Here is a 144,179-nt window from a genome sequence, read left to right as displayed (position 1 = left end):
CATGAACACAAGCTTCTAGCCCATTTACTAGCAAGCTAATGCAATCAATACTACATGTAAATAAATGGCAACTAAATAGATTCATAATAAAGTTGCTAAGAGGCATTAGATCACAAAGACTTGCAAATAGACTGACGTATCTCTGTGCTTGTCTTGCTCTTTGTCTCTTTTTTTTTTTCAGTAATCTTCATGTGAGCTGTGTCAAATGCAGAACCGTATAAACACTAAATTCGCACTCGCTCGTGTTGGTTATGTCAACAGTGATGCAATGAGGCTGATGGATGGCAGCACAGCGAGACAAAATGGACAGATGAATTTGATTTATCTTAATGCGGCCGAGTTGGGTGGGACCCTGCATGACTACTTGAGCTGTGAATGTATCAAAGTAAATCAATTACCAATGTAGGATTCTTTAATTTGCATAAATCAGACCGTTTTGAGCAGCGAGGCTCTCTTCCTCTGTCTTGTTTCTTCTGTTTCACACAGTGACAGTGTTCCTCATCTTCACTTTTTCTCCCCATCGCCACTCCAAATCTACATACAAACTCTCAGTTTTGATGTAACATTGCTTACAAAAGAGTGCAACATGCTTTGGGGTCAGAGATCGTTGGACTGTCATGTCATTCTACATTTAAATCAGATAGACGTGCCTCTACTGGCCTTTAGCTCTTCACCTCTTTTTCAGGCTGATTTATAGTGGGAGCAAAAGTTGAATTACTGAATTATTGAAATTACAATTAAGAGCTGGCCATTGATTTCAATAAGTATGTCCACTTGTCCTGAGGTGTCATGAGTGGGCTGTGGATCTGACCCCAGCTGAGATCAGAAAAGTAGCATTGCATGGTTTATGAAACAGTCACAGGACTACACATACATACAACCAGACATGCATTTTAGAATTAAGTAATCTAACTGATATGGTAATGCAGCTCACAGTAAACATATATTTCCTTTGCAACATTCTCGTGGAAATCTGGGGCTTCTCAAGGATGATGCATCTGAGGAGGGAAGTGATCTTCAGTAAGATATGAAATCTCCTAAAAATGATATTTATTTCATTTTTCCATTTTTTCCTCAAATCTGTGCTTTACTATGCCACTGCAGCAAAGTAGTGTAGAATAAAATTTAAAAAAAAAACGGAAAGATGAAATACCACCAAATATACGTGGAAAACTGTAGTGAGAGGTGAAACAAGAGCTTTGAGTAACATGTCCCTGTATGGTTTCAAAACAAAAATGGTACTCTTTGTCTGCTATCGCTCAAAATTTCAGAGATTAATAATCCCTTCCTGTCTCACATTTCTACGCAAACTAAAAATTTAGGGACATCCCTAAAGGCAAAGAGGCGATGCTCTTTTTCCTTCTGTGGCTCAGTGGCATCATGAGCTGAAATTCATGTTCAGACATTTGCCATTTAAGTCAAGATGCATGAGCATGAAAACATGAGCAGGCGAAAGTAGCTGCCTGTTGACATCAATTCACAGAATTAATGTGACCCAACAAATCTTGTTGTTTTATTTCCGCCAGGGCCTCCATTATGTGCTTTTAGTCATTACGGTTGATACTTAATGATGGACACCGAGTTAAAGTGCACCTTCAGTGCATTGCTGATTGTGACCTGCTCTCATGTATGACACACACATGCATGCATGCTCGTATGTGCGCACACATATTAATATTTACTCTCTTAAACACACAAACACACAGCCAGGCACCCACTCTCCTTAAACCCCAATGTGGGCATAAATTTCTCCTGCTGTGACTTAAAAGACAAATAGCCAATAAAAGTGCCAGGGGTGTTCACACATGCGTTTCTGGCACAATCAAATCAATTTCCTCTAAGTAGCCATAAACATGTTCTCTTTTAAAAGGTGAGTGAGGGTCCCATTATCCTCAGCCCTCCTGGCCTGCTCCTCCACCCCAGAGGTCTCTCCATAGGGGTCAGCATCAAGGCCTAATCTGTCTCAGTCCGCTAGATCTATCTGTGGCTCCAGACACTGGGAGATCAGGACCTCAGCCACGTCCGAGTCTTCTGATCACAAGACTGCGTCCATTAATCAGTAGCAGGCAGCACGGTGACAAAGAGATTGCCTGGCAGGGGGTGAGGGTTCGGAGGCTTTCCCTGGTCCTGCTGTAGGATCCAGGCTGTGCTTGAGGCCTCTGGAGTCGTCCATGAGCGACCAGACAAGGAGCTCTGTTGTAGTTGATGCTATTAATCAGCAAACTGTTGTGACAGAGCTGTGATTTTACAGATCTGTCAGAATTCTACGATCTCTAAGATCTGTGGTCCCATTACATTTGTCCTCAGTGTTTGTCCCATTGTAATGCAGTTACTGCAGTGTCTTCCAGGGGGGCATGAAGACCACAATTACCCCAGTTGTCCTTCCCTTGGTGAATGATTGTAATTGACTATATCCACTTTTTGCATATAAACCCCATGTAAAACATTCCACCCCCACCTTGCAAACACTCTCTGATCCCCCTTTCCTCCATCTTCACTGTCTGCTAAACCTTGGGCCTTCAGCTTACACTCATGGGAGTTGACACTCGGCTCCTGCAAATCCAGTTAATATTCAATGGCTCATTAAAGATTGATTGCGAGCTGTAAAGGGGAAATTCACACACATAACAGCACAAAATCCTGCCCTTAGCTTGTAATTGTGCTTTATGGAAGAACTTTGGTCCTGCTGCTCCCCTGGTCCTTGTTAGTGAATGTGAAGGATGCATAGGCCTTCATTGCGTGGCAGAGACCCCAGCCCAGCCTGGGTCGACCTGGACCCACCCAGGCTATAAACAGCAGGCCAGGGCAATCAGGTGCAGGATTGCCCCCCTGAGAGAGAGCAGTTCATTTCTACTGCTGAAATATTTAAGGGTCTGAGCATGCCCTAAGAGACTAGAAGTAGCAAATCTTAGACACAACACTGTATATATGGTGGAAGGAGTAATCCCTGCACATCCCAGTTCAGTTGATGCTTGATAAAGTAAATAAAATGGAGTCTACACTGTGGACACGTGATCTTGAAATAACTTAAATATTGTCACATATTGTTTATGTTTAAATAATTTTTAACCGCTTTATCATTTTTTAGGTTCCCTGAGTGTCCATGTATTATTCTAATAATTTTTGTCTGCCTCTTGTTTATTCTGTCTTGCTTTCTCCTTCTCGCTCTTTCCCCTGTTCTCTTCCACTCTGTCGCTCCATCTACCCAGACCTCTGCGACCCCACCACTTTCCCAGGAGTCCCTGGCCTAGGCAGCGCCACAAACACAATTTCCGTAATGTCATTTACAGCATGGATGAAGGAGAGAAAGTCCTGGCTGTCAAAAGCACCTCAACGCTGCCGTGAAGAAAACACAAACCGACACATGACAGATTCTTAGGTTTGTACAAATGGACAGCTCCCCTCCTTCTTGCTTCAAACCTCTCACCTCCCCTCTCCTCCACCCAGCGGCACCTTATTCCTGTCTTGCCCCTGATGTTTTTCCTGAAACCATCTACTCCCCCCTCTCACTCAGCCGCTTCCCAAATGTTATGCCCTCACCCTTTCCCCCTAAGAGTGTCACTCCTTCACTTTCCTCTTGCCAAATGGGCAGAAATTACTGCATTATTAAGTGTGTGTGGAGGGCAGAGTCTCCTCATCAGACATAATTAAATCAGGCTGTCACATGACTCCAGCTCTCACGGACATTATGCACTTAAATGAATGAGAATAAGACTCGTCTACTTGTTTTATATATTTTATAACTTAAAAAAAATCAACTGACCACAATGTTAACGCACATCGTGATAAGTTACATGTGTCAAAACCGCACAGGGCACATTATGGCCCAGTACTTTTTATGTATTTGCCATTTTCCTTCATGGTTTATCCACTTCAACCTTCAGCTCCTCTTGTTGGCATCATAAAGAAAGGTAGGACCCTCTCAATCATTGGCTCAATCAATGAAGATGATTGGACCAGTGAACAGGAACACATTGGGTTATAACACCTCCAACCTGCTCTGCACCTGATGTGACCTGCAGTCGCCCAGAGTGAGCTCACATCCCATTTGTCACTGCAATTTTTCCCGGAACGGGGGGATAAGATTGAATGGGCCGCCATGGAAATATGATTTTCAGTACGCATTGTTAACTCACTGGGGAGAGGCTTTTGCCAAATTCTATCAAAGGGTGCAACTGTGTATTAAATGACTATCAAAAGGCCAGCCATCATTTTTCATAGCGTAACCACGGTGTCGTCAGGACTAACCCCTGACTACCGCTATTGATCCACTGTGAAAATGTGTCGACGCTGGATGTGACAGAGCAACAGAAAAAAGAGGCTGTTTTGAATATGAACTTGTGGTTAGTATATCAGAGGGCTGCATGGCGCGTGCAGAGGGCTGGGTTAATACAGCCACTTGCTCCACGTACAGATGGAGTGGAGACCTTGGAGTCACTTTTCTTCCCACGCTACGGCCACAAGTTTGGCGGTTAGCTGTGGTGATCCATATGGAAGCAGGTGGGCGCGGGGCCATGAGTGGGCGAGAGGGGGTCCCAGTGGGCGGCGGGTCATAGATCTTAGATTGACGAAACATCAGAATCTCCCACAGCAGAGAATGGTGTCTGAATGTGGTCTTCAGTGTGTAGGAAGGGAGCTGGTTAAAGTTTAACCAGCCCCATCCTGTTCTCCGCAACCCTCTATCAGGCAGCCAGAGCCGGACCCAGCCCCACGGCCTCCACCCCCACTGACCCCCACTCTGTTAGGGACAGAAGTGATGGATCGCCCCTGTCATTGTGCCCTATGAGGGAACCTCTGCAAAGAGGGACTTCTGGTTAATCTGACCCTCTGAGCCAAAGTGGACAACGCAACACATTATGACAACCCTGAATCCCCCACCCCTCCTCCTCCAAAAAACAAAAAAGAGAACACATGGCATGTAACTAAACTCACCCGCCTACATATGAGCCGCAGCACTCTCCTCTTTTCCTTTTTATTTAGCCTATTTTCACCCCCACACCCCCATAAACCGAGACAGGAATGCCTTAGAAGCTGGGCGCATTTGGCGAGGAGTATAAAAAGAACAGAGAAAGTTGGGCAGAAAGAGAAAAATGAGAGGTGGAGGAGAGAGACGGCAAGCAGCTGTGTGGAGTGACAGGACGCAGTGCAGATGACTAATGGTGCTGGATGAACCCGAGATATTGACGAGTGATCAGTCATGTACTGATGCCATCTCTGCTCCAAACCATGTGTTCAGTTGCACAGGATGCTGTAATGTTGCAGCTGGGTTTTTTTGTTTTTGTTTTTTTTTGCTGTTTTGTTTGCAACAAAAAGATACTTCAACTTGATAGTACACTCACAAAAGTTTTATGTAAAATTAAGTGGCTTCTAGAGCCAATAACTTAAGATGGCAACATATTGTCATTTATGTATAATCTACTTCTACAACACTGTATATATAATCAGTCATACAAGTGTTTCTCTAAGTTTGTTTCATGCATATTTTTGTACTAAATCTTATTTACTTCATTTCTTGACATCAATCACAAATAGTTAAAACAAACAAAAAAAGAATAAGTAGAAGATCTTCATACTTCAGGGAAAAAAATCACAACAAATACATCGCAACAGATAATGGCTTTAACATCTTAGGAGTGATTTAAAAACTGGCATGATGATGACAAAAGAAAAAAAAATCATGCTAATTTGTAATGGTCCTCCCCTTGATTATTACATGTTTCCCTGGGGGTGAGCTGGCAAAGTTAATTTTCCTGGTTTGTTAAGAGAACAGGGTGTCAAGGCCTCACAAAGAAAATGTAATGATGCAAAGGACATGGGTCAAGTTTAGCATTTGCAGGGGGAAAAGAAAAATCTTCTTCCTTATTTGTGACAGTGGGGTCAGCGCTCCACCCATCTGGGTCTAAACTGGAGACTCTGGGTGTCAGTAGGTGACGGAGAGGGGCTCCGTGCTGCCTGAGTCCAGGGACTTGATCATAGATGGACATGTGTGTGTGGGTGGAGGTTTTGACACACACGCGCTGCACCTCTCTCAGCTGACTCTGAGAATATGTTTGCGTGGGACAAGTCCACCAAGACCCATCCATCAACCGGGCCCAAATACGCCCTGCGCCACTGTTGACATGGGGTTAACAACTTGACACTGACAGAGGTGGGTGAGGCCTGTGGCAGAATGGAGACCGAGACGGAAAGAGAGATGGATTGGACTGTGATCGACATTCAATTTGAATTATTGCAAATATTTCCATTTAGCAGAAAAATGAGTGCATTATCAAGTTTACACGCTGCCGGACAAGTGAGAGTGATTTTCCAGAGTGCACGGGAACAGTTTGATCAAAATACACAAACTGAATCCATTTCCAGTGACTGCTCAGTGCGGTGGAAAGCGAAAACAAGCAGTGATGTATCTTCTCGTGACCTTGTCCTTAGTTCAGAGCTTTGCTTTAGGACTAAATAGACAAGCTTGTCAGCGTGGCTGCCACAGATGAGTTATGTTAGAATTGTTCATGAAGACATTAAAGTTCCTTCCTCTCAGTAATCACTGTGCATTATTACACATTAAACATGCACTAATGTAGGAGTGATCAATTCTGTGGTAAAACAACAACCAGAAAGTGATTAAAAACTTTTAGGGAGCATTGATTTAAAAACTACTTTGCGGGCTGTGTGGAAAAAAACACAAGCTGCACCTACAGTTGTAAATCAGGGCTGATGAACAGGTCAGGATGTTCCCCGATGAAAGTTTCTGTCCAACGGAGGCCGAGAATGTAAAGTAAATCTCTGAGTGGCTGTGGCAGGGATGCAGGTGGAGGAAAGCGCAAGGGAAATGTAGCGTAATCTCAGCCTCAGCCGCGTTATCGGCTGGGCTTTTTAACACAGGGGCCAATTTAATTGCACTTAAAGCAGAATGGCAGAACATCAATCTTGATGAGTGGATCTGCATCACAGTTCTCCCAGGCCAATCTATCACTATCTATCCCTCTGGGTAGCCTCCCCCCAACACTAACACACTCATACATACCCACACTCCCTTGCCGTCCCATCTGCACGTTCCCGTCATTGGTCCTTTTTTTTATTTCCAAACAAAACCACATCTATTGTTTGGATGCTATCTTGTAAAAGCAATCTCTAATAATCTCAAACAGTATCTCAACATCAGAGCAAGTTTATTTGTCTTGATGATATCTATCCAATATGTCATTTGGTGTGTCAAAAAAATCTCATAAAATATGTTGATCTGTCTGTCACCAGCTTGTCTGTGGAAGTCAGCCACAAGCCAGTTTGGTCATGATCAAGACGTAACATGATTATTAAAAAAAAAAAAAAAAAAGCAACAAATGTTTAGTTGTCAAAAGAATTTCCTTCAAAAACAGACACTGTAGATTTCTGCAAACAAGAAAAAATGTGCAATTGTTGTGGAAAGACTTCAGCAACTGTGCACTTGTGAGTTTTTACATCATCAAGACTGTAATTTGGAAAAATCTGAGTAAACTGCAGTGTGCATTTTTGTTTATTTTCGTATAAAGCAGCTGCCATCCAGTGCAATGTGGGTGACGTGCTGATTCTGCAATAAGAACAAACTAGAATATCACCTCACATACACCAATCAGCCACAGCATTATGACCACTGCCAGGTGACTTGAATAACACTGATCATGTTGGTACTATGTGGTGTTCTGCTGGAAAGCCTTGGATTTAGGCATCCGTGCTGATGAGACTTGGACACCAAAATAAACACAGTCCCAGAACAAGAACACTCCCTCATGCTAATGGAAATTCTAAATGTCACTGGCTTACCCTTGCAGGAAAATATACCTCACCACATCTCAAAACATCAAAAAATCAGGAACATCTTGAGAGACATTACAATCACCCAAGATGTTGATTTGACCTCCAACCTTCCTAGACTCCATTCTGATCAAGCATCAACAGGATGCAATGGAGCAAGGATCTACTGCCAACGTCCCAGTGCCAGACCCCATAGGACACCCTCATAGGTCCTCTGGTCCATGCCCAATGGTTCAGAGCATTTGTGACGACATAAGGGGGACCAACACGATATTAGGCAGGTGGTCATAATGTTATGCCTTATCTATGTTTCATTTAATGCTGGAAATACAGCTCCTTTCACACGCAGCCTTTGGGCATTCCAGTATCACGCCAAAACCAGCCTAGAAACACAAACATTTAATTTTATTTCCATCGGTTTTCAAAAGCCATCAGTGGGAATCACTGATGAGCAAAGAGAACTAAAGAATTACAATTACAAGCCGGCACATTTTCGCATTTACTGTTGAAGTAAATGTAGCGGGTATGGATCCGAGCATTAGGGCTTAAGCCAATAGTTCTGTGGTTAGAGAATGGTAACTACCTCCTGTGCCATAAGCGTCTTGAACTCTTAGTGGCTATGGAACACTTAAATACAGAAAGCACTGGCTTCATCAAGGCCATAAAGCATAAAGAGGACTTATCTAGCTTTGGAAGTGAGGGACAGAGCCTACAGAGAAGTAATGATCCCTTAATGTGGTGGCTCTCTCGACCACTTGCACTCTTTTTATCTTCCCTCTCCTCCCACTCCCAACTGCTACATTAGCAGGGATAATAAATGAGACTCCGGCATCACAAGCATAAACTTTTTATGACCCACCTAACCAGCCTTATCAAATGTGGATGTGATCACTCCACCAGGTGACAGATGGCGAGATGGATGGACAGTGGTGAAGGAACGGTGAGAGTGCAAAGGGTTGAGGGGAGGGAAATGTGGATGCTTGTTTGTTTTTTTCTCGTGGAAATAAATAATTATTTCATAATATGCTCATGAAGGAGTGATGAATGTGGAAAAGTAGGAAGAAGGAGTGTGAAAATAAAGGAAGACGAATAAAAAAATTAGAGTAGAATGAGGGAGGTGAGGAGTGGGAGGATGGGAGTGTCTCCAGCACTGCTCTGAATGGGCTGGCAAGATGGAGTGGACAGGCTGTATGGGCTCGCTGAAAGGCGCCTTTCTCTTCTACATGATAACTTTGATCCCTCCTGTTTCCACACACCAGTCAGCAATATTGTTAAGCAGCAGTTGGTTAATACTTTAACTGAGTCCTGGTTGGGAGACGAAGGCTGGAGGCTCCCCCAGCCTCCCTCTCTCTCCTCCTCTCTACTCTGACAGTTTGTCCTGATATTTCTTGATATTACGCTCTCCGTTCACTGCACATAAGAATCTTTCATTTGAGAAGTCCAATCAGGTGCAGACGAGTAAATAAATCAAATATAAAGGGAGCAAATTGTAAAACTTAACAAGAAAGGCAGTGAATCAGACAATTGTGAGATACAATTTATGAAAACATAAAAACATCTGTAAATTTAGGTAGTGCTGAGTTACAAAACGGTAATATTACCTTAGATCACATGCATTCTTGTGCAGCATCATAAGGAATTAGAGATAAACACCACCTAAACACCTTATGTTTTTATATATCAGCGAGGGTTTTTTTTATATCAAAAACCCTCACATGGCTGTGCTTTTTTCCTCCTGTGCAAAACTGTAGAACAATCCAATTAAAGTTTCTGTTTTGTTTGGAAAAGTACATCATTTTGTAACTAAACTGACCTGTACTTGTGTCGAGAAGTTTTAACCCCTTGACGCCTATTGTCACGAATTTGCAACAAACCACTTTCATTCAGACTGCAGTTGAAATAGCGTATCCATTCCCCCAATGCTGGTTTGTGCATATTCAATACGTACCTTGGAACCTTTCACAAGCACTGGTTTCTCGTAGGACCAGTAAGAGTGGGACCTAATTATTATATATCTGTTATTATAATTATTACATATATCTTCTATGTGTGATAGATAAATATAAATCTCCACTTATTTTAGCGTCAGCTGTAAAGCAAAAACACCCCCATTTTTTTATTTAATTGTAAATCAGGTATCGAGGAGTTAATTAAAGCTTAGAAAGTTTTTATTTTTGCAATGTTTTTAAACTAATATTTTAGAGGGAAGAGTAGCGTTGCAAGTCTGTCAAAGGAAGAAATCCCAATCAGAGTTTTGGATACGAGTACCTGATGAAGTGAGCACTTGACACACTGATGAATTGATGCAAATTTAATCATTGCTGTTCGTGTTCTTCACCAGGTTATTTCCCCTTCTGCTCAGATGCAAACTCCAATTGAAATCAGTAAACACACTGCCATGTTAGCTGTATGAATAATAGCATGGATGCACGCTAAACACGTGTGACATGTAAGTTTTTTTCTGCATCATTAACAAATGGCCCACGTATGAAGAGATCAGATTAAAGGTAATTAAAATGACAAAAACACCCCATCATTCCTAATGCAGCTGTAATGATGGCCTAAGTGTAGCTGAATGCCAGTTCCCTCCACCTCTTTTTTTCCTCCCCGTTCCTCCCTCCGCTCATCCCTCTCATCCCTCTCCTCCAGCTCAGTTGTGGATGCAGAATCATTAACCTGGCTCTGTGAGTAGGATGTGCTGACAGAACACTCTGCCATTGTGCTTCCTGTCATCTTCAGGAAATCGGGGCTTCCCCCTGCTGTCGAGGTAAAGGACCACTAGGTGATGAGCGACAATCCCTCTCTTCATTGCTCCTTTTACTTGTTTCTATGTTTATCTCCTTCTTTTTAGCCGTCTTTATGTCCCTCCTCGTGAACTGCTTACACACACAAAAAATATCTAAAATCACACTCATGTACAGCAAGAGTCTCATTTACAGAAAAGCAATTCATTTACATTTAAACACCTAAAATAAATAAAATTAGATTTTTTTTTTAGTTTAAATTAGATTTTCTTTTGATACTAAATACTGAAGAAAATTCAACTGTTTTTAAAAAGTTATTTTCCTTGAAAAACAGACCACTTGGATAAGATATTGTGCATCCATACATGATAACAGAAACACCTGAATATACAGTATGGTGCGATTCAGTACACTTACACATGATGTACAAATAAAAAACTGTCCACAAAAAAAACGCCCCATGAAAGCTTTGCAGCAGTAGGATTAAAAGCATAACTGTTATTCTGGAATATCCCTCTATTGTATAGCATTTTCAGGTGTCCTTGTTATTTTGACCACCCCCGTGCGTGCGTGCGTGCGTGCGTGCGTGCGTGCGTGCGTGCGTGCGTGCGTGCGTGCGTGCGTGCGTGCGTGCGTGCGTGCGTGCGTGTGTGTGTGTGCGTGTGTGTGATGTAAGTGATGGAGTGGATATACTCTGTCACGAGTAGCGCAGAGTTGACGCTTCCTTTACATGGCAGCTGCAAGGCTCCAGTGATGTATCAGAGTCAGCAGAAGCATTGATCAGAACCGGGGTTAATCATTGCTCCGGGAACCCAGAAGAGATAGAGGCCGCCCGGGGAGAAGTAAGCAGGGCGAGTGGGCGGCTGCACCACAGGAGGCCTGCAGCTCTACAGTAAAAGAATGCTTGAAGGAAAGACATAAGCACTTGTCTGTTTATCTCCCTGTTCAACTATCAGCTGCTCATAATAATAGAAGGCCGTGCATAGGGCCATATGTGTGCCTTTGGATGTGTGAGGCAGAGAGAGGGAGAGCGTGCAGAGGGTGGGGGCTGATGGCACCAGCAATGTAATCCCCTCAACATCCGAAATGTGGGCAATGAGAAGCCGGATCTGTGCTGTGTCTACTCAGCAATACCCATTCACTCCACTGAGCTAGGGAGTTAATAATTCAAAAGAAAGCAGGGAAAAGAGGCTATAGGCCTGAGTGACATTGAGAGCAAAAGAGAGAGAGACCGGTGAAAGTATAGAAAGAGTGACCACAGTAGGAAGGAAGAGCAGAGGAGAACCAGGGAAGCATCCTAAAAGTAATACATATTCTGGAGGTTGGAGAAAGCATGCCATGGCCTGAAGTTGTGTATTATTTCTGACTAAACACAAACTGTACCAGCAGAGATCCTTCAGTCCCTCTTCTGCTCTCGCCATCCTTTCGTCCTCTCTCCACCCGTCCCTCTGGGATGATTCTTCACTGTGACCCGCCTCACGGTTGCCAACATCAAAGTCCTGGATGCTCTCTTCAACAAAGCACGGGAGGATGTAAAGGAAGCATAGACAATTTCCGGGTTTCCATAAAAAATCACACTTTTATTCATGTGCTAAGATAATTGCACAAGGATTTTCTAATCACCAATAAGCTTTTTAACACAATATAGCATTAGAGCACAGGAGTGTTGGTTGCTGGAAATGTTCCTCTGTACCCCATGTAAATATTCCATTAAAAATCAGCTGTTTCCAGCTAGAATGGTCATTTACCACATTAATATTGTCTAGACTATATTTGTGATTCATTTAATGTTATCTTCACTGAAAGAAAAAGATTTTCTTTCAAAAATAAGGACATTTCAAACTTATCTCTCTCTATATATATGTGTGTGCGTGCGTTTGTGTGTGTTTGTGTGTAAATACGCTCGCACAGATATTTGAAGGAATGTCAGCAATGCCAGTAGGAAGGATGCGGGGCAATGGGAATACAAAGAGGTTCATCTCCTCAGAGGGGAAGAAAAACAGGGCAATAAAACCGTCACGTCAAGCCAAGAATCTGCTGATGGCACACATACATATACGCAAGTTCAGAGAGACAAAAGAGAATCTGTCAAGCAGATAAAGCCATCACTTCTCCTTTTCATCCCTGGTTTTGTCCAGAGGCGTCCCCCTTTCACCTCTCCTCTGCCCCGCCAACACTTGTCAGGCAAGAGAGTCATTAATGTTTAGCTGGGCAGTGATGACAGCGCTGACAGCACTCATCTGTCTAAGAAGACAAGATGAGAGAGAGGGACAGCCCATCAAAGGATACCACTTAGAGAGAGAGATGGGGGAGAAAGGGGGGGAAAAAGTGAGGCTGGACAAGCAGGGAAGGAACCCATGCTTCTTTGGAAAGTTAAAGGTTACGTCACCAAGGTGGGCTATAAAATGACACCATTGTCATCTCTGTCCTCCCCTCCTTTTCCATATTTCTATCCGTCCACCTACGCAGCCCCTGTCTCCCCCTCCCCTCCACTCCCCCTCCATGTGCTTGTCAGCAGTTTGATTCAGTACCTGCAGCTTAGTTACTCATTGAGCCGAGGAGGGACCGGAGCCAGTGGAGGTATATGGACGGCCACCGGTGGTTTGGGGGGCTGCCGTTTGACTGACAGATCTGCCTCCATCGTCCATTCCCTCCTGTAAAGACACGAGATACAAAGCACAGGAAGTGGAGGGAGGTAAAAAGCTTTGAATGTGAATGCTACACTACAGGGGCGGTTAATAATTGGGAAGTGTTGGACTTTATATCCGAGAGACAAGGCGATGTTGGGGCTTGTTTTATGTGCTGCTGTGGCTCTGAGATCTAACTGTATCGCCTTCGCTTCTAAAGATACACCTAAAACCCCTCATATTTCCCATATGCAGCTCATAGTGATATCCTGACCACATCACATTCAGCAGTACTGAATCCTCCTGTTGTCTTCATTTACAGGCACCGAAAAATATTGTTTCCTTGTCTGAAAAAAGTACAAAAATTAAGCAAAAATAATCCCCAAATTTCTGAAAATTTGCAAAAACTTCCGGAAGAAAATTCCAAGAATACCTTCAAAATTTCCCTTAAAAGTTTTATGTTAAAAAAATCCCCCAAATGTGGCAAGAAAATTCTTGTAAATGTTTTCAAAAAATGAGTCAAATTTTTCCTAAAAAATCCTAAAAGTATCTAAAATGATTACATGTATATTAGTAAAACTTCTAATATTTTCTTTAAGAACATTCACACAAAAAATCAACCAAAATCCAGCTAATTTCACTGTGTTTTGGTTTATTTTTTGTGGGAATGTTCTAAAGAAACATTTTTAATATTTCTTTTTTTCCACCAAAAAGATGTTCAAAGTTTTCCCAAAAATGTTGAAAATGTGGACATCACAACTTTCACTGTCAAAATATATATTTTTTCCACATTTTCAAACTTTAAAGTGGGTCAGTTTTGACCTGCAGGACAACGTGAGGGTAAATATAATAATAAAATGGCAAATATAGAAGAAATATCAATGCAATTATGTTGTTTTTGACTTTCAAAAAGCCCACATGGACCACTAACGAAACATGAAGGCCACAGATCAGACAAAGCTTTCTCTAACCAGTTCCATTTTTATATTTTGAGCTGCATTTTTCACATTAAGGAACAATTCATCAGGTTGTTTTTTCGCTTATCATTTTGACCTTTAGAAGACAAAAAAATTGATCATATTTTCTGCCTATGTGACCATGTCCAGTACAATGCTGCTCCCCAATTTTTTCCCTCCATCTTTCCAATTACGTCACAAGTTAATTGAGAAGGTGCTTTGATTGCCGTGACAAGTTAAGTAGAGGGAGTGGGACCATTGTCTTTCAAATCAGCTGTCAGTGTGTTTCTGCTGTCAGCAGTTTGAGTCACTACCTGCCTGGTTAATCATCGAGCCGCTCCGAGCTGCGAGCTGCTGGAGGTGTATGGCTCACCGTCACGGACCCACATCATCGCCACAACAGGACAACATCTGATTGACAGATTAGCAAGCACTGGCGCTTTTTTAAAGAAAGACGTGGGGGAAATAGGGTGGAGAGTAGTGATTGGAATTGAAGGAGCCTCGAAGAGGAAGTGTGAGGTCCTGGAGGGGGGTGTGTTTGTGTGGGATGGATGGAGGTATGAAGGTTAGCAGGTCTTCCCTATTGTATGTGTGCTGAGGAACAGAAAGATGCAAGATGTGAGAGATTTGCATGTTTCTTCAAGGAAAAGTGGAATAGACAGGTGGACATAATGTATCTTTGTTTCAGTGAGAGCTAGATGGGCAGATAAAAACATCAGATGACATCTTTGATAGTAACATTTTTATTCCAGCCAATCAAAGCAGAAAATGTACGACTGTGTCTTTATCTGTTCGGAACAAAATCAAACCATGTCTTAACCCTCGTGTCATCCTGCGGGTTAAAAATTGACCCGTTTTAAAGTTTGAAAATGTGGAAAAATAATATTTTCACAGTGAAACTTCTGATGTCCACATTTTCAAATTTTTTAGGAAATCTTTTTTTAAAAAAATGTTTCTTAAGAACATTCACAAAAAATCAACCAAAATCCAGCAAATTTCACTGGATTTTGATTGATTTTTTTGTGAAAGTTCTTAAAGAAAATATTAAAAGTTTTACTGATGTATATGTAATCACGTTAGATTTTTTTTTGGAAGATTTTTACTAATTTTTTTAGAAATATTTACAAGAATTTTCTTGCCAAATTTGGGGGATTTTTATTTTTTAAATAAAAACTTTTAAGGGGAACTTTTAAGGAATTCTTGGAATTTTCTTCCTGAAGATTTTGCAAATTTTCAGAAATTTGGGGATTTTTTTTCTGAATTTTTGGATTTTTTTCAGACAAGGAAACAATATTTTTCGGTGCCTGTAAATGAAGACAACAGGAGGGTTAATGCCAGGCAGTTTCCCCCTGTGGGATATCCAGGACCGAGAAGGAGAAAGTCAGAAGACAGTCTGGAAAATACCTATCGGGTTCCTTTGAAAGTGAAATTGCCTCCCCTATTGGACATTAATGCTGCTACAACCAACATTTGCCACCCCCATCCTATGAGGTTATCCCCACTCTCGTCCTCTCCCCCTCCTCTGATTCCCTCATGCACGCCCGCTGAGGTTTGATTTCAAATGGAAAAATTAATGGGAGAATAATAGCCCTGGGCCTCGCTCTCTTCCACACACATCTTAGTTGGTCTACAGGGGTACGGAGAGGGGTAGCGAGATTTAGATCAATTCGCCTCACTTGGCCTGATATTCCATTGTGACACGCGTTCACCAGGGATTTCGCCCACCCCGCCTTCTCTTGCACCTTAGAGGGCTTAACTTTCAAATATTAGTACAGTGGCTGCACGGATTTCAAATAAATAAATAAATAAATGAGGAAGCAATGATTAGCAATTCTCCAGACAGTTAAATGGACGCATTTCATATTCATTTTCACTTCCAGGAGAATATTTCTGCAGAAACAGTGATTTTGAGAACTTTCCAAGCTTTAAGAGGGGCTACTAAAACCAGCAGTGAGGAGTTTCTTCCACGGCGGCCACATACAGCGAGGCACATAGAGCAGCTTCAAGGAGAATTCAAAGCGCCTTACTTGGATTTAAAAAATACAGACCAAATAATTGTTCTTTCCTTCCTGTATATTCAATTTGATTTTCAGCAAGGAAAGTACACAGGGTGCTTTTAAAGACAAGAGTAAAGACAAACTGTTTGTCCTTATAGTTCTGAGTACCTCTGGCATAATATTGGCAGGAGTCAGGCTTTAAAGGGCACAGAAGTAGATACACACACATACACACACATACAAGAAGTGCAAGTTTCACTTCAGCTGATGCAGGGCCAAGTTGGTTGTAGGCGTTATTAAATCAAAGTTAAGACTCGATGCTCTTAGGCTAAGCAACACAAGAACTGTGTGCGTCTGGCTGGGGTAGGGGGTCGGTTATTAGGAGTTTAAAAGCGGAAGACGAGTTGGTGTAGAACCAGTATTGATGTCGGGGAAGCCCACTGGCGCTTTCTGTTCAAACATTTGAGAGGGCCGACCTGCCGAGCTGCAGCACCCGGGTGGCAGGATTCCCGCTCTTCCTGTTTCTCCTGACTTTGAGGAATTTTTCGGTGAACAAACTCCCAGTGCTCTCCCCACACCTCATCACAGATACCTGCCTCAGCAAAACTAGAGAGAAATAGACTGAGAAAGAGAACTTTCCAGGCATTTCAGGAGTTCCTGTCTCTTGTCACCCGGAAATGTATTGCACATAATGTTACACAGCTATTTTTAAGATAGTGCAGACACACAGTTCTTGTGTTAGATCTTTCCGCTGAAAGCACTGGGTGATGGATGTGAGTCAGTCTTCTTGAATTCTCCCTGACTAACTCGCCAGTTTTTTTCTGTCTGAGCAAACAGTTGGGCAAAATGGAGAGTTGGATGAGCATGAAACAGCCTAAATCGGAAAAACGGTTTCAGATTGGGAGTAGTCTTCCCTTTTTTATACAGGTGTGGATTCTGCTCTGCTTTACCTGATATCAACAATATGAGAATAAATGTTGACTGAACAAATGCATTGCTCACTTGTGGCTGTTCAAACATACTGGGAACAATGAGTTCAAGCATCCATCAGAGGGCATGAACCCGCAAATTTGGGGATGCTGAATTTCAACCCCAGCGTCTTCTTCACAGGAGACTTATATAAGGTGGAGGAGGAGGTTTACAATGCGTTGAAGGAAAACAAAAGGCTGGTGGAGAGGTGTCTAGGGTACGGTGATGGTACGACACACTTCTAAAACGAGCCACCGTCCCCACACCTCTCGCAGTGCGCCTTTGGGCACATGTAGCATTAATTGCTGCCTCTACAGAGCCTGCAGACTGCACATACCATCCACCGCTCGCATCAAAGCAACCACACGCTGAACTTTATGAAATTTTTATTCAATGTGTTCACTTCTCTTCCTTTTTTCCCCTCTCTTTCTTCCTATTCCTATTCCCCACCTTGGCCCCCCTCTCGCTTTTAAGCCGCGCCACCAAACAGACAAGAAAGACTTCTCTCTGCCATGTTTTTCGGCTCGACTTCCTTCCTGCCCAGAAGCACTCGAGTATCTCGTTAGTTCTCTCACAGCTAACATCACTCCTCTATCTGCCAGGAGCAAAAAAAAAAAAAAAATGATTTGGGGGGAAGAAGTAAGGAGAAGAAAAGATAAGGAACGGGGGGGGACGACATCAAGAAGTTTGGTGGGCGAGATTCTCTGCAGAGCTAAGGTGTTAAACCGTGATACCATTTAGCTGCAGTAATTACAGATACAAAAAGCAGGAGAGAGATGAGAGGGTTTTCTCTCCCTGTGGACAATGTACACCAAAGGGCCTAAGTTTCATCATCACCTTAGCACAGATGCATGAAAAAAACACATTGCAAGATCATTGCTGGTATGACACGACAATGCCCTGATTTCTACAACATGAACAAAGGTTTGCAGAAAGCTTGCTTTATTTAACAGATTTCATGTCACTATTCCATGTTCTTATCACTATTGCACACCTTTTCGACTGATTATGACAACTGAATAAATCCAGTTTTCGATGCCCACATTGGGTTTCCTTTAACCGCTGCCTCTCACACTCACAAACGCACACTGTGTGGTCATCCATCAGCAGCCAGTGTTGTTGCTTCCCCCACACGTCTCATGCACACAGGTATAAATCACTGCGCCTGATTTCTGGGGCCAGGGTTTAAATAATTAAAGAGCTTTAATTTATCAGGATTTAGCACCCCCTGACAGTAGGGCTGACAAAAGAGAATGAGAGATATATTGAGGAGAAAAAAAATCATTATACATTAGAAACACATGTAAAAGTATTACACATTTTACTGGAGAGGAAGAAAAAGAACATCCTAAGTGGAACCAAAGACTAGGTGAAAAGGCATTAAGGTTCTGCTCTAGAGCTACTTAATCTGCATGTAAGAAGTTTTATTCACCGGTTTGGAGAAGACAAATGCAATGCAACTGTGTGAATATTCGTACTACTGTATGTGATTGATCTGAGACACTTACAAGCCATTGAGAAACAACATTGATGTAAAATAAAATAAGACACAGTTCACATTTAAAAAAATAAAACAAAAAACACCCAGTCAAAATTAAGCAAAATCAAACTGAATCTTCTTTTAACTTCACATGCTGTCAGGTTTGGAGGCATACAAATAAAGAGACTTTTTTTCCCCGGAACTTTTGAGGAGAGAAAATATGAAAGCCACAACAAACTGGAGTGTTTTTTTTTTTTTTTGCAGACCATCCAAGACACTGGGCATGAGAAACACACTACAGTACGTTACATTTAATGTCTTAACTCATGTCACTTCAACTGCCCAAAAGTAAAGTTGTGGTGATTATGTTTGCAATGTGGCAAAGAACCGAAAAACCTCAGTTTATAAACATCAGTGACAATTTTGTATGTTGCATTTGAGCTAAAGTAAGCCAGACAACAACACACTAAAACAAATTTAGTGATTTAGTGCTGAATTATGTCCTGCAAGAACCAGGAGGCTGGTGAGGGCCAGGAGATGGTGTGGACGGTCAGAAGAAGGTAGAACTCTACTGCCCTCATGTGGCGTTAAACATGCAAATAAACTGTCACCAAACTAAAAAAATAAATACATCACCAAACTGATGACCACGCTGATGTTGTCCGACTTGCATCTTACGATTTACTGGATGTACTATTAGCCCTATGAGTTTTGGAAGTCAGAAACAAGATCTACCAGCAGGCACAAAGACATAAGGGAGAAACATTACAATACAGCAAACTGCCATCTCTGGCTTTGTTTGACCCTCATATTATTTATTCTTTCCAGTAGATCTCTGAAAACAGAATAAACACACACTCTCTCTCTCTCACACACACACACACACACTTTACCCAGAAACAGCATAAAAAAAGACAGATCTGCCGAAACACCATACTCGGAAATGAACAAAAAAACTAAATCTCAATTCCTCTCTTGAGAGTAAACATGCAAATTCACTCAAGTTGAATTTTATATATTATTAACATTACTCAACGACTTCACTGAGTGAAGTTTGTCATTTTGTTGGCAATAGTTAGCCACCTAGTGGTCAAACCCTCTTATTACATCAAGTGTTGACAATGTGGGAATTTCAATCACGACTTTGGAAGTGTTTGGCTATATGACACCATGTCATTAATGAACAAACAACTTAACAAACATAGTTTAGTAGATACTCAACAAACTATCAAGTCTACAGACTCAGCCGGGGGGAAGATTATCACACCAGAAACACAGTATTACTCCTAAATCAAACGGTACAATATGTTTTTGAGCCATATTGCATTTATTTTTTGAATAATAAACCTATAGATCCATAGATACAATACCAGTTCCCTATGAAAATAATTAGCCTTAGTAAGTCAGTACCACCATCCTCATGCTAGATGAATGATGATACAGTGTGGTGTTCTGTCTTTTCAAGACCATCTCCCCTTTACTTCACTGGATTCATCCTCCTGGTGAATTGTTCTTCACACTTCAGTTGTCCAAAAGGGAGCGCTGTAAAGCCTCCTGAATCATTGTGTGCTCGTCTGTGGAGTAATCCTGCAAAGTCATCAGCGTGAGGAGACCCAAAAAAAAAGAGACTAAATTAGTTCTTTCATCATTTATTAACACAGAATATAAACAACAAAACTGCTTTTATTTACTTACAACAAATGTATCATAGGAGAAAGTGTGTCTGATCTTCAGGTGCTGGAAAAAGTCTGCACTCCTGTAGTTAGGGTCCCCCCAAGGCATTGAGGCACAGATAGGGCACACCTAAACAAAGAGATGAGAGTGATGAAACATCTATTAACATATTGTTAACCATGGCTGAATCCAGAAAATGTGTGGAACCTAAGAGCAGCTGGTGAGATCACAATGATTCCTCGAGTTATTCGAATAATTCAATGACTAAAATTCATAATAGACCCGAGGTCACTAACTGGTGGATCGCGATCCGAGTTGCAGCTTTTCAGCACTTTGTGGCATTTAACAAATCAGAGGCTGAACTAAGAAGGCAGTTCAATATAGTCAGAATTTCTTTATGCAAGTCGGCTCAACAAAAACTAAAACCTCAGTCAGAAATAACAGGTATGAAGGTGGCTATCAACTTTCTTCATTAAAGGGGAACTTCGGTTTTTTTCAACCTGGGGTCTGTTTTCATATGTCATTTCATACATGTGAGTGATGGAGAAATGAATTTTCAACATAGCTCCAGTATTTAGCCAGGCAGGCAGCTTAGCAGCGATTTCGCGAGCTATCGCACGATTTCGGAACGAGATTTGCTTTCTAGCGTCCTGAGCTTTGGATACAGACCACAACAAAGAGCGATCGCCAGGTAATGTGGAGGTTTTCGTTCACTTCTCATCTCTAGTATGTTGTGGGACACTCGTTGAGACTATCCGAGCCGGTCAGTGTGGGGGAAAAAAAGCACGTTAGGGTGGACTTTGAGGCGGGGGCGCCACTTGCCCCATACTTTTCGCTAGCTGAGCTGCTAGCTGAACTGCTAAGCTGACTGCCTGGCTAAATACTGGAGCTATGTTGAAAATTCATTTCTCCATCACTCACATGTATGAAATGACATATGAAAACAGACCCCAGGTTGAAAAAAACCGAAGTTCCCCTTTAACTCAGACTCTCTGCTTCAAACTCGTCCACACAAACAGGAGCGTTTAATGGATCATTTCACTCGTTTATGAAGCGATCGCAATCAAGTTGTTTTTGATCATGTGCAGCTGCTTCAGTCAGGTTGTTTTAATGAAGAACAATGAGGAACATAAAAATTTATGACGTCAAAAAGCGCCAGGACTGGAAACTATGCAAGACAGTAATGCTGGTAGAAAACTGTTAAACAAGCGTTAATGTATTTATCTTACCGATCAATGCAGGTGCACAAGAACACTGTTAAGATTTATGTTGAAACATGATATTGTATTAAGTGCCTGTAGGTCTGATGCTGTCTCATAATGAAGGAAATTAATGTTACTGATTTAATCTTTTTTGTAATAAACTAATCAGCCTTCTATTCTGTGTTCCATCAGCTACAGTAATAGCAGTTTAAACGAATCAAACATCAAGACATATTTATGTGATTTCTGCATCACCAGCTAAATACATGTCAGGCTCCTTTGAGTTTTAGGTGAATACCCCTGTACTATGCTACACTATACCATATATGAACAATACCCCACAGATGGCCACCTGTGTTCCGCCAGGACATTTATTTCTGTTGCACAGCGTACTCACTTCTGCTTTTGATGCTGTAATGCACATGTCAAGCGATGCCAATCCGATTACTCGATTAATCGCCAGAATAATCAGTTGAAAACTCCATTACTAAACTGAACGATTGCTGCAGCCCTGGATCACATCACAGAGTAGATTTTTTTTACCACTTGGCGTGCATCTCGAGCATGTTGGGAAGTGCAGTGTTCAACCAGGCCGTCCTGATCGAGGTTCTGGCAGTTGCAGTAGGGGCAGGTGAAGGTGTAACGATTTGGCACTGGACTGTGGAAAGAAACAGAAATAATAAAATATGTTACACTAATGATAATATATGTAAATGCTTTTACAAAGAGGTCTGTTTCTCTGCTATAGGAATATTGTACTATGGATGCAACAGAAACTAAACTGTTTTTTTAAATAGTTTTTTAACCCTTTAAGCTTCAGTCAATTCCAGTCGTTTTCAGTACAAAAAAATCGCTAATATTCTATTTTTAAATAAAAAAAATTACGAAAAATACGGGGAATATTGGACGGGCATCGCGAGGTGCATTTCCTTGAAAAGGACCGATTCGGGGATTTTATACCGACTTCAGGACATGTTTTGGACAAAATAGTTTCCTGGCTTGTGTCATCTGGATGTAAAAGGTTGGATTATGACCGTTTTTTGTGGAATCTTTTTTTTTGTGTGTAATAATAAACCCGGAAATGTGAGTCGCGCTGTGTGCTTTGAAGCCGTGTATAGAGAACGGATGGATGAATATTTGTTTTTGTCGGACAAATGTGTTTTTCTCACCCGCTGTGGTAATCGCATCTGAAAGTGGTTTATACCGGCAGATTCATGAGAATCTAAGCTTTCCATCGGTGTATAGTGTTTGTATAAGCGCGTTTGCGGCCGTCGGACATTCTTGAAATTCCTATGCAAATTAGTAGGTGTACCGCCGGCGGTACACTGAAACTTGGATATAAGAGCAGTTATCATCTGAGATTGAAGCTAAAATAATGGATGTCTTTATATGGTTTTAAAAGCTGCTTTTACAGCAAAGCAATACCATTTTTGTGAATTAATCCAACTGGCTGAAAATCAACTATAGAGGCCACCTTCTGATTAGTCATCATGTACTTGCTACAGCTGACTGTTTTTTCAAACTATTCCATTTGTAATTGTCTCTGCTTATCAGGCTCAGGAAATACGAGCATTGTACAGAACACACACCAATTTTCCACAACTCCAAAAGCTTATTTTGGGGTCTAAATGAAGAAAAGTCCTATACTGCTATGTACATATGAGTCTACCCTGCATAGTAATTGATTTGTGGAATGTACTAGATGGTCAGACAATCAAGAAGTCATGCAGACAGTCTAGCCTGAGTACATCAAGATCTTTTAGATGGAAGAAACAGTTTAAAATTTGCATTTTTTCTGGGCCACATCAGACTAAAAACATTGTCTCAACAGAGCAACAAAATACCGACACATATTCTACATGAAACAGAGGCAGGAACATCTGAGCTCTAAACTATCTGAAGCTATCTTGAGGTTGCTTATAGTAAATAAAATATTGTTTCCTCATTTGGCCTGTTGTTCTGTTATGCTAACCCGGGAAAACTGTGTAAACTAGTGGTGAACTCACCCCTATATGCTCCAAACTGCACTACACAATACGGAAAAAGACACAAACTAGCAACAGCACACAATATATATAGCACCCTCAAAATGTCACTTCTACTTTTGTTAAAAGAACAATCCCACAATGCAGGGGTACATTTCAGAAGGATGTGTTGGTCAGCATCCAACAGACAACAGCCTTGGGTAACAAAGGTGCAGTGGGGTGTGTCGGTGGATGCGTGTTAATTCAGGCACCAGTGAAACATGGGCCAGGAATTTGTAATACTAGAACACCACATGTTTTCATTGTGGAACATGGAACTTTTAATGACGAGCTTCTACACTAGCGCTTTAGGGATTCCTAAAATGGAAACTTTCAGAGACCTCCAGGATTCATTTTAGTCATCAATGAGCAAAAACTGCAACTCCTATTGAAACCACGACACAAACACCCACATTTGTTTCCTGATTGCGTCTTTTCAGTCACTGTGTCCTTCCCAGATTAATAACGTCTCAAGAAAGTGCTCCAGTTCTGCTTTAATGTGTCGCCATAACTGTTTAACAACAACTCCTGATCTGTTTCCTGCTGCAATAACTGCCTCATACTTCTGTGGTACTTTCAGTGACAGTTCCACTTCATTGCTGGTTCAAGAAAATAAATCTCTGGTCTTACTTTCTCCCCTTGCTCCACAGTATCTGGTACATTAAGCAACCAATCCTCTGCTTACTGTTTGCACTGATGTACTCATGCTTAGAGTACATGAAGAGTCTTATGTTTTTAAGATGTGCTTGCAGGGATGAACATTATTTCTGAAATGGTGGCAAAACTCTCATTTGGATAGAGATAATCTTTCTTTTAATGTGCAGGTTCAAAATAGGAATGTGCTAAAGCTAATGTAGCCTAAGAAAGGATTTATCAAATTCTTTGACGCAATGATTGTGAGGTGAACCGTTGAAATCTGATATTTATGTTACAAGGAAATCTAACAAAAACGTGAGTTTGTATCAGTTTGAGTGACCACAAGACTGTGTCTGTCTTTGTACTTTTTTTAAACCAAAGTTTGATCTGAAAAAAATCTCATTTCACTGTTGCACTACAATGTAATCCAAAAACAACAACAACAACAACAAGCATTTATTAGGTAGGGGATAGCGAAAGAGTTGTTCCTCACCTGATGATGGCAGGCTGGCTCTGGGCAGTGGTCCTCACTCCCTCCTCAATGTACTCCTGGTATTTTGAACAGGCAGCAGTGTGGCTTCTCATCTGAGAAAGGCCAACCTTAGGAAAAAACACATAACGGTAAGTACCACTGCTTAACCAGTATCACGTAATTGCTGTCTTGTGTTTGCAACCTGAAGTCTGCTATGTGTGAATATAAAGATCAACGTTACGACTGACTAAAGATTAAGTTTGTGCATGCGTTGTTGTAGTTGCATCTTCAGCCTCCTGCATGGGAGTGATCTGGTTAAACTCTTGCATGTTTCCAAAACCCAGTTCGGATGCTTTGTCGTGTTGTAGCTTTTGCGCTTTAATAAAAACATACCTGAACTCCGCATCCCTTGCAAGCAGCCACAGATGATTGGATGACTGCCTCTAGATCAGCAGCTTTAGTCCAGTGGCCCAGAGTGGCCCGACAAACTGCACACACAGGCTTTTGTGGACGCAAACATTCCTGCAAACAACTCTGGCAGAACCTGAAATGAGACGTGCCAAGGAGAGATAATTATGATCAAGATGAGGAAGGAGACAAGACACTGTCAGTTTTAATTCAGTTCCTGGTTACCGGAAGGCAAAACAATGGTACAACACTTCACACTATTTATAGACTGACATTAAAAACACCGTCTGACACCAAAGAACAGACGCTGTCATTCGCTGAAAGATTCCTCTTATGTTTCTCACTTGAGCTTCCTGTAAATCCGATGGAAAGTCCCCACCTGAAGACGACGCAGGGACTTGTAGTCCGTTAAGGCGGTTTCATGTGTTGACGCAATACAGATACAAACTACAACTCCCAAGTGAGGCCTCCTCTTTGATGTAAACAAAACTGAAACTGATTTAGCAAGCTGCAATTGATTTTGCCAGATATTTATGCGAATAAAACAAAAATACAGGGTCACAACACAAGCAGACGCACACACGTTCGGGGTTTGGCGACTGTGGTGCAGGGGCACGTTTCAACTCGAGCCTTTTCCTCCATTGTTTTTACCTCGTATCAGTGCATCGCTGGTGGCAGACGTGGGTTAGGGGGGAGGACGAGCGAAAATAAGACAAAAATACTCACGTATGGCCGCATTGTGTGGTTACGGGACTCTCGAAGATCTCCAGACAAACCGGACAGACGAATTCTGACACATCGCCGCTCCCGTCAGAGACGTTTTTCTTGTGCTGTGCTGCGCTAAACCCGAGCATCGCCATTTCTTTTCTTCACTGAGTCAGTCCCCCACCAGCACCAACCGTTCCCGTGACGACGTCACCGGGTTCTGGTTCTTTTTTAAGCAAGAGGGCGGAGTCACCTCAGAAAGTAAAACAGTATGGATATTGTTTGTGCAAAGTATTGAAAGTTACAAGTAGTTACTTTTTTTTACACAGATGTATCTCCTTATTTTCTCGTTTAAATAAAATACATAAATGATTGTGCATTAAAATTTGTCAAAAATGAATTCCCAGAATACTTTAAGAATGCTGTTCTCTCTGGGAGTCATTCTTATCCACAACAGTTTACATGAGAGAAAGGTGTCACAATAACTAATATTTCCTGTGATAAACTGCACATATTTGTGATTTCCGAAAAAAATGCAACAAAGAAAACATACTGTAAGTGTCACACTAACAACAGTGGTGATGTTCAGTTGGGGTCTCTGCATCATCGCATTCCCTCTTCCTGAGCACGTGGGCCCTGATGCTGATGAACTGTCAGGACTGAGCGCATGCGTGTTGCGATGATGGGAATTTCCAACAGCTGAGGAGGCGTAGCTAGCCGTGGCTAGCACTTGTTAAAGGTAAGATGTGCGGGTGGTGGTGTTTTTGGTTAGAAAACGTCGCGATCTGTTAGCGGAAGCACTGTAGCACTTGGTCGTACAAGAGGCACGGCGTTTATGTACAGATAACTGACTCTAAACCAGCGAGAGATCTGTATGTAGCGATGGAACGCCCTGCTAGCTAACAGCATTTGTTAGCTAGCCAGCTGCGCTGAAATGGGCGTTCACTGCTTAGCTTATACTCAGTTGGGGGCCCATGCCAGTGACAGCATCGGGGTTTTCAGGTTTTAGAGTAATGTAAAATCAATATACAAGCTGGCTGAGTGTTTATCTTTGCCGCCACTGGTCGCGGCGAACTGATTCTGTTTTAGTTGATGCGCAATAGTAAGGCATGGGGATGTTGATGGCTGTTGCTTGCTAGCTCGCTTAACGGATGTTCGCTAAGGTTGTAAAGGATCTGTGAGAGCCAGCCAGCTTGCTAGAAACGTGGACGAACGTCCTTTCTATGCCGTGGTTTCAGCCTCATAGCAGATTTTAGTTTTACTAGTTCACATATGCCTATTTGTGCGTTTTGAGTTATAGCTAACTGAAGCTAGATACATGCTACTATGGTTTACAGGCATGTAGTCACGATAGCTCACGTATTCTTTGGCGCAAAACACAAACGCAAGACAAAAGGGATGTTTCTGTCACCAGTAAGTCTCAGTCATGTTTTATCTACACACAAATGTCCCCAGGCGATTGTTGGTTGCATGCTTAATAGTAATAATCAACCATCCCAGCCTTTCAGCTGTGACTGACACAAAATAACCCACACGATGCATCTTCTTATCATCCCACTCACTACACACATACTGTCTCAGAATAGTCATGCCTGTACACCACCTCTCTTATCTGACCTATCAGATTTTGAAACAACTCTCAATGATAGGCACAAATGCATTGTATTTTGGCCATGTAATCACAGAGTTAATAGAAATAAATTTATCTCTTTTCACGATGACAGATTCCTGTTTTAGTAATGCTCTCCTGTGTCATTACAGCTTGGAGATGGCTAAGAAGAATCGCATGATCATGAATGTGTCTTCTACATGAGTGACCTTGAACTCTACGCATGCTGAAACCAAGGGATGGAATAGATACAACTCTGCATTAACAGAGCGTGAAGCAAAAGCTCCTCCTGACTTCATCTTGTATGACATAGGCCTGTTTGTCTGGAAACAAGTTAGGCTTTGAGCCAATACCAGAGATGCCCGTGCAAAGGCATCCCTCCAGGCTTCAGCCTAGCTACGCCAACTGAAAGCGCCAGACAACTGCATCTCTTGTTTGAAGGATGTGCTGCTGAGTGGATGCAAAGTCTCGCTGCTCTTCCACCTCTCCAAAACATTAACATTGAGTGTGTGCCAGTGTATGCAGTGAATTATGGTGACCAAAAATGGTGCTTGAATGTGGCATCCTGGTGCAAGGTATGCTAAAAGGGGCGAGGCTCTTTCAGAAAAGTATAACAGCTGACTAATAGTCTGCTGCCGATAATGGATGCCAAGTTAAAAGAGGACCTGTTTCGGAGATATGTGACAGCACTGGAGAGGCGTCTGGAGGACGGAGGGGAATACACAGGGACTGGAACTACACCAGAGGTGGATAGAAGCAGACACAAGGACAGTGAGGCCCTCCTCTCCACAGCCACAGCCCTGCTAGGAGCCTACCAGCCAGATCCGGGACAGCGATTCCGTATGGTGCGTTTCTATGAGGTGGTGGAGAACTCGCTCCGCTGCCAGAGAGGGTGCAGCCTCAGGAGCCTGGAGAGAGCGTTCCACACCCTGGAAACCATCTGCACCAACCTCTTGCTGTTCCCCTGGAAGAAGGAGTTCAGATGTATTAAGGTGAGTTTGGTTACTCACAGGTTTGTAATAATATTTCCGCTTACAGAAGAGTTTAAAGCTGAAGACAAGCAATGTTTGGTTATTGCTATACTGGTTATAACAGAATTAGTCATCAGCTATCAGTATGCTTTTCTCAGGGAGTTTTGATATCTGCCCAGTGGACCAACCAGAGAGACACAGGGGTTATACTTCTGTGAATTCTCACTCCAAAAGTTCGCCACTGAATTTTTACATGTTCGGCACATGTAATTAACACGTTTTTCTAGCTAACTGTTAAAGACTGTATACATTAAATGTGAGTTATCAAGCCTTTCATCACCTTTCACAAGAAAAAAAGATGTGTTGTTCACATCTTCACTGAGTTCACATCCTCTATTGTCGTAGCTCTGCCACTGGTCACAAAACCGTGCTGACCTTTAAACATTGATGAATGTAAAGGCAGATTTTGTAGAACTTCAGAGGTTCATAGTGATTGTTTGTGCAACGAATGACCATTTCTTTGAAATATAATACCAGCTCTTTGTCTCCGTAGTTGATTAGATGTCTAACTTCTACTATAACAAAAACAGCGACATGACTAACCAAGACAATAGACTGACTGATTAATAACAATGTATTCATTTTACAGTGTAGTCATACATACAAATATGCCTCTTGTTTTTTCCTAATATTGTGTGTGTAACAATTATATGAATATTTTTTGTCTAATTAAAACACTATACATTGTGTATGTAAACTAAAGGACGGCCTCACTACCAACATTTGAAACACAAAACTGGAACTCGCTGTCTGTCTGCTTTTTAATATTTCATTCTTCAAATAACTGAAAGTGAGTTAATATATTTCTAATCCTGTTGAAAGTTTGTTTACATCTGTAATTTTAGTTAACACAGGGGCAAAGAAGGGAGATGTTACAAATTATGTCTGGTGATTAAACAAAACATGTATATTTCAATTGTCAAACCAGTTACCATATTTAGTTATTATATATTTTATTTAAATGCTTCAAATGATTACATGATATACTTCAAAGAGATGGTCTTTCAAGTTTTAAAGTTGATTTGGAGTTTGTACTTTAGTACAGGCATTGACCTGTATTTTGTCAAAGTGATTGATCTAATGTGTTGTCAGATGTTTCTAGTAATATTCAACCAAATATCAATGTGATATCACAGGAGTAACATGAGGTCGTTTTTATTTTAGATTTCAGCTTTGTCATGTCAACCAGTTTGAAATGACAGACACTCATGCTGATTAACCCAATTCTCTTTTAGACCTTCACTGGCCCATATGTGTACCATCTGCAGTCTGCCATTTCTGATGCTGAACTCCGGTCTCTAATGCGCACCATTGGCTACGCCTGTGACCATGATTCGCAGTTCCATTTGCAGGATCACCCAGGAGGCGTAAATCATCTCCGCCAGTTGGCATTCGAGCTCTTCCTGGCCCAGGCAGAGTGTCGTCTTCTGGGAGAGGTAGTGGCTCTGGCCCGTGGTTCAGCCTCAGAGCTGGAGGCCCTGGAACTCCGCAGAGGTTGTAGAGATGATGCAGCCGGCTGTGCCGAGGCACTGCGCAGACGCGACAGCCTCGGGGCAGATATGGCTCGGCTGTCTGTGCGGCCGCTGGATATCGAGAGGCCTCATGCCCACCACCTGAGGCGAGGTAGCCGACCGTCTAAGTCTGTGGATGTTACAGATGGGGCTGGTCACTGGCACGCAGCAGTTAGCAAGCCCGTCTTGAAGGCCTCATTGAGTCTAAGGAAGGAGCCTCTGTTTGTGGATACAGAGGAGGATATGAAGGATGAGATTATCAGGCCCAGCACTTCAGCATCTCTTTTCTCTGTGGCAGCTCCACCTTCCTATAGCCCTGTTGCTGATTTCTTCCCAATTCAGTCACCTCCCCCGGCTGATCCCTACACATCCTACCATCTGTCTTCTTTGGATGAGATTGACTTGTACACAGAGAGAGGTGGGACGGGAGGAAGGCAGACTCCATCTCGACCTCCATCCAGAGAGCCTCGAGATGCAAGGGATGGCTGGCTACTCAAAGCTCATGGTAGTGTGAAGTGTCAGGGTTGTGGACTGGGCTGCTCCACGATGACGTCCTGCCAGAGGTGTGACATGATCCTCTGTTCTGCCTGTCACGATGTGGACCCCTCCCCTTGCTGTGGCCTCCAGGACTACCACCCCAAATCTCCGCGGCCCCTTGACGGATACATTCCCGTCAAGGAAAAGCTCTCCGTCTACTCCAACACTCATTCCCACTCCCATCTCCATCCGCACCCCCTCACGCTGACCCACTCACATTCTCATCCCCACCCTCACCCCCAGATGGTGGAGAAACCCCTCATGTCCACCAAGCTGTTTCCAAGCAAATCTGTTGCCTTGACAACACCAAAGGGAGGCAGCAGTGAGCGAATAAGCATGGGGGGATCGCGATGCGGGTTTTGCAACAAGCCAGGTGCGTCACACACTTGTGTGAACTGCTCTAAGGTGTCATGTGACTCGTGCATGGGCTTGTATGCAAAGGATGTGTGCACGCGAAAGAATCCTCAGCACAGCTTTGTGCCCAACCATCAGCTCAACTTCAAATCCGGCACCATATCTCACCTGGTGTACCGATGAATCAGGCAGACAGAATGTTTTTTTTTTTCTCCCTCCCCGTCCCCTCCCCTAACCCGCAACGTAGTCTTGCACTATTGCTTTAGCTTCCTTCCTGCTTAAACAATTTGTTCACTATCTTCCCCTGTATCTGATGGTCTTTTCTCTAACCCTCTCTTGAACTTTGTACATTTTCTCTTACTGTCAGTAGGGCCGTGGAATGCACATGCCACAGAGAGCCATATCATCTGCCCATCTCTCTGCCTTGTATAAGTTCAGGCCTTTTATCTATTTCTTCTTCCTTTTACCTTGCTACCTGCTCTTGAGTAGTCATGTGATGTTGTAGCGCTTCCCAAATTCCTCAAATTTTGCCCTCCTCAAAAGGGAAACTAGAGAAAAGAGAGTTTAATTCTCACTTTGAATGAATTCTGTCCAAATGAACATATATACTTTGCCTAACTTCTCAGCTAAAAATTCCTCTAATATATAAATATAAATATATATATATATATACAGTATATATATATGTGTGAATGTGTGTGTGTGTGTGCGCGTGTGTGGAAAAGACCTCTGAGCTTGCATTGTGATAAAGGGGATCTTTTTAAACTTGAAAAAAAAATGTAGGGAAAAAGAAAACATACACTGGAAGTCAATAAGTCAATAGTATATATTTTTAATCTCTATTCTCTAGAACAATGTGAGACTGTTAAATGGGCATGAGGTCTGGCATTGGGAATTTTGGGGTATAAACTTATGTATGTGGGTGTGGGGTGGGAGATCTCTCAAAGGGACATATTGAGACAATGATCAGATGCCATATATTCTATTTAAAAGATTCTGCCTTGTAAATTAACCCTCAATTGTTTCTGGTTATGCGACTGAGATTTAAATGCTGCTGTTGACTTGAGACATTGAAGATGTGTGACGTTGATTTCTTTCTGGTGGTTGTGTCAGTTCCAAGCCCCCACCCCCCACCCCCCCACCCCTTTGTCATTACACTCCTTCAGCCCTCATGGTTCATGATGTTGTAGTGCCCCCTCACCAGATCAGTGGTTCAGTGTCAGTCTCAGGTGGGGTCACAGGAAGTCTCATGCTGGGCCACGAATCAAGTGATCAAGGTTCTTAGACAATGTGTGAGCCTACTGATTGGTCTTAGGCAGTATGAAGGAATATACTCTAACATGGTTTCTGTCTACCTCAAATGGCTTCAGCTTATACACCCAATTTGACTTTGTGGTTTCAAACTAGCCCCGAAAACCTAAGAATTGCTGTATTTATTACATTCTCTAATTTGCTGCTTTTTTTTTGTTTTAGCTGAATAGAAAAAAAAAAGTCTCTCTTACACTGGAGTGAGTCAGTCACTTTCAGAGGTAAGCAAAGGTTATTTATTTTGTGAACTAATCCTGGGCTTTCTTGTGTGAGCAGTAATTTAAAAGCTGCCTTGTCCTGCAGCTGGTTACAGTTTGGGAGATGGACACAAAAATGTTAATTATGATGCAGTTTAGTCCAGTAGCTCTGCATGAAATGCTTGTGAAGCTTACTTTTTGGAACTGTCAGAATGATCATCTTGAGCCTGTATTTGGCTGTAGTGTACTGGATTGCACTGCAAGTTGTCTTTTTGTCCCATTGGCAAAATATAGGAGCCAGAGAAACCACTTACACTCTGTTGCAGTCCAGTAGAACACTACCACAGACTCAGAGCTGAAAACTGACTACAGAGTTGACGCCTCTCTTACACAGTGATAATATAACTTTTTGCTGCTTTGCAATTGAAATATTTATCACATGGCTATTACACTATATTTCACAGGAATTTCTGTGAAGTCCACCTTCAAGTACAGGGTAGTGATGCAGTAATTTATTTAGAGACTTTCTCTGCTACTTAGCGTTCACATTTTAAAAGCCCCCTCTTCCATTTGTCGGAAGCTAATGAATTAAATTCATTCATCAGTATACTTCAAAAGGCCTTTTTTTTCATGACGGGTAAATATATTCTGCTTACATTTAAAACCGAGAATCATGAATTTAATAGGCACCTTTAGTGTTTAGACTTTGATTCTCTGTGTAAGAAATATTTGAATATCGCAGTTGATAGTCACAAAGGGCTAATTTAAAATCACATTTCATTAAAGAAAAAAAAAGTCTGAGTCAGGGTTATTTTGACAGACTACTTAGGCTGCTCTAGCCTTTATTTTCTGTCGGGAATAACCTCTAAATGCCTTAAGCTCATTCAGCTGTCTTATCCTGAAATATTTAAGTTTTTGATGTGGTCATTTACTCTGCTTTGTGTTTTACCAGCCTATAGGTTGAACATTGACGTGTTTACCAGACTACACAAACTTAATTCAGTTGTGTGATAGCTGAGGAAAGACTTCAGAGTAAACTAAAAGTACACATAAGCTTATGGGTAGGTTTTTCAAGCAGAGCACACCTACCATGTATATTTACAGAAATATGCAGCAATTCAAACATTGTACACTGATATTAGAGTTAATGTCTGTAGTAATAACCATGTTTTGCTTGAAGTCAAATTCGCTTACGGATAAACACACAAGTTTCAGGAAACTTCTTTTCATTCCCCTTCAAACCTGAAATTTCTGTTCTGTGTCTTCATGTGTATTAATCGAAACAAAGAAGGGATGTTTTGATTCCAGTTAGATGTAGTTTAATGCTTCTTTGAAAGATGTTCTTGAATCAGCATTAGCTTGCTTTGGTATCAAAAATGTTCTGAGTGACCTTAGGGGAGGTGTGCAATTTTTTCTGTTTCCATTTGTTGAAGCCTTTCTAAATAGTTTCTATTTATCATAGAATTATTTCAGTTCTTCATCTCTGTTCTGCAAATCATACCAGCAACAAAGACAACTTTCAGAAGTATTGAGCCATGTTGCAAGAGTGATCATATTGCCAAATGAAGAACAAATATGTTACTGGAGCAGAAAACAAAATCCTGTGGCTTGCCTGGATGTACAGTTAATGTAACATAAATCTGTGATTTTGCTAAAGTTTAACCTTGTGTCTGTAGATGTTGGCCTTTTTAAGAAGCCCAGAAAGAAAACCATCAACATAGATACCTACTCACACACCACGGGCTGTGAATCTGACTTGAAACAGTGGACTGATAACTTGTGTAGGTCACTACAAAGGGCTAAACAGTCTTCAGGGCTGCTGCTAAGTTTGTGGGCACTGTTTTAATGTTTTAGTGAGAAACAGACTTGTCATAGGTAAATATCTAATGTGGAGCTTACTCTGCATTCGTCAGTGGGTAAGAATCACTGATGTTGGGGAGAACAAGAGTAATGGAATACATCGAGCCATTTTAGCATGATCGGTTTAACCCACATCAGACACACTCAAGTCATTGTGGAAGTCAATACTCCCTTTACCTCTTTGTGTGGTTATCTTACTGATATTAACAGTGGTGGTGTAGTTAGGCAGCCTCTTTACCATTCCCTGTTTCCCTAACCTTTTTCTTGGCATGCTCTGTACAAGGACCATACCCATATCCCTCCCCCCCTCCACCCTCAAACCTCCCACCCCTACCCACCTTGGCACTGAGGGTCATTGCACAATGTGTATGTGAAGGGGTATGGACCTTACGATCAGTATGTGGGCATACATGGGGTGGAAGGGAAAATAGCCAAAATTGTGAATTGGTGAATATATATAAATATATATATATGAGATGAAGAGAAATGAAACAAAACGTAAATGAGATTTTATAAAATAATTTCAAGAATAAAATTCTGAAAAAACAACTTTCCTGTCTTGAGTTTGGTTGAAGCTGTGTTTGTGGCATTATTGAACAATCAAATGCAACACGTACCTAGAATTCATTGTCTGTTTTTGAACCACAGTGGATTCATTTCTTTTTCTTTTTTTGTCATAGCTATGAACTATTACACTGTTTTAATTTCAGTGGTGGAGGCGGCCTGTTAGAAATACAAAGGTGCATAAATGTGATGTGTTCATTCGCTGTCTCAGCTCAGCACTGTCGTCTGGCTAAAAACTCAGTTTGCAGCTTTTTTTGCCTGTGACAGTAAGGTAGTGAAGAGCATTTTTATTAAACTCTCATTTCGTTTTTTGTTAAACTGATCGAAAACCAACATACCTAACTTTTAAGCAGTTCAGCTGCATAGTTCTGCATTGGCTGACATTTCCCCGTATGACCAGTAGATGGCGATAAATACCCATAGATGGAGTGAAGAAGACGACACAGCATTTACCAGTCTTGGAACTTCAATTTCACAAGAATTGAAAACCTTAGCTTGGTCTACACAAGAACTGACAGTATTAATTGATATTATGACACCCTGAGCTGCTTTTTGAATGATAAGTTTCAGAATATATTTCATACATATATTTAAAGCAGCAAGTATTGACTGTATTTACCCCTTTGCCCCCTCTTGTAACACCAAACTGGATATGTAGACAAGAGCAACCACTAACCAGACAAACTACAAGGGGTGTCTTTCCTGTGCATGCCATTCCCCTCTTTTTGACACACTGTTGCATGGCATTGTGCACCAAAATAGTTCAGGGTCAAACTATAAACTGACAGTCAATAGAAACTTTGACACCATATTTTTCAACATAATTTTTATTTTGAAGCCCGAAACTGGATTTTCTTCCTATGAATCATTTGTTTAGCATATTGGCATACAGAAACAAAAATCTAAAGATTCAAGAATGATTTCAAAAGAAAGAATTTCTCAAAAGAAAACGGCACCTGCCAAACACAAAGTTACAACAGTCAATACCGAGTATGGCCTCCATTTGCTTCGATGCAGGCAGCAATCCGTCGGTGCATGCTTTGGACCAGGCTTCTGATTGTGGGTTGGGAACAGCCCGTACGCCTGGCTACATCACTGTAGCTCAAACCGGCCTCCACCATACCCAGTGCCCGGAGACGTTGTTCATGTGATAGACGTGGCATGATGCTGTTCACTGGACTAACAATGGTGGCCTTTTTTGGGCCTTTATAAAGGCCTTCAAAACCCATTCTCAAATTGTGCAGATACTCACTGAGTATTGCTTGGTGTGTATTTGGTTCACTTTTGAAAAATGACCAACCCATGTGCAATGAATCATGACAAAATGACAACTCATCATTATCTCAACTACCAGGGCACTAGATCATCAGTAAATCCACAATGAATAATTACAACCCCCCCTACAAGTGGAATTCTGCGTACATTTCTACTTCAAAGTTTCTACTGACTGTCAGTATAATTTGTAAATGCTAAACAAGGCAGGATGAGCAGGCTTGGAGGGGATGCACTTGCAAATGCGATACTATACCGTTGGACATAAGATACAAGTTCACATCGGCCAAGACAGTCATTGTGCCTGTCGTATTTTCTTTTACTGCAACGAAGAGAAGATGGATGTCTGCATAAACTTTGAATTGCACTGCAATAAAACAGACACTTGTGTAGCTGGAAGACATATTATGTGCTAATGTTTGTTTCAGTCTCTGTGTATTGGGTTGTAGTGGAGTACAGCCTGAAAGCATACTTTACAGTTGTGCAGATTACATTTATACTTTGCCTTGAAAACAAATAAGACAAGGCTTATCTCTGACATGCAGAGCTTTTAGTATCAGAACAATATCTGCAATAAATCTCAGAGGATGTAAGTGAAGCTCACTGAATGTAAGTTTTCATGTAACCTGGACATAAATCTGTAGTTAACAAAAACTCACAGATAATAGAATTCACAAGTTAAGATTGGATTCCTCATTTGTAGTGGTAGAAGATCAAACAAAAATCCTTTTATAGCAGTGCTACACAACAAACCCGATTTAGTTCAAATCCATGAGGTATGTCTCACTGACTACAAGAGGATCATTTTGGAATGGACACCTGCTCAGGATAAACTTGCAGATGCTTGTTTTGGCTCACGGTGCTTCAACAAATGAGAACTGGAGTCTGGTGCTCGCTGCTAGTCTAAATAAATGCCCATACCGGGTATAATAATTGGATCCGTTTATGTACCGGTGCCTGCCTCCAACAAACTAATGTTAGGTACAGAAGAGCTGTGGCTGAGATTATCAACAGCAGGGTGATAGCAGCAAGGGACATCAGCGAGGCCTCCGCAGTGACTGAAATGCTGAGTGAGTGCCGTCCATCCTTCCTGCATCATCCCCTCCTCTGGGACACGTCAGAACTGTGCTGACGAACAGCCTTTAAGTGCCTCGAGGGAGCCTAAGACATACCGAATAAAGACCATTACTGTTCAGCAGGACAGGGAGATCGTGACTGATGGCTTACCCTTTGAATTTGTTCTACACCAGCATTCAGTAGCATTAATTCCATCTCTGTTTACTCTGTCATTAAACAAAGACGGCCATAGAAACAATTAAGCATTTAGATAGGCATGTGTATTTGCAACTCCATAGTACCAAGTGTGTTAAGAAGGGGTCAGTATTTTCCAAAATTTGTGACAAACTCAGCTTCTGACTGTATGAAGTCGATAAAACAGAATGCGTGGTGTGATTGAGCCACACAATGCAGAAGCAAACTCAGAATACTTTTGTGGTTTATCCATCAGGTGAGCCATTTTGATCTGAGTGAGTGGATCCCATATTTTAGCTGTGTATCCAATTATCCTGAATACATTCATAGTGCACAGAGCCATCTTTATTTGCAGATGTGCTGTCTGCATCTTGGCTGTTGTTCCTTTTATGATTCTCACTGGATTGTAAGTAAAATTAGTCCATTAAAAAGTAATTTCCAAGATCTGTTCATGTCAGATAAACACTTGCCACTGCCACAGACATAAAATAACTCAGTATAAGATGCTTCTGGTTTAAATCAACTTCTGAACATAGGTGAGATATTTTGGGCTTCAGTAAGGAGCGAAGACTGCATGATGCGATTCCACAGATACATGCAAGTTGTACAATATTTTGCATTTAAATGATAGATTTAAATGCAAAATACTGTGTTTTATGTTCAGATGTTGAACATAGCTCATGTATAGATGAGATCGGTTCAACATCTGAACATATCTGTTTTAAGGTGTTTATTTAGCTGCTTGTTAGCCACCTGTTGCACTACCATTAATAACCAGAAGCATTTTGTACTGAGTAATTTTATGTCTGTTGCCAGTTGTAGAATAATTTGCATGTAAATGGTAGGTTTGTTGATCAGTTTAATTAGGTTCATTAGTTTATTGACCCTCCTTCCCATTTTTACATTATTGTTTAGTTTTTCTCATTGAAGAAATGTGTAATTAATTGTATTATAGACCGTGTTTTCTTTTTAATGTATTTTATTATTTATTCATTTATTTATTTTGCAGTAATAGCCAGGGGTTAATTTGGGACAAGGCAGGATTTGGGCATCATCAGTGTCACACCCTGCATACGGGTCTTGGAAACGCCATATCGGCTACTTTTCTTTGGCTTCATGCAACAACTGAAGCATGACGCAGCAGACGGAGTCCTACTGGCTCCAAATTGAGAGAGGGGCTGAGTGCCATTTAGATAAGTGGTGCAGCAGCGGTAACTCCAGTAATTATCCAAATCTCCTGAGTGTCATTGTGATCTTAGTATCCAACCTAAATACTTTTCTGCACAGCAGACAGCTGAGCTGTTGTGCTCCGATTCACAGTTGCTGCAGTGAAATCACTGGGAACAAAGCAGTCAGGCTGAAGATAAATCTGGCACCGTCACAGCTGCTGCTACATTGTTGTATGTTTTTTTTTTTTTCTTTCTCTGGAGAATTACAATATGTTCTTTATGCCATGACTACAGGGCTTTTGAGTGTTGCTGCTTAAATGCAGTGATATGTGCAGGTGGAATTTGTCCAGTCACAAAAAATGTAAGGTAACAGATCGTCAGCCTGATTATGAAATACAGTTTTTAATATTTAGCATATGAATTACTTTGTTGGGGCAACATGGCAAGAATGTAAGTGTTTTCTAAACCCTGCAAATACAAATGCAAATGCAATGATAATAATAATAATAATAATAATAATAATAATAATATGGAAATAAAATAATCATCTGTCAAATTTTTGATGCGTTCTCAAATTCAATTAAAAGGTCCCTTCACCTACTCATATACACTGAAAATAAACCTAAGACATGTTTAGGCTGCTTTCGACAGTATTAGAAAATTTACTTTTCAGTTGCTATTTTTAAGTCCATGCCATTGATATGCTTCATAATACACATCAACAAAGCACCCTGTGTAAACTTGTAGAAATACAAGTCCAGTGTGGTCTGTGACCCCTAATTTCACAATTTAACCTGTGGACACCAAGTTAACACCTGGATATTCAGTTTCAGTTCCACAACTGTAATAACTTGCACATTTAATTAAAACTGTAAAATGGACTGGGCTTTATGTAATCGTAAACTCACATGTTAAAGTTTAGAAGTGATCAATTTCCAGTTGCTTGACCACAGCAAACAGATGCAAGTTGAGGCTGCTTTTAAAAGAAATGAGTCAGAGTTGGTCCTCAAGAAGGCCATTTAGAAACTCCGAGAAGAAAAAATAAGGCAGCTTTGCTACACTTTGAATAGACCCTCAGTACAACAAGCAGACCAATTCAGGATGATCAGAGAGGTCTGGGTGACTCACAGCTTTTAAGCATTGCTGTCATGAATTGGGGAGCGAGGTCATTCGCTGCTTTATAAACAAGCAAAGGAAAGTCAAATCTAGTGCTGGAAGCAGTGATTTGAGCACAGGTGCAATAGACTTTCTTTTCTTTGTCCATGTCCAAACTCTAAATGCACTGAGGCTAAGCCAACAGCAGGTCACCGCAGCAGTCTGTTCTGCATGTTATAAAAGGATGCACTAGTATCTTCAGGTCTGGTTTGGATTAAATGTCTGTGGAAAGCAGGGGTCAGCTTCAAGAGGGACACAGAGATTCCTCGCTTCATTGAGAGCAAGGTTTTCATATGAAGTTTAATTTCCAGGGTTCAGTCAGGCACAGGACACTGAGGTTTGCTTTGAAATCTAATAACATGTACAAAAAGTCAACATTTTCTTGTGAAATGATATTGATTTTTCAAGTATTGCCTAAGTATTCAGCCAAGTTAGTTTCACAAGAGTCATACTCATTCAAAAGCTGTCACTGTTCTGTTTTTTCCCCCCTTTTTAGACAATTGCACACAGTTAAGTGAGGAAGTTGACTCTTGACGTCAGTCCTTTATTGAGTGAATCCATGTTAACTCAGTTATAAAAATAGTCGAGTTACTTTCAACGGTTTGAAGACTATAATGTGTTAATGTCTTGTGACTGAAGCACTGGAGTGCAATAGAATGTTTTTTTTCTGCTCCCACTCTCCTTTTTCTTCCAAGTACACTGTCCTTCAGAAGTTCGACGTAAATGAGTCAGCCTTGCGTTTTTTCTTATCGACATCTTCAGCCACTTCGGTTTTAAATTACCTTCATACATTAACAATTATAAAACAGCCAAGGGCCATTGTTAACATTAAAAAAAGAGGTTAGCACGTCATCCATTTTACAATGTAGAATCACTTTTCCAACAGAAATGGTGCTCTGTTGTGACGGGGTGAACAGCCGCAAGTTGCGTTGGGAGGGACAGAGTGTTGAGCATGGAGCTAACGGAATAAAAACACTTCTACTGATGCCATTTCACTTGGAGAGAGAGAGGGAGAGGGAGAGGGAGAGGGAGAGGGAGAGGGAGAGGGAGAGGGAGAGAGAGAGAGAGAGAGAGAGAGAGAGAGAGAGAGAGAGAGAGAGAGAGAGAGAGAGAGAGAGAGAGAGAGAGAGAGAGAGAGAGAGAGAGAGAGAGAGAGAGAGAGAGAGAGAGAGAGCTTCAAATCCACAATAAACTAAAAAACCTTTGATTCATTTTAAATGGTGTTTACTTAGATTCTCCTTGACCTTACCTCAGCATTTGCAATCAGTCTGTTCTTTTGTATCTTTATTTTTTGTTTTATGTCATTTCAATAAATGAGTCAGCATCACAGACTGCTCCAGATCTTATTAATCTAACAGCACTTGTTCAGCTGTGGTCGATAAGGCCTCCTCTTTCAGTACCCTCCATCCCAGGCTGTTCTGTATACATGCTGCCATATCCACCATACATAAACACAAAATGCAGTGCAACTGTTCTCTTGCTGAATACCCCCAAAAGTTTCTCCAGCTATATGAAAAAAAAATCTGAAATCATTCCAACTATCCCAATTTTCCTAATAGCATCTTGGCTCCCTGTCCACAAATGTGAAATCTACATCCAGGAATCTGTAATATTTTACTTTTCCTTTGCAAAACAAGTTATAAATTCTTATTTAGCAATATTCTTTTAAATTAAATAGTACCTCAAAATAATAACTTTCTCAAACTGATTTTAAGAAGATGACATTCATTCTTTCATAACGTCTCAGTTAAATTATTGCAATTTATTATTATTATTATTATTATTTCAAGTGCATTATAATATCCGCTGCTTTCCACTACTTCTAAACCGAGGAAGGCTATTGCTAATCTATCACTACTATTCATCAATAAGTTTTAGACCTCATCTAAGTTTTCACTGGTTACTTTTAAAGTATTTCGTGATTCAATTGTTTGTTCTGTTTCTGGATTGCTGCTATGAGTCAGAGTACATTTTGTTCCATTTATTTACTCTTTATAGTTTGATTGACCTTCTTTTTTTCATTGCACTGATCTAACCATGCATACTTTGTTGTAGCTTTGTTTGGAAAGGTGTTGTAGTTTGTTGTTGTTGTTATAGACCATAAAATGGACCCGGTTGGAGCAAATTAAATTCAAATTGAAACTGCAATTGGATGCTCTTAATGTCACCACAGGCTTCTGAAAGCAAGCAAATTCCACAACATCAACCAAACATAAAACAGACCAATATTTTCAGTTCAAATAAATTTGAAGAACTCTATAATACAATGCAACATGTAATAAAGTCAGTGTAGCAAAAAGGTGAATATGGACTACAATAGAGATAGAAAAGTTTATCTCCAGAAAAAAACTGTTTAGTGTATATGGGCTTTATCTATGGCAATGGTAACGTTAGGTTTGCTCAAGAAGGACTGATGGACAAGGGCAGTATTCAAGTTATACGCTTTTTATTTGACATTTATTGAAACACGGTGCCTTTAATGTAACTGATCCTAAACCACTAATGGATCTGATAAATAACCATTTCAAATATATTATTGTTATTAATATATATAAGATGCACATGTATATAATAATAGGGCTGCACAGTTTCGCTGGTGGTTAGCACTTTCGACTTGCAGCAAGAAGATCCCCGGTTCACGTCACGGCCTTCCCGGCATGTTCTCCCTGTGCATGCGTGGGTTTTCTCCGGGTACTCCCGACTTTCTCCCACAGTCCAAAAACATGCTGAGGTTAACTGATGAGTCTAAATTGTCTGTAGGTGTGAATGTGAGTGTGATTGTCTGTCTGTATACAGCCCTGTGATAGACTGGTGACCTGTCCAGGGCCTGGCCTTTGCCCTAAATCAGCTGGGATAGGCTCCAGCTCCCAGTGACACTAATGAGAATTAAGCGGTGTATAGAGAATGGATGGATGGATGTATAATAATATGTAAAATGTACATATTTTGGAGGGACAAGTCCGCAGTGAGCGATTTGTAGTAGGATCGCAATCATGTGATTGTCAGCAGGAAACTGACGTCGTGTTCACTTGTTATCATAGTTACAGTGACACCTTGCCATTATCAATGACACAGAAATCTTTTAAAAATTTGTGGATCCAGACTTCAAGTCGCATCACTGCCAAAATCGAATCACTTGGTCCTTGTGTCATTTCTGACCGTCCCTGAAAATTTCATCTAAATCCGTTAATCTGTTTTTGAGTAATGTTGTGAACAGACAAACCAACACAGACCTTCACATAACTCTGCAGAGGCTCCACCACTTTGGCCGAGTAAAAAACATGCATCTAAAAATGTTAAATGAATGCACGACCTGTTTGAGGTACAGCACATAAAACTTTTGAAATAATTTAACCTTCCAGAAAAATTAGGAAGATAGTTTGTGCTGCCTTCAACCTATTCATCTGCTCTTGAAAACACAGTATCAGCAGTTCAAGACGTCCTTTTACAAATCCAAATGAAGAAGTGTACCCATCGGTCAAGTATTTAACATCAACTAAGAAAAAGCCTGGAGAGAGTCTGAGTGACTGTGACATATAATGATCACAGTAGTGGGAGAAGAAAAGAAAAATGATTGAGAAATGTCGTGGTTAAAATGTTTGGATACACGCACTGTGTTGTGTCAACTGAAGAATACTTTTCAATGACCCTGAGAAGAACTGAGTTATCAGACTATTACTACAGAATCTTTGCTGCACCAGAGAAAATACATCAAATAATTCAAGAATTTTTAATTTGTCTTTTTTATATCTGCAATTGTTGTGAAAGTTAAACAAGGTGGCTTCAAAATAAAGTTTTTAAAGCAAACACACTTTGTATTACGTGCACCAGACATATAGTTAAATATTTCTACACTCTAACTCTGTAGTTTTTAGGTTTTGCATGTCTTTTATGTATAACACATTATGGGATTCTTTGTGATTTGACTTCAAACGTGAGCCAGTCGTACACACTATAGTCTGCAAATCTGGACATAACACATTTAACATTTCTCAGATTCCCCTTAAATAATCCATCTGTTCACCTTCTGTTCACTATTTACTCGTCTAAAATACAGCTTCTCGGACTGAGGTTTGTTTCAGATGTTGTGACTTTTTAATGTGACAGCACACTTTGTTCCTTGTCCTTTTAATTCTCCCATGCCACCAATTTCATAGAACTGGCACACTGGCTGCATATGGCTACTTGTATTCAATTAAAAATCCTGCTAGTGGAAATGACTGCATTTTGTCACCTGTCCATGAATCACCAAGGTCAACTGAATCATCACTTCAAACAAAGTGGATTCTCCAATCTCACTTTGTTCCTCAATAAATCAAATGGCTGACTCACTGCTGAGGATGATTTCACAGCACGTAAACTAGCAGTTCAGGTTAATTAATATTAGTCAAATCATGTTAAATTGCATAGTGTTTCAATTAATACTTTTTGAATTATACAATTAAAGAAACTACAAACATTTTGTGGCCATGAAATAAATATGACGTGTTTTTAAGCCCTTAAGTAAAGGAGAAAAAAATCATTTTAATCTGTAGTGACTTCTGTGTTAGTCTCAAAACTGCAGCAGACATGCAAGCTCATACTCAGATTCTGTAACTGCTATAACTGTGCTTTAGCAGTGTGTTAGATGGTGTCAAAAACAAAATAGTACTTATTTCATCTGTAGAGGAACACTGAATTACTCAAATTAAAGCTGTAGTTGTCCATGTCATCACGTAGTGGGAAGAAATTACTACAAGATGGCCTCTAGTTCGCACAACTAAATCCATCATATATATGTCTATGTGTATGTGTATATATATATATATATATATATCACTCTAACTGCCGCAAAGCAGTTTCAACATTTTTACTGTAACAAGATGTACTGATTGGTACTGATTGTTTAGTATGTTTAGTTAGGATTGCTGATTGTTATAGTGTTATAGTGTGATCATGAGGGAAAGTGCACAATTGGAAAGTATGATCAAGAGCCAACCAAGAATCACCAAATATGCAGGTCTGCAGTAAATTAGAAGCTCCTGCGACACAGGTGTCAGTGTTCACAGTCAAGTGTGTTTTACATCACCATGAGGAGAGTAGCTGTCATGTAAAGAGGGTTTTTCTCCAGAAGCAGCACTTGAAGGCTTGACTGAAGTTTGCTGCTGATCACATGGACAAAAAGAAGGAGTTCTGGAGAAAAGGTCTGTTGTCAGATGGAACAAAATTTTAGATATTTGGCCACAATGACCAGAATTATGTTTGGGTGACAGAAGAGGGCCTTTAACCCCCAAAACACCAAACCTATTGTCAAGCATGGCGGTGGCAGTATTATGCTCTGGGTCTGTTTTGGTGCCTGTGGAATTGCTGCTTCACACAAAGTAAATGGAAAAATGAAAAGGTGATTAACTCCATAACTTTCTTAATGAAAGCTTAAAATCATCGGCCAGAAGGTGTAATGGTGGGACTAGAACCCAAGTTTGGACACAGAGAACGAGCAGAGACAGGTGGAGGATGCAAAAGAATTTATTTACAAAAAAAAAATAGTCTAAACAAAGCAGGCCGGTGAGAAGCTGGAGTGGAGCCGGCAGCAGGCAGGGTAGAATCGTGCCAGCGAGTGAATCACTGGAACTGGGCAGGCAGGAGAGAGGAGGAGAGAGGCGGGGAGAGCAGGCTGGAAACAGAGGGGGACCGACAGGATCATGGGGAGGTGAGTCTGTGGTCTGGCAGTGAGTGGATGACTGGACTTGGCTTTTATTGACAGATGTGATTACATGCAGGTGAACCCATCCCCACAGCTGTCTCCAATCACCACAATCAGCCAGCAGCACACAGGGCAGGAGTGACAGGAAAGGCAGAGAGAGGATAAGCAAGGGGAAAAGAGAGAGTGAGGGAGAGAGAGACGGAAGGACAGACAGATCAAGACAGATGCAGAAGGAGGGAGAAAGGCAGGGGCTGGAGTGAGGATCCTGAGAGAAAGATGGGTCGTGGAGAATGACCCCAAGGATGCATTGAAAGTGTTAAAGAAAAGGTTAAATTTAGGTTAGAATGAAGGTTTTAGACTGGCTTTTTCCAGGTCCTGACTTAAATCCCATTAAGAATCTGTGGACTGAGATGAAGAAACAAGTCTGTGCCAGAAAGCCAACAAATTTAGTGACCTGCACTAATTCTATCAAGAGAAGTAGTCAGAGATGCCAACAGAAGCTTGTGACAGGCCACCAAAAGCACGCTGTTTAAGTGAAAAAAGGCCAGGGGACATTTAACCGACACATTGCCTTTTGTATGTTTTTTACCCAGGAGATTTTGTCATATTTCCACAGAACCTATGATAAATCTATGAATGAATCAACACGCATAATTGTTTTTTGTGACAAACACAAACGTTTTACTGATTCCATCATCGAAAATTCAGAGTTATGGGAGTCACTGGGTATTCACTACTGCCATGATTTACATCGTCTATAAGAATGTATCTGAACTTCTTTTCAGAACTGTAGGTATCCAGTAAAAAAACAAAGAACAAGAAAAAAGTCACAGTACAAGTCTGTCTTAAACACAAAGTCTTTAATATGCCAATTTTCTATCCCAAATAACTAAATGGTGAATTGTGTGCTGGACACTAAAATGTTACTATACTCTCTTTATTTGTTGATTTGCTGACCTGGTTATATACTCATCAAATATCTTTTTGTTAAACATGCTGAGACAAACGTGTTGACTAAAACATGTCCTACAGATTTTGACACGCACAGCTAAGCATTTCTTTGACCCTTGATCTGCCCTGCTCCATCTCCACCTGATGCGACTCATGTATATTGATATGTGCACGAATTCAACCATTCTGAGGGCATACAAGGTTTTGCATGCAATTAGAATTTAACAGCCTGATTATGGGTGATAAAGTTACATAAAAGGTGAATCTATAGTGGGAACCTGTGGTATTTGAGTTTGTCTGACAGTATTTTCATCCCGTGTCCTTGTTTGTTTTTTTTTCATGCTATAGCAGCAAAGAACAGAGCAGAATAGTTTTTATAAATAATCTTAACTGTTCTTGTATGCAGCACTTGGTGACAGAAAGCCAAAGAATAAACTACCTCTTGCAGTTCAGTAATCCTTGACACCAGAATTAAGCTGCACTGTGTAATTTTGTTATTGTGGAAACACTTCTTGCTGCCTCTCCTCCCACTTGGCTCCCATTAAGTTCACAGCAAGTCACCAAAGTGCTTGTTCAGGTTAAAGATGAGCTTGTGTTGTGCAAGAAAAATACCTTGCAATAAAATACAGCATATCGGTGTCACTAGTTGGCACTCGGATTCATACTTAGACTTACTTTAATACACTGTCAGACTTCCACTTTGACTAATTTTCCAATGCACACTAACCCATGAGTGGCAGGAAGAGAAAATAATCCTCCTGGGCCTTCAAGCCCAGTTGGCCTAATTTCCAATTTAGCTGGACTCTCTGCTCACCCCACTTCTCCCTAGAGTGGAATGAAAATGAATGAAGTGATGTTGCCAGAAGAAATCTTTTAAAATTATTTAGAGAGAAGAGATTATTCACTTTGCCTGTATGGGCAGGATATCTGTCAAAGACACAAACATATCAAATGTTGTTTAGTTAAAGACTAAAATCGTTGCAGATCATAAGCACAAGTAGCAGCATCTGAACAACCTACACTTGCAATCTTTTTTTCAATCTTTGTTTTTCGAAATGTCAACCTTCCGCAGAAAGTTTCCTCAGTGATAAATGTTAACATCCTGTTTGGCAGCCTCTATAAATGTTTTTCACTAAATGAAACAAAAACGCTGTGAGTCAGAAGTGCATTAAGGCAAAATTAAACCATTATTCACACAATATGTAATCAAAATGGTGACTCAGTGCTTCCCACAGACACAGACTTTGTGTTGGCAAAACAAAGTCTAAATATGCATGTGAATGAGTAAATTAATCTGTCATATTAATTATAATCAAAATAAAATACTGTTACTAATTATGTTAAATGAAGTGAAAGTCTATTTCACACTTCCACACTTTTAAAAGAACTACTAACACGAATGTACAAATCATATGTATGAATGCACCATTTAGAATCACGTGACTTATATCTAATGTAGACACAAACAAGGTTCAAGGTCTATTTGTCAAATGCAAATTGTTGCAGTCAGTGTTGACAAAACGCTTGGGCTTCCAGCTCCTAACAGCAGAAAGGATTTAATTAGAATAATGTAAAGTATCTATGGCAAAGCATAAAACTATATGATATGAAAAAGTGTGGAGAAGTCAGTAGATTGTGCAGAGGATGCAGAAGTGTAGTGAAAGTCTGGGAATGCATACACTGCCAGTCAAAAATTTGGACACCACTTCTCGTTTAATGCTTTTCATTTATTTGTAGTGGTAGGATGCAATTTTTAAAAAATGTGTCTAATTAATTATAGGCTTTGAAATTAATTAATCAAGATTAATCACACTTTTGTCAAATAGCAACATTTGGCACAATAAGCAAAGTTTTTCAGTTCAAATAAATGCTGGTTGATGACTGAATCGATGAACAGACATATGTGAACTCAAACAGCAAAAATTTTTATGTTTTATTTATATTTATCTGTGCATTTTTCACCTGTCTACTACATTCACACATTACTGCAAACTCAAAGTGCAATTATAGCTATTATATTCACCATTTTAAGACTTTTTGTAAACTCAAGCACTTTCAATGTCTTGAAAAATGGTCTATTGTGGGCTGGCTACGCTGTTTACCCGTACCAGGACTGTTGTAGCTATGGAATGACACGTTGCCCCGGAGCTCATTCACATAAAGTAGTTTTGTTTATGCAAATGCGGCACTTGGAACGGAGGTCTGACGAATCGCGAAACTTTCGTCAGTTGTCTAAACTAGCCGTCGTTGAACTAAAACGAGGACAGATTCAGCAGGGTATTTCTTGCCTCAGATGCTTTCAGAAATACTTTTTGCTGAACAGTTTTCATATTAAAGGAGAACGTATGCAATAGAACCGCCATGTTGGTCTGTTGTTTCTGCGCTGAGTGCGTCCTGTGCATCTTCTTTGTGGCTGGCAAACAGACTTTAGGTTCATTATCGCCACCTACTGGGGTGGAGTGTGCATCAATGTTCTTGGTGTGCGAGAAACTAGGGAACTGAGAAAGGTACGATTAAATGCGTTTTTTCATTTAACGCGTTGTTTTATCTGTAATTAATTAATCATAATAATGCATTAAAGTCTTAGCCCTATTTATCTGTCATTTTCTACATTGTAGACTAATACTGAAGATTAACACGTTTTTGTTTACAACATAATTCCGCATGCATCCTTTTACAATTTTATTTGCTTCAGTCCTAATCTACAATGTACAATATAGTGTAATTAAATATAAACCATTGAATGAGAAGGTGTGTCCTACCTTTTGACTGATAGTGTGTATGTTTTGAAAGGCTGAGATCTTAGATGAATTTGTGTTTTGTAACAATATTTTGTGTCATATTGACATAAATAGTTCACATTTTTTATAGCCACCTGCGTCATTCCATCACATGAATTCATAGCAACTTCATTCTTAAGTTTTATTCTATACTTTCTACTTGTACATGTGGGAGCATGGTAGTTGAAATTATTGTAAGTAAAGACACAAATGAATGCTCTGAAATTCAGCAATAGTAAAATCAAAATTAGACTCCTCAGTATTAACATATATTGTTATATTGATGGATGCCAACATCTCTCCCGAGTCTTTCCGTTACAACTCTCATTCAGCAGAAATTGGTGTGACTAATTATTTTCAGGAACATTAAAAAAGATCAATTCAAAAACATGTTTTTTGATTACTTAGGAGTACTGGTAAATAATCTGCAGTCCATTTGCATTTTTCCCTATTTTTGCCTTCACTTTCTTTTAAAAAGATCACTTTGTTTACTGTTGACTACCATCGTAAGTGCTGTCTTGCAGAAAGAAAGATAAACCCAAAAAACGGGGTTAAACATTGAAGCTTTCTGTTTTAAGGGACTAAGAAAAGAAATAACAGCAACTAGAAGAAGCAGAAAAGCAGAACACAACAGAAAGAAATATGTTGCACCGACAGAATAAATGAGAACGCATGTAAAAGCCCAGAAACAACCCCGAAGCCCAGAATAACAGACAGTCTCCGCCTTCTATTCCTCATCGTTCTTGATGTCATATGATTTTTCTGTGTATTTGACAAGCTGTGTGATCAGCTCCTTGCTGCTGGTTTACTTCAGCAATCCAAAGCTCCCTCAAAGCACTGATTTACTGGAGGATAAAATGTGACATACATTCAGATCTTCATATTAAAATGCAGGGGATTGGTTTGGTTTAAAGAGTCAAAGCTGTTTGATTTTCACTTGTGAAGAATATTACATGTGTCGCTGGTATAATAAAATTTCTTTTTGCTTTTGGCAAAGCATCTACTCATATGGCTGACAGGAGGATTTATATTTCTATAAATTTTGCTGTCTTCGCCCTTGCCTCGAGCCTGTAAGTAACAGCCATGTATCATGTATAATAAAGGAGTCATGGAGCCTACATTACATACCATGCCATGTGTCATGAAGCTGCTAGCGGGAAACAACTTTAGCATTCACACACATATAACCATTCAGTGTGGCTCTTTTTTGGTACAGTGGCAAAGGCAAGAAAACTGTTTCTGATGATGGTAAAAAGGTAAAAAGGAGTAATGATTTGTTATATTAGATGTGCAATGTTTAAGTGCTGAGGGAGAGAATTCAGGGTTTATGTCAGTGCTGGTCCCCAAGGACACACCAGACTGCAAAGCCCTGAAGTGCTAGAGGATCAGAGGGTGAACATAAGAGTGACTTTGTTTATAACTAGAGAGAGAGAGAAAAAGAGTTGAGGCTTGGGTTTCTTGGTGGGTGAGGAACCACTGAGAGACACTTGCTGATAAAATGAAGTGATAAGAAATAATAGGATGGATGAAGTGCAGTGATGCAACGGAGAGGAAATGGAATTTGAGGAATGAGCTTGAAAATGAGACAGAAATGAGAGACGGGGAACAGGAAGGAGGAGGGAGATGAAGATCAATGGAAGCAGTCGGCAGAAGAGCTAAAAGGCCCGAGTGATCTGTAGAAACGGAGCAACTGAAGGACACATGTCCATGGAGAGTGAGAGGAGGAGTGACAGCGGAAGAGGATGAGTCGGGGAGAGGAGGAGAGAGGGAGAGTGACTGAGAGATTGAGGGTAAGCAGGAAATAAAGTGTCGGGACGAGTGAAGTGGAGAGGGTGGGTGGAAGGGGGACGGGCCTTGTGGCTGTGATTCCAGTCAGACTCGAGCTGAGTCATGCTGCATTAAAACAGATAAATGATCACCTGGATCTCTCCACACTTCCATCAGGCTCACCTCACAACACTGGATGTATCACTGGATGTTTCTCCCTCAGCTCCAGCTTATGTTCAATTAAATTTCCTTGTTCAATATTTCTAGTAGTTTTTGAAAAATATATAGTTTAACACAACTAAAACAGTTCACATTATTAATTATCAGTTGTATTTTTAAATGCCAAGAGCTGCATCAAAGAAACAAAAGGCTTACTTAGTAGTGTTTGTAGCTGTATAGACCTTCGTTGCAAGACATCTGCTGTTGCTTGATTGTGACAATTCTGACCTCTTGCACATTTGCTATAATCACATAGGAATGGACTGATATGGGTTTGTCCGTGTCAATGCCGATGACGATTACTGGTACTCAAAAAAGGCTGATAACTGATATGTGTAGCTGGTATACATTAAATGCAATGTTTCAACATCATGCCATAGCTGAGAACCTGTCATTCATAACTAGGGTTCTTCACTAATAAGGGTGACTTAGACTGAATATGTAAAACAGAAACAGGAGTAAATAAATGAGGACGCTTTCTGTTTATGTGGGATCAACTGAGATTAATCAGTTTATCTCCTGCCATGTCTGCTGTTTTCTTAATATTTCACTGTTCTATCACTTTTGATGCTCACTAAGGTCCATATCTTAACCGAGTGGGGTCATTTGTGACCCCAGCCATATAATTATATTTGCCGTTTTTATATCTTTTATCTGAAAAAATGTTTCCTACCATGAATTTGTCAATCTACTTGTCCTACAGCTGCTCATAGTTTTTTGTAGAGATCGGCCAACTGGTGTGACAAGGATAATAGAAACTTGTCTGGGGTCACTTATGACCCCAGAAAGATGTATAGGTTTTTCACTATTGTAGGCCTTAGTTTTATTTATTTATTTCTACCTCTAATCGCTATATTTCAGTGTTTTGCAGTGCACTATAGCTGGTAGACCTACATTTTTAGCCACAGCTGCCCTGGGGCAGACTGACTGGCTGCCAATCCACTCCTACAACCCCTCTGACCACCGCCAACATTACACAGCATACACATTCATACACCAGTGTAAGTGGCAGCACTGGAGGTAAGGTGGGTAAAGTGTCTTGCATTGGACGAACGGCTCTGCCACCTGAGCCACAGCCGCCTCTAATCTAAATACTTCTCTGCATGTTACATTGCACACATACAAGATGTTTGTGTAGATTTTGTTTTTATGTACTTTTGATTTACTATTGAGGAAACAAAAGGAATACAATTTTAAAAGAAGTGGCAGAAAAAGCGTGTCTAAATAAATGTTATTGTGTTCTTACAATGCAGCATATTGTTCATATGGTTTTACTTTAGCTCTGAGTCAAAAATGATTAAAATCCATGAATAATAAAAGAAGGTTATTTTAGAATATCCATCTTAAAATGCAGTGGAGTGGAATAGGTAAGAAAGCACAAAAAGAGGCAATAAAGTAGACATATTCCTGTGTAAGATGCTCTTCTGTCTTCCTTGTTCCTATCTTGCTTTATGTTTGATCTTGTCTTCATTGGACTCTAGAAACTGCATCCAGAAGCACTCACCCAGATGCATACGCTGTATACTTCTGCTTTTGAAAAACTTACAGGAGAAGAACATCATCAATAAATCAGACGTAGCTGCTCTAGTTTTGGCACAATCAGGAAAAGGCACCCACAAAGAGCCGAAACACAAGCACACTGTCAGTCAAGAGTAACAACTGCAACCATGCCGACATGACTCTGGCTTTGACAGTCATGGCTGCAGGGACGCTGTAAAATCGATGTCCCCATCAATGAGTCATTTATCATCATTATTATTGATTTTATTGTTGTGGCTGTATAGAAATGTGTGAGCTGCCAAAAGTATACAATTTATTTCAAACATAACAAATCGGCAAAACAAAGGAGTACATACTGTATGATCTTGTTAGACATAAATCCCATTATTTGTATTTATCATTAGGTGATATTTTGGTCTTTTCATCAGCCCGAGCTGTTGTTGCTTTGCACAGGATTTTGTGGAATAACAGGATGAGCTGAGCGTAACAGTCGAGGCGAAGCAGCCTCAAGTCAATACAACTGAAGCGATGCCCTGTGACTGTCGATTGGTTGGTATTGGTTTTGTACTTGGTGGAACAGACCTATATTTCTTTACTGGGAATCTACAAAAGCTCTCCTCAGCATCATTATTAGCCCTTCAGTATGGAAGCAGTCTTGTGCAACTGCAGTTAGTGCTCAGCAGGACCACTGCAGGTGAATCTGATAATGAGGTGCAGGGCTCATTCTGGACAAATAGCTTTCAGGTGATTAGAAAAGAGGAGAGAAAGAAAACAAGGTGAAACAGTCAGTCCACCTTGCTGCTTCCAGTAAATTGCTTCCTGTTCCACAAGCTTCTCTCATCGATACCATTTCTTCTTCTTCTGCACACGTTCGTCGTGTCTGCCGTGATGATGAGGAAGCTCTGGACATGTTCAGTGAAAAGTAAGGAAACGGCCAGATAAGCTGTAGCTTGATGAATGAGTGGAGAGATCAGGAGCAGGAATCGCTCTACTGTGAAGCTGAATGTACAGCAGCCTGGGGTGGAGGGGGATTCTCTGGAGAGATTAGCTGCGGTTCATGTCAGCTGCAAGCCCTATCAGGTCACTATCGCATAATAATGATGGGATAGTTTTTCAAGATGGCATGAAGGCAGGCAGATGGCATGCATTCTGTTGTGGAGTCAGTCTGCTTTTTTATCATGAACAACTGTGTGTTTGCATCAGAACCGTGTACCTCATTTGTTGCTGGAGGAGGTGTTTGTACAGCACCACATGTTTATTAGTGTGAGACATTAGCAGAATTTGAAGCTCACTTGTGTTGCTGGAAAGCCCAGAAGTCAAATATCACACTTACCTCAAAGTTTCTAAATACGTAGGCTTGTATCTTGGGATATTTTCTAATGGATTCTTAATGGGGATATATGCGGATATATTAAGCTTTTCTGCTCATTAAAAGGAAACATTCTGCTGTAATCTTCATTTCTGCAGATGTTCCTGCTGTCCATTCTTATATTCTGCATCAGATCTGAGCTTGAATATGTAGTGATCGATTTTAGAAGGTGCCATTTCCAATCAAAAATGAGAAGCATTCTCCAGCATGCAGCATTTTCTGAAGTAGCAGTTTATTGTTGTATTTGTCAAAAACAACATGCTACAATCACACACACAGGAACAATATAAATAGCTGATTTACTCTATGCTCCTTAGAATGTTGTGCCACGTTCCAAAAATGACCAAAACAGGATGTGACTCATAACTGGGATAGTGGGATGCATGCACACGTTCCCAGTGCGAGTATGTCATTTAGAAAGTCAGTTGCTTCGGGTCATGAGTCATTATGGGTTTTGGGAATGTGGGGTGAAATTAGATGGGGAGCAAAAGAGAAGGATGAACAACGAGACATATGGTGCTGTCACAGTAACAGACGGGACACGGGCATGCTGTAACATGCGGATGTGAAGAAACATGCAGGGTCAGCAATGGCTTCAGTATCCACACACACAGTGATTTAAAGCTGCTGCATTCACCGTACAAAACTCAGCAGCACAAAACACACGCCCACTGATTTGGATTAGCTCACTTGTGTTGAGCATCATTGGGCAGGATGTTTGCTGCCTTGTTGTGTGATATGTTCATTCAGGCATGCAAGAAAAAATGGGTCAGATTCATGTCTCATTCTGATTCTGGGTTCAGATGTGAAGCGCCTTTTAAAAAAAAAGATGTACATACAAAATCTATTTCCTCTTCTTCACCAGTCAAAACTTTATGGAAGAATAGCCATAAGATAACCACTTAAAAAAAAAAAGCTTCTATTAAATCTCAACTAGAGACTCTGGTCTGATAAAATCAAATATGACCTTTTTGGTCATCAGACTAAATACTACATTTGGAGGTCACAGAACACTGCTCATCTTCACAACCACACCGTCCCCATTAAGAAGCACGGAGGTAGCAGCATCATGATATGGGTATGTTTCTTGGCAAGCATGTCCTGGAAGGCTTGTTAAAGTAGAAGATAAAATAAATGCAGTAAAGTGTCAAGAAATCCTGGAGGACAAACTGATGCAATCTGCAAGAGAATTGTGCCTTGGGAGAAAATGTATTTTCCAGCAAGATAATGACCCCAAAGCATACAGCCGAAGCTGTACAGAAATGATTTCAAGACAATAAGGTTTATGCTCTGCAGTGACCAAGTTTGAGCCCAGACCACAATCGAATTGAGAATTGCCTGGCAACCTGACAGAGTTTGAGTAGTGTTGTAAAAAAAAAAAAAAATTGTAAAATTGCAGTGCAGCTGTACATGACTGATTGAGACCGATCCACACAGGCTCAATGCTGTAACTGCAGCCAGTGGTGCATCTACTCAGTAATAGCATGAAGGTGGTGAATGCTTCTGCAGTCACTTATTCCATATTATAGACACCGTTCAAAAATTTGGACTCACCCAGTAAATTTCATGTTTTTCATGAAAATTCACACTTCAGTTCATGTGCTAACATAATTACACAAGGGTTTTCTAATCACCAATTAGCCTTTCAACACGATTATCTATGTAGATATTCTATTAAAAATCACCCATTTCCAGCTAGAATAGTCATTTAACACATTAACAATGTCTATACTGTATTTCTGATTATTTCAATGTTATCGTCACTAAAAAAAATTACCCAAACCCTAAATTTTTGAACAGTAGTGTACATTAAGAGAAGTGTAGATAAGGGGATTGAACTCTAATACATAGACCTCATCTATCATCTAATTACCTCCGCCAAGGAGGTTATGTGATCGGGTCCGTTTATTTATTTGTCTGTCTGTGTGCGTGTCTGTGGACAGGATTTCTCCGAAACTACTTGTCGGATCTTCATGAAATTTTCACCAGAGGTGGATCTTGGCCCAGGGAAGACTCCATTCAAATTTTGTGTTGATCCGGATAAGGATCTGGATTCTGGATCCGGATTTAGATTTTCCAACTTTACCATCCACATCTTCCCTTGGCGGAGGTCAGAAATCTCGGATTGCTCTTGTTTGGAGGCTGCAATTGTTAGACCTTACAGCTATACTGCTGTAAAATCTGAACACAGTTTACTTACACCTCTTATACAAACCATTTGGGTATCACAGAAAAAGTATCTTCCTTAGAACTCCACAACTTTGCTTTTTATGTTTTCCGCTAATTGCTCCATAGCTAGACATCTAAGGGTATAATACAAACATGAACTGCTGAGCAGCTGACTTTTAATGGTCCAATTTGTCAAAAATATTATCAAGAATACATTTTAAAAATTGCACGAGTGAAGGTGTAGCAAACAGCTAAACCAGTGACTCTTTCTTTATTCCCTGGAGGCAATTTCAGGCACGTAGAGCAGCTGGACACAGAACGATAGCAACCACAAGTGTGAAATAATAGTGGCAACCATGTGATGATTAAAATAGGATAAATAAAATGAAAAAGTGATTAAAAAATGGAATATGCTGAGATATGAATAAAGTAAGATATTGTACTGACAGCAAATAATGCACATAAGGTGCTAAAATGTTAGGGCCATTGTTAACATTATGTTTCCTGTGTACATTCCATAAAGAAAATGAATAACAAATCCTTTAATATGATCTTTTTCATGTTGCCTTGTTCATATCAAATCTTACATTGCTGGTACAGATTCATTTTCTTACTGTGGCGTGGTCTGCAGGGTGATATACACTGTTGCAGAGGCGCAGCTGATATTCTGTGTGTGAACAGCCTTTGAAAAAATCCCTAGGCTTAAATTTCTGAAGCTTTCTTAACTCAAACAGTAAAGTAGGCTCATGATGAATCAGATCAGGGGATGCACAAAGTCTGGTTCATGTCGCAGGACTGAGAAAGATGAGAAGAGACTCTTAATTGTCGTTTGGTCTGTATGGAAGTGTTTGAACTCTGTTTTCAAAGTACACCAAGGACGAAACGATCTCAATTCCAATTTGAACAGTCACTTTTTTCAATTTATTTATTTATTTTTGTGTCTGACAAGCGCCTGGGTGACTGAAACACCTTTGATCACACATTTAAAAAGTAATTCAAGAGACATGTTTCCATTGCTTAATTAAATGCATAATTGCATGATAAAAAAAAAATCTAATTTACTAATTAGATCAGTCTTTAAGGAAAACTAAACTCAGACTTATGCATTTGTTAATTTAAAACTAATTTCAAGTTGTAGTAACTTAATGAAATTGGTTTGATTTTGGTTTGAAGTTTTTCTTCACCTCAAGGTTAGAATTTTAAGTCCCCTCCACAAACTACTAAACAAGCCTGGGCAATTTCATACAGCTAACAATGTGTGTCCAGTGACAAATAGGATACAGAGAACACTTCAAGGTGATTATCATGTCTTTTGCTAATACATTCCAATAAAGCAATGAATTTGGGAATATTTTCAATTGTGATATGACCAACAGTCGACTCATATTTTGCAGTGAAATTTGGCCATCCTACCCTTGAGTTAAGCAAACTAGTGATAAGAAGTAGAAGTGTTGCTTTAGCTTTCACAGTTTGAATGCCATGTGTTGAAGTAAATAGTTGCATTTCATTAAAAAATAAAACTACCAACAATTTTTCGGTTGAATTAAGCCAAAAAACTACAGAGGAAAATCCGATAGCAGCAACATAAATTATCAGATGTTTGTGAACCTAAAGATATGTTTGTGATTTCGGTAGTTGGGTATGCAACACAAAAACACTGATAAATACGGTGATAATCCAAGAGGAAACTATATAATTTTATTCTTTTTATTATCTGACTTAAAGACATGTGGTCATGGAAGCGGAAAAGCTAACTGAGTACAGTTTGTTGGTTCGACATGATTTCATTTGAAACTATTTTAACTCAAAAAGAGATACAAACTGTTGAGTTAAATTTATTATTTTTGAGCCCACAGATTCTTTTTTACAGTGCAAGTTTTGTAGCTTTTGTTGAGTTCAGTGATATATAACAGAGCTCATGTCATTTAAAATGGAAAATTATGAGCTGTCGTTTAACATGTGAAGTGTTTTTTTTTATTCACCCACTCTATGACTGTGCAAACTTGGACAGAAAGTCCTGGAAAGTGTTAACACAGGAATCTTTTTTGCAAATCCAAAATGACGTAAAATCAGCATTAGTTGCTGCCTTCACAGCTTTGCTCTTCACACACTGCATGAAGCAAAGGAGCGATTGGATCGGTGGACACTACTAATGAGAAGCCAGCCAGGCAAATGTGCCAGTGTTACATCACAGCAGCAGGAAAGACTTCAGGCATGTCAGAACCAACAGCTGCCCTTTTATAACACAGTTGTTGCTGTTTTTCACACTTTGTCCTTCGGTTTGAAGGAAGTTAACAGGAGACAGAAGGCGTTTTAGTTTAGATAATTTTCCAGAACGATGACAATCACTGCAAGATGTTTCTCTGAGACTTCTGTTCCAGATTGAATGAGAACACGCTACAGTGCACGTCTCAGGAGAGAGACTAACACCACTGAGATCCTGTGACTACAGAGCTGAACGTACTCACTCACCTGAAAAGAACAAAACTCTTTCGTAATTTGTCCTGAGGAGTCCTGGCTGTCTTCAAGGCCAGATGGCATTTTGGCCACTGAAAAAGAACTGCTGGAAATCAAATGCCCTGTTTTGGGAAGCTGCCATGAGCCTCTGGAAGACATCTTCAGCAGCAAATTGTTTGGTGTGAAGGTAGCACCCTGCTTTGTGGCACTAAATGTTTTCATGTGCAGTCAGGTGTGTCCTGCGAAGGGCTGAGATCATGCCACCTGATCATCAAAGAAAAGGTCACTGTGCATCAAGAAACTGGCAGTTTAACATCATAAAGCCGTACCGTCTGCTAAGTGCTGGCACTGTGTGGCTCTGTGTGAACAGGTCAGATTGAATGTGGTGTTCCTCAAACCAAGTTAAGCTTTTAACTTGGTCATGTAGGTGGTCTCAGTAATTACAGAGGCGCTGCCTGCAAAGTAACATGCAAGAACATCATGAATAATTTTTAGTAGTCAGTCATTATTAGTCAGTTTAAGTGCTTTGCCTTCTACTCTACATGGAAGGTCACTGAAGTGAATATAACACCAAGGTAGGTGTACTCATCACAGTCCAAGAAATTATGTTTGTGGAGTGATTAATGACAATTTCAAGGTCTGTAATTTAAAAAAGAAAATCCTTGAAGCTAAGACATACAGCTCAACTATGAGGACATGTTGTTTTACCTTAACACTTTTCATGTGAACTCCCTCTTCAGTACTCATCAAGTTGCATTTTGAGGAAGTGATTTTATAGCACATAAAATGTACTCCTAGTTGGTGTTTATACTGATCACGATGATGTCACCCGGTCTTGCTCTACCATGTGATTTTTTTTTTTGGATGGCTTAAAGCTAAAAAAGACATCACTTGCACAGACTTTTATCTTTCATCTCATTTTCTGGCAGGATTTCTTTAAAAAAAAATCCCTTTGGCCACTTTCGACAAAAGAGCAAGTTGTTTTGGGGAGTTCTTTCGAAATCGTTAAATGAGCCCTTATCTTGTTTACGAACTAACCGTGAAAACAACATTTTAATTCAATTGGCGTTTTGTTTTGATTTTCCGTTACAGGAATGTGACTGCGGAGGCTAATATGTTATTTACTTGTACCGTTTTGCAGTTAGACTTTCAAGTGGAAGCAATTACTATGTGAGACTTTGATATGATTATTATGTTGACATGCACACAAACCACACAAATCATACCAACATTATCCAGTTTGTTTTAGTAATTTTCCTCTGTAGCAACGGGAATGGCAGAATATTTTACGGTCTAGGTTTGCCACTGCTATTATTTCATTATGCAAATAGGTTCAAATATGAGACTACTGGTTACTTTCATCAATTATGCAAAATGCCAGCATTTTCTATGAACCTTGTAATTTTACTTTTTTTTTTTTTTAATAACTGAGACAACTTTGCATGAAAGTGAAAAATAGCACATGCCTCACCTCGTGCATTTGCTTTGGCTCACCTAGAGTTGAAATTTTATCAACTAATAAAACAACATTGCCAAGAATGTGCTCCAGTTTATACTGACAAACATCTAGCATGTCTGTGTTACAGCATTCTGCACCATCTGGGTGAGCTGATCCAATAGAACAAAATGTAAGAAAGGAATACTCCAAATGCAAACATAAACGTGCATGTCCCCAACAAATAAAACCCACCTGAAAAGATGATTTACTATTGCACCTGTGTCAACCTTTTCTCCAACAAAATTGGTTTATGCATCTAAGACTTATTTGATTTTCTAGTTGCACTGTATTGGAAACATGATTGCACCCTGATTATATTCACAAGAAACCTTATTTTTATTTTTAGTTGTCTAGCATATAAGAGGCAGCTGGGTTGCACGGTAGGAACACAAATGACCCGTTTCTAGGAACGAAAGTGCTATTTTCAGGTTAGAAAAAATCAAATTGGATCATGTGCTTCAAGCCACTGCAGAGGCTTTCTGTGTGAAATCAAGATCACAACCTTTTCTTGTCCTCAACCAAGTGCTGCATGACTAAAAATAACAAAATAAAATGTTGCTTAATTTTTTAGTTGCTACAGCTAAAAGAAAAATAGGGTATTAAGTGAGATCTTACTGATATATATCCATATCAAATTTCAGCATTTTCTAATAATATTGGTGAAGACATAATCCAGATACTACATTTCTTCATAATTATTTCTGTGGCTGCACATCCATTTTATGTAAGTGCTATGTCACATGTAAATGTTGTTATTAAAAGACAGGGATAAGATGCAGAAGGCTGCATTGTTGAAAACTGCAGATGTGTAGCTTTAGAAATAACAGGATTTAAAGAGAGCACAATCTGGAGGCAAAGAACAATGCCCTTTTCCTGTCACATAATGGGGAATAAATAGCATATTTATAATTCACAAGACAAACTGTATATCCCATGCTTCAGTCATGTGGAAAATCCAAGAAAAAAAGACTGAATTTTTGAAGTTACTGGAACAACAAAGATTCTATGTTCCGCTGAAGAAATGACACTAAATCACGTAATAAGATTCATAAAATGTTCCACTGTCAGCTGAAATCACACACATCTCATATAATGGGCTCCACTTCAGCTCACTGGAATAAATGATGTGATGTCACTCTATGTCAACACAGTTCAATTGCACTTGAGATTAATAATTTTATTCATCAAGTTTACTATCCATTCCCAGGAGTGAAAGAAGAAGAGCTCACTATTAGGATTTGTAATAGTCCCAGTGGGAGAGATTCATCTCAGAAGAGACAGCCAAAGGAATTTCTTGACTGGAATGCAAACTAAGATGTAGTATTGTAGTATTCTAATATTTCTTCAGTGCTGGTATTTTTCTCTTTGAGTGGAAACACATGTTCTCTCACTGCGATGCTGGGTTTTATTTTTTTGGTTCTATTAGTCTCTTCCTCCTACGTGTGCAGGATGCAACAAATCGAAGCACATTCTCGGGGGAATGTAAGAAGACATTTTAGGAAACAATGACTGCCAAAGTAGGCAAGACACTGCATAATGCTGAGATATCCCCCCTACATTTTACAGATGCCAAAATGATTGTTGCATAACCACCAGCTGACAGCGATTATGCAAAACAATGATGACGTCTCAGTGAAATCTCAGTTTACTATTGACTTTTAATGGTGTACTGGCAATCGAGCATACTGGGTCGAATCCTAGCCGACCGCTGCATCGCTCCCTGTGTGCTTATCGTTTAGCCCATGAAAGCATGATGCATGCCTTACCCAAATCAAGCACCCTCCTCACTCCTTGGGCTGCTCCAAGCGAACAAGTCCTGGCCTGAATTTCTTTCCCAGTAAACCCCCAGCGTCCAATGTAAATGGACGCCGTGAATGAGGGAACAAGAGGGGTGATTTTAGACACAGATTATTGTAGGGAAGCATCCAACAGATTGACCAGTTCTGAATGAAGCTGTTAGCCTCCTCAAATCAAGTCTTGGAAGTGTAGTAGAGAGAAGAAATCAAGATTTGAGTGCTGGAGAGTGGAGAGCAGCAATTTTCACTGCCAACTGATAGAATTAGCGGAGGATTGAGGAGAATGATGGATCTGGTTGGACTTTTTCAAGGCTCAGTGAGAGAGATGCACATGTAAGAAAATTTTTTAAAAAAGCTATGTGTAAAATGTGAAGGATAGAAGATGAAGAATATAAAATAAGAATTTAGTTAATAGTGATTTGATTCTCCAAGGACATTTATGAGTCACATAAAGTTCATTTTGAAACTATACTAGTTATAACACTAGAGTGTTCACTTCAGAGGACGTTACACTGACTTAAATCCTAATCCTGGGTATATCCTCTACTTGCCTAACCTTTACACTGACCTTAAACCAGCAGTTTAATGGGGACTTGATTTGTGTCTCAAAAGAAAGAGGAATTCCCCTCTCAGTGTGCACACATATATGTCCCCACAAAATGAGCAACACCAGTGCACACACATCTGTTAGTGTTCAAAAGCTTCTATTTGGAGATGTTCCTGCGGCTTAAATGTTTAATCCCGTTAAATTTGTGCTTCTCAGATTATTAAATCCACCACGAGGAATGTCAGCTGAGTCTACAAGGTCAGCAAAATGTAAAGAGTATTCAATGACAGCGTGGCATGCTTTCCTCTTACTTCTGGCACATCTGAAACAAGCACAAAACTGCATTTTATTTCTAATTCTTTCTTCTGTTTCTGTGAGCTCCTGATTTGTCATTAAGTAAGAATGTGATGCCTTGGTTTACACATGCAGCTTCAAGGCTGTAGTGGAGGAACAGGACGGTGGTTGGGGATCAAAAAGGGAGAAAACCTTGAGATGCTTAAACTCCTTTGAGGGAACTTAGCTAAAACGAGACACTCTTGATTACCAGTCGATTTAAGTTCCAACCTTCACCTGTGCTTGTGACCGATAGAATGAGATTGTGGGCTGAAATGAGTTTCATCTGTAGCATAGCTGGACTCGGCCTTACAGATATGGAGAGTTTGGACATCCAGAGGGAGTAAAGTCGCTGCTCCTTACCATCAAAAGGAACCAGTCGAGGTGGTTTGGGCATTTAATTAGTATTCCTCCTGGGGCGACTTTCGTTCGAGTTTTTTTGGGGCGTGTCCAAATGGGAGGAAACCCTGGGGTAGACTCAGAATTCCGGTGGAGGACTGACATATCTCATCTGGCCTGTGAATGCCTTGGGATCTTCCAGAGGGAAGTCGAAATGTTGCTGGTTAGAGGGACCACTGAAATGACCTGCTTCATCTGCTGTCTTTACAACCTGACCTTGGATAAGTGGAAGAAAATGGATGGATGTAAGAAAACTTGGAAAATATAATGGTGAAATTTCAAGCCAGAAGCTGCTGTGTGTCCATACAGGAAACTGTGTTGATATGTTTGCCTCATGATGTTGTGGCGTCTAGGCTACCCGAGGTCAAGAAGCAGTAATGATAATGAGTTGGAGAAACTTTTTTTTTGAAGATCTATCAGACACTGATACACCACACAACTGTAATTCAAATCCCGCATAAGTGCAGGGTTAGGATTGGGGTTGGACAAACAGTAGAAATATGATGTCCAAGTGTCAATGTGATCTACCAGGAATGTACATTTGCCTTTGTTTTTTGTTGTTTTGCCTGTTAATGTTGTGCAAAAATGAAGCCTTGTGCTGTTTCATTAAATACTCTGTCTATTGCCACCTCTGCTGCTCCAGCGTGACCAAACGTTGCTCAACTTCAAACAACCCAATGGTATTTTTTACTAAAACGTATTGACTTAGCTTACTTTACTTAGGCTTAGCTGTGCTGATATTACTGACATTGGAATGCTAATATGCTATTGCCAACATTTAACATGTGAAGTACAGCTGCGGCTGACAGGAATTAAGTGTGGAGTTGCGCTGGTATGTGCTGCCTCCGGGAAAGAACCACATGTTAAGAGAATTTAACTTCACAAAAATGCTGATCTTCTTCTGCCTGCTAGGCTTTTGCATACTACCAAACTAACTACCATCTGTATAAGTGTTAAGAGATACAACAGAGTTGAGAAATGGACGGCCCTTTTCACATAGGCTGGTAATGACAGTGAAAACACAGCCTACCACCTAAATCAGCTCACAGTGCTGTTACTGTATAAAAAAACAATATGAACAGTACTTCAACTCATTTAGTCCCACTCAAGACCAACATATCCCTCAGCACATACCTGATATATATTCAAAGATCTGTCAGTAGTGTTTAAAACCACCTACAAGTGTGCAAGACAAGTGGCTTTGTTTTTGACCTGCTAAGAACTCCCGATAAAACATTTGGGGCTCAAATAATCTTCAAGGTTGATTTGAGGGAAGCACAAACTTCTAAAGGAATTTCATCAAGTATGATGTAAGAGCAGGAGGTAGAGCAAAATAATGGAACACAGATGGTCATCCTTAGAGCTACATAACCGGAGTGACTAAAGAGACCCTTTTCTGTCTGGCCAATCTGGATAATCACATTTGACACAGATATGTGTTACAAAATCATAATTTCCCATTACACGCATTGTTATTTCTGAACTGTATGAATAATGCATGTGATTGTTGTGAAAATCCTCATCTGTCATCCGTCAGCACTTATGGAATCATAGCATAAAATCATCTGGATCATAAACTCATTATTCATCATAGATGAGCTGTGATGACACCATCACACATTTTTTGTAAATTGTAAAGTGCATAGTTGATATATTGTAGCTGTGAAGAAAAGATTCTGTCACTGAGTCACTGGCAGTGATCACATAATACTGTGAATGTCTTGTCAACATTATACAAGTTAAAAAAATGAATGACTGATGTACTAGGTCAAGGTCAAGGTTGGGTAACCTGTACATTGGAAAATCTGCGTCAGTCTTACCAACACTGTCAACAAGAGTCAGCTTTGATATGCATCTCATCTTAAGCTGAAGACATTTTTCGGTTGCATAAGTTTGGGAAGAAAATTCTGGAAAACCATTAAATGTAGTTGACTAATACAGATCTTGGTCGTCAGAGCATGAATCATCTTAACTGCGACGATTCTCTAAGTTTTCACTGAGAAATAAGTTTTCACTCGTTGAATAAAATGTATCAGCATCTAGTTTGCAAAGTTTTCCCAAAATGCTTATGTATCATTTTTATTTAACCAATGAAATACAGAAGCGCTTTATCAAGAGCATTCTGGCAATAATTTGGGATTCAGATTGAGACCCTCCAACAACTATTGGATGAACTACCATGAAATTTGGTACAAATATACATGTAAACTAAAAGATACATTTGCATGGCACTGATGATCCTCTGATACAGTATATCTGCTAAACTAATGATGCTCCCATCACAGACTTTGGAGTTGTTTTGAGTACTTTCAGCCTTATTCTATAATCTGGTCACTGTATAATTCATTATTCTTTCATGTTTTATAATTCTTTTACAAATCTGGTCTTTAGTTATCTTCTATTTGAGTCTGTTCACCTCAATACAGATTCTTTAAGTTCAATCAGACATGGTTTAGTAGAAACCCTCCTCACATTCTAAGCTGGAGGTCATCATTTCTGCACGAATTGCATACAGCCTCTATTTGATTACTGTTTTTGAAATCAGTAAATGTGTTTTATTTTTAATTATTACTACAGGGCACTAATGGTCTCTTAGCCATTAATTAAGCCTTTGACACAGCTGAATGTACAATTTTACGTCCTCGTCTCAAGCACAGGGTTGTTATCACAGCTGTGGCTCCAGATTGCTTCATTTTATCCCCGATACATAGTCACATTCTTACATTTAAAGGCTCATCCTGGTGTGCAAATTTTAGCCACTTCACATTAAACTACACATGTTCTATCTTAATGCAGGCCATTTTCAGGAGCATTTATTTTTTAAAATGTATAGGTTGTGTAATGGTAGGTAATCTGTCAGTAATAACTTGTCATTAGCCGTCATTTTTATCTGGTGTTATCTTTGTGAAAGCATGTGAAAGTGTGGATTGATTTGAAAAGTCTGGTGGGAAAACAACACACCATTATGCTTCAAAGCACTCAGTGTCTCACTGTTTTTCCAGGCACAAGAAATATCCATAAAACACCTTAAAGGCGAAGATTAGTAACACACAATGATGAGCTCAGAGCATTTTGAATGGTAGTTATCTACACTTATTCACAAGGCATTAACTCCTTAGTGAAACCTTCAGTGCAACCTTTGTAAAGATTTTTCTTTTTAAAATCCAAAACTCAACAAATCCCATTGAACTTTTCTTTATGTGCTGGCAGATCTTGAGCTATCCAGTATGGCTTCCATTTTAATTCAGTGTTAGAGTAGTTTCTAGGGTGATTTAAACCCTTTTGTTTGGGTTTCACATCAGTGCCAACCTTGTGTAGGATTTTTAAAAAGGAGCTAATTATCTTGGTTGCCTTATGAGAGGTGTAATAAGAGGAGATCGGAGTGACAGACAGACAGAGAATCAAATTAGACTGATATCCTGTGTTAGTGGATGACATATTTCTGTGTGGGAGATTCGATCTCAATTGTCAATGATGAAATTATTCTTACTGGCAATTTGGTTCAATATACCGCAGAGTGTGGGAGCAAAGACGAGAATAGCCATTCTAAATGAATTGTTTGTTTCAGGGAGTCTGCCCAGGGGCAATGAATGCTTGGCTTACGTCTTGGCAAACATGTTTTCACAATATGAAATGTGGAAGCAGGAAATCAAAAAAACAAAAAATCTCTGGAACGTTATAAAAAAGCAAAAAGAAAATAGACCAAGTATAACAAGAAAATGATGAATAATGCATCACACTGTGAAATACATTACAACGAGTTGCATTTGGGGAAGAGCATTTATCGTAACTATTAACATCACAGCTGCTGAAACCTTGTTAAGTTTACCTTATTACTCTATTTCATGGAAATGCTGTTGAAACACCAGTCAAGCTTGTGTGTCTATCACACTAATTTATGATTGACATAAACCTGTACTTAGCTGCTGCAGTCAGTTAGTAGTCACACATACCTCCTCATCCTGCTCTAATACAGACTTGGCAGAGAGTAGATATTTGACAGATGGTGTTCAGCAGGGACATCTTGTTAAGGTGAGGCAGCCAGATCATGTCCATCTGTTTGCAGAGAGTGCAACTGATCTCAACTCCATCTAAATCTGTGGGGTTAATGCGGTAGGCCAGGTGTGCAAGGATGAGATGGGAGGAAAAAGTGCAGGGCAGAAACATAGCAGTGGATAGTTTTTTTTCATTATGTCCTCGGTGGAAGGACGTGTGAAAACAAAGTTTTTTCCCTGTAGCTGGTTCAAGGTCAGAAGTGTGTTTAAACGGATATTAAAGATTAAAATTGAAAATTTGATTTAAGTTCTTATTACACTTAAGCCTATTATGTAATGCTTATGTAATACATGTTTGAAGTTATAACACTTTGTGTTCTATGGGTATAAAAAGCACGATAGAAATAAAGTCTGGTTGTTTGGAACAGATCTTTTTTTTAAGCTAGGTTACTGATTTTAACCTCAATATAATATAAAATAAAGCGAACCATCTTATTTTCCCTTTTATTTCCAATTTATTACCTGTTTCACACATTATTAAAAAAAAAAACACATGAATGCAGTAAAAACGCAGCTGTGCTGAGTGAAGCTAGCTGATTGGAGAAGCAACAGGAAACACTCATGAATCTCAATTGATAGTCTTGTTTGTGAGGTGCAGAACACTGTGATAGAACCAATTAGAGCTAAAAATCCATGCCTGCCTGCTAAGACATCCCAGCAAGACACTGTGTGTGTAGGTGTGTGTGTGTGCACACACGTACATGCAGCACATAATGCAGGAGAACATGGCATTGGCACATGGGAACAATCATGGGGGTTTGCTGAAATGGAAAGAGCAGCAACAGGCTGATCCCCACCTCAAGATGTACTTTTCTCATCCAACCATTTATTGATACTAATAGAAGGAGACAGACAACCATTCACACCTTTTGGCAATACAGAGGCAACAATTAACTTGACATGCACATCTTTGGACTGTGGAGGGAAGAAGCCAGAACCTTCTTGTTTGAAGATGTGGTCTCCTGGTACTGAGATAGTCAAAATGAGGACAAACACCCTGCATTGGCCTTTACCATTATTTAATTTCTACTTTAGCCATGTATAAAAGAGTATGTCTCTGGTCATAAATGAGGTTATTGGCTAGTGTTTAGTAGATCTTTAGATGAGTAGATAAGGACAAATTGAGTTTAAGCAAATGCAATATTTGTTTTAAAAGCTTGACTCTATCAATGCAACAAACTCAGGACATATATTTACTCCACCAAGGAAGACGAGTTATGTGACGATCGTCTTATGATTGTCTGTGAATCTGTCTGTATGTGCCCAGCATTACTCAACAATGGACAAACGAATTTAAATGAACTTTTCAGAGAAGGTCAGAAATGGCACAAAGACCATCTGATTAGATTTTGGCAGTAATGCTGCTTATAACCTGGATCCACGGATTTGTTAAGGATTGTTAAGCATTTCCGTATCATTGCAAGACAGTGACATGGCGTCACTGTAACTATGACAACAAGTGAATGCAGCGTCATGCTGCCTGTTGACGATCACATGATTGTGATCCTACTGTGAATCCACTGCTGTGGTTTTATCGGGACTTATCAGACTGAAATTATACAACGACTGAGCAGCCTTGGCAGAGTCCTGCACTCTCTGAGTTCTTCTGTTGTTTGTACTGCTTCACATGGATTGTAATTCTGTCCATCTTCTGAACTTTCCTCTTGTGCTGCCATCAGATTAAAATTTAATGACTGGTTAATGATGGGTTAGCTACCTACATCGTCTAAAAGCAGTAAAATATTCTCAAATTCAATCGGGAATAATATTTATTTCTCATTACGTTTGACTTCAGAACAATGATTTGCCCTTAGTTAGATGAACTTAACACTTTCTGTACAATCCTCAATATATTTTAAACAAACAAACAAAAAAAGTTGTAAACATTTTCACAGTGCATCTGAAACTTCACTGACAACAATGATAATAATTTTATAATTATAATGTAATAATATTATCTTAAAACCTTTATAGGTAGACAGATTTTTTTTTTCTCCATATACAAACATACACATATGTACAACACATGACATTCAGCCTTGTCTGTGTCTTAGAAACTGGGGGAGAGGGGCTGTAAAACATCTGACGTGTGTGTGTTTGCATTTCCGTACGCCAGCGTAATACAGTACAGACCACAACAGCAAATCTCCTGAGGGACAAAGTGTTTGCTTTTCAGAGGACAAAGGCGAAATAAGGATTCATACAAAGGCTTAACTGCTGTCGTCAGAAAATTCAGGTTCTAGTTGCATCTTCCTGATTGCATTTCGCTTTATTTACAGTGGATTAGCGCAGATATATAGACCGCAGTGCGGATAGGATTTATGACTTTATTCAGACCTAGTGCAGGCTTTGAGCATCCAGGATGTGAATTATAAGCCACTTTAAATGCTGCATATGGAATTTCTGCTGATTCAGAGTCTTGTGTCCCAAATGGGATTAACAAAGTGTTTGTCATGTTTCCAGGCTACGTCTTGACAGGTAGGACTCAAAGAGAGAAGAAAGATGAATATGTTTAACAAAATCTGCGGGGCCTTACACTGTACTCGTGACAACAGAGGATTTCTTAATGCAGGAGCTAAAGATAATTTCATCCAGCTTGAGCTGTTTCATACACACATCTGATGTATCACCACTTAAATTTCTCCCTAATTACGCTCGCTAACAGTAAACTGCTCATCCAAATGGGTGTAGTCACATCAGACACTTCTGCAACTTGGTTTCTTAATATTAAATGCTTGAATTGTCTGATTCGAATCCAGCAACAAATACATTCCATGGTTAATTGGGAGGTAGAAACAGTCACCTTCATAGAAGCTGCATATACTGTACAACAACATCATAATAGATTAAATTCTCCACTTGGAGTGCTGTGCCCCAATGGAAGCCAACAACGCTGTGGTGGAAAATTAAGCTAAATACAAAACAACCATAAGGGCCATTATAGTACTAGCTGTATAATATTGTTGATCTTGCTTTTAAAATATTATGATTTAATCCATCCGTCTCTCACACATGAATTAAAGAGCTAAAGAAAATGCATTCCAGCTGCAGAAAGACCAGGCAGCGACTTTGCACTAAAACCTTATAATCAAAGCGAGCACTCAGAAGCTGAAATAGCATAAGAAAATAAAACCCGTCATCCCCATTTCAAGACACTGCAAGGGGTTTGTCCATATGTATTTACACAGTTTAGCTAATATTCATAATAATTTATGAATTAAATTTGGCATCTGTACAAACACATAATATTTACATACATGCAACCAGTTTCTACGTGAATGAATAAAGTCAGTGTAGATAACCCAGGTTGGAATGGCTGGTAATACAGAATACACACGTAGGTACTCGGAGAAATTGTTCTTTGAGCAGAACAGAATAGAAAAAAGAGACATCAGAATCAGATCTTCACAGTTTCATTTCCTAGTTTGTATGTCCATCGTTGTCCAAGAGTTTAGCCAAACGAAGGCTCTTCAGCACAGGGCTTGAAGCCAAGTCTTTGATATGTATATTCTTTCCATGGTAACCTGCATATTGGTAGAAAAATATGAGTGTCCAGAACAGCATTTGGGCTTTGACAGTGAGTCTAAAGGTAACTGTAACCTTTGGTTGCAGCATGACAAACAGAAAATTCCTCTTGCGTTTCACCAGTCCAACAATTTTTACATCCTTTTTCTTTCTCCCAAATGTTACAGTCAACACAAAACTGACATCACTCCTGACACAGAGATTAAGTACAATCATTTTGTTTTTTCCTGGGAAATAACTTACCATATCATACTTTACCTAGCCGATTATTACTACTCATTTCATCCTGGAGGGTTTACATCAAGAAACAGAAATGAGCTGGTACCCTGTGCATCCATGGGGTTGTTTCATACATAGTTGAAAATTTGAAGATGACACTACTGTCTCTTATATGACATAATGATTACAATAACTAGCTGTATACATCTGCAGAAAGGCCTTTTTTGTCTTTGCAAGTGGTGCTTGTTTTCACAGTAGTGAGGTTTTCACATGGATGTATGCGTCAGCTAAAATAAACCGCAGCTACAGACAGCCTGAGGCTTCTTTCGCCTCGTCTCACAGTAGGCTCCAGGTTAAAGATTCACACTTGAACTTCACAAGTCAGGATTCATGTTATAAGAAGGCTCAAACTATATGACATGATTGATATAACTACAGATGTTCCATTGTTTTTCTTCATGTGTTGCATTAAATAATTATATCCATTTATTTAAACATCAAATTTTGGGAAAAACTAAAACCAGTCCAGATTTGGTTTTCATAAACTTTGGGTTGCCTGGGGCTATCCCTTGAGGGCACTTCATGATTTATGTTCAGTTCTGCTGTGGCATGGTTTGCACATATTATGCTGCAACGTGGAAAGTAAGAGCATGGAGAAGGCTGATGTCCATACCTTCATCAAATGTTTACTTTGCCTAACCTTAACTATACTTTTACCAGAGATGAGGTGTGATTGAATAAAATAACTACAATCTTGACTACGATTTTCCCTAATTTTAATCCTGTTAGTTACTAGAAAAAGTAGAGGAAGATGAGAACAGAGGTCTTGTCAGGCAACTGGGTTGAGAATTACGACCAAGGAAAGCTGGTTTCAGAATGGATTCAGGAGTTTGAAAGAGCAGCAAAACAGCAAAACACTGCATAATTTAATGAGACACTATAGCATCTCTAGATAGTTGTCACTGCGGCAGTAGTTTTCATCCTTAACCTTGAATGTAAAGCATCTAAGCATGTGCAAATAGAATATGTTGTTGGATACATCATGGTAAAAAACTGAGACAGCCTGTAGTTTTCTGCAGATGATGCTGGGTTGGTCTGCTGGATCCCCCTGCGTCAGTTCAGCAGACTCTCTGAAATGAACAAGGGGTCTTTGTGTTTTCATGCAGTGTTAATGTCAGTCTGAATAAATCTTTAACCCAGAGCTAACAGAGATTTAAGCCCTGAGCTAACAAGCATTGAACCCATGGCCTAAGTATCATGTGAAAAGCCCTGGCGAGGTATTAGTTCAGACAGTGATGGAGATTTAGTATCAATTCCTTCAAGAACTCATCACCACTTAGGGTAGCGCAGTAATTTGAGGAGTGTAGCAGGCAGCAGAATAGACCGCATGTGCTGACCTGGTTGTTTTGCATGACTTAAAGCAAATTATTTTATGACAAACTGAAAGTGAGAACACAAAATGGGAGCCGCTTTTGTAATCAGGTATTTTGTGGAAACTGCGCAGAACTGCAGTCTTCCCTCTCACAATAGTAAAGAGGGGAATAATGTCATGAAAGTGATGCCAGTCAACCCAAGCATGCACTCCAGCAGATCTAATTAATCTTGTCCGTGGCAGGTCTCTTTGTACTTCCATTTGATGACCTACACTGTCAGGGGAAAAGTACAAAACTGCTTGTTGGACAAACACGGTGGTTAAGCTCTAGTATGCTCGCTGGGCATATTTCATTGGAATAATGTAGGCAGGTGCTGAGGCAAAGCCTTGTGTCTCACATGTTAAAAAGTCTTTTGTTGAAAAACAGGCAAGAGGAGCACTAAAGGCAAGCGGTCTATATGCATGCATAGGCATAAAGTTTTTTCCTATTTTGTTATAATGGCTTGAGGAACATGTTAAATGTGCCAGTTTTCGGGTTTTCGATTTTTGTTTGGCACACCAGAACCAAAAGAATTTGCTGATGTGCTATTAGCTTCAGGAACTGCTCACTTGTACTTCTGCACAAGAAGGTGAACTCTCACGGGGAGATATTAGAAAAATACACTCATATACAGTATATATATTTTTTAAAAAATCATATGTTTTTTCCCCACTTCCTTTTCATACACGCTGACATGCTTCGTTAAAGGTTATCTGAACTAAAGATCAGTCGGGTTTATCACCGTTTGGGGTATTATTTTTTAGAGGACTGGACCTTATTACCATCAGCAACAATAACACACGAACTAAGTTAACTGCTGAAATTTGGGAATGTGTCAACATCAGTGAAAATTTTGTCTAATGAAAGATGACACTTTGACCTCTCGCAAAGCTTTGGGGCAGCCAAATTTAATGAAAGCAAAAGTAATTTCCCCCACCCAGCTAAAGTAGTTCCTTGTTAGTCCATTTAGTCTATTTCCTTGTTATGTCCATGTTAGTGTGTTTTCCAGCATCAGTGATCGCCTCGCTGAGCACATAATCAATTAAAATCATCATGAAAACAAGACCCATGGCGTGGAAGAGACAGAATTAGCCTTCTAATGGACAACGTTTGACTGCTATAGCCGTCTTTGTCAGGTTGAGATAGCCCCATGACTGCACACGATTAACCTCCTGCCTCCCTTAAATTAAAGATGCTAATTTGTGAAAGCAACTCTCTCTTCTTATCATCATACCTGTTCAGCATGTTAATACAGTCCAGCTCTCTGTTTACCACTTACAGAACTTAGAGCTTATTGAGCGTTGCAGATAGTTGAATAAAATCCTGTCCCCTGATCATCTGCTTCTATAATTTAGTCGTGCTTTCTCTGCTGGGCTGAGGTGATTGCACATGTGATTAGACAAATGTGGCAGCTCCTTTCCATAGCTGGATTAATGCACAACTCAAAATGTCCATCTTTTGATGATTTGAACAGTAACAGGCTCTCAAAAAGCCAAATCCTTCCTGCAGTGCTTTTCTTTGTACCTCCTTAGGGGCCTTGTTTGGTTGACACACTGTAGTTAAATTAGTTGCAGTTTTGGAAAATTCATTTACCCTCACAAACGAGTAGATAGCACTAATATCCTTTTCGATAACAACGGCACGCAAGCCTGTGGTCCTTCAGTTTGAGGCATGCATAAATAAATAGCTGTCAAATCAAATACGTCATCAAATACAGTACTTGTAATAAACACATAAAAGGTAGTTCAGAGAGTAGAAAGCTTCAGTATCAGTTCCTCCCTCTAAATCCAGCGTAAATTGATTTGCATTTAGTACTCAGTCTTACTCGATGATGATCACTCAAAGTGATCGTATAGTTATTGACACTTGTTAATTTGACCTGATAGAATATTGATGCACACATCTGTGGACTGTTTGGCTTGCTTATCCTCCTGTATTGGCTTTTAAATACAAGATCGTGCGTGTGTGTGTGTGTGTGTGTGTTTGGCAGTATCACATATTTGAGGCATGAGACAAGTTTTAAACTTCAGAATTTTTTTCCTTCAATCAGTCTTGATCCTTTTAGTTTTTAATTATATTTTCACTGTTACCTAACTTGCTCTTAGTGTCTTTCAGTCGTCATTCTTGCCATATTTTTCTCCTCTCATCTTTTTTTTCCAGACTTCTCATTGTCTAGCTCTGTTTGTTTCTCTAGAGGAAGTCGCTCTGCATCTCATTGGAGAGCTGACTGACAGCAACCTCACTGTGCTGAGATCCTTTAAGAATCCTAGCAGTTTGCTGGGGACTGTCTGTACAGTTTCCTCTGGGACCAGTGGCTGTTTCAGGGCAAGGACAGTGTCTGCAGGTCCTGTGGTTTTCCGGCAGCCCGTTGGACAACCTTGTAGAATTGCACTCTTCTTTGTGATGAGATTGCCTGCACGTTCCCTTCTGTGCAGAGCTGTGCTGGCACAGACATTCACAGAGTGTCCTTCTGCACTGGGCTATATCCCGACACAGGGACTTACGGAAATTGGGCTTGAAAACCAGATAGACAATAGGGTTGTAAAGGGTGGAGGACTTGGCAAAGATAGCTGCCAGAGCAAAAGCCATAGGTGGTACAGTTGCTGGGTTACCGAATGCTGCCCACATGGACACAATAGCATATGGACTCCATGCTGTCAGGAAACCGATGCAAACTGCCACAGAGAGCTGAAAAGACACACAACAGCACACAAAAGACATTTATTGTGTGATCAAGAATTCATGTGGAAAATGATATATAATATACGTAATGGTGAAAAGTGAGCCTATGCATTTACCTTAACAATAAGTGCATGTGCATTGGTGATCTTGTTTTGCGGGGACATGTGCTGCTGTACAGCCTGCCGAGAGCCCCGGACGGTCAACAGGATGAATGTGTAGGACAGAAAGATGACAGTGCAGGGCACGATGTAACAGAAGAAGAAGAGGCAGATGATGTAGCTCATAGCCACAGGATTTTGGCTGGGCGCGTGCCAGTTGATGCAGCACGCTGTGCCATAAGGCTCAGGTCCATACTCGCCCCAGCCCGACAGAGGACCTACAGCAAATGCTCCAGCGTAGCACCAGATGCAGGCGACCAGCAAGCAGGCATGGCAGTACGAGAATTTGTTACCTGAAAAAGAATGGAAGAGGGTAGAGGCAGAGGAGAAGAGTTTGGGGAGTGATTACTGACAGATGAGGACATAAAGGAAGGATACAAAAATAACAGCACAGCAACAATATGCCAGTGAAGCATATTGAGTCTTGTTACCCGATGCTGATAACATTCAACGAGTGAGGAGGAGAAAGAGGAAGACAGAAGGAGAAGGCAGTGGAGAGATATGGTCCAATAAGCGATGATTATCTTGACACGAAATTTCCTAGGATGGACAGGTAGATTTTGGTGAGGAACTTTAAACTGCTTTAAACACAAGTAAAAATCAAGATAAATGTATCTTATCCTGTTTTCCAGCCAATGCCCACTTTACCTCAGGCGTGTTCCGCTAAAGGATCACATGGTTCACAGGAAAGCACATGTGAAGTCAATAATGTTCATAATGGCAGCAGCCCGAACATAAATATTATTCTGCATATAGAGTAGCTGTGCACCATGTTTGCTTTGGGCCAACACATGTGAGGAAAACCACTTGAGAAGCGAAGACATTTCCCTGCAGTCGTAAAAATCCGAGCCTTGTGCACACAAGACCCAAAGAAACATGGCTAGCACTGTTTGTCAGCACTGAATCTAAATGGAGAAATGTTGAACTAAAAGGCAAATGTAAAACAGAATTTTTGCTGTCATGAATCATGTATCTGAAGACAATAGACATATTGTATTCCATTCCTTGCACTATATTTTTATAATCACTTTGTTCATATAGTCCTTTTCTTAATAATGATATTTTTTTCCAGTTTGCATGATATTTGCACGAGAAATTACGTTGGTAGAGAGAATCTACCAATTTGTGTCTTGATTAGACACAAATTTGTGAGTTCACAATGATAAAATGAATCATAAAACTGGTGGTTTTCTACATGTATAAAAAAGATATAGCCTGATTACTCAGTGGTTGTTGGAGTTGTTGAGATATATGTAATCAGGGCGGCGACATGGCTCAGTGGGTAGAGTCTTGTAACTGGAAGGTTGCTGGTTCGATCCTCGGCCCGTCGTGCTCATGTCGAGGTGTCCCTGAGCAAGACACCTAACCCCTAATTGCTCCTGGTGGGTCGTGGTTAGCGCCTTGCATGGCAGCTTCCACCATCAGTGTGTGAATGGGTGAATGTGATGTATCATGTAAAAGCGCTTTGGATAAAAGCGCTATATAAATACAACCATTTAATCAAAGTAATGAGTAAATCTAATTACTGAAAAAAAAAAGTACTACTAGGACCAATTAAATATAAGTGTGGTGCATTTCTAACATATCATTATTTTTGCTAGTATGACAAGCATGCTAGTTATTTTATTCCCACAGACACCGGCACAGCCCTCACCATGGTCTACTATAATTGATTTAGGAAAGGACTTCTTCACTGCACTCACTGAGGACGAGAACACAGCCAGCCTTATCTATGGCACCACACAGCCTCTTCAGCGGGATGTCAGCCCCTCTTACAGTTCAAGCTGAGGGTGGGGGGTGGCGTATGTGTCCCGTGGCACTCGTTGAACTGTGTGGTGCTACGGAAGGAGGTTAGTTAACCATTACAGATGGCTTTTATCTGACGTGGAGGATCCCTTCACAGATCACAAACTCCAGCTATCCAACACGAAGGATTTAACCTGAGCTCTTTTTATACAGAGAGCTAAACTCAATTTTGAAGAAAAGCCCTCAGATATTTGGTCTTATTTTTTTAAAAAAAGGGGTGTACCAAATATATACAAAATATCTTTTTCTACTGATTCATTATCGCAGCTATGACTGAGTATCTGCACATACCTACCTCTGACCTAATACCAGCTCCTCTTTGTTCTCAAATCTAGATCCTGTGTGCCACATTATCTGGAAACTCTTAAAAATATTTTCATATTAAGTTAAGTGAGGCCAAAGATTGCTTCACAAAAATGTTGGGGGCTTGCTATGACTGACTCAATGAATTATTCATTTATTGTAATTGGTAGTGGAAATAATTAAGTGTTAAATATGACACTGACAAAATGTGCACACGTATTTAAAGGTGCAATTCCAAGATTGTCGTGGAGTCATCTGCAGTAGCCAATTGCCATGTACTTACATTCTACATTCCAACTATGCAGCCTCTCAGTTTTGTAGTTTAGTACTCCCACTTTGCCCTGCATTGGATTCCGAATGCTTTTGGATGCAATCCTCTCTCTCCATTCTCTATACACCGCTTTATCGTCACTCGGGTCGCAGGGGGTGCTGGAGTCTATCCCAGCTGACTCGGGCAAAGGCAGGGGACACCCAGGACAGGTCGCCAGTCTGTCGCATTCTGTGCAGCCCTGGATGCAATCCGTACTCATTTATTTTGAAACCCTTTCCCACTTCATGCAAATCGACTATTACAGATCATCCACAAACACAAATGAAGCCCATGACTTCTTTCACCACAAGACAGAGCTCCACTTCAGTTTCTACCAGCAGGTTAAACCGGTAATGTCCACCAGAGCCACTTCTACGGCTGGCAGGAGAAACGTGACTTACTGATGTCCTGCATCACATCATCTACAATCATGCCAATCAAGCCAGTGGCAGTGAAAGAGCCCAGCTGTACAGTAACACCTCTTAATTGACTGTAGTAAAGAAGAACGGTTGTGTTTTCAAGCCGTTCCTGAGCACTTTTTGCGGCATGGCAGAGCATATTGCCATGCTGGGGGAGGCTGCTTGCATCGGTAGTAACTACAGTTGTGAAAGTAAGGTTTCCCAGCACAACATTGCATCGTAATGAGATTGTCAAGGTTCACTTCAGCTGTCAGTGGTTTTAAATTTGTAGCAGATTGGTGTAATCTCATGAGGAACCCTTTTTTTGCTTATTTTTTGTGAGCCACAGTTCACATTAGCAGATACTTCTTGAGATTGACAGACTTAAAATGTTGTTTTGTAACTCTTAGCCTCAGTTAGTTGTTGTTGATGCCCGCAGCGTAATAATTCATACACTTTTCCCAGCACATTCTGTGAATGCTTAAAAGGATCTGAATATGAACAATGTTGATTGTCCTTGATGATAATTGTAATTTGGAGATTTGGCCATTTTACTTATACATAAAAGCAGATAATTACATTCTCTGAGGAGATTGTTTTCAGTCTCTCAGCAGGATTACAAAGAACTACCAAACTGATTTTCATTGAACTTGGTGGAAGTGCAGCATAGGCAAAGCAAAAACCTATTAATTTTTGATGCTGATCTGGTTTGCAGAATCACATTTCATAGAAGAATGACCTGCTGCTCATGGTGCTTTATTGTCAACAAATGGCACAAGTTGGTCAGGAACAAATGCTGCTGAGCATCTGCAATGATTGTTTGGATTGTCAGTGGCGTCTTTTTGCTTGTAGGAATCTGCATTCTTGTTCAACTAGGAGGGGTGTCTCTCTGTCCCACTGTATAAACTAGTTTAGAGGCAAGAGGACAGCATATTTGTACAAGGTTCCTTGCAGGGAAGTCTCATAAAAGTGTAATTATAAGTGTTCATTTGCATTTCAAACACTTTTTTTATTTGTGATGCTTGTAGGCTCCTGGGCTTTAGACTCTGCATTATACACGGTGTTCCAGAGGAAAACAGACAAGAGAAGCTCTTAAAAAACACAGCCTTCAATTAGAGTGTGCCCATTAGCTTCAATAGTTAAACCTACAAGAGCAGGGAAAACATTTCTGCCTCCATTCCAGCAGAAGTTGGATGCAGTCAAAGCTTGTGACATGTAAGTGGTGTTTGCTGCTCATCAGATCCATACAGTCTCCTGCTGTGACCCATCCAGACTGGCAGCACCACAGTTCTTCGGTCTTCTGTTATGTCCTACTGGTTCTTGCTGTGTTGACTTTTCCCCTGACCAAATCCGCTTTCCCATTATAGTAATCATGCTATGTTATGGCATGTTTTACCTTGTGTACTAAGTACTAAAGGTTCGATTGATACAGTATGCACCAGACTGCCTCTGTTCTGTGTACCCCTGCGGTGTGTATGCGTGAGTGTGAATGTGTGAAGCATATAAATGGAAACATTCTGTGCTCCAGGAAGCAGATTCCTGAAGTGAGGAATCCGTACTGCAGAGTACAATTGTGCACCCATTCATTGGGTAAGGACAGTTTCTGAATTAAGGTTGGTTGATACCACTTCATATGTTTTGCATAGTCAATGTTCCTAACAGTGATTTATGAATTATGGATTCTGGCTAACCGGTACTATGACAAATTATTAAATTTTCACAGGAAGACAAAAAAAAAACTCAGTTGGATGTTTAATTAAGCAAATTAAAAGTGAATAATGAGTCTTGACAAGAAATTAAATTGAATTAACCTTCTGGAAAAAAACTGATAGAGAAACATGTCGTCAACAGAAGTGTCTGGAAGAACCAAAAGTGTATTTAAAAAGAGAGAACTCAGCTGTCTGCACTGCTGAGAAATTTGGCGTAAACACAGGCCATTATGTAAATAAATCCTCAGTGGCTACAGTGGCATAAAGATTAATTACTCTTTAACAATGTGCTGCTTGAACACTTTGCTGCCTTAACATTCACATGTGTAAACAGCGAACGTTAGGAGAGGTAATGCTCAGTGAAACTGCTTGATAACTATGGTGTCTCATATTTCCTCTTTAGTTACAGTGTGGTCATAAGCGAGTACTTTTTTTAACACATGACATTTTGAGCTCTTCTCTCGGGGTCAAGCTGTATTTTAAGGCCAAGCAGTTGTGGTGTTTGTAATCTAAGCATGGATCTATCAGAGCTCCTTGTACTGTCCAGCAAAACCTTTGGTTACTATGGTTTCAAGAGGTAATGGTACCATCTAATTTTACAGATTTGTGGGAGTAAAACTCTCAGAAAAATGGAAAGAAAGTGAGCTAGATGCCAGGAGAAAAATGAGCACTACATAAGGTTAACCTGAAATAAAAATCTCTCTGTAACTGTCAGTAATTAGTATGCCCTTAAATAACACTGGACCTCGTGACTTCTTATTACTATGAAGTAAGTAAAAATTAACATCTACAGGTTAAGCATGAATGTATTTCCAGTAACATTCCATGAAAAAGCCACTTCCTTTACACCTTTGCCCTCTGTGTTGATTGTGTTTCATTTTGTCAGAGCGTTGAAAATTGTGCATTTTTACCACATTCAGTTAGTCTCAGGAGAGATTTGATTTTTTTGTGTTTCTTTCACAGTCTCAAAATGTTTTACCAGTGCTCATTAGCAAATGCAACATTCCAGCTACAGTAGCTAGGCTTTGTTTTTAATTGTGACTAAAGAAAATTTCATTATTTCTGTATTCATTTTCTGTCCCCTCTATGGGAGTTCTACCAAAGTTACCTAAGTTGCAGATCTTTGGAATGTGGGTGAAATCCAGTGCAAACCCACACAAACAGAAGGACTCCCACATAGACTTGGGTTCAAACACAGGTCCTTCTTGCTGTAGGGCAACAACACTGACTGCTGAGTAACCTTTCTGCACAGAGGCTACACTTTCATAACATTTAACACAAAAAAACACCACTTGTGCGCTATGGCTGAGCATTTTTCCACCTTGATACTGCAGTGCGTCAATCTTTTACATACAATACCCTTTAAAAACAATTCTTGCAGGTTGTGACTTCCTGTATCATTATTCATCAGAATCAGTTTCCAGTCAAGCATTTATGGCCATTACTCCAGTATATCAACTTGCCATTGTGCAGCCTAGTATAGTTTCACAGTGTTGAGCAGAGTTATAGGTGAACTGGTGAACTCCAGCCATAGACTGTATGTAAAATATGTATATAGCGACATCACCCATTGCTTTGTGCACTACTGTTTTAAAACCTTCAGAGATTATTTTACTGGGATTATTTTACTTACTTCTAAATATCTAACTTTGATACACAAAAATTTGTTTTTAGGGAATAAATCAACAGGAGAGGAAAGTTAAGATGTTCATTCTGTAATAAGTTGTTTGAAAATAACTTCGACAAGGCTGCCTCAGTCACTTGCTTTGCAGACTTCCCTGGTTGCCCCACCTGCAGTTCTTTCTTGCTGCAACACCTCCCCAAAACCTCACCAAGTCTTAGTTATCAAACCCTGCCTTTGTGTGTGCTGCATTTGGGTCCATATACTGGATTCTACTGAAAATAGAACTCACTGTAATGCATTTGAACAGCAGTTATGAAGTGCTTTGACTATTTTTTTTTATTTGTATTGTTACTTTAAGTGTACTCGAATATCAAACACTCGACTAAGCCTAACTATTATCTATGCAAACCTCGAGCAAGTGACTCTTGAGTGAACATGTAAGGAAGCATGGCTGCTCTCAAACGTCCATATTGGAGAGACACTTCCTGTTGAATTCATAGAAATCTTTTTCAGAAAGAGTGTCATGAGAGATTTAAAGATTTGACTTCATATCAATGTCAGCTCTGAATGGTGTTATGCTCAACAGTTTTATGATATTTAGGTAGCTCATGTGCTTTGTAATGACTTAGGAAAAGCTTTCTTATACAGCACTCCTGAATGGTATGTAAATATGTAATAAATGTTTTTAAAATCCATTATGTTATAGTTGAAAGCAAAAGTACTTGAAAGTGTTAATGTATTTGAAAAAAAACTAAAACCCTCACATGGACACTGATAATGACAAAAAAAAAAAAAATACACGCTTAAAAAAATTTAAGGCATAAAGTTAAAGCTCTGGCTTGTTCATGAGACCTAAAGCATTTTCACCAGTCTGTAGACAGAGGTTATTTGTGGCTCTCAAACTGTGAAAAGAAACAAATTAAATTTCATGTGCAGTACTCATTCACCCCGTTCTTCTGTAAAATTAACAACAATCGATTAGTCAACTCTTAAAGCATCGATTTATCCAAAACATGCCGCGCAAAGACTTGTTAGTGTTTCAAGTGCAAGAACTTGGTGAGGAAATCATTACAAATGGAGGGGATAATGTTATAAGGCCTCGTTATTTACATCTTATTGTGCTTAAAGAGGTTTAAGTATAGCCTTGAACATTCACATTATTGCAACCTCGCCTCTCTTTCTCTGTAATGAGCCCTTAGGCTGCTGGCCTCGCTACTCTTCAGATTCAAGGTTCTTTTTTGCCTTCAGGGCAGGGTTAAATGATCAACAATGTGGTGATCAATATCTATTTAGTCATGATCAATGCATTAATATGATGAACTCTTCTACGAAATTCTTGGACTTGAAAAGTATTCTCTCTAAAATATGTTCTAAATTACAAATATGTAGACAAATCGAAGGTTCCTATCAGATTTCACAGTTTACATACTGTATGTGTTATTTAATGAAAAAATACAATAACAATACAGTGCAATAATATTAAAATACATGTCCATAATATCAAGAAACACATAAGCTGAGGAATTCTTTACATAGAATAACATAACTGACTATATAATAATCAGTCTGTAGGCTCAAGGTGTAAATTCAGATCAAGGTGCATTCAAAACCTTTTTGCATCCAAAGTGTCACTGCATCAGTAGGAGGGTAAAGTCCTGCATTTCAATATAATATATTGTGTGACTGTGATGATGAATGAATGATCAGTAAAAGCATAAAAAACTGGTTGGGTTACCGTAGTTTGGGCAGCAGACCTTGAGCCAGCAGACGCTAGAGAGCACAGTGAGGTTGGTCAGACTGCACAGGCCAAACAAAACACCACAGAAGGCATAGGCAATGCAGGTTGTGTGATTGAACAACCACCTGAATGGAGAGAGAAAATAGAAAAAGGACATTTGTTACTAGCTAACGTCCTGATAGGAAGGTTTCTTTGCAATCCCTTCCGGTCAGTTTCACAATTCACATCAAGTAGATGAGACAGCTAATACATTTTCTGGTCATCCCCTGGGTCGCATACAACTGTTGTGAGCAGCGATACTTTTTGACCCAATACTGGAGCAGATGACATCTATCAGCTACACATCCTCGGGAGAGCAGAGAAGCATACAGGGAAGGTCACGGGATGAAACAGGTGACATATGAGAGACAAACATGGCATGTGTGAGCATGTGTGACGTTTTCAATGCAATTTTTCCATTACATTTTTCATACTGGATGGAGAATGTAATGAGAGTAAACCAAAATGATTTTTTTGGACCATCTACCAAAAAGTGGTATTTTTTAAGAAACAATAAAATATCTTTCCTTCATTTCTAAACATTTATGTTAATCTAGCAAATACTAAATTATCAAACAATTATGAAGCTGATTATTGTGCTTACATTACACTGCTAGCATAACACAAAACATGAAAAGTAAATCTCTATTGTATTTGCACTAATGCTACTTTACAACGTCAGTGTTTCTTCCACAGAGACTCAAACAGAGAATGTTGTTCTTGCATCACCACCACACCGAGCACTGCTGTGATCCTAGTGTCGTTTTAGGAGAGGATTAACAGTAAGCGGCCATCTAGAGGAAATGGAACAACTTATTCACTTCTCAGTGGTGCTCGTTTTCATCCTCTCAGGCTGCAGATTAGCCAGACAACCTTCACCAACAAGGTGGGTCGCGTTTTATGAAGCCCTCAGAGGCAAAACCCCAAAAATCCCTCAGATCTCAGAGCACACGGTAATTACTAAAAGAGTGTCAAATCAACATTTCTCATCAACATGAAGCCTCTTTCATTCTTTGGCAGCTGAATGGGACATTGGAGGACGTTGCTTAGAGAGATTTTAGAAAGAAATTCAAACTTACCATAAAAGTGAATGCTACAAAAATACAATCTTGAAAACTAAAATATTCCTTTGAAGTTTATCTCCATTAGAGATGTGCAAGAGATGCTTGAAAGACCTTCTCAAACTTTTATTTTTGATTCCACTACCTAAATCTTTTTAAAACCTAGTCTAGAAATTCCCTGCCTTAAAAACAAACCACTGATATTCATTTTTCAAATTAATAATACAAACTAAAAGCTCAGGCTGTTAGAAACCTAAAATTGCCAGAGATAACGAGTGCATGACCTCATTGTCCTCAGTGACAGCTTCAGCCCAGCGTTTCTAACCATTTGCTAACTTTCACTCTTTGTTAATCTCTTTGCCATACATTGCTCTGATTGTGAGCATGACATAGAAGATGAATAGACGAAAGCAGAAAGAGTCATGGAAACCAAAACGGTCACTTACATGTGGGCAAAGGCTGAAGGAATTGCAAGTGGAAACAGGGTTATGGTCATGCCCAGGTCGCTGATGGCCAGGTTGACCACAAAGAACTCTGCTGGCTTCAGGGAGGACTTCTTTCTATAGGCCACGAACAGCAGGATCCCATTCCCCAGCACAGACAGCACACCTGGGAGACAGGGTGGCAGAGTAAGCGCTGTTGAAGTCCACATTCTAGCAGCTGAAACGTGCAAAGCTGGGAGAAAATAAATAAATCACTCACCAAAAATGGTGTAGAGCGTTCCCATGAGGAAGTCATTGTCTTTAGATATTCTGGACACGAGCAGAAATGTTTCAGAGGCATTTCCCATCTAAAACAAAAATGGAAAAAGCAGAGAAGAGTAAAGACAAGAGAAAAAAATCTTTGTGTGTTTTCACCTTCTGGCAATAAAAAAAAACTAACAATAACTTAACAATAATCTTTGGGGGGGAAAAAGAAACGATCTTGTGATTCATATCATGTTAATAGGTCTCACAATGTATATCTCTCACAACCAGACTATTTAAACTGAGAAAATGCAATAACTGACTAAGAGAAATGGGTTTGAAATTGTGCTAAATGCTCTGCTCTTTCACCAATTTTCTTAAAGTGGCCACAGCAAATGAAGGACACCTACATTTCGACCTGTTTCTTATTTTTTAGTCATTGGGAACCTACACACAGTCTCACTGAAGAGCAGAAAAGACACGAGAGAGCAGAAATTAAATGGTATCCTTTGCTTAAAAATCCGCCTTAGAAACCAGGCAGTAATTTGCATACAGAGCATGACCTGCTGTCAGTACAGTATTCATTGTGGCCCGACAAGTTGCTGAGGCGATCTTTCTGAAGGAATTCATGAGCGGAGAAATCATGAAAATATATTCATAGCCTTTCTATTTACTCAGTGCCTTCACCTGTACTTACACATTCAAGGGAAGAGACAAGTTGAATCACCCAGGGTTAAGAGTGGAGCTGCTTGTGAACAAATCCCCATTATCTCACACACTGGAGATTATCTTCAAAGAAGGCCTGAGGTGGGGACTTTTATGTCATTTAGAGTGGACTTTCTACTACAGTTTTATGTGGCTAAGCATGGCTTGTAAGTGGATACAGTCCTGTACTTGCATGTATTTGCATATGGATTTAGATATGTGTGTCTGCTATTTGCACCACATATCCATCCATCCATCCTCTATACACCGCTTTATCCCCGCTAGGGTTGCAGGGGGTGCTGGAGCCTATCCCAGCTGACTCGGGCGAAGGCAGGGGACACCCTGGACAGGTCGCCAGTCTGTCACAGGGCTACATATACAGACAAATCACACTCACATTCACACCTACGGGCAATTTAGAGTACTCAATTAACCTCAGCATATTTTTGGACTGTGGGAGGAAGCCGGAGTGCCCGGAGGAAACCCACGCATGCACAGGGAGAACATGCAAACTCCATGCAGAAAGATCCCAGGCCCACCCCGGGATTCGAACCAGGGATCTTCTTGCTGCAAGGCGAAAGTGCTAACAGCTACACCACTGAGCAGCCCTGCACCACGTATGCACCACCTAAATTAAATCTACAAAATGCTGCTTTTCTAATTTCCCATGTATAAATGATCACTTTAATGTTATCAGTCATTATTTCCCTGTTTCGTTAATACATGCAATTTATACTGTAAAGCTCCAGGCTATATTTTTCAAACTTCCACCTGAAAAACCTTTGATATTTAGTCAATAGAAGCTCCAGCACTGCGAGGCCAGAATGAAAAGCCTTGCTCTATGAATCAGAAACACTTGTGAGAAATTTGAAATGCAGTAAATCTTCTTATCCTTCTCACAAGGCCAGAGGAAGATTTGGAAAACTCCAGCAAAAATGATGTGAATCAGACCAAAAATGACACTTTTAACAATGAGTCAGGGACACTGATGTTCTTAAAGCTGTTCTAAAAACTGCCTCTCTGCCAAATTTGATGCAACAGAAATGAAGCACAACAAATTCTGCAACTATTTTGGTCACAGTAGTGCCAGAAAACCTCTTTGGTGATTGTGCTGCACTTGCCAACCTTACCATAATGGGTTTAATAGCAGGGGTTGCCATAGGGGTTAATGATTTTCCTTTTGGAGTATGTCATAGGTTGTGTTTGCTGCAACATTCTCTATAGGTACTTTTTCCTGAATCATGATCATGCCAGGACTCTTAACGTGGCCACAAAGAGTGTCTTGTTTTATGATGGTACACCAGCCTTGCCTTTTCACTTATGTGTTTCCACTGCTGTTTAACAAGGCTGAGGTCTGATGACTGCGGACAGAAAGGACAGGGTGTCAAGATGCTTTAAAAGGCCCTGAAGGTAGCTTAAGATGTCACACCAGCCGATGAGTTCACACATAAATCAAAAACGCATAAAGAGTATACTTGTTTCATGCAAAAATACACGATGTGCACAGATGTAGTGTAACTAATGAGGGAATTAACATGTCAACATTATGACCAAAGCAGACTTTATTAGTTTATCTGTTATCCATATATACAAAATGTGCAGGGTTAGTAAAATGGAATACATTTAACATTTAACTCTATCTCCAGTCCAGTCTTTTTCCTGCTCTGCATTTGCTAAAACAACTTAAGCTCATTTAGATTTCGGGATGATGAGACATTAATGAAGCCCTCTGTGATTGTTATGAGGTTGAGAGAGTTAATGATGTCCGCTGGTGGAACCGAGTGATGAAAGAAGCGTTCACATCATTCACTACAAGCACACAACACTTTTAAGTGCTCCCTATCTTCAACTCTTTCCTACTCAGTAACAATCTGGCATATTCCCGTTATGAAATATGGTTATAAAGCAGAAAATATGCTGCACTTTCAGTACTTCTCATGTCTTGCGTAGGTTGCATGTTCATTCAACTTGTCGACCGGCAATCTCGCATTCATCGCCATAAACTAAATGATGTTTACGTCTTCCGTTTTCTTTTCTCCTCTAACTCAGCTTCCTAAAGCTTGTTGCCCTTTCAGCATCTCTGCAGCTCCACAGGAATATCTCAAAAAAAATGAAGATAAGATATTACTTTCTCTTTTTTTCCCCTGTCCATTGCCGAAAGTAAAATTCAAGTTTGCCAAGATGCAGCGATTGGAAATTGGGTTGTGTGAGTAATAATGAAAGAAATGTGTTCTTGGTAGTGCACTCAGAAATTTATACTTGACTTTGTGTGTGTTTCTGAGCATTTGGAGCAAATGGACTGCAGATGAAAGCCGAGCAGAATTTCTGTTAGAGTTTTCAAGGCCTCATTTAGCATCTAAATATTTTTATTCAGGCTTCGCATCATGGTTGGATTATCAGTAAGTCTTCTCTAAATGTCTGCAAATAATAAAAAAAATATACATTTCTCAGCTTTTCAGCAGGAGTTCTTTTGTGTTTTTCACACAATGTGATGACACTGTATAAGTCTGTGTATATACTGGTTTCCTGGCTTCCTCCTCTATAAAAGCATATTCACGTTTGTCCACACAGCTGCAGAGAAGCTCAAATCGATCATCAGCACAATGCATGCTGGTTAGATCTTTATCAAACTGACACTCATGTCATGCAAACATAACAGTATCCTCAGGAGATCAAGGCGTCTGCAGCTGTCTTGAGCCATATTCCACAGGTGTTTTTCACTGGCAGTGGATGATTAAAAAGTTCAGTTTATGATGTGAATTGCCTGACTCACCCTTCAGCTAAAACTGGTTGATTGAACTGACATTTTATATTCTATAAAACACGATATTTTATAGAAAATCATCTGTTTTCATTTAATTGAAGGGATTTTCATTTTAGTTAGACTTTACACCTTAAAGTTTGTTTCAAATGCTGAAGGATGGTGTTGACCTTTACCAGAGAGGTTGAATACATAAGAAACACATTAATATGTCAGTATATATCCCAGTTCTCCCATAATGTATACAATCTGTCATTGTTCCAGTGTACAAGCATTCTTGAAGATTCAATTCTTCAGGGAGTATGTGATAGAAAACGTTTGGTTAGAATTCTTGAAATAGCGTTTACATATTTGACAGTCTATTTATCTGACAGATCAATATTTAAAACTATTGTCTGTTCTTCCTTGCCGTACTGTGACTTTTGATTTTTTTCAAAAAAGATTTTCAGAAAACCAATTTATATACAGCGTATTGATAAATGCATGCTTTACTACAAGTTATGTTGCTGCCACTTCACGCTGGGTTCTTTTCATGGATTCTCCGTTCTTTACTGTAAAACTAAACAAACAATCAAAAAAGCAAGTGACTGCAGTATTCAAAACACAACTATTGTACAGACAATTCATTGTGAGACTTTGGGTGTGTGGCAACAGCTAATTTAGCATTGAGCAGAAATGAGGAAAAGACTAAGAAATTCCGGTAACTATCCTTCTATCTTAACCAGCTCCTCCAGATAGTTTTATATTTCAAACTTCAGTCTTTATTCCCATTTGACCCTGACACGAGTGACACCATTTAAACCAATTTATCTGGTTTGCAGAGGCCCCTTTGGAGCCACAAGAGGCTTTACACCTTTTTATGCAATATGTGGTTGTGGCTTGCTTCTCCGTTGAGTAAGAAATGGGTTGGGTTCCTGTTTAACTGTGGAAAATTTGACATTTGGGAGATGAGTGTTCAACGAAGAGTGACATCACAGTGTGAGCAGTGATGTTGCAGACTGTAAATGTAAAAGTAAAAAAATCACGCGGTAAGACTAGACCTTCCTGACTGGATATTTACATCACTGCCTACTTCCCTTTCCACAATCTGTTCTTGTCAGGGGTGCATAGGGCAAGACTGGATTAACAGTCTGAGAGGATGAAGAGAGACTCTTCAAGTGAACAAGAGGCAGAGGAGGGAAGCGGAGCAGGAGAGGAACCCTTGCTCACCCCATTAGTTTGAGAGGGGAGAAAGTGCGATAAAGAGTGACGGAAAGTCATAAAGTGACTGTCAGCCTGAAGCTGAATGGCGGAATTGAGGCTAATCATTGTAGAGGACGTCTGTGACAACTTAAGCCCTGCTGTCATACAAATGGAACTTACAGTCTACGCAGACACAGACATGCAGATGCACACTTGCAGTGCCAGAAAGAAAGAGCGAGGGCAAAATTGTCAAGGAGACTGAGGGAGGTGGAGATCGCTGTAAAAGAATTGGAGGCTGGAACAAATAAGCGAGGACAAGTGAAGGATGAGAGAAATCCTATAACTGAAACTGTCAGAAGTGCAGGATTGAAAGCAGAATGATGGAGATTACCCATATAAAAGGGGACAAAGGGACAATTTAGTACTATTGAAAACATCCACCCAGCACACACATGTCATTGAATAACTGTGTAGGATGCAAAATCGGGTAAAAAGTTTAAGAGAGACAGATACAACCGAAAGTGAGGTTTTCTCCTGAATATATCTAGGAAACAGATTTCTATGTCTCCCATACACTGATCCCATGTGTTTCCATTAATGATTTCAACTAGACACCTTTACTGTCAGGCTTATCTTCCTCTACCCCACCTAAAGCAATTAGCCCCTCATTTTCCTGTCCACTTTCCCAGTGTTTTTGGAGCATATCTGAAAATACAGTTCAGTTCAATTCAATTTTATTTGCATAGCAGCAATTACAATTCAAATTGTTTCAAGACACTTTACAGAACCCATATGCCTGAACCCCCAGAGCAAGCCCTAAGGTGACTGTGGCAAGAAAAAACTCCCTTTTAACGGAACGAAATCTTGAGCAGAACCTGGCTCACATGGGAGGGACGGATCTACCGCTGGCCGGTGGGTTGAGAGGGACAGAAGAGGGGGAGGGTGTGGGAGAAGAGGCAGGTGGGGAGCAAGGAACATATAACACACAACTGGATACATGCATGATAAGATAGATGATACATAGAGAATACAAGCTTACACTGAAACTGATTCATAAGTTTAGTGTTATGATGTAAAGCTCTGACATTAAATGTACTGCATGTATAGCTGGTGAGTAAGATTCAAACAGTGTGCAGATGAGCATATCAAGTATGGTAAGGGCGATGCAGAGTAGATTGGTGGTGGAAATTGGCAGCTTGAAGCAGTGAGCTGGAGGAAAGACAGCAGCAGCATCCCTCATGGACATGATGGACATGACTTTGGACGTCTCTGGACTACAGAAAGTGACTTTGAATGTGTGCCTGATTCAGTTAAACAGTACGTTAATCATTGTCATTGCACACCAACGGGCAACCGTGCCTTCACCAAAATGCATTTGTGTTTACTCAATATATTCTGTAGGAAAGTACTGCCAGAATTGTGATTGCTTGCTATTATTTTTCTATTTTATCCAACAGCAGGTTTCATGAGCAGCATTCAGTGTGCTTGTAGGTTTGGGCTACTGCTCATCACAGTCAGTGTTGACTCTTTTTGTACTTAATCTACTTTCCTGATCTCTGCCGCGTGCTTTGAGTTGCTTAAAATGGACATAAATTGATTCTGAGAAGGGAATTAAGGGGAACCAAAATGAAATTGTTTTTCTGTGTAGTTGACAGACTTTTTTCATTGTAAAACTCCCCTCATTATGTTGATTTAAAAAAAAAAACTAAACAGTATTTGTTGAAGAAATCAAAAGAAATGAGACACCCATTGAGATACTGATCAACTGCATTATCAAATTCCAGGTCAGCACAGCTACTCTGTGTTTCTGCCTTAACACTATGCTAAATATCTTTGTCCTTTACCATCTACAAACTGACATGAGTCAAGGACACATATTAAGTGAGTCTCCCACGGGTCCCAGACAACCTGTGAGCCGACCTGTGAAACCTCAACTTTAGGGTTTATCACACTCTCTCATACATAATTTTTCTACTACATTAAATCCATCCTCATTGTTCCTCAGTGCTGTATCAACGTGCCAAGACATTGCATGTGATTTAATGCTGATCGCCTCATTCATTTCCACAAGTCATCACTCATCCAGCTGGCATATATCCTCCTCAATCCAAAACCATAATTTATCACTGCATGCTTCTTATTCCTTTCATGTGTTACTGTTATTCTTCAGAGGCACTATCTCCAATATGCAGTTGGCATAGTCTCATAGGCATAAAGCTATCTGATGAATAACAAATGACCGAGTGCAGACTGGAGGAACAATAAATATAGTTTTCATCATAACTTGGACCGAAGTGGAGCGCAAATACTTCTAAACACTGTTTAAACACCTAGCTGTCGAATGCTCATATCTTTACTCTGTCGTGCATTTGTTGAATATCATTTCTAGTGCACATTTAAATAAGTAATCTAAAACTAGAAAAAAAGAAGAAAAAGAAAATATATAAGCCAGCCTCCAGAGCTACGGATGCAATCATTTTAAACCTTGAAAATCAATCCTCAGCATCGCAGGCTGCCTCCATAAGATATTCATGGTTGTTGGGTTTTTATGAAGCTGAATAGCTTACTATTGTATCAGCTGGAGGAAAAAGGGGTTTTCTGATTGAGTCATGAGTACTGGTGTTACATTATTTCAACCTTGTTGAAATAAAGGAATTGATTCACTTTTCAAGGTCAAAGATAGATGAGATAGGAAATATACTCCAAAGTTGCGGTCTGAGAGCAAGTTTCTTTGAACTGGGCATTTAATGAGCCATTACAAGTCAAGTTAGACTCATGAATAACGAGTCTAAGTCTTGCTACGGTGACCTAAATTGTTCCCGATATCAGCTCTGGACTTTTCATAGTGCTACAAACATTCAGGCGTTTTCAAGAGCTGAGCAAAGTCTGCACTCAAAGAAATGATACAGTGGGAACCAGTTACAACAAATAAGCATGATTATGTAAACAGGACATGAGTGATTATCTTTTTCCCCCAGATATTACTGATGAGAAAGATACAGAAGACTAAGAAAGCTCCTCCTCTATTCCAACTATCAAGCTTCTGTTTTGCTCTTCCTCAGTGTTTCGCCTCTTACCCTTGTATAATCAAAACTCTGAATTTATTCTCCTCTCCATAACCCAGAAACAAATGCTGATGCATGTTTTCTTTTTTTGGCTGCTCTCCTGTTGCATAGACTGGAGAAGACACTCCTGATAAATCATTTGCAGTAGGACACACAGGTATGACCTTCACGGGGAGTCATTTTAGATTTGAAAGGTTAGCTCACGCTGAGCTCACTCTGGTCACGGCACCGGTCCAACTCAAAAAAACACAACAGGGGAGTGAGAAACTCAAAAATGTCAATGTAACGGATATCATAACTCACAATAAATGTCACAGTTGGTGATAGCTTCTAACTTGCAACATTGGCAGTAAGTGTCAGCAGTTGTATTTTCAGTGTTGGGTGCAATTCATATTCCAGACTTGATCTACATCACCTCTGACGGCTTCACTTCATCGATAACGTGTCCATTTTTGATGATCAAGTGGAGTGGAATCTGCCTTTTGGGGCTCTATTTTGACTTGTTCCCTCCGATCCTCAGTTCCATTCCTCTTGGCACTTCCTGCAGTTTGGTCCTTAGTGAGAGAGGAAACAAAACAAGAAAAAGTGAAAAAAAAAAAAACCTTTCGGATTCACCCCTTCTCTCCCCTTCCCCTCCACCATTTTGTGTCTTCAACTTTCATCCTCATGTTTTCCCTGCAGTCATTTTAATCTGGTTTCTCACACAAACTTTGCTTTTCTCTCTTTCATCCCCCTGGTATTGTTGCCTTTCCAGTGAAAAAGGAGCACACAGATCTGGGTGTTGCAGACTTGTGTATATCTCAGTTGATCTGCCTCTGTTGTGAACATTCTGTTGCCATTCGCACATTGATGGTGGAACCAAACACAGCCAGTACAGTAGTCAAGCATCTGTGACTTTAGGACTGTGAATCTCTTCAACAACCACCAAAAGGCTGACGGCATCAATATTTTTGATGTCATGTGTTCATGTGCACTTTTTAGAAGTTTTCAGAGTCACATTTTTTCCCTAGATTAGCATTTTGAATTATATATAACATATATGAAGTGGACTGAAATATGATCCCTTCTTTATTGTGAACTTTTGTATTCCGTACATCTTAGTTTGCTTTTGTTGCATCGCTGCTCTTCTTTTGAGGCAGCTCTGCTCTACAGTGCAGCATTTCGCTTGCATCCAAATGAATTTGCACGCTTCAGCGAATGGTTCTGACTCAGATTGCACAGCGACACAATGTTACAAAAGTTTGATCTCTTTTGAAATAGTAAACAGTCGTATGCAATACATTGAGGTAGAAGCTTCTCTGACCATCGTTTTCCATCCTTAAAACGACAAAAGTTCCCAGCAGCAGGTCTCTTATTAGAGTAATTAATGACTGGCAAATAATAAGTTGTTGTCTGACTGAAGAGCTCTCTGCAGGCTGCGTTCTGCAGCAGATCTTGTCACATCGGTCCTGCAGTAACCCGTTTTCCTGCGTTTCCCTTTCAGGTTCCCCATCCACTTAAAGTAGATGTCTGTTCTCATTTACCCACTAGCTCTGCCTGTTTGTTTCCACTTGTCTCATACCAGTGTGTCAGTGTTGCTGTGGCTTTAAAATGTTAATTCACTCAGGAGATATAGTGCTTTAAATGCTATTAAACTTAAAAGTACAGTTTAGTTTGCATATACAGGAAAACATTTGTAATTCAGTATGTAACGAAATAGCTATAACTTAAAGATAGACAGTGATTTTCACCCAAGATTGGATTTTCTGAACTCCAAGGCATATGATGGCATTTAATATGCTACAAACTAAACATTCTATATTGAACGTCTTTGAATTAGCAAAACTTCTAATCTCACATTGATTTTACAAGAAAGGATTAGCTGGTTCTGCTAAATTTCTACATTTCCTGGTTTTTAAAACTATCTATTTCTACATGTTCCTGTTTTCTGTTCATGCTTACTGCACCTCTTCTGATCCACTGCCTGTTTCTGACCTGCCTCAATGCCCCTTTGGATTTGTTTACCTGCACTGCAAATCCAGTAGGATTTGTAGGATCCTTTCACCTGGCGATAAAGTCTCCAAACTTTCTCTTCCTGTCTGGTCATCTGTATTTGGGTCATCCACTGAACCATGTCTTAAAGACTCTCAGATTTCTTCAGATTTCAGGTGTTCTATTTAATAAAACCTTCCTATTTGTGGAAACTGACTATTAGTTTAAATGTCTCTACATTCTTGTGGGTATTCAAAACTACATCCAGTGTATTCAAAGTTGTGATATTTGGATGATTTCCTGAGCTTCAAATTCATTTTTGCACTGTATATTATATTAGTGCCAAACGTGCATGAGAAGCAGAGATGGAAGAAGAGGAGTGAGAAGGAAGAAGGTTCACTCAAATGAGGCGGGGAAAATGGGGTTGTTGAGAATTCCATGGGAAATGTGAATGACGTTTAGAATAGAATAGGATCATAGAATACAATCACTTTATTCATCCTCGAAGGGAAATTCAGTTTTGACCTGAGATGCCAACAAGAATCTGGTGACACTTACTCAACTAAATATTCAAACTTTTATTTTTTATGAGGCAGGAACATCAGTAAATCATTCTGCATTGATCGATACTATCCCGTCGAAAAGCTCCATGTTTAGTTTGTTGAATTCTTGCAGCAGTTTTAAAGCAGCAGGACAGACACGTTGCTAAATCTGCACCCCCTGATTTCAGGAGTCTTGCACACAAATGCATTTACACATGATCATCAACTGTTTTTATTAAATTACCACATCACTAACTAAATCTTACTAAATGACATGCAAATACTACAAATATCAGTTATGCTGACTTGGTATGCTGTTTATGTGATTACAGTGACAGATCAGTCCTGTGTAATTATTATCATTGGCATTAAAATAATGTATTTTGTTTATTTCTTGATTTAGGTTAAACGATATTCCAAATATCAACAAATTTTCTCTCTCTGGAAACAAACGGACACAATCTCATTGGAGTAGTGTGTGTAATGAATTTCTGTATTGTTTAATTTTCAGTGTTGCTTCTCGAAACACATGCAAAAATAAGGAGAATTATTTATTTTTGATAAATGGTAATTAAGTTAGAGATGAGATAATAAAATCATAATATACAATATTCCATAACGAATACTTGACAGTGTGATTTTTTGTAGTTAGAAAGCAAACATTAGGTTGACATTCATTCATTCTGACCAAAGCAACATCCCTTAGGGTCATTTGTAACATGACTATGACATCATTTTTACTGCATTTTCAGCTACTTTAAAAAGGCTTGCATCGAGGATTTTCTAAGTGAAGACCCATCGCCATTTTTCTGGAATCATTTAAAGTTTAAATGACTCCTAGAAGACGCCTTGCCAATCATCTGTTCCCTGAGATTGTCAAAAATGATTGACTCCTTCTGCAATTCCCCCCAAGAAAAGAAAGGGCCAATACTCTGCCTGTCAGTCTGGTGAATACTAATGTCTTGATTCAAGCCTCACCTTGGAAGGTGAACAGGTGGAAAATGATGAGACAAAATGGCCCTTAAATTATTGAAGGTACGAGCACAAGCACTGGGGCTTCTTCTCAGTCGACATGAAAGAAGATGGAGATGATAGTGATTATGTAATGTGCTGCAAACTCTGTGAGTGACTCTGTGGTCATGAAATCCTCGCAAACCCCTAAAGTACTGCTTCTCAGTAGTCGTAATTTTCACAAATAAGCGCTTCTTTTATGTGATGGCACATAAAGCAATCTATGGCATATAGTGACATTAACTGCCCAAAGACATTTTCTACATCACGTGCCACCAAATGCACATTTTGCACAGCTCATTTGTGCATAACACCACATGACTGTTTGTGACTTAAACTTGCTTCCAGCTACATGGAATGCTGTTGTCTCTTCATCTTCTCCTCTATCTACCCTTCAATTACTCCTCCTCCTAATACTCCATGTTGTAGTCATTCATCCATTTCAGCCAAAACTTGCCTTTTAAATCCAAACATTCACTCATCTTCATGTAAATTCCATGTGTTGCAGCTGTCTCTTGTCCTCCCACCTTTTCCATCCATTTGTACACTCGTCTGTTTGCGCACACAAGTGCCTCCAAAACAGCGCAATGCTCAAATATTGGCATTCTCTCTTGGTGCTCGTTTTGTTGTCTTAAATGCCACAAGTGACTCTAGTAACTTTTACTCTCCCATCTGCTCACTTCAAGCCGAGCTGCTGCCCACTGCAAAGGCAGGCCTCAGACATTTCCATATCTCAGAGGAGCATTTTTCATTGTGACAACAGATCCAATAGAGATGTGTGCGGAAATAAACAAGTTGGTCTTGGGGGCTTCATTTCTCAAAGGAACAGTTTTTGATTGTTTACTTTTAATAGCTTTCGGAAAACCAGGGTTCAGCAACACCATTTAAAGCTCCTGCCATGTCTCATGTTTGAAGCTAAAGGACAACAAACAACTTCCTCCTCCATATATCATCTTGTCTGTTATATATAATTGGTGCCGTATCCTTCATACTTGCACTTTTACTGTCTCTTTATTCTTTTCAGCCTCTCTGTTGATGGAAGATTTGTGAGATGGCTTGGATATATATTTACAGTATATAAATGAATAATTGGCTGTGTTTACATTTAAATGTAGTAATCTCAATATGGTAACTGCATGGTACCGGGAGGGGAAAACATTTCACTTTGATGGGCAATTCTCCAGCCAACCATCACAGCAAACTGTATCACAAACAACAGGCAGGTGTTTGGCAAATAGACAACCTCAAACCTGAATCTTATTACACGCTGAAAGAGGTGCACGCAGAGAATATAGATGAGAAAAAAATCTGTCACAGGTGAAGCAAAGACTCTGTCAACAGGCAAAAATCTGTTTATGTTTCAAAATGTGTTGACAGCTCCACAAATCAGTGTTATGAGCAAAGCAGAGAAAATTGTTCTTAGCGCAAAAATAATGTACATTTGCATTTGTATATCGTACAGGTGTGGACGAGTGGCTCAGTCGTTTATTAGGGTTATGGATATGCTGTGTTTTAACTGCTGTAATACTGTTTTGAGTTCTGTTGGCAAACTTTCTCTTTATTTTCATCGGAACTGTGTTTGGCTCACTGCCTTGTTGTGCGCTCCATACATACAGTCATGACCATTACATCATTGCTGCACTGCCCACATGTTTCCGTAGGTTTGCTCAGATTTTACAGGTCAGATTTTATGTTAGTTTCATGTCAGAAGTGTACTTGCCCAATGAAACATCATACATGAATGTAACAAAGCTGTTGAGCTAGTTCAGGCAACTCAACTCCAGTCTGCATTAAGATGACAAGACCTTTGTTGCTGCAACACATATCTAGCACTGCCTCTTTTATTCAGGGCAGCACATCATCAGCGCTCTTTCTCATTCTTTTGCTGCATGCCTGCGTACACCGCTCACCTGAAAACTTTGCTCATGCTTGCTGAAGCTGGCGCTGCTGTCAGCATTTGGGAAGCCTCACTTCCACCCTAGAATACACCTAAAGGTTCTGATCTGGATCTTGTGGGCTCCTTAGGGAAACTTAAATGAGGTCAGAGCGAGGATGCCAAACACTAATGCTGTATGTACTTTTCGTTTTTCATGTGATTTGATTGACTGAAATTCACATTTGCTTTTGTTTATGTGCAGTGCAGTTCGTTATACTGCATTAATGTTAATACAATTTGAATACTGACTATTGCATTGAATTGTATCAATGGAAGGTCTCTTGACAGAGAGAAAAATCAAAGCAATATGTTGAAAATCAAAGACTGAGCCTTAGTTTGGCTGTTTTTCATGCATCTCTCTTGGTAAATATTTAAGTGTTAACCTTTGTGAGTCCTGCTTTACCTTTCTCATAGTAAGTAAATAAATTCATATATAGAATTTTAAGAATGTAAGAATTTCTAACTGGGTTGTTTCTTGGACAGAAACCATCATATAATTGAGTCCCTGAATGGCAGACTGAATTATTTTTAATTTAATTAAAACATGTCTGGAGGATATTTTTTTAAACAGTTGAACATTTGCAGGGTGGATATAGATTTTTCATTTTTTTGTGATTTTTAATTAAGTAAATTTTCTTCATCGAACCGCAAATGGGTCTCACTGGGCTTTGAGTCTAAAGTACATACCCCCTATCCATGTTTCTGTGCTCTGATTACAAAGAAACATCCTCAGACAAATACCCATTCCACTTCAGCTACACAAACTGAACGCATGATGTATAACTTCAAGCAAAATGAAGTAAATGTTGCTCAGGGCTCCTTTTGCCTGTCGTATTGGTTTCAACTTCAGATCCATCTTGCCCACCATTCTCTCCTCATGACTACCTCTCCCTCTGCAATAATGGCTATCATTCTTGAGAATATACCTGACAGCAGTTTATAGTCAATTTACAGTCTCCTACTGTTCATCTTCTTCTGGTACAGAAACTGCAGCCGAGGTGATAAAAAGAATGGAGTGTTTCTAGCCTCAGACCAGTTCTACTATTTATATAGCAGAGATATGAGCAGAGGATCTCTGATTAGATTTTGTGGCTGCTTCTCTGACACTGCCCTTCTTTGATGGTGGTCTTCAGGGCCCAAAGGCAAACCTATCAGAAGCAACTTACAAGAGCAATTGTCACCATATGGAAGCTCATGTATGCAAATCTATAAAGAGTAGCTGTGAAGAGCAGCGATCGCCACGCTGGTTGGACATGCAGAGCTGAAATGAGGCAGGCATTGCAGCTTATACATGACTCAGGACTTCGGTGAGACAGTGAGAAAAGAAAGAGGAATGACAAGACGGTTTTCGCAGCATGTCTGAGCTCCTGTTTCTGGCATGTGGATGACGGGAGCCCAGCCAGAGCTCTTCTTGTCTTAGCTGGCATGCTGAGATCTCAGTGAAAACAAAGCTCTCTGAAACGGCGTCCCACTGCTGACAGTATACAAACAACACTGACGTAGCAGCATGCCAGGGCAAGATTAGCTCGGCAAGTTCAACAGTTAGAAGAGAGCGAGCCAAGTCAAAAGACAGGTGCAGGACCTGGTGGGGCAAACAGACAAAGGGGCAGATAAACACACACACACACTCCTACACACCCCTACACACTGTCAGATGGGGGATACGTGCTCACAATCCTGGAGAAGACTGTGTCACTCCCCCTCCACTCCTTAAGCCATCCATAATCAATGTATCATCCGTTCAGAATCGATGATGCATGAAAAGAACAACTTGTTTTTAAGCAAAAGCCTGACTCATTATTAAACAGTTATGTGAACATGACTCATGACCACCTGTCATGCTCCAACTTTCAGGGTTATTGGAGACCAATTGCCGTTGTATGTGGATCTATTCTGGAACAATACAGCATATTGATAAGTTTCATAATCACTTTCTTGGGACATTTCCTATGTTGGAGTACACCAACATGATGTAGATTTAAGGTCGAGGACATTAGCATATTAGGAACACTTACGTAATAGATACTCACGCATATTAAATGTCTTGTATGTAAGTCATACTTTTTCCAAAGATGGTTATTGTGATTATTGTAGGACCACGAGACGACATTCTAATTACAGGGAAATTAATGGCTTGTTTCAAATAATGTAGCATCATCACTCATAGAGGAGAAGCACAATAAAAAATCTGCGGGTCATTACAGCAGAAGCCTTTGCATTGAATCCCAGGTGAACTCCAGCCCAACTGTGAAGCTTGCAGGCATTAGGAAGTTAGAGGTCTCTTGTCTTCATTAGGAAGTGGATAAATATTAATCAGTTTAATATTAAGTAAGAGTAAAACTGTCACTGATAATGCTGCAATCCAGAGCTCCCACAATTTGCTCAGCACCACATCTACCTTTATGCAGAGCTTTCATACATAAAGGCTAGACGATTTTTAGTGTTACTTCAGAACTGCGGTATCCATTTTCTGTGATGAATGAGCAATAAAATGATCACATACTCATGCTTTCTTTAAAATTTTATGTTTGCCGTTTTTCCTTCAGTGCAACCAGAACTCTGAGTTAAATCCCTCATGCCTCAATAGGCATTTATATTATTGATTAATCTGCTGAATATTTTCACGTTAAATCAATTCATTCTTTGGTCAACAACAACAACAAAAGCTTATCAACATTTTCTAACTTTAAATGCTAAATGATCCTGTGCATGGAATTTTTTGAAAATCACTACAAATCAAAATTTATTCAAGTTACAGTAATAGAAAACAGAGATTAAGCAAATCTTCCAATTTTAGAAGATTAATATTTGGCATTTTTGCTGCATAAATTATTTGACAATCAAAATCCTCACAGGCGAGTTGCTGATTGTCAAATAATTTAAGAAGCATCCCTTCTGTTTCGCCTTTGATTTGTAATTGTATCCTCAGTTAAAACTTGTCCGTGAAGTAAATACTTCAAGAAATTATGAGAACTAATAAAAAATCTGGAGATTAAATAATTTAAGGTAAATACCTGTTTTTGCTCAATAAGATGATTGTTTCTTCCTTTTTCTTTTCTCTCTCTCTCTCTCTCTCTCTCTCTCTGTTTTTTTTAAACAAATTTTGGGAACAAACCAAAAGTCCTACTGTCCTACTATAAGTTATCTTTAGCAAAAACACATTCCATAATGTATAACATCCCATGATTAAATCCCATCAGCATTGTAGTTTCAGTAATTAACTATTTATACCTTTTACTCCTTCATTTCCTTGAATTAAACAGCTTTTCAAACGTAACTAAATGGACCAAAAGCAAGAACAATATGAGGAATCAAAAACTAAAGCAAATCAAAACAAACCACAATAGAGGTGAAACCATTAACTGATTTGCTGAACAACAGAACAAATAGCAGATTGCACTTACTTCGAATTTGCCATTTCATTTTAACTCACGGCACACAACATAACACTGGTCATTTTTCTCTTCTATTGCTTACAGCAGTCCTTTTTCGAATTATGTTCACTTTATGCACTGCATGTGCATTTACATTAATTAGAGCATTCATTTCCTCACCCCTTGTATGTGTTATTTCACAGTTTATTGACCACTTCCTTACAACAGGAAATGCTTTGCTGAAGTAAATCAATGAAGTAACTAATTTGTGTAATCAATCTTAATTAAAAAAAAAAAATTAAACAGCTGATCCCTGAAAAATATGGACGCATTGCTATGTTTTCGTTCACGAAGAATGGAACTGTAGAAAAATGCATTCTATTGTGTATATTTTAGCAGTGCTAACACCTGGCTGTAGGGATGACATTGCTCTCTTCTTACTAGTCTACCATCTTATGCCAAAATCCCTCTACGGCCAGGAACTATTCTTGGCCTGGCTTCGTGTGTCTATAGTATTGTGCATGATTGAATCTGGTGATTCCCAAAGCCCCCAAACAGTCTGTTCAGCATTCTTTAGCATCCTGGCTGCAGTTTGTACAGGCATTGTTTAGGGCAATGCTTATATATCAGCCCGATCTCACGAGGATTCGTGAAACTGTCACGTAAGTTTTAGTTTCGGTTTCGTGCGCACCAACACGATTTCGTCATGTTTTTCGTGCCGCTCACCACGAAATGCGCACCAATGTATTTTAAACGGCGGACTTTTCGTGCCACCCAGAACGTATTTCAAACGAATGTGTGTATTATATTTTTAATGTAAAACCATGGCGAATCCAACGCTATATTTTGCATGACATCGTCCCTAACCATAACCCTAACCATAACCATAACCCGGTGGTACACTTACCTTTTTTTTTTTTTTTTTTTTTTTTTTTTTTTTTTTTTTCCAATTTGCATAGGAATTTCAAGAATGTCCGGCGGCCGGCGGCCGCAAACGCGATCACACAAGCAGTATACGCCGATGGACAGCTTAGATCGTCATGAATCCGCTGGTATAAACCACTTTCAGCTGTGATTACCACAGCGGGTTTCGTTGTGAGCAACACGAAAAACATTTCGTGGTGAGCGGCACGAAAAACATGACGAAATCGTGTTGGTGCGCACGAAAAAGAAACAAAAAATTTACGTAACAGTTTCACGAATCCCCGTGAGACCGTGTTGTATATATAAAGAAGCTAACATGAGCAGCTGAACAAATCGGGTTAAGTTTGGGGGTATGTGACGTTTTTTTGTACTGAACAGTCTAATACAATGAGTGCATACAGTTCTGGTCACCTCAATGGCATTGCAAGGTAGAAAAACTGTCATTTACACCAATCTGCCACAACATTGAAACGTGTCTAATACTGTGTATTTCCATGCCTTTAATCATGTCCTGTGGTGTCTGGCAGATTCTCAATCATCCATCCTCTATACACCGCTTTATCCTCATTAGGGTCGCGGGGGGAGCTGGAGCCTAGCCCAGCTGACTCGGGCGAAGGCAGGGGACACCCAGGACAGGTCGCCAGTCTGTCGCAGGGCTACATACACAGACGAACACTCACACTCACATTCACACCTACGGGCAATTTAGAGTACTCAATTAACCTCAGCATATTTTTGGACTGTGGGAGGAAGCCGGAGTACCCGGAGAAAACCCACGCATGCTCAGGGAGAACATGCAAACTCCATGCAGAAAGATCCCAGGCCCACCCCGGGATTCGAACCAGGGATCTTCTTGCTGCAAGGCGAAAGTGCTAACCACTACGCCACTGAGCAGCCCAGATTCTCAATCAGTCCTGGGGAATTTGGAGTCCAAGTCAAGCCATCTCGAGCCATCCTAATTGTTTTTAGCAGTGTGGTAGATCACGTTGTCCTATTGGGGATGTTGTTGCCAAGGGGAGCTTTGAATGAATGCCACGTTCCAAAATTTCCCAGCATTGCTTTTTTAAGAAACAGTCAATGCCATTACCTGTCATGGCTTTTAACATTGTGGCTGAGAAATTGTTCATTCTTAGTGAATACTTGGTAGCTGAATCTGGATATTTCTGACACAGATCTGAGTTCTGGCTTGTTGTTTGCTGAGGAGTTATTATCTCTGGTTATGAAAATAGAAAGCCTTGAAAGTTGACTGAACAGTGTATAAATTCTGCTTTATTCAGCCTAACGCTGGCCAGCCAGCTGGCTGCTTATATTAGGCTGATAACTTGTCAAAACAAACACTGCTGGTGAATTACAAAGCAGGCTTTCAGTTGTTGCACTGCCAGTGTTTAAAGTGACAATTACAGTGGATTCCCTCCACTTACAGTAGTTAAAACATTTGGCAATGACAGTTCTTTCATAACTGTCTGTGAGATACGTGTATGAGATAGCATTCATTTGCAGTCCTTCCGGTGCTGTGGTTGTATGGTATCAATGGGTCATCTAAGGGGTATGGTTGTATGGTATGTGGTTGTAAGTTCTTAAAGACATGAAATGTTGTTTCTTCTGTCGACATGGCTTCATGCTTAAGCTTGGTGAATAAATCAGAGTTGTGTACTAATGTACTGTTTTGCACCACACAGCACAAAAAAATAAACAAGACAAAAAACACCAGTTGAAGGAAACAAAGCTCACAAAGATGGATCAAGGCGGCCTGAATAAAAAGCTACCTTTTGCTTTAGCAGCACTTTCAACCATTTGAAGGTAATGTGTTGAGTGTAAAAGCCAGCACACAAGAGAGCAGCAATAAATCATCTGCACTGCTCTCCTTCCCATACAAAAGAGACTTATAACAGAACAGTTATTGTAAATGAGATACATTAAAGTTCAGTGTTTAAGTGTGTAATCAAATATAATTAGAATTTTGACTGATCGTCACCCCATTCTATCTATCTATCTATCTATCTATCTATCTATCTATCTATCTATCTATCTATCTATCTATCTATCTATCTATCTATCTATCTATCTATCTATCTATCTATCTATCTTATCTAATGCCATGAAGCAGCTGGAAGGAAGGAAAACAAGCAGTGGCATTTTGAGACAAACAAGAGTGAGTCTCAGGTGTTTGACAGAGAGTTTCAAAGTATAATTTTAATCATGAGTAATGATCAGGCTTTCTAAGCTGCCTTTATGTCTTTCTGGTTTAGCAAATTACTTTTAATCCTATAGAACGTAGTATTACTCTGTAACACCGCTGAACTCTAGTGAAATGATCACAGTTAAACTTCGATCCAATCTTAAGTTACTTGACGTTTAAAGATAAATCTAATAAGATCTGATAATGGATTTGAAATTATTGTATTCAATGAGTGAAGCCAGTGCTTGATCCGAACTTGATCGAATGGACTCCTTCTAAATAACTGCTTTTTTGCTGGGAACTATGGAGTAGGAATTGAAAGAAATGCATAAAAAAATGATGTGATCTCTGCTGAACAAACAGGTTTTATTGCAAAAAGACATTTGTTTACAAATATTCGTCGACTTTTAAATATAATTTATTCTCCTGCGTCCAGTGAGTCTCCAGAAGTGGTTATCTCGCTGGACGCAGAGAAAGCCTTTGATAGAGTGGAGTGGGAGTTTTTATTTACATGTTTAAAGAAATTTGGTTATGGTCCTAATTTCATTTCCTGGATAAAACTTTTATATACTTCTCCAAAAGCCTCCGTAATCACAGATAATAAACGATCCTGTCTCTTCCAGCTTTTTAGGGGGACCCGTCAGGGGTGTCCAATCAGCCCGCTGTTGTTCGCTTTAGCCATAGAACCCTTATCTATTGCACTTAGGTCATTAATATCAATCAGTGGAATTCAAAGAGGAGGGGTAGAGCACCGTTTATCTTTATACGCAGATGATTTGTTACTTTATGTAACTGATCCTATCAGAAGTGTTCCTTGTATTATTGACTTGCTGAAGAGATTTGGTATATTCTCCGGCTATAAGATAAACTTTAGTAAAAGCGTGTACTTTCCTGTTAACGACCTGGCTCTCCATATAGAGGAAGATAATTTCCCCTTCCAAATATCTAAAGTCGGCTTTAAATATTTAGGTATTAAAATTACCAGAGATTTTCAGACTTTGTATCATGAAAATTTGTTGTCACTGTATGAAAAAGTTAAAGAAGATTTAAAGAAATGGAAAACACTTAATCTGACTTTGGCAGGAAAAATTAATTGTATTAAAATGAACGTGCTTCCAAAATTTCTGTATGTGTTTCAGTGTGTCCCTCTATACTTGCCCAAATCTTTTTTCAAATTGATTGATAGGGCTTTCGTCTCCTTTTTATGGAACGGTAAAAACCCTAGAGTTAGGTTAGAATTATTGCAGAGGCCAAGAACTCAGGGTGGTTTGGCCTTGCCAAGTCTTTGTCATTATTACTGGGCTGCAAATATCCAAAAGATTCTGTATTGGCTGCACACTCCAGATATGGATTGGTGTCAGCTAGAAGCCACATCTTGTATCTCAACATCACTTTCAGCACTGGTTACCTCCAGCCTTCCCCTCTCATTTTCACAACTGACGAAAAACCCAGTTGTTTATAATACCCTCCGAATATGGATCCAATGTAGGAAACATTTTGGGTTCCATCAGTTTCTTAAAATAAGTCCTATTTGTAATAACCATCTCTTTCCCCCTGCTGTATCAGACTCCGCATTTTTAATGTGGCAAAGACATGGTATTTCTAAATTTAAAGACATGTACATTAATGGTATATTTGCTAGTTTTGAGGATCTCTCACGTAAATTTAGTCTCCCCCAATCCAGTTTATTCCGCTACTTTCAAATTCGGCATTTTTTTCAGCACCATGACCCCAACTTTCCAAACATCCCATCTACCCCAGGTCTTGATATCATACTGCAACTCTCTGCTACTTCAAAATGTCTGATTTCTAAGATATGCTCTTATATTGCTTCCATTAAAAATGTGTCCCTTCAAAAAATTAAGGCAGACTGGGAGAGGGAATTAGGAGAGGTCATAGAAGAAGATATCTGGAGGTGTGCTCTACAAAGAGTAAATGACAGTACTTCTTGTGCCAGACTGAATATCATACAGTTTAAGGTTCTCCATCGGGTTCATCTCTCCAAAGAAAAACTTGCTAAAATATACCCCCAACTAAGTAATAGATGTGACAGATGTAGCTATGGTCCTGCCAATTTAACTCATATGTTTTGGTCTTGCCCTGCTCTGGTAACCTTTTGGACAGGAATTTTTAAAATGCTGTCAGGGGCACTTGGAGTTAACCTGATGACTGATGCCACAGTAGCTTTATTTGGTATTATAGAAAAACAACATTCTGACCTAAGGAAAAGACACAAAAACATTATTGCCTTTACAACACTGCTTGCACGCAGAAGAATATTACTACACTGGAAATCATCAAATCCACCCAAATTATCCACATGGTTGAGCGACTTGATGAATTTTATTCAACTAGAAAAGATAAAATATTCACTAAGAGGAAATAAGAGTAAATTTAATTTAATATGGGACCCAATTCTATCATATGTAGGGGGACTAGATGTCTTACCTGACAGCATTTAGCTGGCTCCTTTTGTAAGGGATACCTGTCTTACCCCAATCCCAGTCCATCTCAACATTCTATCTATATCTGTTTCTTGTATGTACATGTCGTGTTTTATAACCTTACTCTTTATTATTTATGTATACTTGGCATACTTAACAGTTATATCCCACACATATTTGTATATATAAAATAAGGTATAGTGTATCCTCACCTGAAAATGCTTAGTTGTTGTTATCTCTGTCATACCAACCTTTATACATTGAATTATGTGTCCTGGGTTTTTTTTTTTTTTTTTTTTTTGTTCTTTTGTGTTCTTTTTTTTCTTTTTTTTTTTTTTTTGGGGGGGGGGGGTTCCCTTGTTTCATTATAAAAAAAAGTGGAAATATGTATTGTAAGCATCTTGTCATTATGAGCGTGTACATTTCCAAATAAAAAGAAGTTAAAAAAAAAAAAAAAAAAAAGCACTCCATGGCCACCTCGCTACATTAAATTCAGGATAAGGTCAGGGCCTCTGGAACCACTTATGGGACTGTCAGATGAAAATTTCTTTTAACACATCTGCATGAGAGGAGCACGACACTTTATGTTGGAGTGCTTGTGAGTGATGCTGCTGAGGACACTAAATGCTGCATATCTTGTCACCAAATCACACCATCATCACTTTCCTGTTTTTAAAAAAGCACCCATTGTGTCACCCATCAGTACACATCAGATAAAAAACCCCATCAGATTAGGTTTGTTTAGATCCACGTAAAGAAACAAGACACGCCGGCAAAAAGCATTGCAGGCATCTTTGTCAAAAGGCTCCAGATCCATACACTGACACATTCTCAGCTAACCTTCATATCAGAACAAGCTGTCAGTCACTCTGTGCGTAGTGTTACAGAGGATACAAGTCCCAGGAGGCACAGGACTGTTACTCTGCTGATGGCGGATTTGAGCAGAGCCTCATATACGACCACTAGGCAAGGACCTGATCTTAGTCTTACAGATATTTTCCTGGTTATCACATTTTCTGCCTAAAAGCATTATGAAAATATGCAGAGAGACATAAAAAAAAGGGAGCTGAAAGTATGCAGTTTCAATGAGATTCACCTTCTGTACCATAAGGTCTCTTTGTATGCAAACACATAAACAATGAGCCAAGAACTCCCAGGGAAACTGCAGCCCTTTCACTTTGACTGTTAGCAGCAGCTCTTTACCTTTACTTTTCAGTTTGGCTTATGGTGAAAAGCAAAAGATGAAAACAGGATCAAAGTCCCAAGTTTCCAACAAAACAGTCTGTAAAAGAAGTCAAACTTGTCGAACTTTTGCACTTTTCAGCAGTACACTCAAATGACTGTATAATCCAATTCTTTGCAATCCATTTACAGGAAGAGCACAACTTGTGGTGAACTATGTCCTCATTGTTCTTCCCAACAATTGTCTGCCTGTTAAACTGCTTGTAATACACAAAACTGTTTATTCATGTTACACTGGCAAGTAGTCAGCCTTGGACTGGAATTTGTCTCAGTGCATGGATATTAAGTAAGTTTATAAAGCCATGCAGAAAATAGTTAAAAGGAACACAGACATTATCACTGCTACCCAAGGCAAGTCTCGGGTCTTGTCATCTGGTCAGATGATAACGATCGAACAATTCAGATCAATGCTGTGCTCAAAATTCAAAGATTGTGCAGAAATCAAGCGTTTGACCTTCCACTCTCCACGAGGATATCACTGAGAGGGCATAAAAACAATGGTGCTGTTGTTCCTCTTTTAACTGTGAACTGCTCAACTGACCAGTGCTACGGGAAAAAATGACTGATCATACAAATGCTTTTATACGACACACAGGGCCCAGTGTCAGACTCTGACCACAACAAACAGTTTCACCAAAACCCGAAATCAACCTTTTAAACTTGAGGAGACATGGACATTGACTTTGGAAATAAAATTAGTAAAGCTTAGACTTTTAAGCACATTTACATGAGGCTTGGGTGCAGCAAGTAACTTTATATTTTACTGGAAGAAATTTTAAATTTTATTAAAAGAATAAGAAGAGAGTGGTACAGAACTCTTCATTTAACTCAAGAATGTGCCTACTTTATTATTATTATTTTATACAGCTTAATTACAGTGATTTTATTTTATTTTTAGTTAACAGCAGCAGTAGTAGGAGTAGTCGTGTTGAACAACTTTTAAGCTACCGTCTCATCTATTGCATGAGACACAGCCCAGTTTTCTCACATTTGTTCTCAGCTAGGTGTTTGTTGTAACCAGACATACATTTACCATTTACACTAATAGCTGTAATCCTTAATTAATTTACTCTTGTAAAACTGAACAGTTTGAAAACATTTCAGATACAGCTATCTTATGTAAAAGATATCACCTTTGTTTTCCTTGTTGAAGTACGTTTTTAACATATTTCTGCATATTTAGTAGAACAAACCTTCTGTGATGTCAGCCAGAGGTTTCCTGAAGAGCACTTTTGAAGCTAAGTGTGGTCCATGTAAATTTCTCTGGGCCATGGACTGTAGCCAGACCATTACCTATACATATCCATAAGCTTTAATGCAATTTGTTTTTGAAAAATTCACCCCCAAACAGTTGTCAGGAATGGGAAAGTTAGCTGTAGAGACGAAAACTGTTTTTGTACCGGGCTCCAAACATGTGCTGATGTAAAGTTGGACATTTTAACATGGGGGTCTGTGGGGACTGACTCACTTTTGGAGCAAGCCTCAAGGTGCCCCTCGAGGAAGTGCAGATTTTGGCACCTTCGTTTGACTTTATTTTTCAGCCCGGAAGGTTGTCGCTTGTTTTGAAAGGCTCAGGGCCATAGAATTACACACTAAAACTTGATGATATAGCAATAGTAATTAGGACCAGAGTAATCCAATATCAGGCTTGAAACTTGGACAACTGTGTTTTTGTTCCAGTTTACAAGAGGAAAGAGAACTAAACTGTTTATTTTGCACATACGCTTTCTGATTACCCTCCCCACATTTGCGCCAGCGAACAGCCACTTCTGTGTTTGATACGAGAGTCTGGTACTGTCTCTCATTCAGAGGATCAGACAGCCCAGAACTGTAACTCATAATACAGACAACAGCAGAAATACTCTCAATCATCATCCTGTTTTGATTGGCAAAGTCCTTGCTGTCATATTATAATACTAAACATTGATTGTTTTAAGTGCAAATGTGGGTTTGGGTTCAAGCACTTTATCTTTTTAGATATGATGCCAAAATACCTTCCAGATTTTCTAGACAAATTGTAAGGTAACAAAGGCCATAAACAGACAAGAAAAGTGGTTAGCAGACACAGAATGCATTATAAGCATTGTAAGTTTCCACTTGGATATTCTGGGCAAGAGACCTCCCTACCTGTCTTCTCTTCTTCACCTCGGTAATAATTCATATTGCACTAGGTCTGGTGAATACAACTAGCTCATCATCTCCAATACTTCTACTATTTTTGGTTGTAACTGCTTTCGCTTTGCAGCAGCTAACAACTGGAACACCTTACAAAACACCCCACTCACCGCCTTCAACGTTAAACTCCAACAGTAGTTGACTGTTGCTGATCACTTCAGACCTTACTTACAAGCATACAAATACACGCTCATTTTATTCACCTCAAACACTCTTTTTTCCACTCACATGCATATGCTCATGTGCATATGCATAAAGTAAATAAAGGTAGAATAAATAAAATTGAAATAAGGCCTAAAAACCTGAAAGACAACTTCACTTTGATAAAGTGCTCAGTGCTAAAGACTTTGTTCTGAGTGTCAAGAGAACGATGCAAACCTGCCACAGAGAGAGGAATTTGTTCCCTCAGGATGTCTCTGGGGAGAAATGGCAGAAGGATGGATGTGAAGTGTGCAAACGTATTGTTTAACTTCTACATGGGAGCTGAGCAATAGACTAAACTGTGTTACAAGAGTTCAGCTGAAAGAAACTGCCTAAAAAGCAGACAGAATGGAAGCATTAATGCGATCTTTCTAATTTATTTCCTGTTGTTTGTGTTGTTGATATGACAAAATCCAAATGGAGGTGTTCAACCATGTAGCTACAGTAGGGAATTGTCTTAATTATATGTGACATTTTGCTCAATAAATGTAACCTTGAAGAAATGAATCTGGTGGTTCTACCAAATACAAACAATTTCGGTCCAACATTGCAATAGCGTAATGGATGTTATTTACAAGTAGGTGTGATAACCCCGACACAGAAACAACAACAACAACAAAAGCAATTAAACAAACTGAAAAATAAATGTCACATTGGGCGTTGACTAGAATGAATATGTAAAATTGAAATAGGACGGTCTCTTCTGTTACTGTTGAATTGACTGAGACTGATTACTTTGTCTCTTGCAGTTAAGTCTGCTGTTATTGTCTATTTTCTTCAGCTTTCACACTTTTTGTCTACTAAGGTCCAGATGTTAAAGCATCGTTAATTACTGTTTTCTAGACTCTGTTGCACGGTAATTTGCTACTGCCTTCTAACTTGACCTTAGCCGCTAGCATAGCCCTAACCACTGCAAGAGAGGCTAATTCCCTGATTTGTGACAACAGCTTGCGTTTCTTGTTCAGTCTTTGCAGTATCTGTGTTACAGAGAGAGAGAGAGACAAGACTGCATCAGACCTGAAGTAGCGCATTTAATTTATCAATAATCAGTCACCAATAATTGGAAAAATTGCAAATATCAGCCACGATAATCAGACCGGCTGATAATCGATCTATCCCTAATTGATTGTTCAAGTTCGGCCTTTTGCATTCTACGTTTGCAAACGATTAACCAGAAACTGAAGCTGAGATTGCTTAAGTCATCATGTTGTGGATAAGGAAAAGTCAGGGGGTCATTAAATCGGAGAGATTCATCCAGTGGGCCATGTCATGGGCAGATGTTGAGATATTTCAGTCTGGACTAAAATAGTGAAGCATCTGACAAACTAGCAGTTCGACACTGTCATCCCAAGAGCCGTGTCATGAGTGCTGCCAGAACGTACTTGACATATAGTGTCATTTGACTTGTGGACATGAATATCAACTTTTATAAAGGTGACATAAATTCATAGAATAGAATAGAATAGAATAGAAATACTTTATTAATCCCTGAGGGGAAATCTGGTTGCTACAGCAGGAAGAGTACAGTTCCCACCACCATAAATACAGATAAATAAGCAAAAATGTTCAGTCAATAAAAATAAACAACAAGAAAAATATAAAATGCAAACTGCCCTATGTAAAAAGTGTACAAGTGTTAAAATATTTTATATGTAGTGCAAATAGAGTGCAGGAGTAAACAAAAAAGTGTGCAATTTCAAATTACAGAACCGAAACCAGATGCTACAAGGCAGAGAGGACTGAAAGCTCTTCCAGCCAGGGGTGACGCACTGAACAGAGTTAGCCATCTGCAGAGTTACTTGTAGATGGCTATGGAGGCTAGCTGATTACAGCAAGCAATGCAATGTGTAAACCAATGTACAGATATTTGTTTCAGTTGTGCATGAGGAATGAGATAGAAGCAGTATAATTAAGTCACATTGTGGTAATACATTTGTCTCGCCCAGCGACATCTTGGCTCAGGAAGAAGCTGGAGATTAAACCACCAACCTTTAATTAGTGGATGAGCCATTCTACCACTGGAGCCACAGGCACCTACACAATTTTAACAGCAAACTGAAAAAAAAAAAACACATTTTAAGATGAATTGTTTTAATAAATAAATTTAGCTGTGGGGATAGTTGTAGTTAAGCCAAGCTTTTATTTCCTGTGCTGATTATTTCATAAAGGCGATTGTAGAACACCAAAATTCTAATTGCAGTGCTCACTTACAGTTTTTTTCTTTTCTTATATTTTTAAGAGTTTTGTCCTAAATACTCCTCTATGAAAGCCTCACGCTGTGCAATCGTACAATGGAAGGAAACAAAGATTAATTGGACTTTTCTGCATTCGCTTAAAATGTGCCATTTGTTTTGAGTAAAATAATGAGCTCTAGCTGAAATCAAAATAGAAGCTACTTCATATTCATTTCAAAGGAAAAATAATTCAATTATGTGTCTTTGTGTTGGCTTTTGGTTTTAATGAACTTCACAGTTGCAGTAGTGGGCATGTGGGGAAGAACTGTGTTGGTGCCAGACTGTGGATCATTCAGAGCAGACTCCTGTGACTTTTCATAACCCAGCTGATTGTCTGTGAACTGCTTTGTGTCCCATGGTGTCAAAGTAGGAACCGAAAAGCTTCAGTTATCTTGCATTATTCTAAATTTCTCAGTGAGAGGAAGGTGTGGGAATAACATTGGACCATGTTTTCTGGACAGCAGGTGTAATATTTTACTTGCTACTATTTGAAGGTTCAACAGAAGAAGTCTGTCATTTTGGGAAATAATAATGACAATAAATGAGTCTCTGCAATGACACCAGAGGGCTGTACTATGAACCGAGATTACTGAGTTAGTGAGCTCAAAGTCAGAGTTTTCAGTATCAAAAAGGTGAATCTCTTTTAGATACTAGATCTCCATGGTGATTTATGCTTTGGAGCTAACCTGGTTGGGAGCAGGTTACATTCAGAATTTCAGAAAAACAGTTAATTGACAAGGGTTTCCCTTTGACCAAAGTGTTTCCTGATGATTCTGGAGCAGTACAGATTCTCACCGGAGGGAAAATGTTGTATCTTCATCTGTATATTACTAAAACCACTGAATGAAGCCGTGCAGTTAGAGTATCGCACACTGTATTGTGTTGCCATGCAATTAGCTAAACACAAAATAAAGCTACAGCTAATGAGACTGTCATTAGTTTGGCAGATGTAAACAAATTTACTTAACAATAACTGGCACATTGGCCTGATGGTGGCGGTATGTGGGATCAAAGTTCTATCAGTGAAATCTACATAATTTTGGGACCATTCATCTAACAGCCAATAAGATAATTTGCTTGGTACCAAATTGGTGGCCTAGCAGTCTGACATTACCTTGAGCCACTAGGACAAAAAGAAAGGAACTCAATCTGTGCACCATCTCTGAGCTCATCCTAATCAATTTTACTGTGTGGGTCACAGATGGTTCAGCCCATTTTCAGTATTTCCTAGATTGCATGTGATCAGAAAACCAAATATAATTCTTTAACATCCATCCATGTTTTGTGAAAGAGACAGAATTGTGGCATATAGTGACCTTATAAAGTAGATTGGTTACTGTCCAGACGTGACTGATGCACCGTGCCAGTTTCATTGCAAAATCAAGTGTTTTGGCTAGCGTTATATTTATGAAGTCATTGCAGGCTGTCAAATCAGTTTTTTCTGCTATACACCAGTGATGTTACCTTTCATAAATGTTCCCCTAAGGCAACATGAGCGCCACACAGTGTGACGCACAGTTTTTAAGATTGAGAAACAGAGCTGCAGGAATCATTACTGACAGATCTCCTGAGGTACTGAAATGAATATCTGTATGAGATAAAACCAGATCTTCACCCAATCCTTACGTAGCTGCTATATTACATCTGAATACTAAAGGAAAAATTAAACAAAAAACACTGGCTGTGAAGAATAACATTTTTACACTGAATATAATCTCAGGGTTTGCAGGTTCATGCAGTATTAATGTGGTCTTTGATGAGTGGGTATTTCCACAGCCTAGTGGATGATTGTTACTTCCATGCAGTTCCAGCGTGGGTGAGACTGGAGTAAAATGAAATTGAACAGCCACATAATTCTTGTGGTGCAGAGGGAAACAATCGTTTGTGATGTTATTCAGTGACCCAGGGGAGGGCTTATGCTGAAGAATGTTGGTTAATCAGATGTAAACAGTGAGAGAAATGAAAGACAAATCATTACATTGTGGTCCTGATTATTGTTGTTATTGTTTTTTTCATTTTCACAAGGGGCTACACCTCATTTATTTGCAATGCCTTTTGGACAGGCTACAGTGATGGATTATGAGCAGAAAAATACCTGCATGCTAAAAAACCTTCAGGAGACATTCCTCAAAAAACTTGCCTACTAATTTAATTTACATCCAACCGGAGTGAAGGTCAGACAGCTCTAACAAAATGTTTCACAGCTGATTCACTCTTAATTTGCAGCCATTGTGGGTCTTCTGTTTTGTAGCTTTCTGTAGTTGCAGGGTTTTTCTCTGCAAGGTGTCAGTTACTCTGCAAGCCAGGCTACATGCGAGATATCCACCCGAGAGTTCCACATCAAAGGAAAAGGGATTTTCTGGCTGAGCATGAGGCTGATGGTTTGATCCTAGACCAATTTTTGCAAGAAACTGACAGCATGAGCTCAATAATTGTTAAACATGGACGGAACAGATTAAAAGGCAGAGATGGGGTCATTATTTCTTGGACAGATATTACAAAACAGCACAGCAAACATTACCTCACATTCAGAGAGCTCATTCGATAGCGCTCATTTCAATGTCTTGCCAGTACATGGATTATCCAGTGTGTTGTGTACTGTGTCTCTCTTTAAAAAAAAAAAAAAAAACTAGATATCTGTATCAGACAAGTGGGAAAAATATTGCTAAAATGATTAAGTGGCAATCCTACATCAACTTAAAGGAGCTTAAATTGTGTTTAACAGTTTTAGTGCCTGATCTTCAGAATCATGACCCTTGGATAAAAACGTTTCCCCTCCATCTTGATTGATTCTGACACAGTCTTTCGCTTCAGCCTGCGATTATCTCATAGACAGAGGCTTTATTGTCAAAATAAAGCCATTCATGTAATCATTTGTGCAAAATACAGCGAAATGTGTGTGGTAACTCACAGCAATCAGCAGCAGTGGAATATGAAATAATCTTTAAAAAAAACAAACAAATGAATTTAAGAAGAATTAGGTTTAGGTTGGACAAAAACAACACTTGGCTGATTTGTTCACCTTATTTGGAATTCACAAGCGCACCATCAGTGTGTTGCTTTAAATGAAGTTGTGCTTTAATACTGAAACAGTTTCAAGGTGTTTACACTTCAGACGAGTGTAGGACGATTTTTTCAGTCTACCAGCATAAAAGCAACACCTTCAGCTTAAAAAATACTTCCTCCTGTCAACGTCAATTTATTGAACTTGTTAGAGCTGCAAGCATAATACAAAGTATGGAACATCTTGAGTTGTCTCTAAAAAACCATAATACGTTGTCACACAATTGCAAACTTTACTGTACCTGTACATACATGTATTTTCTGCATGATTTTAGTGCCCATTCACAACAAGCCTGTTTGGAACAAAGTGACAATATAATAGATGTTGGGACAACTGAAAGTTACTAAAGAGAGCAACCAAACAACTTCATGTCAGGCTGCAATATATTTGCACACAGTTTGCCCTAAAGTAATCACCAACTATTACCTAATTTCTTTTCTTTTACGATTCCTATTCAGTGCTCATTCAAACTACTTTAGACTCAGTGAAGCACTTCCTTGGGACCCCTACAAAAAAACTGCCAAATGTCCAGCAGATCTGATAAACGGATGTTGGGAAACACGAAGAACAGACGCACACACATACACACTCTCCTTCATTTATTAGTGAGATGAGTGTGATGTTTAAGAACGGAAATGAAAGAGGCCCAGGCTATCTGATATTTTAAAATTTATAAACAAACAGCTCTCTAAGCCGCCCAGCAGCACTAAGTGAACCATCCAGCTGCCGAGATCTTCCTAAATAATCACAACTGTGGTCAAAGGTGAAGAGACTGCACAAACAACCACTCTGCACTGTATTATATTGTGTTTATCTAGGGTAGTCTATCAACTCATTTGTACTCTGTCTTTCCTATTTTAAATCTGGGACAACTGAGATAGATTTAGTTAATCAAAGAAGTATGTCCCCTCTCTGTGCTGAAGGTTTAGTACTTGTTTCCATAAACTTCTACAATTTATGGGTTCCTGCAAGCTCTTACAGTAATGACATTTTATCACATGTTCCTGAGCATAATATTTCATTTTTGCTGCCCTCAGATCTGACCTGTCTAGAATTCACCATAAAGCATAGTCGATGATGTATGAGTTCATACAGCAGGCACTGGTAGCACTTTCACATCTTACCCCTACTCTACTGTGTGCCCTTAGGCTCTTAACTATTCCACTGTAATGATACACTGATGAGCCAAAACATTAAGACCCCTTACAGATTGTCTCTTGATTACCTCTTAAAGACCTCCTGCAGTGAAATTCAATATTTTTTCCCCTTGTTAACATGTTCTTATGATGTTTTTTTATAAGCTGGAAGACATATGAGACATGAAAAGTCATCACCATAGTTGAGCATTTGAAATGTGAAACTGCTGTCGCAAACAACAACTGCTACTGCAAACAGACAAATCTAAGGAACCAATCCTGTCAGCTTGCAAGTTGGAGCTTTCCACATCATCATCCATCATTAACACATCATTTTGTTCAGAATTGGTTTCTGGTTCGAACATGTACGGCTGAATTGTTCCAGTGTTACAACTCGTTATTGCATAGTGTAGAGTAGTTTCACTGTATTTCACCAGAGATATATTAGATGGTGTTCAAGTGGGAATGGGTGCGAGGAGAGAGAAGTAAGGACTTCAAATTCTAGATTCTCGAGGAAACATCTCAGACATTTTAAGGCAGAAAGGGATTATTGTCAAAAACTTCTAAATATGTAACTTTGACACACAGAGGTTTTAGGGGTTTATTCAATGACTGGAGAGGGATTTTGAGAACTGCACGTCAAGATTTGGGATATATTAAATTGTTCAGTAAATATGACTGGGTCATCTCCAAAACTGCATGGCTTGTCGGAGGCTTCTTGTCAGCAATGGTGAGTATGCACTGTAAGTGGTTCAAGGAGGGAAACTTCACAAACCAGAAGCAGTGATTAGGGAGGTTTGCAGGAACAAGTGTAATCTGTGACTCTAACAGTGACAACAAGGTTTAAGGGGGTTTTCTGCCATGATCTTGGTGTCAGATGCCACAGGACACCTTTTTAAGTCTTGTACATAGCATGGTTTTTTGATTCAAAGCAATTTTTGTGGCATACTAGGTAACAATAACATATTAGTCAAGAGTGGTCATAGTGTTTTGGCTTTTCAGTGTAAATTTATGCAGCCTATTTAATGGGAGCGCAATAATGGGTGGAGATGTTGCTTGCTTCGGTATTTTCATAACATTTAAATTCACTTTTCCGATTTTTCATACCAAGTGCAATGTGTACAATCCACAAGTGCACAAGGAAAGGCGGGAGCAGGTAAGATCAAATCAAGGAGCACAAAGTGAGTCGTCAATATTTTGTGATAAAATGTGTCTCCTGCAGCGTCAATCTGCTGTCAAACTGATGGATTGATGAAAAACAACAAACAATAATCTCATAGAAATGCTTCTCTTGCCTTCCATCTGCATCCCTCTCTTCCTCCCCTACAGTTTTCTCTCCTAGTTTAATTTTTTTTTACAGCCTGAAAATGCTGACCATCTTTTCTTTTCCTTCGGGTTGTATCACCCTAAGACCCGCTACAATGGCATAATCATAGGTGCTGAGAGAAGGAGTGTAGTACTGTAGTTTAGACGCTGTCAGACAGACATGAGAGGCTTTGGGCCAGAGGGAGAGCAACACAGAGATGTGATGTAATCTTTCAGCAGACAAAGAAAATCATGTAAGAGATGAGGGGAAGAGACAGCGAGGGATGTGGCCTTTTTTGCCAACTTCAAACTGAAATCCATCGAGATGATTAAATGAGTCATTCGAAGTTAATGAGATCGAAGTCTTGTTTGTATAATACATGTGGGAGTGTATAGTCTGCAGCTTTTTAAAAAATTAATTTGTTCCTGATTGTGTACATTCTTGCAAGTGTGCTGGTAGGAAAGGTAGCCTTCCGATGTCGTACTTTCAATGAACTGGGGGAGGATTATGAAAGAAAACACACGGTGACTGTGAGTTTGTTGCCATGGATGCAACTTGGAAGCGAATTTGTCATCCTTCATGATTACAAATTGATTTGTAGTTCAGTGATTAGAGTAGAAAGGCACAAGAGAGCAGATAAAATGTGCACTCTAACAAGAGTCTACATGCAACTCCATAGTGCTTTTTCACATGTGCTGCTTAAATTACATCTATGGGTGGCAGGTTGTATTTTGTATTCAAACTGCTCATAAGGGTGCGTGGTTGACATGAGAGTGCTATAACCCATAATCTTGTACACAATTGCATTAGACATAGCAGTGTAGTTGTTTCATTGTAGTTTGTTAAGCCTGAACAGTGCTAAGATAAAGAAGCCCTTATTTACAGAGATAGCTGGGTAGACATTTGAGAAAGAGTGTGCTTACAGTGCACACAACCTATTAAATTGGTGAATACTGCCTTGCCTGTGGAATTTTGTGTGTAAATGTATGCCTCATTTTTATGCATTTGTTAGTGTGTGTAAAGTCATGCTCATGTTGTTCTTACAGTCTAAGCTGCGAGTGACAGGCTCATATATAATGCATGAAGTACATAAGGATAAGGATAGCTGACATTTGGTTGCTCGTCATTCAGGATATATCTTCCCTAGGGGAATGACCATGCTTGCAGATAATCACACACGGGTATTTATACACACACACACACACACACACACACACACACACACACACACACACACACACACACACACACACACACACACACACACACACACACACACAGAAGCCAAAGCATAATTTCTTCAGGGGACTGTAAATGGCAGATGTCCCCGCCAGAGTCAAAGACTCAATTCAGCTCTGAGGCAAATCATCCAATCTCTGTGTAACATCATTTAACAGCATTTGAGCTTTTAATGTATTACACAATTGTGCATCTACAGTATGGCTTCATATAGGCACATTAACCATGTCATTACATGTTAAAATCACAGTTAAATATTGGTAATCTGTGCGTTTTTTAAAACATGATTTTTCCAGGCAGGCTGAATAATGAGGCAGGCCCAGTGCAGGCAAATTAGGCAGAACATGTCACATCACTGGAAGCATAATAGCAAAACAACCAGTCTGTTGCTCAAAATCATGTTGTCTACTGCAACAGGGCAGCACAGTATAAACAGACACACATAACACTCTGACAGAGTCATGGAAAAAGCAGCTGCTCAGCCGGGGCTTACTGTTGCAATCACGCTCATATTTTTAAACTGGCTGTTTGTGTCTCTTCAGTAGGAGGACACCAGAAGATGTGAACCTGTCACAGTAAAGCTTTTGAAGAGCTGCTTAGACAGTTTAAGTTTTGTTTGGGTGCAGTCTGTGCGGGCAACGATCCTGATTCTGCTTTAACCTCATTCTAATCTGAGTTAATAAGCAAGAGAAAAAAACAATTAAAAAAAACAATATTCTAATCAAACAAAACCATGTCCTGTTACTAACAACAACGTCAATGTTGATCCCTTACTAAGACTTCTACAATCAATTTGCTTACGTTTAGGTTTATAAATAACTTTGAAAGTGTCACAAATTGCTAAATGTTAACGCAGGGAAAGCAGATTGTGAAGAAACTTAGAGATAAAAACAAACAAATGAAGTGAAACCTTTTTAATTTTTAATGTTAATCACAAGAAATAATAGAGCAATTGTTTGTTATTAAAATAAAGTGGTAAATGAGAAATAACAGTAAAAAGAAATAGACAAAATAAAATTGCCCAAACAGAAACGAAAAAAGTAAATTTACAGACTGACTTAAATGAACACAAAGAAACTGTATCCAAAGTTTTTACCTCAGCCTTATAGTTTAATCCCACAATGGGTAAAAGACTGTTTACAGAGCCGCAAGACTTTTTCTTTAATGCAAACCAGGAAACAATTCCATCATCAGTAAAATGTATAAATCATTAACATTCTGTGGAAAGGTGCGGGATAAGGTACCGTATTGTTTCATTTCAACAAAATCATATTCCTGCTGAGAGCAAAAGCAAAAATTAAATGAAACTTGACCCAGTGAATCCTGGGGAATTGAGGAAAAGCTGGGTCCAGTTTTGAGCTGTAGGCTGAGAGTCTCATGCTCTAATAGGGGAATAGAAAGCAGTGGGCGATTATGTTTAATTACAATCTCCATGATCGGAATAACTCCTGGTACCCCTTGTCCTCAGTGAAACTGATGCCGATGGCACACTCACAATCCCCACATGACAAGTGGGAAATTGAGGAAACATGCAAATTATCGCTGTGTGTGCATAAACCATGAAATTAATGGTACCACAGGAAAGAGGATGTATGCTAAAAGTAGTTCATTCCACATAAACTGAATCCCAGAGTTGCAGCTCATAAACAGGATGACCTGCAGAAAGAACGAAATGTTCTTTTTTGTCTTTTCCCATTGACCATTTAATGTGGACAATGACAAAGATAACAGCTGTCGGCAATGTGATCATAGTTATCTGCCAGATGGATGGAAATTTGCATATAAATCATAGGGTTTTTTGAATGACAGGTAAAAAATTTTTCCTTTAGCCAGCTGTGAGAACATCTTGTAACCTGTAACTTCTGCACGGATATTAAATTAAGCATGAGCAGCACATGGGGTCAAATACACTGAACAGAAACAGCTACAGAAATTTCCTCCTAGGTTTGTTAGACTTGCTGGCTAAAGTAAAAGGTTTGAATACCAATTCACAGTAAAATAATGAAATGTAGCATTTGGTTATGGTCTTTTGTTTACTTCTAGAAGCTTCTGTAGATTCTGCAATAGAAAAAAAAAACCCTTTAGCTCTGATTCATTGCTGCACAGCTGGGTAAAAAGCCCATGTTGAGAACGCCCCAGACTGGATGCTTCTCTGGCTTATTGCTCAAGGCTGGATCTGTCAGCATCTTATCATACATAAAAATGTCTCCAGAGAAAATACCAGAAACTTCTAATTAGTGGTTGTCAAAGTCACTCCATTCCCCCTGAAGAAACCGTATCCTACCAATCCAATCATTTTCTGAGATTTTTAAGCAAATTTATGGAAGTTTATTCATACTGGACATCATAGATAATGATATTCTCCGAAAGTGCAGGTTACACTGAATCCAAAAGTATGTGTGTCTGTGTGTCAGGATTTGACTCAGCTGTGACTCAGAGAAGAAGTTTAGATTTTTCACTGAGGGTTTTACTGAAATGTTCATGAGTTCGTCTCTGCTGGTGTTCTGAGTATTGACTGTGCTTGCAAGCAGTCCCAGTTAGTAAACTATAATAACTCGCTTCCCATTGATTTTATATCACCGGCATGTAATTGTTCCTTTTACCTCATACAGTGCCTCAACAGCTAGTTCCTTCTTGAAATATTTATCCACCGTTCAACATGTTAAAGTAAGTAGCATTTTTGCTAAATTGAGAAGGACAACTGTTAGACTCATCAAGCTGAAGCAGCACAGCATTTTGATTCCCCTTAAGCAAATATTAGGTGTATAATGTATGCAAAACATCAGTAATCTGCTCATTTAATAGTCACTGCATGTTAAAGCAGCACTGATATAATTTTCACTGTGCTGTTTGCTGTTTTTCTCTTTCAGCTGCAGCACAGCAACCCCTAGTGAGAAGTAAACACTGCTTCCCCTTGCAGCAAAAACTGAAAACGAAATGAGTCAGGACAGGGTTAATGAATGTCACACAGCAGTGACAGAATCGGTTGTGAAAGCCTCACAACTGCTTCAGTGCAGCAGAATGTCTTGATTCTCAGCTGGTTTCAGATTCAATAAATTGTTATCGAACCACATTCCTACCCTCAACTCTGACAGATTTTTTTTCCCGCAAACAAAATAGACATGGTTAATGAGTTTGCTTGTAGTATACAGTATTTTTGAACCTATTCCAAAATATGCACGCAACACATCTGTAATATTGCCATTGTCTTAGCTTTGATCTTCTAGAAAGAGAAAATCAATAGCCATATGGTAAGTCAGATAAGATTATATCCAAGCATGAACTCCAGCATGAATTCATGACATGAAAAAGAATACAAGGACTGCATGTTATTTACAGAAACAACAAGGAAATATTGGTATATGTTCACTATACTTGCAATGAGCACAAACTCTCAAAAGTAGACTCTTGAGCACACAGAGCACAAATATCTCATGCAAGACCCTGGAGTCATGGAATACGATGCTAAATTACAAAGGACATGGCACTGTGCGGGGAACAAGAAACATTGTGCCTTTTTATGTTTGTAGAAACAATCTAAACTGAAAGCGAATGCATTATTCTTCAGCTACAAAGCGTGCATTGTGCTCTTCCAAGTTCAGTGTCACATCATTCCCGAGGCATGTCAGACTCCTGCTGTTTTGTGACGAGACGATTTTAGGTAACAACCTTCATTTCAAAGATGAAAGCTTCCTTCGAAGGAGAAACCATTCTTTGCTTAATTGTGAGAAAACTCACTGTCTCACAGTCAATGATCTTATGCTCTCCGATATCTAAGACCAGAAGAAAACAAAACAACTGTAAGTAGAAAAGTATGTGGTTGACATTTGTTCTGGCTCCCAATCCCTTAAGCTGAATTCTTTATCTTTTAGCAAAGGTATTCTTTGAAAGTCAAGACAGTTTCTTTGATCTGTTATTTATATTGTTGGGTTGTTTGTGTTTTCTGGCAAGAGACATATAAGTGACTTTTTTTAACAACTTCCGAACTTCATGTAGGATTTGCTGTAGGATTGTTAGGAAAGTGAGTGTTTGTTTCACCATCACTCCACACACTTCACCAAACAGACAGTGCTAGATTTGTCACTATTGCACTTGCATTATTATTATTATTATTTTGCAAATTTGATGTAGTCTATACATGGTGCCACAGTCAGAACATATATATATATATATATATATATATATATAGTAGTTAGCTGGCTGATAACATGATCCTATTGTATATAGTCATGGGAAAAAATATTAGACCACCCTTATTTTCTTCAATTTCTTGTTCATTTTAATGCCTAGTACCACTATATTACACATATATTACCTGAAGAAAAGAAAACACGGAATGCCTAAAAGCACTAGATTGGCAGTATAATGCCATAGCTATTGATGGAAGAACTTAAGTGATTTTGGTTATCAGAAAACCACGGAAAATGACTAGGTATCAGCTCTTAAACTGAAATCTTATGAGCTATTTTTGTTATCATTCTATTTGTCCAATCAAGGCAATAAAAATGAACAAGAAGAAAACAAGGGTGGTCTAATAATTCTTTCCATGATTGTGTATATAAAGTAAATGCTGTAGCTTAAAGGGTGGATTCCTTTTAATTTCAGCCTGCCTCTTTAACATTTTCAATTTCTTTTATCTTTTTTTTTTTGTCTGCAAGTCCGCTCGAAAATTACACCAACCAACCATGGTGTCATTACTTAAGCTTCATGCAATTTTTTTCCCCCTTTTTTTTTCAATTTCTAACATTAAAAAGAGTGAAAAAATAGAACACAGATAATTGACTTGTTAGTTCAAGTGAATGAAACAGAGTAAATTGACCCAGATCTACACTCTGGCGGATGGTTAGTTTCGTAAGTCGATGGATGGATGGCCTCTCTCTGACGTTGGACATAGCTCGTGCATGCGTGACTATGTAACCACACTGGACCCATAATGAATGTTCATTCATTATGCACTACACTATGTCACTGACCTCTTCCACTTACATCTGTGTACAAAGACGAGGATAATGAGGCATTCTGAGTGCGTGTGAGTTGTGTGTGCGTCTGTGTCTGCTCGTGAATACATGCATCAACACCGATGATCTACCGTTGTACATACGTTAGAATATTTCACCACTAAAACATAGAAATTACATTTATTTGTCTCTACAGAACAGTACTGTCCATCTTAAAGTAAATATGCCAAAACACATTCGTCCAGACAGAAAACAAGCGAATCATCTGGAACATCATGGCAGAAACATGATGAACCCCCATTAAGCAAGCACACATGCAGCCAGTGGACAGTGGTCTTCTCTTTTGCAATTCAAAGCTATATGGCAGTTCTTCTTCATCTGCTCCATAAACCTGATTAATTTTGGACTCAGCTTTCACCCCCACTGGTAAGTCATTGCAAAATGCCTCCCCTCCCACACCGATGTGGTTCTGTTGCATACAATGACACCTCCATATTGTCAGAGTGGGACTAGCTGGGTTATGTCATGGGTTATATATAACTTCAAAAAGTAGACTCAGGCACACAGTCATACACAGGCACCAGACATATACCACACATGGTTACTTTCATAATATGTGGGGCTGCAGCTACTTTTTAGGATTAACTGCGTCGTCTTGAAAATTAAAAGAAAAGGAAAATCACAGTTCACCCAAGAGACGGTCTCATATCTGCATGGTACAGACTCAAGTGTTAATAACGTCATTGTCAATAAATCTGATGATTATTTTCACAATTAATCATTTGGTCAGTTTCCTAGGTGATGTCTTAATATCCCATTTTGTTCCAATTGCCCAGTTTGTTCGTACCTGAAATATACTCGGATTAAATCGGACATAAATCAGATAAAAACATCAGATTGTCACCTTTGACACTTCTGAAACAGAAAATACACACATCTGCTTGTAAAATGACTTACTATTTTTCCTAATTGTGGTGAAACATTTGCAGTAATTTTCTGTCATGAACTGTTAGTTCTAGCTCTACTTTATATATCTTGTTCTGTCAGAGCTGTCTGACACCCGAACATATTCATTTTTGAAACGATTTAAAATGTGAGAAGTAAGACAGAGAAGGGTTTTTGGTATCTTTCTTCAGTAAAATTAAAATGTTGGTGGTTAAATTTCTGCCCCTGAACTGCACTGTGCATGTTTTTAAGCCAGTGATGCAGCATCCTGGGATAGAAATGTAGGACACAATAAAGAAACCTAATGCAGTGCTTCGTATTACACAACTTTGTCCTTTGCTTTGATTTATTGCTACTCAGTGCATCTTTTGCTCCCACTGATATTTTATCACTGGATGCTTTTGTGGTCAGGGCATCATGTGAATCAAGAATAAATCTGGCAGACAGTGGGTATTACACATTTTCTCTTGGCAGCAGGCTACGATGCTTGGTATCTAATGCTTGGTATCTAATGCTAGATGCTGGATGTGGGTTGTCTGATTACTAGTTCTGCTGTAGAATATGGAGCAAATAATGGAACAAGTCATATGCCCCCCCACTAACAATCACCCAGCCTTTTGTAATGCAAATGAAAAGCCCTTCAAGTTCTGCTCTTAATGTAAACCATCAAAATTACAGTCACACAAGTGGTTTCTTTACCCACTGTGAAATGTTTGTTTTTATAACAACTTAATCACTAAGTACTTTGAATAAAGATTTCTTCCCGCTGTGATTAAATTAGAGAGGAGAAAAGGGCTTGAAGGGAATCATTTTTGATTCAGAGATTTGTGCATGCTTCCATGTTATACAACAGTTTGAGAAAGCAGCATTGAAACTGTGCAGAATCAATTAAATAAATTAACCGCTAACTTCAGACAGCGCGTCGGTTTGCTGATCAATAAGACTGTATTTTCAAAGAAAAATGATTATCCTCATCACATTAATGCTCGTGGAGATGCTCCAGTCATGAAGCGCCCATGCTCAAGTAGCAACGTGAATTCCTAGGAACATGTAAAAGCAAATCCAGTCGGAGCATACAAAGTATAATGAGTTTGAACATGAAGCAGAGAGATGCTGCAGCACAGAGGACTTCTGATAGTCACAGAACCACATTACTAAGGGAGACATGAATATTTAGGAAAGCTGCTAGGGGAGACACTGATGATCCCTATTAGTGTTTCATGAGAGGCACGACCACAGCAACTTCTCCTTTCTTCATAGTGGAGGAGTGATGGGGAAAAAGCAACTTACATGTGCGGGAGGGATCTACTTTGAATTAACATTTCAAAGTAAATATAGTTTCATCAAACTGCCTTTACGATGAGTCATTGATCCCACTTTTTCTAATGATATTTATTAAGCATATTAAACAAACACTCCCTCTACAGTGTATTTAGTTCAGTGTAAATGACACAAGAAGAACATCATGTCACTGCTGAAGCAATCCACATGACAGATCCAACCCAATAAACTGTACAGAATTCACTGTAGCATGGACTTGGTTAACTTTTGGTGCACTTGTGTTTAGCAGTTGCAGGGGCATACAGAGTAATAAACACTCATCACCACAGACTGTCAAAGCCACACAAAAACAATCTGACTTTGACTGCTGTAGCACCTTGAGGCAAAGTCAGAATATGTAATACTCTCAGTATTTGGGCACAAGAACCAGTGAGAGATAACATAGGGGTCATCACTTGATATAGTCAAGTCTGTCAAGATGTTTATACGTATAAAGCAGGTCAGACCAGATACAATAAACAGTGAAACTAGAGCCTGGGAGAACTGCAACGTGATCCGCTGTGCTCCATTCAGCTTCAATCTTGTTTTTAAAGTATGCTTCTCCAAAAAGAAAAAAACTCCTAAGGGTGTTAGACATATATAAAGAAAAGAAAAAACAACCCCAACATGAATGCTAAAAGAACACACCAAATGCAGTCTGCAAAACACTTTCTCTGCTTACCTTAATGAGAGGGTATGCCAGAGTAGGCTGGAGATCATGGGTGTTGAGTCAAGTCCAGAGCGAAGCTGGTCAAACCTTCACTCATGTGTGGCACTTTCTATAACCAGAACAGTTGAACACCCGGCTTATGCGTAGCCTCTGGGAAACTGTGCTGCGTGTGTGTGTCTGTGTGTGTGTGTGTGTGTGCGCTACACACTTAGGCGCTCCCTCACACAGTCACTCAGCAGAAAGGATCCACTCACAAGTCGACAGCAGCCCGGCAGCTGTGCTCAGGGAGATCCAAGAGTCGACGGATAGAGGCAGACATGCTGCTGCCTTGTGCTGCTTCTGGTCTCTGCTCTCCCCTCTTCTCCTTTCTCTCTCTTGTCTCTCTCAGTCTGCAGCTCCCACTCTCTCCCCAGTCCCTTCTCTCTGCTCTCCCCCTCTACTTAAATCTCCTTCTTGTACACACATGCATTCTCCACTCTGCATCTCCTCTCTCTCTCTCTCTCTCTCTCTGTCTCTCTTTCACCTTCTCTCTCTCTCTCTCTCCCCCACAAACACACACACCTTTCTCAGCATTTATGTTTTCTTCACACACCATGCTCTCCTGGAAATTCCCACGTGCAGGTGATATTTTGAAGGGTTTATATGTTTCAAATAGTGTTGTTGTTTTTTAAATTAATTAATAATTAATAGTGCCGTTCTCTTTCAATTCTCACTTTTCAATCTCTAGAATACATATGGCTATAGCCTCCAGGATTGAAGAGGGAAAGATGAAGACAAAAAGATAACAGCGTGAAGACAAAGACATAATGATATGATACAACATGGATATGTGGATGTGAAGGGTTCTGCAGGGAGCGGTTGAGGCTGGGGCATGGGTTCAGCTTTGCTGTGCAAGTGAAAGCAAAACGTCACAGTTAATCTTTACGAGCAAGCAGTTTGCTGCCACCAGCAAAGGCACACTGGTGTGTGTACCCTCGCGTCCTTGTTTGTTTGAATGCAATTTCACAATGCACCGGAGGACCTGCTGAGAGCAAACTTCACGAAGAAAGCATTATTCAGAAAGAAAACATAAAACAAAAGACTTCACATCAGTCTTCATTACTTGCACACACCCAATGGAAATGGATGAACGTGTGACCTCTAAGAATGCAGTTCAACATAAAGAAAATGTCTTATGTATTGTATGTATGCATTTGAATATAGAAATGTGCTTTTACTCATTGCAGAACTGCATAAGTGGAATATATGAGAGGGAGACAGAAAAAATAGGGGAAGGGGCCAAAGAACAGCCAATCAGTATTCACATTATCCCATTTGATCTTGAGCATATGTTGTAGTTCTTATATACACACTACTATGAAACGCTATACAAATAGAAATATGCAATTTCAGATTATTTTTTAGCAGTAACACAAATCATAAAATTGTGCACTTGTAATAGACTTTTGGAATGTTTCTGCATCCTTTTCTCTGCAGGCTCTTTGCACTGCCTTTGTGTCCCTTCTGTCTGTTTCACAGAACCATCTGCTCAGTTGTGGGCATGATACCTTGATGCTTACCTAAATCAGCAGTAAACAGGGATGGCAGCTACAGAAACACACCTGGTGGACAGAGAGAGACAGCTGCCCAGCAGCTACCTCCAGTATCAAAAACAAAACTATGCACAAAAAACTGTCATCAAATAATTTCATTCAATTCTATCTTCTTTTCTGCCCTATAAACTGATGCTTATCTGATGTGAAGATATAAAGGTCATGTTTGGGGACTGATGAGATGACTTCTTGGCATTTTGATGCATGAATAGTTCAGGGACACCCTATCTATGCTATACTGCACCTGCTGAAAATTCCTACAGTGTAGCTGAACTTTTACAAGCCATTTTGTTCAATCTGTTGATTTATTGCTACAGGATGAGCGTGCATACACAGTGTTAAGACAACTCTTCCCCAGTGCACCGTGTTCACGCTGCAAAAATAAAGCAACGCGGCTGAAAAACATTCACTCACATCAAACATATCAGAGGGAACGCATGCACCTTTTTCTTTTAAATGTATTGATTTAAACAGGCACAGTCTGCTTTTTCACTGAAAGCACAGAAGTGCTCCTTTTGTTGCTTGATTGGGCTTCTGACAATGTTGTGTGCCTTTTTGCACAGTGGAGAGAAATTCAGCTTGAACAGATCCCCCTCCTCGCTTTCCTCCCTGGACATGTCTGCTGCATTTTGTGTCACATTGTGACCACCTGAAAACACCAGAGTTCCACCCAGTTGTCAGTTCTGGCTGACCATATGCATGTGAGCACACACAGAATCCTATCACTGATGATAAAACATGGAGACTCTCACAGAAACACGTGCATTTGGAAGACTTTCCCTAAGGCAAGTCTTCAGTGTGAAAAGGAACCATTCACATTACTGCCATTCACTTAAATCAAGTCTTTGTCTGTTGCCCTTACTGTTTACTTATGTTTGTACAAGTTACAAACACTTGTATATAGGTTCCTTTATCTAAGAAGGAACTGCCATTGAAAGGAATTTGCAGGGCTAAATACCGTAATAAAAACAGAAATCAAGACGTGGGAGGGGGAAAAAAGCCAGTGACTACCCCATCATGCTATCATGTGTTTTTACTATGACATAATGTGAATATGAATCATGTGAAAATTAATTTTCTTTTAAGTATTGGGAGTATACTTACAGTTATATCATTACATTATCTTACATTTTTTAGACCACTTTAAGATTTTTTCCAATTTTACATCCAAAATTGTTGATTCCCACTCATTTCTTCGTCGTCATTAAGGTCATCGTCATGCGTCGCTCGGATGATCCTCACTTAAGTGTATCCATATGCATGAAGATGGAGGGCTCATTTCACTGATCACATGTCAGTGCACCTTCAATATAATATTTATCACTATTAAGCTTGTCACAGATGTCATTGCGGTGCATGTTTTCTTTTTTGGAATTCAGCTGAACACAATTTGCAAATTTTAAAGTTGTTTTTTAAAAACGCGTGCTGTGTGTCATCTCCTTCCTGGAGGTATCACATTCCTCATTCTCTGCCTCTGGCTTTGTCTCTCTATTTGTCCCCCTCTCTCTTGTCTTTTTCAATGAAGATAACATTAAACTAATCATAAATTCAGTCTAGATATTGTTAATGTGGTGAATGACTATTCTAGTTAGAAATGGCTCATTTTTAGTGGAATATCTACATAGGGGTACAGAGGAACATTTCCAGCAACCATCACTCCTGTGTTCTAATGCTACGTTGTGTTAGTTAGCTAATGGTGTTGAAATGCTAACTGATGATTAGAAAACCCTTGTGCAATTACGTTAGCACATGAATAAAAATGTGAATTTTCATGGAAAACATGAAATCGTCTGAGTGACCTCAAACTTTTGAATGGTTGCGTATCCAAAACACTTTGACAGCACTTGAAAATGTTCTGGCTGCACTTCATTATCATCCTGCTATGGTCGATAGAAGTGCTTTGACTTGTTGGTATTTCTTTAAACGAATCAAAATCATCTTGGGGGGAACTTGTGGAAGAGTGGAATATTTGCAAGCACAGAGGCAAAAAAATGACCAAGCAGGCCTGCCTTACTGCATGATCCAAATCTGTATTACAACTTGTCGATTTCAGCGTCCATGTTGCAAACTCAGAAGTTGTAATTGTTTCCTGAAGTTCCTTGGAAGGAGAAAAAATGCCACGTGAAATGCATGACAGGCTTAGTATAGAGTATACCCTGAGTCTATATTCTGTGAGTCAGACTATTCATTTCAATTCATCCATTATCTATGCACCACTTAATCCTCAGTGGGCCGTGGTGGGCTGGTGTCTATCCCAGATGACTTAGGACAAAGGCAGGGGACACCATGGACAGTTTGCCAGTCTATCGCAAGCCTACATGTAGAGACAAACAAGCACTCTCACATTCACACCTACGGACAGTTTAGAGTCATCAATTAACCTCAGCAGGTTTTTGGACTTTGGAAACTGGACGACTCGTGCATAGGGAGACCATGCAAAATCCATGTAGAAAGATCCCAGACCAGGATGTGAACCGGGGATCTTCAAGGTGACTGTGCTAACCACCAATTTTTTTTCTATAGCACCAATTCATGGTATGTGTCATCTCATAGCACTGCACATATTTTAAACAAAGAACAGGAAACCCAACAATTCATAGTTGCGTTTGGATACCCTGTGAGCAAGCAGCTGGCAATGGTTTGAAGGAACAAAAACAATAACAACTTTTAACAGGGAGGGAGAAAAAAAACTTCTGACAAAACCAGGCTCAGGGAAGGCGGCTATCTGCCTCGACCGGTTGGGTTGAGAGTGGGGAGTAGGAGGATAGCAAGAGGGGTTGGGGTATTGGTTAGCAGACTAGTGATCATATAGCAGACATTATAGTACTGACTCCCATTATGGACTTTAAGCTGTTTCACTATTATAAACTGCCTCATTATGACCAAGTTTTACCACTTCAAAATGCAGCAGGAATATATTAGGATGACAGATGTGTTGCTCAGACTTTGCAACATCACTATTTTAAGAAATAATCTGCTCTCCCTATTTGTCATTCATAAGTGCTTGAGTTTTTGTTTTATTTTAAATGATTATTTAGTGGTAAGACAAAGCAAGAAAACCCTTTGGAGTTTTGTATAAATGTCTCTCAAAATATTGTTAGCAAAATAATTGTTCACAGAAGACCAATCTGACTATCATTATATAAAAATCTGAAAAAAATTTAGATATTCATCAGATCACAGTTAGACAACCTGCCTTTGGATGGAGATGATTAATTACTTTGGAAAGTCTGTCTGCAAGTGGGCGCCCAGCCGAGATGATTTCAAAATGACAATGCAGGTGCTCAGTAAAGTAAAAGAGAACCTTAGGGCTAAATAAATTTGATGAATCATCTCATTCATGACTCATCAAAAATCCCTGAACAGGCCTGGTGTGTATGGCAGGACAATGCAGGGGAAGCCACAGTTCTTTGCAGAAAACAATCACTGCATACCTGATATTTGCCAAAGATCACCTTGACACTCGCATAACACTTCTGGGAAAATGCTACATGGGCTAATGGAATGACTTTTAAATTGTCTGGAAAGGTGCATGACTTTGTGAGTATGTATGGTGTATAAAGGACACATGACAACAGAATGCCAGCAGTGTAGCATGGTGGACATAGAAATAAGATTTGTGACCGTGTTGCTACCCTCTGGACCTGGACAGTATGTTGAAATCAATTCACAACTTTATCAAGCATGTGTTATCATACAGGATAATGTCAGGCTGGCTGTCCACCATCCAAAGCACAGCAGAAGTTGGGAGATGCAGCAAGCATTAATATAAATCGACAACAAAATGTCTTAAAACAAACAAAATCTACTTGTTGGAGTGCAAACTATAAGCCAGAGATGCTGTGAAATGACTTCAAAAGAGGCATTCACATCAGACATCCTGTGCTGAAGCAGTCCTACAAGAAACAATGGCCCCAAATCTCCTCCTCTGTGCAGGTCTGATGTGAAGTCACTTCAAACATTTGTTTAAGGTTGTTGCTGCCGCCAAAGGAAGTTTGACCAGTTATTAAATTTAATGACTCACTTACTTTTTCCCTCAGCACTGTAAATGTTTAATGGGTGTGCTCAATAAGAACAGAGAATATTAAACACACTGAGGTTATCCACACTAAGAATCAGATCACATTTTATAACCCGTTAATGCCATAACTGAATTATTGCAAATAGCTTCTATCCCCTCCTGTGAATCCTACACAACAGTTGAAGAGCTCAATAGCTAAATGGAGTTTGGATTCACTCTTAGATTTATCTGACACACAGCAGCAACCACCACGACTCAGCAGGAGTCTCATCTTACAGACTTGAGTCTTAGCAAGGCTTAGGCAGTTCCCTTGTAACAATTATCACAAAATAAGAGCTGACAACAAGCTGAGAAGTAAATCCAAAAGCCTGACACAGGCAATAATAGGTAGGCAGAAGGTTATCCAAGCCAGCAAATAGATTCAGCAAAGCATACCCACTAATGGTTAATACCAGGAAAGCAGAAAGCCATAAGACTCACAGACACAAAAGCAAATAGCTAATGAAAGCACTAGCATGGAAAGCTGCATGGCCCCGTGTCAACAAACTGGATGAATATTCTCAGTCTGTCAGGTCAGGGTGACCAAAGTGTGACTGGACTTACGTGAGAAAGAATGAAATAAAAGAACCGAAGAATCCTTACAGACGACAGTTTCAGAAGCTATATGAGACTTTGAGCTAAATGTGAAGGCTACAATATTAACATGGTCACAATGACAATGCTAAGTCAAAGAGTTATTGAGATATGTCAGCATGGACCAAAGCGGTGGACAGTCTGACTTTTTATAAACAAATGTGAAAATAATGATTTTTTTTTTAGCTAATTTAAATAATTTGACAGAACAAACGTTGTAAAATAACAAATTACTCTCTGTAAAAATTACATATTTTTGTAAAACATGTATATCCATGTATTATGTATTTTTACTAGATATTACCTTAACATTAACAAAACAGGGAAAAATGTAAAATAATAGTGAATTTTTGTAAAAATTCCATTTTAAAATGGTTCAAAAACACATATTTTTTAAATCACTAGTTCATTAGCATGACAAATAGCATGTTGTGTACTGGCTCAGTTAGCAAGATGCAAACAGGTCCCAAGCCAGAACTGTGAAGGAGTAAAATTGTTGATAGGAAAGCATCTAGCAGATGCTAAACAACTTGTCTGAACGTGGGTGCATGGATATGTTTTCACACTGACTCTGAAGAAAGTGGGATTCATTCCACCAGCCACATGCTGCGGCGATGGCGGTTATGAATTTGAATGTCAGATTGAGTCAAATCCCACAGAAGCAGCTTATCTGCTCAGCCAACTGAAACAAAGTGATTAATGACTAATTGAGTTTAACAACTTGACAAAGCGATGACAGTGACCTTGGGCTGGAGTAAACAAGCACTACAGTGAGTTTACCCCTGGCCTAAACTCAAACAACCGCACTCACTGATTCATGTAAGTGCATACATGCATGAATATACATGAACCTTCAACATAAACATATAGCAGTTGTCTGACTGTATAGCTCTGTTCCTGTCTCTCTATGTCTGTTTAGCTTGGCAAGGCACTATATTATACTATAGTAGTTTAACAGACAGTCCTGTAGAATGTGTTTTATATGGCCATGTCCATGCAAGGCCTAATGTCATACTGAGTTTGTACACATCAGCCTGTTCTCTGTGTTGTCTCGCCGCTTTCACCGATGAAAAATAAATCAGTTGCATTCTGTATCTTGTGATTTGTCTTTGTTTTATTCAAATTAAGTATTGTTGAATTATGTAACTATCTGAATCACATTCCTGCAGTTTTTTCCTACTGTGTACTGCAGTGTGACTGTTACAGTTACTAAAGAAACTGTAGGTTTTAATCTTCATCTGGCATAAACAAATCTTTCTGAATGATTTCCTACAGTAGTGAAACTGCATAACTTTTCAGTCACAACTGGTTAAAATGAAAGAAAAAGAGTAAATCAAGTTAAACTTAGGGCACAGAGAGATTCACATTATTTTGCTTTTTTGTGTCCACAACATATTTTATTCCACTGCATTTATGGAGAAGTCAAAAGAAAAACCAACATAAAGTGTCTAAGTAAGGCGATGAGTCGTCATATGCCAGTACATATTCCCTCATTTGGTGTTCTGATGATGTTGATGGCCTGACAGATCAATCCAACGATTAATAAACCATTCATTGAGCCCTCATGCCCTATAGACAGAGGCTTTGTCAGCCAACAAGAGACCACCACTATAAGGGCTTATGAGTGTCTCATTATAGGATAAAGTTGATCAATCTGAAAAACTTTGCATTGACTTGCAGTGTCCTCTAAAGCAGTGGTTCTCAACCCTGTTCCTCAGGACCCCATGTCCTACATGTTTTAGATGCTTCCCTGTTCCAACACACCTGACTCAAATGATCAGCTGGTCATCAGGCTTCTGCAGAGGCTTGATGACGAGCTGATCATTTGAGTCAGGTGTGTTGGAACAGGGAAGCATCTAAAACATGCAGGACATGGGGTCCTGAGGAACAGGGTTGAGAACCACGGCAGTAGACCCAAACCATGCCAGCAAAATAACCCTCATAACATAACACAGCCAGTAGATCTCCTCCCCGTTGGGGTCAATGGTTCATGATTTTCCTTTAATTTGTCATCTGTCTGTATCTTGAACTGTGGTTGTGTGTCAGACTGTATAGAGGGAGGAAAACCAGTCACAGTTCTGCAGTCAGCTGCCTTTAATCTTCTCTTATTGTCTTTGTTTTATTTAATTTGACCCTCACCCATGTTGTATTGACTTTGTTTCATTTTTCCTGCCTGCTGCATGAGTGATTTTATTTTATTTTTTATTTTTTGCGTAATTTCTCTTGTGCCTCGGGCAAACCAAAGTGCATCATGCCCACCACTGCTTGCTTGCTCTACTTATTACTTCTCCTTTCCATCCCTTGCATGGAAGCACATCATGTCTCGTGTCGCTTTTTCATATGGCCTGAGCCTTCCCATTGATTTACGACTATATAGTAACTCAGTCATGTTCATTTTGTCATCTTTTTCCATTAGATTAGCATTTCTTTTATCTGATTCTGACAGATCTGTCAGGCCGGTCACCTGATAAAAAGACACTTCATTACATGTCAGACGACGCGTCTGAGGATGACTGCAGATGCAGTCAAAACATGTCAAGATAAAAACATCCTTAATCATCCTTACTAATTTATCGGTTAAACAGACATGCTAATCAGTCATTCAGGGATTATTCATTCAAAATGAGTTGCCATTCAAGGTCAGATCTCCGTGCCATCACATTCCAATTTTGCTTAGTAGGATTTATAAAGCTCTGGGCTGATAATAATCTAAAGATTAAGTGAATACCACCATCTCACTTTCTCAGTTTCAATCTTCTTTTTGGTGTTTGTTATGAAAAGATGAAAGAAAATTATAATTGGCATGTTAGCCCTGGCAAAATTAATGGTTTGTAGCCAAAACAAACATGCCATATTTATACCCTCAGAATATCCAAGCAGGTTGGATGAATCAGGCCAAACTCCTACTACCAGTCAAAGTAGACAAACATAATTCACATCTTTTTTAAATTAAAGAAAGTGAGAGAATCAATAGTTAACAGAGTGTAGCCTCTCAGAGTCCTGCCCAGTCATATTTTGTATTTAGTTGACTGTATAGAACAAGAGAGACAGAGGAAGGAAGTGAGGCGGGGCACAAATGAAGGTGAGTGACAGAGAAAAATTACAGAAGTACCCACTTTATTTGGGTGACTCACTGAAGGCACTCTGATGAAGGTACGATAGCCAAAAATGTTTGCTCAAATGAATTCCGCACACTGACCGAATTAATTACAACAGCAGAAAAATCTCACTTTCCTCTGACAGACAGCTGGAATGGAACTACAATATCATGAATGTTTGATTTAGGCCTGTCTACAAACTGCTACCTTGGAACACTGTTCTTCTGATTTACTGTGGATAGAAAGAAATCATTATTTTGTTTATTCCATTTCCATATTTATGAATAACCAACCACAGGGGCGGCTGTGGGTCAGGTGGTAGAGCAGGTCGTCCAATGATTGAAGGGTTGGCGGTTCAATTCCCGCTCTCCCCTAGTCATGTGCTGAATACCGAAGTTTCCTTGAACAAGATTCTGAATCCCGAATTGCCTACCAGTGACTGTTCCACTGGTGTATGAATGTATACTGACTGATGTTGCAGGTTGATTAGCAACATCAGTGTGTGTCTGGGTGAATGGGAGCAATTGTTGTAAAAGCGGTTTGAGTACTCTGATGAGTAGAAAAGCGCTATATAAGAGCAGGTCCGTTTACCATTTAAGAGCAATAATTCTCAGCAGGAAATTCAGAAATGAGGGTTTTGAATTTAAAATAGTTCTTTTGTTTGTTTGTTTTCATCTATTCAGCAGGTTATCAGGCTTCAGCTAAAGTGAAACTCTTGCAATAAAAATGAAACTACAGGTAGCACATTAAGAACAACATGTGCTGAGCTTGTACGTCAACTGTTTTGGCTTATAGAGCAGCATGTTGTGATGGAGGTCAATATGTTTACTGGTCAATGTATAGATTTAGCTAAGAAGACAAAATAATGGACAACAGGATAGCAATAAAATAAAACGGAGCCTGCTGCTAAAATTGTAACAGGTTTAGTGTGCGTCTGGACTTGACCTTGAGGAAAGTGGGGACTTACTCTGCAGTCGTTCCATTCATTTAGTGAGATGTCACAAGTTTTACAGAAAGAGAAGTAAGAGAACAAACAAGAAATGATTGGCATGTTGCCATTCAAAAATAATTATATAATTCTAAAGTTTCCTGGAGATCAGAATAGGAAAATGCTTTTGTCCAAGGCTATGTAAAATTAGAAGGTGGGAAAGCCAAGATAAATAGTTGCTGATGCTAATTCTCTAGTTCTGTGACATTAAACCATTGCAGAACAAAAAAGTGCAGTTCCTATTAGTTCAATTCAGTTTCACTTACTGTGCTTAAAAAAGTATTCATTCCCCTTGTATTTTTTCCTCTTCCTATATTACTTTTCAATATTAATTTAATGTTATCTTCATTGAAAAAATACTGCTTTTCTTTCAAAAATAAGGACATTTCTAAGTGACCCCAAACTTTTGAATGATAGATAGATAGATAGATAGATAGATAGATAGATAGATAGATAGATAGATAGATAGATATTGACCGTAATTCAATGTAGAAAAGCAAAAAAGGGGAAAACTTCCAAGGGACACAATTTAAAAAAAAAAAAAGGCACTGTATATAACACATAATCATAACGTAAGGGCGCTTCACATGGTAAGGTCAAGACCTTATTGTAATAATGAGGTAAAGAACTAAGGGTGTCCTGCTGTTTGTTAACCACACCTGACGTACATCAGCAGGGTTACTGCATTCGCTTCGGTATCTGGCTGGGTAAGTATGTATGTTTGTGGGTATGTCCGGTCAGATATCTCTGCAAGTGCTGAAGTCAGGATAATCAAACTTGACACTGAAGATCAGTCTAAGGTCCCCTGCTCAGTTGTGGAGTTAGAGGTCAGCAGATCAAGTAGGAAGGGATATACGCAGGATGATCAAAATTGATACAGAGTATCATGCATGGGTGTGGTTCTGCCCTCTACAGGGGGCTCGTCTAGTTTCCATTGGTTTCGGTGAGGGGAGAGTGCAGAGAGAAAAGGTGAGCAGTGAGAGACAAACATCAACCAATAGAACAGGAAACACTGAGAGTCCAGTAACAGCAGGTCAGAAACATGCAGTTCCGGAGCCAGAAATACCTGCAGAGAGGTACAGAGAGAGAGGACAGAGAGGACAAAACAGAAACTACAGGAGAGAGGAGACACAAAGTTCATTACATCCAATAGTGGCATACACTGATGGAGAGAACAAGAGGAGAGGAGAGTGGCTCAATGCATCATGGGAACTCACCCAGCAGTCTGGGCCGACAGCAGGAATTTGAGAAACAGTTGCTCCACACATGTTTGCTTCGTTTACACCATGATTCATTTGTTTGATAAGTCTGTTTCCAGTACACTGAGTCACAATTTGTAGTGATCATTTCAAGTCCCTGGATTTTTGTTTGTAGCTATGTTTTTTTATGCCCTTTAAAAAAAAAACACACTTTCCTTTTGTGTCTATGCTTTGTGCTACTTCTGGTGGTTCACCTTTTCCTGCTCTTGTGATATGTTCTGTCTAATTGGTTTCACCTGTTCTCTTCTAGCCTGCTCTTCCTAGAATTCATTTTAGTTCTATTCAGGCATGGGATATGGAACATTACTGACATCATCAATCCATTGAATAGACCACATTCTGTCTTTCAGGCATAAGTTATCCGCACAGAGTGAGTCAGATCAGACAATACATCCAGTGATGTGTAATGCATAATAAAGCAATAACAAACTAGCAAGAAAACTCGGACAAATAATGATCCACCAAATCAACAAATATTGCCAACTGGTTAAACGTGAGTTCATAAGTTCATCAATATCACCATTTAAGGCACAATCCGAAGAAAATTTTGATCATGTAAAATTGCTTGGATGTACATTTCACATAAAATATTCGGGTAGATTATCATTACACAACACAAGTGGTATGATGAAATAACATATGCAGTCGCTTTATGCTGCCAGCAATAAAGAAAAAAATCAATCTTTAAAAATAAAACGACCTTTATGGTGATGTGGAAGATGAATTTAGTAATTTCACATTCAGTGTGATATTCTTAAAGTGTGGGGGACAGTTTTAATCTTTTTTCTTTCAGCTGCTCGACAGTTTTGGGAGCAAGTAAAGAACAAATATTAAGCATCCCTCAAATTGATAAGCTGGCTCGCTGCAAATCTTATAAAGCCAAGAAGTACAAGACTTTAGTGCTTTATCAGTCTGTGTTTAAAGATTATGTAGATATTTGAAAGCCTATAGAGCAAAAAATGCAGCTTTCAAAACTCTTGCCCTCCTCATGACCCTTTTGCAGTTTTATCTGTACACTTTGCATTGTCAGATTTAGCCTTTGTTGGATTTTGCTAATGCTCTCTCCCGGTGCCTGCCAATGCTGCAGTCTAGAACAACCAGCGTTGAAGCTGAAATGACCTTGCTAACCTCAAATTCTGCTTCATATTTAAGACCTTTGGACCCTTTAGTCGCATTTTGTTTGTCTGCCTGTTCCATTTTCACTAAGTTCCCTAAGTTCTCCTTTTATGAAGAAGCTTACTTACTTTTGGTCCCCTTGAACTGAATACAGCAATAGCAAATTTAGCAAAGAAAGGAAAACTGGGTTCAAGTCTTTTTGTTAGTTTTTTTCCTTTGTTGTTGTACTTTTCAATTTCCAGTCTGTCCATTCAGGTCCATCAGTTGGAAGTATGCATTTAAAAAGGTGAATGGAAGTGTTTACAGTTTTGAACACAAATTTACATACACTTGTAAAAACCATGTATATCGTGGCCCTCTTGATTTTCCTATGACTCAGAATTTGTCTAATGGAATTGACACATTTGTCTTTGTCATGAATGTTGGTCCTTTGATAGAATTATAACAGGTCTTCTGGAAATATGACAATATCTGCTGGATAAAAATATATACACAATATCAGTCAAAATTTGGACACACCTTCACATTCAATGGTATTTATTTATTTGTATTCTTTTTTACATTGTAGATTAATACTGAAGATTATTATTTTTGTTTACAACATGGTTCCATAAGTATTGTTTTATAGTTCTGATGTTTTTGGTATTAATCTACAATGTATAAAATAATTAAATAAAAGCCATTGAATAAGAAGGTGTGTCCAGACTTTTGACTGGTAGTGTAAAGCAGTGCTAATATTTGATCAAACATCCCCTTTGCCATTTATGCTCCAGCTTGGTGCTTTGGTAGCCATCCATAAGCTTGTAGTTGTATCTTTGACTGTTCCTCCTGACAGAATTGGTACACTGCATTTGTTGTCTTTCTGACACGGATTTATTTCTTCAGCACCATCCACATTCTTGACCTTGAAGTCAGGACTTTGGGAAGGTCAGTCTTAAACCTTAATCCTAGCCTGTTGTAGCCATTTCTTTACCACTTTTGTTGTGTGTTTGGGGTCATTGTCTTGTTGAAAAACCCAAGTCCGTCCAAGACTCAACCCTCTGGCTGATGATTTTAGGTTTTCCTGAACAATGCAGAGGTAATCCTCCGTCTTAATCATTCAGTTTTCTTCATGTGAACCCCAGCACCACCGGCACCAGAAGACCCAGACCATAATACTGCCACCACCATGCTTGACTGTAGGTTTGGTGCTCTCGGGATTAAAGGCCTCACCTTCTCTTGTCCAAACACATTTCTGGTCATTGTGGCTAAATAGCTCAATTGTTGTTCATCTGAGCACAGAACTTTTCTCCAGAAGGCCTTTTATTTGCCCATGTGATCAGCAGTAGACTTAAGTCAAGCTTTAAGGTGCTGTTTCTGGGGAAAGGACTTCCTATTTGCATGGCAGCCTCTCAGTTCATGGCGATGTAAAACACACTTGACTTTTGGTCATTCTTGGTTGATTCTTAAACCATTCTGACCAATTGTCTCTCAGCAGCAGGTGATAGTTTGTGTTTTCTATCCGATTGTGGCAATGACACAACTCTGCCATGCACTTTAAACTTACAAGAACAGACGATTACAGATTTGTAGCTGCTTTTAATTTGCTCAAAGTGACCTTCTTGCCTTGTTCAAGTCAGCTATTTGCTTTTTCAGATCTTTCCTGAGCCCCTCATATTGCATTGTTTGAATTCAGTGATTTCATTATTGAAAATTGAGAATCACTGCAACTCAAGACCGCTATGTAGTCTTTACAAGTCCGTGTACATTATTGTTCATAACTGTATGTTTTCACAATATCTGCTACAATAACCTAGATATGTGTGAGTATGAGTTAGTCACTTTTGTTTTTTAACATTCAGCACACACACTCCTCCACACTTTCAATTATACAGTCTACAGCCACTGCAGTCAATTTTCCTGTTTTACAGTTGGTTTGTCACACTTTTTCTTATTACCTATCCTCTCTGCTCCTGGGTTACTCTTTCTGTCTGTGTTGTAACACGCTGATCTCTTTAATCTGTAATACTCACTGTGCTGCTTCTTAATTAGTCAGAGTTTGTCTGTCTGCTCTGATGTCTCTTTCTGATACTCCCTCCATCCCCTGGCTCACCTTCAGTCTCTGTCTCCTATGTAGGTCACCTCCAGTAATTTTGTATAATAGCCTGTCACATAGTTTGTCTCCTATCAGTGAAACAGAAGGCTTTGTGTCTCAGTATATTACGGTAATTCTGTCCCTCTGATAAAATCTCTGTCCCCCATATAACCTGACTTTCTTACTTTTGTTCAACCAGTTTTGTGCCTGACTGCCAATTTATTAACTTCCTGACAATCTACAAAGGACAATTCTATGCTAAACAAGTCTTGCATTGCAATTTTCTCACCCTCCAGACTCCAAACACAACCTTTATTCTCTGATCACTAACTTGCCTTTCCAGGGTGACTGGACTGCTTCGCTGCTGTCTACACTTCCTTCCAAAAGTATTGGAACAGTGAGGCCAATGCCTTTATTTTTGCTGTAAACTGAAAACATTTGACATTAAACAATGAATATAAGAGAATACATCAACATTTCAGCTTTTATTTCCAGGTATTTACATTTGGATCTGATGCACAACTTAGAAGATGGAACACTAATTTTTTTGGTGAACAAAAGAAGTGGAACAGATAGACTTAAAATAGGTAAAAGTGAATAAGACAGAATATTTAGATGCAAATCCTTTGCTTGAAATAGCTGCATCAAGTCTGTGACCCATTAACATCACAAAACTTTTGCATTCTTCTTTTGTGATGCTTTTCAGGCTTTCACCGCAGCCTCTTTCAGCTGTGTGTTTTGGGGGGTCACTCTCTTCAGTCTCCTCTTTAACAGGTAAAGTGCAGCTCTATCGGGTTTAAGTATGGAGATTGACTTGGCCAGTCTAAAACCTTCCACTTCTTGCCCCTGATGAACTCCTTTGTTGTTTTGGCAGTGTGTTTTGGGTCATTATCTTGCTGCACGATGAAGCAAGATAATGTGTCTTTCTTTAAATTGGCAGACAAAATTTTTCTGTAGACTTTTGAGTTCATTTTGCTGCTGCTTCCATCATGTGTTACATCATCAGTGAAGATTAATGAGCCCATCCCAGAAGAAGCCATGCAAGCCCAAGCCACGGCATTACCTCCACTGTGTTTCACAGAGGAGCTTGTTTGTTTGGGATGCTTTCTTTCTCCACACTTTAGCTTTTCCATCACTTTGGTAAAGGTTCATCTTTGTCTCATCAGTCCATAAAACCGTGTCCCAGAATTTTTAAGGTTCATCTCTGTATGTTTTGGCAAATTCTAGCCTGACCTTCCTATTCATCTTGCTTACTGAGTGATTTGCATCTCCTGTTGTAGCCTCTGTACTTTGATCATGAAGTCTTCTGTGAACAATAGATTGTGATACCTTCACTCCTGCCCTCTGGAGGTTGTTACTGACTTCACTAACAGTTGTTTTTGGGTCTTTCTCTACAACTCTCACAATGTTTCTGTTGTCAACTGCTGCTGTTTTCCCTGTTCTATCCTTTCAATGTCTGTTACTTAGTGCACCAGTGATTTTTTTTTCTTCTTCATGATGTTCCAAATGGATGTGCTGGCTATCTTCTCTCAGCTTCACAATTGCTTGTTTTTCACCTATAGAAAGCTCCCTGGTTTTCATGTTGGTTACACTTCTAACTCTAGATGCTGTCTACACAGGCACAACCCTAATCTGAAACTGAACGTAGACAGTGAGTGCTATTTATTGTTTGGATAATCAGTGCAATAGGACATACTGGGGCAACAAAACAAACCTAGTCAGTCACATGTTCCAGTCCTTCCTGTTCCATTACAAATAATGCTACTTTAAGTTGTGTATCAGATCCAGATGTAAATACCTGGAAATAAAAGCTGAAATGTTGATCTCTTGTCTCATATTCATTGCTTGATGTCAAATATTTTCAGTCTACAGCAAAAATAAAGGCATTGGCCTCACTGTTCCAATACTTTTGGAGGAGAATGAATATTTGTGAATAGGCTTAATGTCTTACAATCCCATAAAACTGCTGTTGACAGTTTGTACAGCAAGCCTTACACAGTCCTATTTATGAAGTCCTCATTCTTTGTGAAAATACTGTCATCACCATCGTCCTCCCCAAGGGACTTGATTCTGTCAGAATCTGCTGTAGTCTTGAATGAAACACACCATGTGGTGAAAATCATG

The 144,179-nt window shown here is 39.5% G+C and overlaps 3 protein-coding genes across 3 annotated transcripts; 1 reads left to right on the top strand and 2 right to left on the bottom strand.

Moving 5' to 3' along the window:
- Positions 1-18,257: 18,257 nt before the first annotated feature.
- rnf114 (ring finger protein 114) lies at positions 18,258-25,897 on the bottom strand. Its single transcript, XM_022190177.2, has 6 exons — positions 25,701-25,897; positions 24,960-25,110; positions 24,588-24,694; positions 21,978-22,092; positions 20,254-20,361; positions 18,258-20,145 (listed from the first exon to the last, which is right to left on the bottom strand). Exons 1-6 carry the CDS (start codon positions 25,832-25,834, stop codon positions 20,080-20,082), a joined length of 681 nt encoding a protein of 226 aa, XP_022045869.1. The 5' UTR covers positions 25,835-25,897; the 3' UTR covers positions 18,258-20,079.
- A 387-nt stretch (positions 25,898-26,284) lies between these two features.
- spata2 (spermatogenesis associated 2) lies at positions 26,285-34,635 on the top strand. Its single transcript, XM_022190176.2, has 3 exons — positions 26,285-26,418; positions 27,441-28,280; positions 29,555-34,635. The coding sequence occupies exons 2-3, from the start codon at positions 27,930-27,932 to the stop codon at positions 30,902-30,904; spliced, it is 1,701 nt and encodes a 566-aa protein (XP_022045868.1). The 5' UTR covers positions 26,285-26,418; positions 27,441-27,929; the 3' UTR covers positions 30,905-34,635.
- Positions 34,636-68,771: 34,136 nt separating this feature from the next.
- opn7b (opsin 7, group member b) lies at positions 68,772-127,766 on the bottom strand. The gene is made up of 7 exons (XM_022190175.2): positions 127,287-127,766; positions 92,819-92,957; positions 84,707-84,794; positions 84,451-84,613; positions 82,902-83,029; positions 74,975-75,309; positions 68,772-74,864 (listed from the first exon to the last, which is right to left on the bottom strand). Exons 3-7 carry the CDS (start codon positions 84,792-84,794, stop codon positions 74,367-74,369), a joined length of 1,212 nt encoding a protein of 403 aa, XP_022045867.1. The 5' UTR covers positions 92,819-92,957; positions 127,287-127,766; the 3' UTR covers positions 68,772-74,366.
- Between the last annotated feature and the right edge of the window lie 16,413 nt (positions 127,767-144,179).

Source organism: Acanthochromis polyacanthus, chromosome 6 (assembly GCF_021347895.1).
Source record: "Acanthochromis polyacanthus isolate Apoly-LR-REF ecotype Palm Island chromosome 6, KAUST_Apoly_ChrSc, whole genome shotgun sequence".
Taxonomy (NCBI): Eukaryota; Metazoa; Chordata; class Actinopteri; family Pomacentridae; genus Acanthochromis; species Acanthochromis polyacanthus.
The sequence above is the reverse complement of the archived record's forward strand: the minus strand, read 5'-3'. Positions and strand labels throughout refer to the sequence as shown.

What these genes read in the sequence shown, in the direction of transcription:
- rnf114 (XM_022190177.2), bottom strand. Translation starts at nt 25,834, where the DNA reads ATGGCGATGCTCGGGTTTAGCGCAGCACAGCACAAGAAAAACGTCTCT. An exon ending in CTCGAGATGCACGCCAAGTG is followed by an intron (nt 20,362 to 21,977) that starts GTAAAAAAAATC and finishes CTCTTTGTTTAG; the next exon opens with GTGTGCCCTATCTGTGCCTC. An exon ending in TCTCCTATGATACATTTGTT is followed by an intron (nt 20,146 to 20,253) that starts GTAAGTAAATAA and finishes ATGACTTTGCAG; the next exon opens with GATTACTCCACAGACGAGCA.
- spata2 (XM_022190176.2), top strand. Translation starts at nt 27,930, where the DNA reads ATGGATGCCAAGTTAAAAGAGGACCTGTTTCGGAGATATGTGACAGCA. An exon ending in AGGAGTTCAGATGTATTAAG is followed by an intron (nt 28,281 to 29,554) that starts GTGAGTTTGGTT and finishes ATTCTCTTTTAG; the next exon opens with ACCTTCACTGGCCCATATGT.
- opn7b (XM_022190175.2), bottom strand. Translation starts at nt 84,794, where the DNA reads ATGGGAAATGCCTCTGAAACATTTCTGCTCGTGTCCAGAATATCTAAA. An exon ending in AACGCTCTACACCATTTTTG is followed by an intron (nt 84,614 to 84,706) that starts GTGAGTGATTTA and finishes CCTGTCTCCCAG; the next exon opens with GTGTGCTGTCTGTGCTGGGG. An exon ending in CCTTCAGCCTTTGCCCACAT is followed by an intron (nt 83,030 to 84,450) that starts GTAAGTGACCGT and finishes CTCTCCATTCAG; the next exon opens with GTGGTTGTTCAATCACACAA.